Source organism: Ammospiza caudacuta, chromosome 3, assembly GCF_027887145.1.
Source record: "Ammospiza caudacuta isolate bAmmCau1 chromosome 3, bAmmCau1.pri, whole genome shotgun sequence".
NCBI lineage: Eukaryota > Metazoa > Chordata > Aves > Passeriformes > Passerellidae > Ammospiza > Ammospiza caudacuta.
In genome coordinates, this window is record NC_080595.1 from 7,133,412 (window position 1) to 7,239,999 (window position 106,588).

The 106,588-nt window shown below is 43.3% G+C and overlaps 3 protein-coding genes across 4 annotated transcripts; 2 read left to right on the top strand and 1 right to left on the bottom strand.

Moving 5' to 3' along the window:
* The first annotated feature begins 6,436 nt into the window (after positions 1–6,436).
* PARP1 (poly(ADP-ribose) polymerase 1) lies at positions 6,437–38,134 on the top strand. The gene is made up of 23 exons (XM_058801362.1): positions 6,437–6,577; positions 10,842–11,004; positions 11,484–11,602; positions 12,339–12,553; positions 17,669–17,765; positions 19,259–19,375; positions 21,631–21,807; positions 22,240–22,381; positions 23,886–24,026; positions 24,755–24,997; positions 25,935–26,003; positions 26,776–26,908; positions 28,073–28,268; positions 29,542–29,670; positions 31,224–31,307; positions 32,102–32,224; positions 32,702–32,830; positions 33,521–33,619; positions 34,155–34,307; positions 34,586–34,713; positions 35,076–35,137; positions 36,208–36,322; positions 37,760–38,134. Exons 1-23 carry the CDS (start codon positions 6,458–6,460, stop codon positions 37,839–37,841), a joined length of 3,036 nt encoding a protein of 1,011 aa, XP_058657345.1. The 5' UTR covers positions 6,437–6,457; the 3' UTR covers positions 37,842–38,134.
* A 6,107-nt stretch (positions 38,135–44,241) lies between these two features.
* Positions 44,242–83,474, top strand: LIN9 (lin-9 DREAM MuvB core complex component). 2 transcript variants are annotated; one of them, XM_058801908.1, is made up of 15 exons: positions 44,242–44,320; positions 54,087–54,119; positions 55,132–55,226; positions 57,630–57,734; positions 59,604–59,737; positions 63,744–63,869; positions 68,721–68,878; positions 69,966–70,099; positions 71,324–71,443; positions 71,614–71,715; positions 76,412–76,492; positions 79,786–79,911; positions 80,560–80,742; positions 80,829–80,926; positions 82,205–83,474. In XM_058801908.1, the coding sequence occupies exons 1-15, from the start codon at positions 44,242–44,244 to the stop codon at positions 82,308–82,310; spliced, it is 1,680 nt and encodes a 559-aa protein (XP_058657891.1). In that variant the 3' UTR covers positions 82,311–83,474. The 2 variants fall into 2 exon arrangements, with proteins under 2 accessions (XP_058657891.1, XP_058657892.1); XM_058801909.1 differs by lacking the exon at positions 76,412–76,492.
* A 2,491-nt stretch (positions 83,475–85,965) lies between these two features.
* On the bottom strand, positions 85,966–86,734 carry MIXL1 (Mix paired-like homeobox). Its single transcript, XM_058802673.1, has 2 exons — positions 86,447–86,734; positions 85,966–86,361 (listed from the first exon to the last, which is right to left on the bottom strand). The coding sequence occupies exons 1-2, from the start codon at positions 86,732–86,734 to the stop codon at positions 85,966–85,968; spliced, it is 684 nt and encodes a 227-aa protein (XP_058658656.1).
* Positions 86,735–106,588: the final 19,854 nt, after the last annotated feature.

Below are 106,588 nucleotides of genomic sequence, written 5' to 3' on the forward strand. Positions count from 1 at the left end.
TTCCCCCTCTCAGCACCCCCAGCTCTGCCTGCCTGGGACCTCAGCAAAGAGCTCCATCCCCTCCTACCCCCAGCAAGAGGTCAGTGTGCCCAGAAATAAGATTTTTTTATCAGTGGCAATACTGGCCTTGTACTGCCCTTGTGCAGCTTTTCTCTGGGTGAAAAGAGGACTCAGTTTTCCAGCACTGTTAATCCTCTGTAAAGTTCACTTGGTAGCTGGAGAGTTTACTGAAAACAAACATCTTCCTCTGAAATGTGTTGCCTTTGGCCAGGCTGATGTGTTTATCAAACAGCTTTTATCATTGCTTGCTTTATTTTCTGCCATCTATTACCAGTGCCCTGAGTGCTTTTGCTCTGTGGTGTTTTCTGCATAGTTTTATTTGCATAGTGCAAATAAAATTAATCTGATTGTAGCTTGTTTGCTCTAATTGGAGCAACACTGGAGCGTGGTTCCTCAGTGTTGACATTGTTCTCCAGGATGAGGAGGGCAGACTCAGGGCTCCTGGGCTCTGCTGCCAGCCTCCCCTCTCTGTGCCATCCATTTGTCTTCAGAATCAGAAACCTGAATAAATGAGAGCTACCTGGATTAGGGACTGAGTATTTTTTATATTTGTGTATGGATCAGATTAGGGACTGAGTATTTTGCATATTTGTGAATGCATCAGATGCACTTAGAAAGTGTATTTTTATTAGGACAAAGAAACCAATTATCATTTAATCAGGACATCCCCTAGCAATAATTAGTCACAAAGGAGAACTGAGATTCCCCATCATGAATATACAATTCAAAAGAAGACTGCCAATATCGAATCCACACTCAGAGATACTTCTTGTCATGAAGCTGGGAGGTTGTAATAGAGCTGAGAAATACTTCAGAAAGCAAATTTTATTAGGTAAGTGGTCAGTGCTCCTTATTGTGGCACTTACAAGCAGTTCAGAGTTTTCTGAAAGCAATGGGTTACAGAGGAGCTAGATTGACTTTCTTGCAAGTTATGACTCAGGTAGAAATATTTAGCACTTCCAAATATTGTAAGCTCTTAGCAAAACCCAGGGGTCTATAGGCAGGTAGTACCATGCAGATTTTTGGCAACTGAGGAAAGAGGGCATTCACAGCTCCTGGGACTGGACACATTTCTGTCTGAAGGCAGCTGAGAATGAGAGAGAGCCTGTAAGGGGAGTGAGGATGACAGCCCTGCCTGGCCTAACAGGAAACCTCCTCAGCAAGAGGCAAGGGAGGAGAATTATGGGGTGGTGCAGCCTCCACTGTCGCCACTCGTTTGTTGCACTTAATGAATGACTGGGATCAGCCGCATAATGGATGCTCAAAGACCAGAAAAAACGTCCTGCTGCTCACCTGGGCTGCAGAGCTGCAGAGGACCCAACAAATGCCTCTGGGCTTTGCCTGACAAAAGGAGCCAGTGTGGGTGCAAGCAAAGTCAAGTGTGTTTTTACTGGGAAAGCCAAGTCTCAGCTGTGTGTCTCCATCAAAATCAGATGGGATTTACATTTTGGATAAATGATGGGGACTGGTGGGTCACTAATTGGACATTTTTCAGTTCCCTGTGCAGTTTCACTGCTCTTTAACAGAATGCTGTAAGAAATCCCCATTTCAAAGGTGGATTTGTTTCAGAGGCTGTGGCATCTCTGCAAAGAGCCTGTGCAGCCTCAATGTACCACAGAGCACCCACAGGACTGCAGAAATCTCATTTTCTTCTTTGCCCCAATAGCACAATGCTACTGAGAGTTTCATTGGCTACTCTATCCCTTTTAGCCCTCTGGCTCGTCTGTTTTGCTTTTCTTTATTCATTTTCTGGGACCCAAACTGGGAACCACACACAGACCCTCCAGCTGGTATCTTGTGCTGCCCAATTTGTATTTTGGAGCTCTTCTGGGCCAGAGGACACCCAGAGTGATGGCACAGGTCGGGGGCAGGGAGCTGCCACCCCAGGGATGTGGCATCTGCCCTGGGGTGCCCTAGTCAGGAGTCAGAGCCTGGCTTTGGGCCTGTGTGGGGAAAACATGTGTTTGGGATTACAGCTTCAGCAGGGGAAGCTGCCATCCTTAATTAAACTCCTCCACAAGGCTGCAGCTTGGCATTGGCACACACGCATCTCTGAGCATGAACTTTCCAAATCTCTCTCCTTGTTTCTGCTCTTGAACACTTTCAGCGCTGCAGCTGCTGCCTCCTTCCTCTGGCAGCAGAGCCTTTTACAGTGGCAGGCGCACAGGCAGGAGGATTAACTGCACCACAAAGGGCAAAGATGGTGCTTGGGAGAACAAGCAGCATCCACACAAAAAAGGTAGCCAGGTAGCCCATGAGGGGGTTTGCCATCATTTCTCACAAGCTCTGCCAAAGGCTGACTGAATGGCTGGGGGGTTGGCTCAGGGTTTTGGAGACTCTGCTTTTTCCTTGGGTGTGATTTCTCATTCTTGTTGGCAGGTAGCAGAAACCAAGAATGGACTACAGCTGGCCATGCAGCAAGTGCTCCTCTGTCTCCAGCTCACTGGGCTGAGAATTTCAAGGGAAGGAAATGCCATGGTGAGGCTGAAGATCATCTCTTCCCAAAGTTATGACTCCTCACTATCATCATAAATTAGGTATGGACTTTATCTCCAAAGCTCACTGTTTTATGTCCCTTTTAACATTTGCAATTAGGAGAACTCTGAGCAATTCCTTTCAGCATTACTTTGCCACAACATCTGCCTTTGGCTGTAGGCTCTAGTTTAATTAACTTGCTGCGAGAACAAATCTCCTTTTACCCTTTTTTAATTTCCCACTCTCTAATTTCATTGCATGGTGATTTGTGTCTCGGTTGCCACATGGGGACAGTAAAACGGGGATAATGCCAGGGTGAATAACCTCAAAGCCTGGCAAGCACCCAGGTACCAGCTGTGGCAAGTGCTGTGGCTGTGCCAATGGTTTGGAATATTATCTTCCCCAGACTCAGGATATGTAGTTACACCGCTGGATTTACTGAGAGAGAGCTACTCAGTCATGTTCCCAGGCAATCTCAAATGCTGTTTCTCTTCTTTCAACCCCTCCTCTTCCTACATCTACTTTCCTGGGCATTTGGAAAGCTGAAAAAGCAGGTTTATTTAAAGGACCTTTCTAAAGAAGAGAGTAACCATCAGAGCTGCTTCACACAGACCTCTGTGTTGGTCTGCAATGCAAAATTATTTAGGGGGACTGAGGAGGAGGCCAGCTCTGGGCACCTCTGCCCTGCAGGAGGAACACTCCAAATTCAGCCAAAGAGATTGCATCTGTTAATGATCATCCAGGAGAGAGGAACCAGGGGAAGTTGTTAAGCTATTCAAAACATATTTTACAACCCCTAGACAGGACAGAGAGCCCTCTGATTTATTCCACAGAGAGAAAAGGCAGTAGAATGCTCAGTTAGATGGGGATGCAGGATCCCACATCCCTTTCCCTGACACTGGTGCAGTCTGAGGGATGCCCATGGGACCATCAAGGAGGCGCAGCTGGGCCCCAGCAGTGGCTGCCTGTAGCCTCCAGCCTGGCTGCAAACAGGGCCATCCCAGCCACACTGATTATGTGCAGGGCATTGAAAAGTGGGCCATCAATACAGACAGCATAACCCAGCACTGAAGGGGGTTTTGTTACAAAACTCTTGAGCTATCAGATATCAAATACCAGATAATGTAAAGTCACCTGCAGCAACAAACCCAGGCTTGAGCAAGACCAGTTCTGACTCCCCCACAGGCTGTAAGCAATCATGTTCCTTGTGTGTGTCCAACATTTTCTCACCCTTTTGGAGACACTTAGCAGGGTGGAAATATTGCAGGGAGACATCTCAGGCATGTGTCAGAAATGGAGCCCGAAGCAAGACAGTCTGGGAGATTCAGTGCTCAGGGCTCTGTCAGCACAGTCTGAGGGGAGGCATTTGGTCCTGTGACACTGAAGAGATAACTTATGTCTGCCTGGTACCAGAGTTTGACCTATTTCCTCTGCCTTTCAGAGGAATCTGATGCAAAATGGCCCAGAAAAGAAAATGTAATTCTTAGTGGTGCCCTGAAGTCACAAGCCAGGCACCTGAATGCTTGGCACTGAATTTCAGAGTCTGAGACACTCAGAACTGCCAGAGATGGGGTTTCTTGGGCCATTTACCATTTCTGTCCTCTGAAGTTCTCCAGTTTCTCCAGTTTGCCTCTTGTGAACAGAAATTGCTGGGGGCATCCTAGAGGTGAGATTGCAGAAACAGAGGCTGTAAGAAAATTCCAACTATCCTGACATTTATGATGAAGGCTGCAAAGCAGACCTTTTGCTCAAACACTATAAATAAATTACATATAAACAAAAGAGTTTTTTTCAGAGGAACTGGACAAATCCTTGGGACAAAATTTCCCCCCAGGCTAATGGCACACAGGAAATCCCTGAGCCACAAATCTCACGAGGCTGGGAAATATTTGGAAGATCAATCAGTGGTTGTGTGGCCTTTCTTATGTCAGCTCCTCACAGAGGCAGGATCAGGGTGAAACAGTCCCTTGACTTCACTCAGGATAACTATTCTCTGTCAACTCTTAATTTTTTATTTCCCTTAATATTTATTATTTAGTATTTATTATTTTTATTACTTATTTATTATTTTACCCTTATTATTTATAACCCTTAATTGTTTATTTGCTTTCCTCCAGGATGCCCTTGCAGTTCTGCAGAATGGGGTGGATGCCACTCCATACCTCCCTGCTGGTCACCTTCAAACAGGGCCGAGGTGCCAGGCAGGCCAAGGGGGCACCCACCAGGTCATGCAGGTGAACTCTCCAGGTGAATGGTACAGCAGAAGCAGGCGCTGGGAATAATGGGCTCTGACTCCAAGATTTCAGAAGGCTGAAAAATTGCTTTATTAAGCTATGTTATATTACACTAATACTGTACTAAATTACGTGCTAAAGAGATAATTACATACTAAAGAGATTCTATACTAAAGAAAAACCCATGACTGTCTGGGACAGCCAGGACACAGCTTTGAGTGACTGGCTAATCACTCAAATCAACTTTCACCCGTGTCCAGTTAACAAACCACTTTGGGTAAACAATCTCCATAACCCATTCCACAGGTGCCAAACAACAGGAGCAGTGAACAGAGATAAGAATTGTTTTCTCTTCTTCGCTCTGTGCCTCTCCACGAAAAATCCTGGGAGAGGGAGAATTATGTGTCTGTTTAGAGAATGTGAATGTGACACAGAATGCAGTTTTCTCCCCATTTTTCCCTAGAGTGGGACCAAACGCGCTGCTCTGCCTCTGAACCGCTGGTGTTTGGTCTAGAACTCCTGGAAGGAGCGATCAGCAGGAGCAAAGATTCCGCTGTGCGTGTCTGTGTGCTCGCAGCACCATCTAGTGCCTCTCAGAGATTGCTTTATCTCCTTCCACAAATTCCCAGGGATGGGATACCGGGCACGCCGGTAGTCCCAGGCTTGTGGAGGGCTGGTTGTGAAGGCAAAGCCTGCCCAGCACACGTGTGACAGCCTGGAGGAGGGAAGCACAGGATGAAAGGTGTGTCAGCATCTCGGGTTTGGTGAGATGCTGGTGTGCATCTCCGAGTGACACTGCGAGCTGCCTCCAGCCCACCCCGGGCTGCACATCCTGCCTTGGCTGAATCTCTATAAAATTAATGACAAATACTTGGAAAGGATTTGGTTTGGAGTAACTTCAGTGCTCTCCTCTTCCTTTTTCCAGGGAAGCTGCAGAGCCAATGCCCTCTGCTGATAGCAGAGGATAATTATCTACTGTGAGTAGGAAAGAAAATATCCAGATTTAATTTATCTAATCGCTCTTCTTTGATTTTATCAGCAGCCCCAGGGGCTGGAGGACACACAATGACAGAATTGTCGAGGTTGGCAGGGATCTTTGGAGATCGCCATTCCAACCCCTGCCCAGGCAGGGTCACCTGGAGCAGGTGACACACGAGAGGGTTTGGGCTGTCCCCAGAGAGGGACCCCACGACCTCCCTGCTCTGCCACCCTCATGTGAAGCAGCTGTTCCTCATGTCGGGACGCAAATTCTCGTGTTTTAGAAATTCTCGTGCCTCAGTTTACGGCCATCGCTCCTCGTCCTGGAGCACCACCGGAACGCTCGCCTGGAGGTGGCATCATGAGGCCGGTATTTGTGTGCGGGAGAGCTGCTGAGCTCAGGTTCTCCCAGGACACGGGAGCCCGCTCTGTGTGCCTGGGGTGCGGAACAGGGATGCGGGAATGGTGGCGGGATCGGGAATCGAACCCGCGGCCCTCAGGGCGCAGCACGAGCCGCGCCGCCGCGCCCGCCTCCCATTGATACACAGGATGAACCTCCAGGCCTGCGCAATCGATGCCCGAGCGACGGATCCGCCCGGCCGGCGAGGCGGGGTGCGCGCTCGGCGCTCGGCTGGCGCTGCCGCGGGCGGGGCGGCGGCGGGCGCGCGGCGCGGGGCGGGGCGGCGGCGGCGGGCGCGGGAGCGGCGGCGATGGCGGAGCCAGCGGAGAAGCTGTACCGGGCCGAGTATGCCAAGAGCGGCCGCGCCTCCTGCAAGAAATGCGGCGAGAGCATCGCCAAGGACTCGCTGCGCCTGGCGCTCATGGTGCAGGTACCGCGTGGCGGGGCCGCTGCGGGCGGGGGGCGGGCTGATCCGGCCGCTCCGCTCGGTACCGCCGGCGGCGGGGCCAGCCCGCGGCTCCGCTCCCTCCGCCGTGCTCCGGAGCCGCTCGGCCGCGCCTTTCGCTGCTGCGGGGGCCGGCACAGCCTATTTTTAACAGAGGCGGCTTCGCTCGCCGCCGTGTCCGCAGCAGCGCCGGTGCCCGGGGCAGCCGTGCCCGCAGCGCTCCCGGCCGGGGGGAGCCGCTTCCCCCGCTCCCCCGGCCTGCAGGGGCGGCCGGAGCACACGCCGTGCACAGTTCACCGTGCGGGGCCGGGGGGGCGCTTTGTGCCGTGCGGGGGCCGAGGCGAGCTCCGCAATTGGGCTTTCCCGTGCCCCGGGAAGCGGCTCGGTGGCCGGGCCGGGCCGGGGAATCCCCGCTCGGTGCGCGCTTTGCACGCGAGGCAGAGGAACTGCGGCCCGAGAGCGGCGAGAGGCTGGGGCAGCCCCGGATGGGAGGAGAGGAGAGGAGCGGCCGGGCCCGGGTGGTCTCGCTGAGCTGAAACAGCGGAACCGCAATCGGCGAGCGGGCCGCGAAGGCACGGTGCGCTCTCCGCCGGCCTCGTGGTGTTGTTTGCCTTTTGGGGAAAAGATTGCATGGTTTACTTTTGGAAGGAAGGGAAGAGCCCCGTTCTGTGTGGGGGGCTGTGCGCGGAGCCGGCATCCCTGCCCGCTGCGGGAGGATACGGAGGGAATCGCCGCTATCCCGGGAATGGAGGGACTCTGCGGCGTGCTGGGGGCGGGCTGAGTTTGGGGGTGTTGCTGTGGAAGGTAAGCAAAGGCTTGTGTGTGTGTGTGTGTGTGTGTGTGTGTGTGTGTCTGCGGAAGGCGAGCAAGGACGTGGCAGCGCAAAGCCCTGCGGATGGATGGAGGGATGGATGCTGTGGGTCCTGAGGAGCCGGGTGTGGAGGACGTAGCTCCAGACAGGGTTATTTGTATCTCGCTTGTGCCTCTGGGAGAGGAGGCTCCGCTTGTGCGGGGCGGGGAGGAAGGGCCCGATCCCCCCTGGCCTCGCCGGGGCCGCGGGGCCCTGCTGGCTGCCGGGCGGGGCTGGAGGCGAAGCTGCTGTCCCGGAGGGGAAATACCTGCCCGGGCCTTTGTTACCAGAGCCTCCTCCCCAGGGGAAGGTGCGGGGCCGAGCTGCGGCGTTGGCTCGCACGTGTTCCCGCTGCCTCTCCTTTTGTCTGCCCTCACGCTGCCCTGAGCTGCTCCTCCTCCTCCCCTGCTCCGGCTGCGGCTCCTCGGCTTCCTCCTCACGTTCGTTCCCCCTTCCTCACGTTCGTTCGCCCTTCCTGGCTTGCCCAGCAGCTGAGGCTGATGCGGGTGGGCTGCCCTTCATCAGTACTAGAGGCAGGAGTTGTGTTCTGGCTCGCCAGGGTTTCGTTTATGGAGGGAGCTCCTGGGGACATTCCTCACAGAGCCACTGCCTTTCGTGTCCAGACATCTCCCAAGAACTGCGGTCTTACACCAAGCACTTGTGTTTTTATTTATTTTCCCCGCAACCTCTTGAGTTTGCTTGCTGTGCCCTCTGCCAGTTTTTGTACCAGCAGAGCTCACCGTGCTGCTGAGCATCCTACTGTAAATGCCTGAATTTCACCAGAGCACACGAATCCCTTGTTTTTCCTGGGGAAATCCCCTGCAGAGCTGCCTCTGTGCCAGCGCCAGTGCATCGAGCTCTTCTGCAAACTGTGCTGAAGAAATTAAAGGCAGATACACACCAAGGCCGTAGTTTTCTGCTGTACCCTCCCTTTTGTTTTGGTTGCTCAAGTGAAGGGCTCTGAATGGCAGTGGGATTCTGCTTGGCACAGGGCAGGCATCCAGGCCCTGCAGGACCAGCACAGCTCTGTCTTTTGCTTCCAGCTGGAACTGAGTGGTTTATGTTATCTGAAAGTGAATCGGTCTCTTTTTTCCTTAGTTTGTTTAGGAAACTATGGTCTAGAGATAGGTGAGCTGAGAGAAGTTGTGTAAACAAGGGCCAGCTTGCCTAGAGGTTTCATTTTCCATGCAGAGAAGAGTCTGAAACTCCATGTTGAGATTACTCACTGTTTGTATGGTTGTCTTAAAGATTTAGCCAGCTCTGCTCTCTTTCGTGCTCCCCAGTGCCCTCAAAGCCTTTGTGCTGGGACCAGCCTGGAGTCCTCCTGCACAGCTCTAGACACAAGCCCAGAGTCCAGGTTGCAGTGCCAAAATTGCATTGCATGTGACTTACAGACACATTGAGAGCATCTGCAGGGTGGCTGCTGTGATGCTGTGAGGGTAGCTGGGTATACAGTCCTGGCTTGTGGCAAGAGCCCATCTGGAAATAAAAATGTCCTTTGACGCTGGCTGGGGGCTGTGTACAAATCACAAAGGGGACGGGGCTGCTCTGGAACGTGCTTTGAGCTGTTGTGTTTTCCAGCATCACTCTCATTAAATGGTTATGACAATGGGAAGATGCCAGCAGCTCACATCCCAGGCAGCAGATGAAGAACTTAAAGTTACAACTCACTTTATAAGTTTTTTGACCAATCACACAAAGCAAAAGCACATTGACAGTAGTTCTATCCAATCACCATAAGCACAGGTACCTTTGGTTAAAACAATGCTTGTGTATTTCAAATACAATACCTGCTTGTAAGCCTTAAAACACAATGCACAGAGCTCCATTATTAAGCTTCAGACTTCCTAATATCTTGCTAGATAAACTTTTCTGTAGCTTAGAGAGTTATTCCAGACAAGCGTTAATACACAGACCATTGTTCTATTTGTCCTTAAATAATTTGTTTGCTAACCTATCTCATGGCTGCTGCTTAGCTCTAATCACAGTTCTACTGCCTCTGTGGCCTGACTTTTGCACCTTTCCCAAAACCCTCTAATTTTGCAAATTCCCACATCTTCTTACAGTTTGGGTGGATGGTTGGTTGTAGTTTGGGCTCTCAGATCTCCTGGTGCCATGCTGTGGTCTTTGATGCCCTTTCCTTTTCCTTCCTGCTCATGCACAAAGCTCTGTGATGTTTTTGGCTTGGAGATCTCCCTCCTGTTGGTGAGTGACACACGGAAGGCTTTCCTAGGTCGTTAGTTCTGTGTCATCAGCAATTATAATTACACAGCACTGAGTATTATTAGTACAGCAGCTGTTTGTGTGAGTTATTTGGAGCCAAACCACTGTAAGGTTATTTTGCCTGGTGGGTAACTGGAACAATGCCAGGATGGTACCCACTGTGTCTGAATTTTAAATAAGTGGGGTACTTGCAAAACAAGTGCTTGGTGTGGGGCAGAGCTCTCTGGAGCTGCACTTCAGGGAAGATTTGGGTGGTGTTTCTGTCCTGATCACAGGATCATGGAATGGTTTGGTCTGAAAGGGGCCCTGAAGATGATCCAGTTCCAAGCCCTGCAGTAGGCAGGGATGCCCCCCTGCAGATCAGGTTGCTCAGAGCTCCATCCAGCCTGTCCTTGAACACTCCCAGGGATGGGGCAGCCACAGCTTCTCTGGGTGACCTTTCCTAGTGTCTCACCACCCTATCACTTCAAACCCTTGTGAAAACTCCCTCTCCAGCTTTTTGTAGGCCCACTTCAGGTATTGGAAAGTGCTGTAAGATAGCCCTGGAGCCTTCTGCAGGCTGAACACCCTAAACTGTCTCAGGTGTCTTCAGGAGAGGTTCTTCAACCCTCTGATCATCTTTGTGGCCTGCTGTCGACCTCTGATGCAGAATTTTAATTGGGCTCTGGTGTTCCCATTGAATTTTGTCTCCACCTCCTGCAGGCCACTCAGGAGCTTGCTCAGGCCACAATCCTTGGAGCTGCCCATCTTATGTTGTGCCTGCCATGGGTTCTCCAGTATACAGACTGTTTACTTGAGAAGTGGCTCTCAAAGGAATTGTGCAGTGAGGTCAGCAGCCTCCTGTGCTGCAGTCTCACAGGGGCTGGTGCAGCCATGCTGAGGTTGTGACTTTTATTTTCTTTCAGTAAAACAGATGGTCTGAGCAGCAGGGTGATGAACCGGTTAAGCTAGCTAAATGCTCCTTCTGTGTCTTTCCACTTTGGGAAAGTCTCTCCAGCAGCTTGTCTGTCTTATTAGATTTTCTTCTTAGACTTTGTCCTTAATAGTATCCATCAAAAAGAAGAAATTGCATGCGTTTACCCAGATACTCATTTTTATTTTGGGCTTTGTTTGGTTTTTCCCCTTGATTCTGCTTGAACTGTTTCATCTTGGCCTGATGTGCTTTTTTTTTGCCAGTCCCCCATGTTTGATGGCAAAGTCCCTCACTGGCACCACTACAGCTGCTTCTGGAAGCGGGCTCGACTCGTGTCCCACGCAGACATCGATGGCTTCCCCGAGCTTCGCTGGGAAGACCAGGAGAAAATCAAGAAAGCCATTGAAACTGGAGGCCCTGGAGGAGGTAGGCAGAAGCCTCCTGGTGTTTGGAGGTTCATCTGGAGCTGTGCTCTCTCTTATTGTGCTGTGTTATGGTGATTTTATGCCCACCTCGAGTGATGTCAGAATTGCTGAGATGTCTCCACACTGCAGGGTGAGGATGCTGACAGTATCATCCAGCATGTTAAATCAGTGAGGAGAAAAAGCCAAGTCACTTGGCAGATATATTGAAAAACATTTCATGTTATCATGATTGGTGTGTTTAGTTTGTTGTGCTGTGTTTTCTTCGTGGTACCTTCAGCTCAGTGCATGGTTGTGGTGGCTCTTTGGTGCTTTAGAGCATGGACTGCTTGTCTTGCTCTCTGTTCAAATTCTGGACAAATGAAATGAGTGGCTGGAACCCAAGAGTTTTATTAATGCAGACTGCTAACAATCTGGGGCAGAGAATAAGAAAATAAGGGAATGCATATTAAAGCTGAATTCTGTATTTGCTTTGTTCTCCAGGAAAAGGAGGGGAACAGGAAGGAGGTGGTAAGGCTGAGAAGAGCCTGAATGACTTTGCAGCAGAATATGCAAAGTCTAACAGAAGTACTTGCAAAGGCTGTGAGCAGAAAATAGAAAAGGTAAAAAAGTTCTCCATCCCATCTTTTCTCTCTGCAGTTTTAATTCAAACAGTGGCTTTTATAGTTGCTTCCTGTCTGTCCTGCATATGGAAAGCACTTGCAGAGTGTATTTCTGAGTCTGAGCAGCAGCTGTGTCCTGGACAGCTGACAGTAAAGGCATCCCTCAGGCATGGTAGCCTGGAGATTCCTCCTTTCACTTGGGTCTTGGAGCAGGCTGGGAATGCTGCTCACCAACATTTCAGTGGCAAGGGAACCACCACTAACTGCAGCTTTTCCTGCTTGTTGCTGCACTGCAAACCATCTACTTGTTGGACACCTGAAAGGCAATTTGCAGTAAAACAGGATAAGATCGTATTAGCATTGATGTTTGAGTGATAGGGACATAAAGTTAATTATGAGCATAAAGTTAATTATGAGGTGTGCTTTTATGAAGCTTGTTCATGTGAGTTTTGCTTGGTAAGCTTACTGGAAGTTGGAATAAAGACAACAGGATTACCCAGTTTGAGTGGATTTTGAACAGAAAACTGCCTTCAAAGATGACTTTTTCAGCCTAGCAAGAGTACATGAAAATGGAACTGTAGTGAAAGTGTTTGGACAAAAGTTGCAGACTTTGATGGAGGAACTGTTACTGCTTTACAGAGTTTTAGGGAGCATCACGTTGGTAACTTGTTAACAACATCCTGCTCCTTCCAGAATGGCCTAACAACTGCTCTTGTGTCACTTTGATCCCCCTCAGGGCCAGATCAGGATTTCCAAGAAGATGGTGCATCCTGAGAAGCCCCAGCTGGGGATGATTGATAACTGGTACCACCCCGACTGCTTCGTGAGCCGCCGCGCAGAGCTGGGCTTCCTCCCCGCCTACGGGGCCTCCCAGCTCCTGGGCTTCAGCATCCTCAAAGCTGAGGATAAAGAGACTCTGAAGAAGCAGCTCCCAGCTACCAAGAGTGAGGGGTAGGTGGTGAGTGTAGGAAATTGTGTTGTCTGGAGGAGGCATTGCCTTTAAGTACATCCGTGATAAATGTTGGCGGATGTTGTTGTCTCTGTTAGAGGAATATTGGTCATAGGAAGGTTTGATCCTTCAGGCAGATGACAGCAGACATTCCCTGTCCCTGAGAACCTGCAGTCCAGTGTCCTGCCCCCTGTGACTGCCTTGAGGAAATGCAGAGACCTGCAGGTGTGACTTGGAGAGCTGATTCAGGGCTTTCAACCATAAAATAATGCTTGTGTAGTACAAAAGGATACTGGGCTCTGTGTCTCTTTGTGTGATACTGTTATCAGCAGTGGTTTCTCTGCTCAAACCACTTGTTAGAGAATTGATTTGACATCTTTTATCTATGAGCTTCTGAACTGTGACAGGCACTGAGTCTGATAATGGTGTTTATTGGCTATGTAGTGCTTCCACTTGGATGCTTTTGTTTGCTGAATCTTTCATAGTATGTCTGAAATTTCATTGCCTTGCATTGAGATTTGCAGTGGAGGCTCTTGACAGGACCTGTACTGACAGAGAAGTGTTTCCAGGTGACTTGCTAGCTTTGTGAATCTTTCTTTTTTAATGAAAGCTTTTGTTACTTGTTCTTGAACTGACTTTGCCTGGAGTCATGCTTCATAGCACAAACCAGTGTTGTATTGTCCCCTTGAAGGAAGGAACATTAGGTATTTCTGGATCCTACAAATAAGGAAGATCTTGTCATGGGGAAACATTGGGCTTCTCTGTGTGCATTTTAGACTGAATTCAGCTTTGCTTTTGCAAAGATTCACCATGAAAATGTCCAGTAAGGCTGAGGTCTGTTCTGAGGAGCTGTGGCCATGTCACAGCTGTGCAGTCTTTGTCAGCATTGGTCCTTCAGGTATGCAGCTGATGTGTGTGGTGTGCAGTTCCTTGGCAAGGCACTGCTCCAGAAGCATTTGGCAGTGCTGTGGGTGCTGTGGGGAGCCCTGCAGCACCCAGGGTGGGCTTTGGCCAGAGCCCTGTCAGGTTCTGTTCTGTTCACCTCTCTCAGCTGAGCTGGCAGAGGCCAGGAGGAGATGTGTGCATCTCTTGGGCAGCCTGCTGCCTTTCCATGCAGGGATTTCACCTCTGTGTGCATTGCTCAGTGTAAGCAGAAGTGCAGTATTTTAAAGCACTTAGAGGTTTTCAAGCAGTCCTTTGCTTTTTGTGTTTTGTCCTAGAACAGGGAGTTTAACAAGGTTATTTGTAGTTTTCTCCCATGTCCTCAGCAAAGCTCCAGAGATTTGACTGTGTGAGAGCTTCTCTTGTCTGCCCTGACTCTGCTTTTCTGGGCCACTTCTGGGATGCTATGCAGAATATGAAGGCTTTGTAAAGAAAGGCCACAGAGTAGTTTGCCAAGTCCCTGTGTAAATAAAAGCCCAGAATTGCAGTGGAAAAAAGCTTGCGCTGGAGATGGAGGGTAATGTGAACCAGGACCTCATGCCAGAAAAGCAGCAGGATGTCTCATCTTTCCTGCTTTCTAAGCACTCCCTGAACAAGCTCCTCAGCCTTGAAGTTGCTGGCTGGCTCCTGTGCTCCACTGCCTTCTGCTCTTTGGGCTCTGCTTGAGCCAGGGGTGGCAAGGGTCAGCTGGAAAAATCACTGCCTGTCAAACAAAAAGAATGGGTGAGAGTGTAAATAAACAGCATGAGTGGAGGAGTGTGGTGTGCTAACTAGCTGGTGGTTTTGCTGCCAAGAAAGCACAGGAGTTATGGAGAAGCCAAAGGAAGAACACTCCAGAAAGCTGAATGAGATGCAGTTACCTCAGATAATTCACCTTGTGCATTCAATCAGATAACAGAAATTACCAACAGACATTACAGCCTCTTGCAGAAATTATATTAAAGTGTCTGTTGCAAGTGAAATTCTCAAAATTATCTTTAAAGATCTTTCTAAATATGCTGCATTTGAATTGTATCCTGACTCAGAAGCCTGTGCAGTTGAGATGTGACACATCCAAATTCAGGTGCTGCTGCTGCGTGTCCAGCCCATACTTTGAGGATAATCTCAGGCTTGGGGAGTGCCCTGTCAGCCCTTTGTGTAAAAGTGGCATTGAGATTGCCTTTTTCAGATGGGAGAGGTGAGGTGTGGAGCAGGGCTACCCAGAATAAGTTGGAAAATCCTTTCTTTGTGAAGACCAAATACGGGAGGATTTGCTGCAAGGATCCTGGCTCCTTTCTCAGCCAGTTCTGGGTGAGACATGCAGCCCTCCCTTGGGCTGTGGGCTGTCCTGCCCAAGCACTAACACTCTGCAGAGCTGGAAAAGGAGGATCTTGTTTCCTTGCCTGCAGCTTCTCTGTGGAAAGAATGCCTAGATGCTTTTGTAGGAAATGCAGGAGCAGCTTGTGAGCTCCTTTTGACAGCATTTCTTTGGCAGTGTGTGTTTTGTCCTCCTGCTCTGAGCTGTAATACTCCCTGTGTTTTCTGCCTCACTTGTTCAGATGGAATTGCTGCCCAGGTCAGGAGCAAAGTGTCACTCTGGAGATGTCATGCAGCACTGGATTAGCTGCAGAGGTGACCTGAGGCAAATGCTGAGTGCTCAGGTCACCGACAGTCTGGCAGTGCTTTACAGAGAGGAGGTGAAAAAAGGAGTCCTTGTTCCTCCCTGCTGGGCTGCTTGCTTTATCCAGGGTTGTTGTGGCTGTCCTTTCTACCTTTTCATTGTGGGGAGGGGAAAAGGTGAATGTGACAAATAGAGTAGATGGTCAGGAAGGGCCAGGCCACAGTGGGACAGCTCACTTCCCTCTTTATCTCCTCTGAGGTTGGAATAAATCTTGTGTGGCTTCCCTGAAGGTGAGGAGTGGTTGGCATTGCCTGGGAAATGCCAGTCCCTCCAGGCAAGCTGTTGGGCTGTAGCTGTCAGGGGTGGAGGGCTGTCCCTTGCCCAGCCAGTGGGCAACACATGGTTGTGTGGCCCAAGGATGGAAGATCCTTGTGTGTGTGTGTGTGTTCTGGTGTCAGTGAGGGTGTAGTTCACAGTGTGTTCTAAAATGTGCTGTTTTGGGAAGCTGCAAGATGAAGTCAGCTTTGCCATTCCCTTCTCCAGGCTGTGTAAAATGATTGGTGTTTGCTGCAGCTTTGGGCATGGCAGAGAAGGTGGTGACCCATAGCTTTGTGCCTCCCTGCAGTTGGGATGATCCCTCCCACTCCATGGTTTGTTCCAGTGGCTGGAGCAGGTGCTGTGACCACTCTGCACAGCACTGCTGGCCCTTGACTGTGAGGAGAAGCTGCCAAAAGAGAGTTGCTGCTGGAATTTGGCTGCATTCCCTGGGTCACAGGGTCTCTCAGCAGAGTGATCGCCTTCCATGGGCTGCTGTGCTGGATTGGCTCCTTTAGGAGACAAGTTACAGTGTGGGAGTGAGTGCTGGCTTGCTGGAGGCAGCCTGGCTGTCAGCAGGCACTGCAGATACCCAGGCTGGGCACCCCTCCTGAGCACTGACATCATTAATCCTGGTTTGGGAAGGTGCAGAACACTTTGCACTCAGGCTTGGAAGCTTTTCACAGATTCTGTTGTGCACCCCTGACTCTGTTATAACTCAGGGAAGTCATTATCCTCTTGATAGGGCTCAGTGGATGCTCTGGTCTTGCAGAGGTTTTTCTGAAGCAGTTGCTGGCAGCACAATGAGGCTGTTTCCCCCCACCAGAGGCAGGGAGATGTGCACACAGCCCCTGCTCACTGATGGCACCTGGCAGGGCACAGCTGGAGGATGAAATCTTCTGCCAAACCAGTCCCTCAAAGTGCTCGGAGCTGTGGTTTGGTCAGAGGTGCTGATGGTGGGCTGGTGTGGCCACTGCAAATAAAGTGAGCACTTAGGGAATTTTAGGGAATTCAAGTTATTCCAGGTCTCATGCAGGAGTCTCTGGGAGAAGTGACCTCCTGACATTCTTAGTGGGAGCAAAGTCCTAGAAAGAGAACTGTTTAAAATTATAAATAGAAGAGCAATCAGAAATGTCAACTTCATGGCTTAACTCTCAGCCACAGCTTACAAAGTTGAGAGAGGCTTTGTTAAAAAGAGAGCTGGCTGATGTTTCATAATGGAAAGCATCTCTCAAAATGGGGTGTGTGATCCAGGCTGTGTTTGTGCTCTGCCTCGAGTTGCAGGCCTGTCCTATCTCAGCTGGGATAGAATTTCCCTTGGCATCCTCACAAGGAGAGCACACTTCAGGCAGACAAAGGGGATGACATGGCCCTGGAAACAAAAATTATCTTCTTCTGAGGTCCCTTGTCACTCTAAAGTCTGCCAAAATCCCCCAGTTTTCATTTGGCTTTCTTTTTCTACTCTTTCTTGGGCAGCATTTTCTGTAACTTCTCCCTTCAGCTCTAAATAGCAAATAGCAATAAATTTCCACACATGCAACTCCCAACAGCACATCACAAAAGCACTGTGAACCTGGAAGCATTTTCCAGTGCTTGCACCTGAATCTGGTGCAACAATGCACAAAAATTTTCCAGAAATTTGCACCTGTTTGCTTTCAGAGCCCTGACTTAATTCCAGTCTGAAGAGAAACTAGGTGGGAATATTGGAAATACTCCTGAGGAGCTGGGAAATACCCACCTAGGGAAATACTCCCTGGTTTCCCAGTGTGTTAACTCATTAAATTTACTGTGTTTGCTCTCCTTTATTTCAGTGTAGACTGCCTAAGCTGATCAAGCTGGTGATTCAGCTGAAAGACACTGTGGTCTTCTAACTTGCATTGCTTCACCTCCCCAAATTTGGAGAGCTGTTCAGTTATGCCTTTGGTGTACAGATGAATAGATGAGATGAAAATAGATGAATATGCCTGAGAATGTTGCAGTCTTTCACGTGCTCTTCTCCCACACCACACAGTTACCCTGTGGAAAACCTCTGAGTGCACCTGACCTGATTGAGGCAGCTCACATTGCAGAGCCAAGTGCAGGTCTATAATCTAGCACTGAGGAATTTGAAAAATGGATTTGCCTGCCAAAACTGAGGATATTCAAGGCTCTGCAGATATTGGCAGTCAGTAATCTGAGCTCTGCTAACTGCTGGACAGCCATTTCAACAACTTCCTTTCATGTGTGTGTGGTTTTGTTTTGTTTTGTTTTTCTCTGTTAGGAAGAGAAAAGGAGAAGAGGTAGATGGAAACGTGGTTGCAAAAAAGAAGCAGAAAAAAGAAAAAGAGAAAGAATCCAAGCAGCAGAAACAGCTGAAGGTGAGTTTTAGCTGCTCACAACCTAGGAACTGCTTGGTTGGAAGTCTCTAGAAGAGCCTCTAGAGAAGGCAGTACCTTGTTCCCAGAGAGAGCAGTGGCAGCACAGCCCATCCTTGTGCCCTATCACTGAGGCTTTGCTGAAGGGAATTCACCCTGCCCCTTTCTCTCCAAAGACAGGAAGGATGTTCTCTAGGACTTGGGCTTATTGGATTTAAAGAGATTAGGTTAAATGCCTTTTTTCTGAGAGGCTGGTTCTGGGCTCCTTCCTGTGTCAGCTGGCTGTGGTGACTGGAGCTTGGAGCCTGAGCACTATTGCAGAAAAGCTTGGAAAACAATAAATGGCTCATTGTAAAAATTAAACAGCAATGAAGTGTGCAACTAGATTAATGAAAAATCAAATATTTTGAACCTCTGGTGAGATATGTTCAGTTCATGGGTACAAATTGTGATAGATCACAGCTTTCTGCCTGTCACTTTTAGAATATTGTGGGAAGGATCCCCAGTAGAGCTTCAGGAATTTTTTATTCTGAAGCTCTACTGGGGATTTTTAAAATAGATTTTATTTATTTATTATTAATTTATTTATTATTTATATTTATACTTATTGTTTATTTTTATATTTTATTTTTTATTTATATTTTATTTATTATTATTAGAAGTTCCCAAGGAAAAAAAACTAACAATCTGACTTTGCTGTAACTTAGGTCTTAATGGAGCTGTAGAAAAACACTGGCTCTGGTTTTGTACAAAAGCTTTTTTTGTTGTGTGGCAGTACCATAATTTTCAAAAAAGATATTTTTAAGGTTTTGCTGCTGCAGTGCAGATGTTTAGGACAAATGAAGGCACTTTGTGGATCAGGGTTAAGTTTGGGTTCACTTTTTTTTAACAGCATTTCATTAAGCATGATCATTAACACTGAAAATTACACCACTTAACCCAGTAAACCGCTTCTTCCTGGGCAGACTACATTTTTAACTGTAGCCAGGGGATAACATTCAGAAACTATCTGAGATATTTTAGGATGCTTCTGTGCTTCCCAACCCTTTCAATTTCTGTAGAAAAGCCCAAAAGAATATGCATGCTCCTCCACACTGCTTCAGGTGTCTGATCTGGTAGAAATTCCTCTAATGCTTAGTTACCTTAAAAAAAGAACAGTGGCAATCAGCATTTGTGATTTATTTTTTTCTGGAAGGCTCAAATGCTGCCACTTCCCCACTGTTCTCAGTGTCAGCTAGGTAGGTGAAATTTGTGAAGAATGTTGAGGCTTTCTAAGTAAGGGCACTGACATTTGAAGGATGTGACTTTAAGGGTCTGTTTTAGATGTTTAGTAGTAAGTGAGACTCTCCCTTTTGTTAGTTACTGGTTCTTGGAGCTCTTAATCTCCCAATCTGTGTGTAAGATGACATGGATTTGCTAAAACCTTGTGCCCATACTGCAGTTTGAGGAGTGTTCTTTGCCTCTTTGCTTTCTAAGCTGCTGGGTTTTGTCAACAGGAGCAGACAGAGCTGATCTGGGGCATCAAGGATGAGCTGAGGAAGGTGTGCTCCACCAATGACCTGAAGGAGCTGCTGATTGCCAACAAGCAGGAGGTCCCCTCAGGGGAGAATGCTGTGAGTTTGGTTGGAGTTGCTCTGTGTGTGTGTGTGTGGGGTGATGAAATTGGTGAAGCTCACCTAACCCAATACTGCTGCAAGGTCCACAAGTCTGAAGAATGTTCCTGATGTAACACTTTAAAAAGAAATTTGGTGCAAAGCCCAGTCCTTCTGTCCCAGGACTCTGGTGTTGCTTGTGAAGGGTGGTGTGGTGGTGAGTGCTGCTGAATTCAGCATCTTTGTCCTGGTGTAGTGCCTTTTTTCTGCTATGCTCAAAAAAATCCATGGGTTTTTCTTTTTGGTACTGGTTCTTCATGAGCAGGTTAGTTAAGGCACTTCACATGGCCTCCCTCAACTGCTAAATTATGCATAATGAAGCAAAAATTGTACAAATTCTTCCCCAGTTTCTTTTCTAAAACCAGTCCATTTTGGTCTATGTAATTTGTGAAAGTCTGCTCTCTTTCAGAGCCACATACTGCTTTAAGTATTTGTATTTATCAAGACTCTTTGTGGGCTGGCATGTGGGAAGTGTCTAGACTCAAAATGGTCATGGAATACTCTCAGGCAGGAAAACCTGGACTTGTCTGAGCCTACATTCCCACCTACCTCCTCATGTGCTCAGATGCAGTAGCACATACCTTCTTCTCCCTGGCTGTTCTGGCAGCCTGGTCAGTGCTGTGTGGTAGTTGTGTTCTCCTGGACCACAGGATTGTAGAATGGGTTGGATTGGAAAGGATGGGGTATTTTTGGGGTCCCCATCGTGGGGAGGAATGATGAATCTGACTCCATGTTCTAAGAAGGCTAATTTGTTATGATATGGTATGGTATTATTATATTATATTATATTATATTATATTATATTATATTATATTATATTATATTATATTATATTATATTATACTATACTATATTATACTATATTATACTATATTATACTATACTATATTATGCTATACTATACTAAAGAATGCAGAAAGGATAGGTTTCAGAAGGCTAAAAGATAATAATTAAAAATTAATGACTCCTCAGAGTCCAACACAGCCTGACTGTGATTGGTCATTAAGTCAAAACAATTCACATGTTGGATAAGCAATCTCCAACCCCATTCCAAAGCAGCAAAACACAGGAGAAGCAAATGAGATAATTATTGGTTTCCTTTTTCTCTGAGGCTTCTCAGCTTCCCAGGAAAAGAATCCTGGGCAAAGAGAATTTTTCAGAAAATGCTACAGTGACATTGGGACTCTAAAGATCTCTTTCCAACCCCCTTGCCATGGGCAGGGATGCCACCCCCCTAGATCAGGGTGCTCAAAGCCCCATCCAACCCAGTCTTGAACATTTCTAAGGATGGAGAATCCACAGCTCCTCTGGGCAACCTGTTCCAGTGCCTCACCACCCTTGGAGTGAAGGATTTATTCCTAATATCCAATCTAAACATATCTTCTTTCAGTTGAAGGCCATTGTCCTGACACTACATGGCCTTCTAAAGTGCCTCACTGCTTTCTTGCAGATCCTGTTTAGGTTCTGGAAGGTCTGACCTGGAGACCTTTTCTCCAGGCTGCACAATCCCATGTCTCAGCTTGTCTTCACAGGAGAGATGCTCAAACCCTCTGGTCATATTTGTGGCCCTCCTTTGGCCTCACTTCTGCAGGTCTGTGTCCTTGCTCTGGTGGGAGCCCCAGATCTGAGTGCAGCTCTTCAAGTGGGGTCTCTTGAGAGCAGAGCAGAGGGGGAGACTCTCTCTGAGGAAGAGGAATCACCTCCCTCCTCCTGGAGAGGAGAGGCTGAGCCAGGGGTGTGACACTGTTGAATCAGGGATGGATGAAATGACCCCATGGTTCAGAATGTGAAAAAGAGAGACTTTATTAGGAGATAGCATCCTTTTATAACCAGGATTGCTAAGGTGAAACCTGATTGATCTCAAAGTAAAAACTTTTCACACTATTGGTGAACCATGACTAGCACACTCTGAAGGTACATACCTATAAACAACATGAACAGAAAGAGAGATCATTGTTTTCATTCTTCCTCTCTAAGTTTCTTTCAATTTTAAGAATTCTCCTTGACTGAACTGGAGAATCTCCACAGGGGTGTGAGCAGGAGGAGCCCTGTGCCATGCCTCTGAGGCATCCTACATCCATCAGTGCAGTGAGAGGCTTGGTTTGTGTTCAGAGTGTGCTGGAAATGGCTGTGCCAGCAGCCTGGCAGTTGTGTTCTTGTGTGAGTGCCTTCAGCCTCCTCCTGCCATGACCTGCTCTGTGTTTTTGTTGCTGTAGATCTTGGACAGAGTGGCAGATGGGATGGCCTTTGGAGCTCTGCTGCCCTGTGAGCAGTGCAAGGGGCAGTTTGTGTTCAAGAGTGACGCTTATTACTGTTCAGGGGACATCACTGCCTGGACCAAGTGCGTGGCTAAAACACAGACTCCCAACAGGAAAGACTGGGTGATCCCAAAGGTGAGTGTTTGCTGCATATTTGATGTTCTGAAGTGAAGCACATTTCTGAGCTGATTGCTCTGTGGCATCCTGCACTGACTGCTGCTTGTTCAGAGTGTGCTGCAGCACTGAGCAGCTGTGACTGCAGGCAAGTTCTGTCACAGCCACATCCCCCCAGAAGCAGGCAGCTAATGCATAAATAATTCATATTTTTCCAGTAACATTAAATTGAAAGTGATGTTGTTGATTTGATTTGAAACTCATAATTTACCGTCTTCCAGCTTTATTTTCTCAGTCAGTACAGTGGGGTTTTGTCCACCTTAGTGTGAATCAAAATAATTTCAAAATATTTAGATGTGCACTAAATGCCAACATCTGGCTAGCATTCAATTTATCCTTTAAATCTTATAATAATATTTGTGGTTTTAAATTGTTCATGCTTCCATCCCACAGGAATTCCGGGAAATTCCTTACCTGAAGAAATTTAAGTGCAAGAAGCAGGACAGGGTGTTCCCTCCAGATGCTGCCACTGTGAACTCAGCACCTCCTCCCTCTGCATCTGCTCCTTTGGCAGAGACTGTGTCTGCACCCAGAGGTAAGTGTCTGCCTGGGCATGGCTTGGTGGAGCTCAGGATGTTCAGCCTGGCATCCCCAGCCAGATAAATGTGCCACCCTGGACAGTCCCACTGTTCTGCTCTCTGGAGCAGGCAGAGCTCTCCTGATTAAAAAAGTGTCTCATGTGCTTCATCTTCCCAGCACAGGCAGGCCCTGGGGTGTCTGGGGTCATGGGCTTGAGGTTCTGCTCTTTACTCACAGATGATTTTCAGTGTTTCTTGATTGTGAGGAAGTGATGTGTGTGCAGTGAATCAGAAATGTAAAGGCTGATGTTGCAAATTGTGTCTCAGGGGACACCTGCTTCAAAGTGCCACCTCACTTGGTTTCCTGGGGACCATCCAGAGATGTCCTTAATGCCAGATATTCCACATAAATTTAGATTTGAGGGCAAGAGGGTTTTGCAGGGGATTGTTTTGTTTCTAAATCATCTCCTGAGATTCTCCTGAGATTTGGCTTTACTGATCACTGACTCCCCTTGTGCAAAATAGATCTGCTGTCTCCAGCTGTCAAAAGCTTGGACCTTATGTAGGTTGCTGGAATGAATTGATGCTTTGGTGATAAAGCCTGTCTGTTTAGTACTATGCTGACTTCTTTCTTATTCAGCCTTTCTAGTTCTGGCCATAATTTTGGGTGCAGGGCATTATTGTAACTTGGTTAAAAACGTGGGAGTAATTCTGCACAGTTAACGTCAGCCAGATCCATTATTTTAGCAATGAAGACAAAGTAACCCAGGTCTTGTTTCTGATTAGCAAATTGATTCCAGCCCCAGTGTCCCCTGAAGGTAAACTCAAAAGGTTGACCAGATTTCAAGCCAGGTTGCTTTGTTTGCTAACAACCAAACTAATCTGAGTTGAGGGCAGAAGAGGAAGCACAACTCTCAGCTGGTCAATTAGAGCTGATAGCATTTATCTTGTAGCAGTGCAGATATGCTCTTAGGCATTGGCCATGTCCTGGACCAGCCTGAATTGCAATGTTAACACAATGGTTACCAGTTTGCTCCATGGTAGAATCTTGTACTGCCTATAAGACTGGAACAGTGTTGCTTGAGAGAGAATTCTCTCTGCAGCCCCTCAAAAAAAGATTTCCTTTTGAAAAGGAGGAGCTTTCATGTGACAGTGAATTTCTCCCATGCTATCCAGGCATCAAAAGAAAAGGGAAGCAGAGCACAGTCCCTAGCAGCACAGTGCTGAAAGAAGACTGATTCTTTTTACTTAACAAAACAAACCAAGAAAAGGGCAAATATGCCTACATACCACTTCCCTGTCTTCAATCCCTTCTGCTTGTTGGCAGCTGCTGAGCTTTGTTCCCTTTCCTCTGGGAAGGGGAGCTCCCTCCTGCTTGCTTAGCACAGGTCAGACCTGCTTGGCCCCTCATGTCCCTGCCAGCTGAGCTGATTGTACAGAGAGAGGAGGAAAATGCTGTCACTTTGTGCTTGCTGTTTGTCCAGGGACTCTGTGACTAATGTGTCATTTCCAAACCTTTAGACAAACCACTGACCAACATGAAGATCCTGATTGTTGGGAAGCTGTCAAAGAACAAGGAGGAGGTGAAGAGCATTGTGGAGGACCTGGGAGGAAAGATGACCACCACAGCCAACAAGGCCACGCTGTGCATCAGCACCCAGAGTGAGCAGCCATGCTGTGGCTCCTGGCAGCAGTGCTGACAGAGCTGAGCAGATTACAGAGGGCACTTGTCCTCAGAGCTGTCTGGGGATCATTGTTTGGATTAGGGGGAGTGTTCTGTGTGCACACATGGCCTGAGTGTGCTTGGAAAAGTAGGCAGATGTGTGCTGTTTGAGTTTTGCTTACCCAGCCAGTCAACCTGGCAGGCTGTGCCTTAAGGCTCTCGTGGGTCAGGGGCAGCTGGGGTTTGTGTGCAGACCATGGTGGTGTGCAGGCCACCTTTGTTGGGGGGAGGAGTGCTCAGGGCTGTGTCCATGCTTGCCTTGGAGAATCCCCAGAGCTGACTGTGGGTGTTTGAGGGCACTGGTTTGCTCTGCTGGCAGCTTAGTCTGCTCTTGCTCTGGTTGGAGCTGTGCAAACTGACTGCTGAGGTGGGAGATCTCCTCCCATCCATCTGAAAGTCCAGCTGGGATCTGGGAAAGGGAGAACTCCACCAACCAGGTAGAACAGGAGTTCCTGCTCTAGGCCAAACTGTATCTTTGAACCAAGGAGGAACTTGGCTCTCCAAAAAAGATGGTGAATCTGAAACGTAGTGGAATTGTGTTTTCAGTGTAGGAGTAATTGTGTTTTCAAAGTGTTACAGAGCCCTGAATAATGGCCAGAGGGAGAGGCTGAGGTCTAAAACCTCATGGATGCATTTTTTTTCTCCCCTTGCTATCCTGCCTCTGCAGAGGATGTGGAGAAAATGAGCAAGAAGATGGAAGAAGTGAAGGAGGCCAAGGTCCGCGTGGTCTCGGAGGCATTTCTTCAGGACGTGAAATCTTCCAGCAAGGACTTCCAGGAGCTTGTGTCTCTCCATGCCCTTTCACCCTGGGGTGCAGATGTGAAAATGGAGCACGAGGAAATGGCTGTGGATGGGAAGAACAGCAAGCCCCCAAGTACAAAGAGTGCTGGGAAGGTCAAAGAAGAGCAGGGTGAGGAACAAAGCAGTTGCTTCTGCACAGGCCTGTTCAGTGCTGTGCATGCACAAAGCAAACCTGGGTATGGTCTGTCCTTACCCTTTCCTTGAATTTTCTGGGTTTTTTCTCATGGTAAGTTTATATAATGGACCTCAGTGTAAGACTAGCTTTAATAACATGAAACTGTCTTCTGAGCTGGCTCTTGTTTCCCCTACTTTGATCTGCCCAAGCTCCCTACTATCAGTCCAGTCTCTTCCTCATGAAACATCAGCTTCACTGCCAATTTGGGTTAGTGTTGGAGCTCCAAGGAGGTCCTAGGACACCAAAATGACTGACACTACTCAGGGAGTGCTGGCAAGTGAGAAAATACTGGGATCCAGAGCTCTGAGTCTCTATGCTCCTTAATTTAGAACATAGTATTTTTGTAGCAGTGTAAAAATATTGATGGCATTGCTCCCCAATGCCATTGTTAGCCCTGGATGGTGAACAAAGCCATCACATTTGCTCACTTCTCTTCAGAACCTGTGTTTTGTGTCCTCCAAGTGGAGGTTTCTGTCATGCAATTGGGTGTGCTCTTGCCAGACTGTCTCACCACAGTAGCATCCCCAGGGAATCCAAAACACTCCCCATGCCCTGTGAGGTTTTTCAATCCCACTTCCACATTTGTGGTTGTGTTTATCTTCAGTGCAGGTAAAAAAATGGTATGGTCCACCCCTTGGGGCAAGAAGAAAAAGAATAGATAGATAGAATCTGGGGAAATGTAATTTCTCATCTAGTTGTGATTTGGCTGCTAGAGCTACGTTAAAAAAAAAGCCACTGAAGTCAGTGTTCTCATATACTGGGAATCTGCTTCACCTTAGGGTGATAATTATGCAAATTGAGAATTTTAAGGTTGATTCAAGTGAGACTATGTTGCTCACCTAAGATAAAAATTAACTGTCTTTCACTGCAGGACCTAGCAAGTCTGAAAAGAAAATGAAGCTAACAGTGAAGGGTGGAGCAGCAGTGGATCCTGATTCTGGTGAGTGATAACAGTGCCTGTGCCTGCACCACCCACAGCCTTCAGAATGCCTGATGGTTTGCAAAAGGGTTTTTCTGTGAAAGGATGAGGGTTCCATAAAGAAGCATGAATTTTTAAACATTGCTATCAAAGGAAGGATATTGATTGACATCCAAGGCTGAGTATTCCAGGATTTTCTAGCACAGCTTTCTTCAGAAAAACCATTTAAACCAAGGTGTGCACCTTGTTCAGCTTCAGGGTCTCCTGTCAGTGGAGTGAGTAAAGGCCCAGCCAGCAGAGCACACAGGTTTGGCATAAATATCTACTGATTCTACTCTCCAAACCTGTGGTGCATGGATGTTCTGACAATTTGCACTGCATCCAAGGCCAGCCTTTGCTTTTCAGTCCACTTGCTAATGTGACACCTGCAGAGCTGCATTTCTCCTGAGGACTCCTTCAGCTGCTCACACAGTAAATCCTGGATTTCAGATCATCCTCTATCAAAGGTTACAGGTTTTTTCCTCTAGTTAGGATACTAACTAGATACTAACTCTAATTTCTCCAGATACTGGAGAAATTTATCCAAAGTTTATCTAAAGGTGTAAGCTCACAATTCATTAATTAATTCATTGTGCTCCAAGTAGTTTTGAATGAGCTGTGTGGTCACTGGTTTTTTTGCAGTATTTCTGTTAAATCACACTGCTGCAGGAAACATTTGGATGAGTGCAAATGCAGGAAGGAGAGCTAAAACAGTAACCTCCTCCTCTGTGTTCTAATTTTTTCTTCTCTGCAGGTTTGGAGGATTCTGCTCATGTCTTTGAAAAAGGTGGGAAAATTTTCAGTGCAACCCTGGGACTAGTAGATATTGTCAAAGGAACAAATTCCTATTATAAGCTGCAGCTGCTGGAGGATGACAGAGAGAACAGGTCAGTTTAGTTTTCCCTTCAAATACTTCCATTCACTTTTTTTCTAATAAATACTGGATTTTTACACTCCAAAAGCAAAGTGTGAGTAAAATGTCTTTGGGGAGATAACAGATTGGTGTAGTTACTTGAAGGAAGAAACCACTACAACACAAATAAAAAAAACCAAACCCAACTAAAATAACTCCTCCAAACCTACCAAATAAGCCACCCATGGAGAAATTTCTGCTCTGCATGGAGACATTCCTTGTGGGTGTTGACAAAACTTAAGGTGGGGTTTTTTTCTCTATATTCTCTAACTTAATTTTGTGTTCTAATCACAGAGCTGTCACGTTGGGAAACAAAACCAGATTCTGGCTGTTGTACCACAGTGTTAGCCTGAATTGTGTGCCCTGAAGTATAACAAAATGCATGAAATATTGATGCAAAAGGAGCTGATCATGTGTGTAGCTTTCCAGTCTCATTGGGTGCATGGCAGAGCTGTTCAGTGGTTGCATTGCTGATTAGCTTAAGAGATTGAGAAGGTTCTTTAACACAAAACTGCCCCTGCCAAACACATAAGTGACACAGAAATCCAGGGTAGCAATGACTGTGGTTCAGCTCCAGATTTATTGCACTTTACCATGTTTTTAATGAGCTTTTGTTCCTGTCTCATTTGTGTGAGGTTGTATCAAGTCTGGGATTCAGTTCATGGAGGGATTTCAGTGCCTGCATTTCATACCTGACATACTGGAAAGGTTGATTGATTGTATCTCCATGAATATTACAGAAGCTCACCCAAGGTGCTGTCAGCAGTACAAACAAATATTTGATTTACTTCTGGTTTCTCTAAAATACTGAACTCTGGGGCTTAAAGATGCTTTGTCTTTGTTTTTCAAATATATGACACCAATGGTCTGAAGATTTGTATTTGCAAAACATGAAGATTGAAGAGATATTAGCTTTTCTTTTCCTGCTGTGCACCCATTTATCCTCAGGGTTGTGGTTAACACTGGGCGTTTTTTACACCAGTTCTTAGACATACAGTGATTCTTCTCAATGAAAAAATTGTAGAAATTCTTTTCACACTTTCTGTGATGGAGGGGGTGTTCCATGAAGTTACAGGTGTGCAGATAGATGGCACTGGAGTGGCTGATGGCTGTTCTTGTGTCCCATTGATTTCTCCAGGTACTGGGTGTTCCGATCCTGGGGCCGTGTGGGCACCGTAATTGGCAGTAACAAGCTGGAGCAGATGCCATCAAAAGAAGATGCCATTGAACACTTCCTGAATTTGTATGAAGAGAAAACTGGCAATTCTTGGCATTCTAAGAACTTCACTAAATATCCCAAAAAGTTCTACCCACTGGAAATAGATTATGGACAGGTAAGCCTGAAATGCCCCTGTCCCAGGTGGAGCATTGCTGAGATTCCCTGTGTCTCTGTTCTGTTCTGTGCTTGTCCTTGGATCTCTTGCACTTCACAAACCAGGGGAATTAAAATGCAGCTGTTGCATCTTCTCTCTGCAACAGGGGAAAGCTGTAGGTCAAGGAGTACCATCCATTAAAATAGACCTGTTGGGGAACTAAAGAGTTTTCTGTTATCAGATCCCTTGAATGCTTGTTCCTGTTTACTCTGTAACTTTAAGGATATTAATTTGCACTTAATCCAGCAGACAGTTCACAAACATCCTGTCTGAAAACTCGATTTTTTTAAAATTTAAAATAGATGCTTTTCATCTGTTTGCTGCCTCCAAAATCCTCCTAAGTGCTGTAGCAACTCCAGTGCAGTATTCCACTTAGAGTGCATACTGAGCAGGCTGAGAAAGAAATTATTCACTGCCAGTAAGATTTGGATTTTTAGACAGCTAAGATAAATAAGCATTCTCTTCCTTCTTTCCAGTGGTGGTTTGTGTGTTTATTTAAGGGCATACCTGTTACCTGAACTATTTTCTGACTAAATAGTTGAATGCTATAAAGTTGCCAGAGCACATATTTTCAAGACATTGTGTTTTTCTGTGGCCAAATTAATGGATGTCATCTTTCAGTGCAAAGCACTCAGAACTTGGCTTTAATTCTGGAAACTTGAATATTGCAGTGGCAAAGTGTCTGTCTCAGTGTGATGTACAGTGTTACTGAAAGCAACTGGCTGATGATTTATTAGTGCAATGCTCTCTCCATGATGGCATCAAGATGATATTATGGCTAATTGATGATCCCTGTACACATCTGTGGCAGTTTCTATTACAAAAACTTGGTGAAACTAGTTATTACGTCTGTTTTGTCATAAAAGCAGCAAAGTAAACAGTCATTTTTTCAAGTGAAGGTCACTATGCAGCAGAAAGCTTGCAGAAAAAGTAATTAATACTTGCTTGAAGTGAAGCAGCAATGAAAAGTGTTCCTAGTCCCTTGTTTCTACTTTCTGCTTATTTTTTACAGTGCCATCTTTTGAAATAGTATCTGCCAAATTACTGAATAGGTGTTTTTTTAAGACCATTTTGTTCCAGAATGTCAGAGCAGTGTCCCACGCTCCCCATGAACTTCAGGCTAGTCATAGTATGCACACACTAAATTGGTTTTGAGTTGTTGCCATGGCAGCCAGCCTGTTACTTTTTAATCCTTTGTGATTTTGCTAATTCTGATACTATTTTTACCTTCCAGGATGAAGAAGCTGTCAAGAAACTGACAGTAGGTGCCGGGACAAAATCAAAACTCGCTAAGCCAATCCAGGATCTTATTAAGATGATCTTTGATGTGGAGAGCATGAAGAAAGCAATGGTGGAATTTGAGGTGACTACACACATTCATGTTTGTCCCTAACCTACCATCATGCTTGCACAAACAGAAGCAAGTTCTTTGCAATCCAGAGTGCTTCACACTCCCCAAAAGCCAAGTGTGAGTTTTAGATCTGTCTTAAAATAAAGGCAAGAGTCCGACTGGAATTTGCCAAGCCCTGGAAGTTGTAGCTTAGTTGTGATACATGCAGCTCTTAAAACACAGGTGCATTTTTTGTCTATCAGTGTCTTCAATTTAACAAGCCTATGAGAGAATTGTCTGCCAGTCCTGGGAGCAGTAATCATTCTGTGGTTTTGTTTGTTTGTGGGTTTCCCCAGTCACATCTACATAGTGACTGCTGTTTGCTGAATGCTCTCAAAGTATTAACACAGACAACCAATGTGCTGGTCAGGTGACACTCCTTGTTTTCTAAGTAGGGACCCACATTTGGGGGCTGGAGTACCATGGACTTTAGGTAGCACCTCAGACTAGAGAAATGCTGCCAGTTGGTACATACACTAATGGAAGTGTCTTGTCAGAGTCCAGAGCCTCTTCTGCACAGGGTGGACTTGGGATTGTTTTGGTTGTGTTTCTCATTTGTTCTAATAAAACTCTTTATTTTCATTCATTCTTGTTTTCTCCATACTTCTTGATCCATCCTTCTGGCAAGCTTTTAGAGAGAGTGGTTTGGCAGCATGAGATGTCTCTCCTTGCACTGTTTTACTGGTGTGCAGAGAGATCCTGCTGTGTGTCTTAATGGAGTCATTTGAACTAATTCTAAATAACAAATTTCAGTTTTCTTCAGCCAGCTTACTTATCCTGCCTAAGACTTGACATTTAAGCAGCTGTTCTTTGCCCTGTGTATCATTATTTGGAGTGCCTGCCTTTCAGAACAGACTTTGTACCATTTTCTGCAGCTTACCTGAAAGCTTTCACATGGCTTGCCCAACATTTTGTAGTACTTTAAATTAAATTCCAGTACTCTCCCAAGATCCATCAATACACAAAGAAAACCAATATTAAATTAAATCAGTGGATATTGCAGGCAACCAAGACATTGCTTTTAATAAGTTAAGGGGTTTTGGCTCATTTTTCATTAATATGAAGCACCTCCTAGCATCTTTGCATTTGACCCTTAATAACTGTAGGATAAAGTTGGAAGAGAGTGTCTGGATTGTACCTAGACACAGATGATCTTATGGACAAGAATTTCTTAATTCAGTTTGCTTCTTTGCCAGCTTTAAGTATATGGTTACTTATTGGATTAAGAGATGCATCTGACACCAGGTTAATATTAAACTTCATGCCAGATAATTAATATCCTATTTTTGTGTTCCCCTAGCATACGTGCTTAACTTCCTATTGGAGTATTCCTTTGGTTATAGGATGTCCTCTCAATGGTGTGTCCTTCTGACATAATTCCTCAATCCTCAGAGTCTAAAATGTTTCTATTCTTTGTTGGTCTGTCCTATTAGCATGGAGATATTAGTTCTCTAGAAACCAGAGAGGGAATGCTGCAGTGGTTTGAATGTAGTGAAAGCTGGGTTTAATACTTAAATCTTTATCAGATTGACTTGCAGAAGATGCCGTTGGGAAAGCTGAGCAAGCGACAGATCCAGAGTGCATACTCCATCCTGAATGAGGTTCAGCAGGTGAGCATAAAATGTTAGAGCAAAAAGGGAGTTCACAAGTTGTTCTGGGCTCAGTGGGGTGAATGCTGAGCTGTGCTTTCTCTCTCTCTGGGGAGGAGGATGTGGCTTCCATGGGTAACCAGTTAGTTCTCTTCACTGTTGTAGCACTGTGGACAGTACTTGTGTCTTCAGCACTTTTGTAGCACAAACTTGAGGCTGTGCCAAATATAAATGGCAGCTGAGCAAATGAAGCTGGTGCCTTGATCTAATAGTGAGCTGGTGTTTCCACCCCAGAGAAGTCTGTCAGGGGATGAGAATAAAGGTTGAGTTGACACAGGAAAGGGTCTGGTTTGATAACATTGCTGTATGTACACATTATCTGAACCATTCCAGAATCACTATGCAGTATTGCCTTTACAGATTGGAAAAATGTACCAGCATAACCCATGGCTTTGTGTCACAGGCTCTTTGGCAAAGAATAGATACAGGAATTTCTTCAGATGCTAGAATAGACCAAAACCTTGACAAGGATATGCACCACTTAAATGTCCTGAAGACTTTATTTGCCCTCCAGAAACATAATCCCCATTGAATTCTTCTCATACACAATTCCATGTATTTCTGTGCAAGCACTGTGACTTGCTGCACATAAGACACTTAAATAGAATTGTTCTTTTGAGTCCTATGAGACTAAAACATAAGCACTATTTGCATTTGCTGCTCCTGTGTTAGTCCCTAAGTATCTTGTGTGTTTTTATTGCTATGGAGACTTAGTCTTACTCAGTAATTTTCTTTGGTGCTTTTGTCCTGTCTAGGCAGTTTCTGACAATGGTTCAGAATCCCAGATTTTGGACCTCTCCAACCGTTTCTATACACTGATTCCTCATGACTTTGGGATGAAGAAGCCACCTCTCCTAAATAACTTGGAATACATTCAGGTATTGACTAGAAACTGTTTTTTGCAAATGTTGGTTGCAGGAAACGGGTCTTGATGTCAGACATCTAACAGAGAATATGTGAGGTTTAACACTTACTTAACCTCATAAAAGCAGAGATTAAAGTAAGCATTAAAACCTCATAAGTCAAAAGATAACCTGAAGAAAAACAAGTTTAACCTCATGCTTTCATGAGGCTAAATTTGTTTTTCTTCAGGATATCTTCTTGTTTGTTTATGTGCATGTGTCTGTGTAAATAGATATATGCATAGAAGATAGAGATGTTATTTAACGTATTTTAATATGTTTAGGTGTGTATATTATTAAAGACAGTGTTGTTTTGTTATTAGATGGCACCATGTGGCCAGTGATTGTCAGACACTTTTTAAATTTGGGATATCCCAGACTTATTCTGAACATGTCAAAGGCCTAAATAACATAACATAACATAACATAACATGACCTGTTTTAATTCTTCAGGCTAAAGTGCAGATGTTGGACAACTTGCTTGATATTGAGGTTGCTTACAGCCTTCTCAGAGGTGGAAATGAAGATGGAGATAAAGACCCAATTGACATCAACTATGAAAAACTTAAAACAGATATTAAGGTAAAGGAAATAAAAGGCAATGAGTGGCTGTGAATACAAGCTGATGTCCTGTTAGTTTGGAGTAAAATAAATCACCCAAACTGTAACTGGACAGATCTATGGAACTGAGGTGGGTTAAGGAACTGGAGCATGTGTTCAAAGACATGCAGAAAGATCTGAGCTGTTTTGACCTGGAGAAAAGAAAGCTCAAGGGATAGAGTATCAATATCTAGGAATAATGATGAGAGAAAGAAGGAAAGAGGACAGAGGCAGGCTTTCCTCAGTGGTTTCCAGTGACAAGAGGCAGTGGGCATAAACTGGAATAGAGGAATTTGTGTTTAAACAAAAGAAAAAGCTTCTTTTGTTGATGTTTTAGTTTTTTAAATTTGTTACTCTGACAGTGGTCAAACACTGGAAAAGGTTGCCCAGAGAGGCCATGGAAGCTGTCTTCTTGGAGGTGTTGAAAGCTGGACTGGACTCAGTCCTTGGCTGACCCTTCTTTGAGTGGAATTGAGAATCATCTCAATTTCCAGCATTGTCTCAGACATTCTCTGGCTGTTTGTATATTTGTGCATCTTCTCTAGCTAGGAATGTATTTCCACTTAAATGGTTGAGGAGGTTTAAAGGGTGCAGTTGTAGGCATAGGGTGGATGTTGTCAAGATGTCTGCTAGTTTGTGTGCTGAGTAAACTTCTCATTTGCCTGTTTGCAGGTTGTTGACAAAGATTCAGAAGAAGCCAAGATTATCAAACAATATGTGAAGAACACTCATGCTGCTACACACAATGCATATGACCTCAAAGTTGTGGATGTAAGCTGGGCAATAATGGGGTTTATCTTTGGGAAGATGGACTCTCCTAGGTTGACTTGCTTGTTTGCAATTGCCTTCTATTTTTGAGTAGCTTACTCAGTTTCCTCTGTTGCAGGGATGATTTGATAGAACATTTTCTTTTAATTAGAATACCAAAAGTCTAGGCAGAGATGAATCTAATGAGGTGTTTTTGCGTTGGTGTTTGTTATTTTAATTTAATTTGCCTCAAAGGGAAGGTGGAGGAGTAATCATCTGAAATTGAACCTTATTTCATTGAATGGTTTTTTCAGAAAAGTAGAGCCTCATGAAAATGCAGAAGAAGAGGTGGAGAAGTAATCAATAACAAGTGCTGCATGATGGCTGCTGCCTCTTTTTTGCTGGCCTGACACAGCCAATTACAAACACCAAAACCCATCCTGATCAATGTACTTTGCAGATCGGGTGTTTTTTTTCTTCTCCCCTCTGACGAGTTGCATGAAGTTAATGGTTTATTTTCTTGGTTCTTCTTCTCCTCCTATCCTCCTGTGAACTGAAGATCTTCAGGATTGAGCGTGAGGGGGAGAGCCAGCGTTACAAGCCCTTCAGGCAGCTCCACAACCGCCAGCTGCTGTGGCACGGCTCCCGCACCACCAACTTCGCCGGCATCCTCTCGCAGGGCCTGCGGATAGCCCCGCCTGAAGCTCCTGTGGTGGGTGAAACAGCTGCTCTGGCTGCCTGCATCCCTCTGCCCAGAGCTGGCCACAGGCAGGGACAGCCTAAAGAAGGGAATTTCTCTGTGGGGAGGGGCTGTGTTATCTATGTGGCCACTACTTAGACAACATCGTGTCTCCCGAGTGGGCTGCACATTGGTGTCCACGAGAGCTTGAGGTGCTCTCCTGGGAGCCCAGCCAGCTGGATTCAGTGCTGCTTTTGGGTTATTTTATCACCCCAGTTTTATTCATTTATTTATTTATTTCCTTCTTGCAGACTGGCTACATGTTTGGGAAGGGCATCTATTTTGCAGACATGGTATCCAAGAGTGCAAACTACTGTCACACGTCTCAAGCCGACCCCATAGGTTTGGTACTGCTGGGAGAAGTCGCCCTTGGAAATATGTACGTAACTTACAAAGAGTATTTGCCACATGTGCTTAATACACCCTCATGGAAGGTGATGCTAAGATTGCAAGCCTTCTCTGCAGTGTGAAGAAGAAGCCTGTGCTTTTTCTTCAAAAACAAGATCTGTTTTTTCTTAAAATAAGAGGCATTGTTTCAGGTCTAGCAGAATCCTGTACAAAATGCTAACATTGTTAAAATTAGTAACCAAGACAAAGAAAGTTTGAGTTTCAGGCTACAATTTAGATTAACTTTACATTAACTCACCATAAACTAAAGCCTGAAAAATTTGTGGGTTTTTTTCCACTAAGATAGTTTAAGATGAATGTAAAGTGCTATTGTGTGTTCTTTGTGCTGTCCAGGTACGAACTAAAGAATGCTTCCCACATCACAAAATTGCCCAAGGGAAAACACAGTGTCAAAGGTAAGCATTAGTAGTTGTCATTAATAATTTGTAATTGATGGCAGACTTGGTTGTGGTGCTTAGCCAAGAGAGCTATAGTCACTTCTTAGCTGTACTTCCTTTGAGAAGTTGCATAATGTTGCCCTTTAGTTGCATCAGGATGTGTATGGGGTGTTTTAAGATTCCAGTTAATACACTCTTGAGTGTTGAGACTGAAGGTGCTGAAATTGAGGAGGAAACTTCTATTTGATGTTACACTGGAGAAAATATAAAGTACATTCTCCATCTTCTTACTTGCTTTCATCATAACAATACTGTGTATTTTAGAAGAGAGATGAATAGATCAGAAGAGTCATTGTTTAGCTTTCAAAGTGGCTTAGAAGCTTGGACAGAAGGGAAAAGCTAGGAATAAAAGTTCAGATGGAACAACTGCTCTCATTACACTTTTATCTGCAAAAAGTGTTATATATTGAAAAAGAAGATGAGAGAAAAGACTCGGCTGTCTAACTCAAGCAAAAGAAATGGTAATCATGACTGTCTTCTGTACCAAGATGAGAGACTGAAGAAAAGGATCTTCAGTAATGAGTGTATTATCTTAAAGTATTCATTTTGAGAGGCTTAAAAAATAAGTTGCCTAAAAGAGAACAAAAAGTGATTTTGCACCTTTTTCTATACATACTACTCATGTTCTTATGGATGTCAAATTAGATTTATATTGAAAATTTTAATTCAGAAAATAAGAATTGATTTGTTGTACTTGTCTGAAAATACTGCAATGTGCATGTTTTCATTAATGGAGTTAGGATATGAGAGCTACAAATCTGTTCTGGTTTAGCTTTGATTATACAGATTAGACAATTAACAGTTGAAAGTCTAAAATTCTGATTTTTCATGTAGCAGAGTACAACTATAAATATGGTGATGCTGAATTGAATAAACAAACAGTGTTTTTCATGTTCTATTGAAGATCCTTATACACTTGATTTGAAAGTATATGTGAAGTAGTGTTTGGCTGGCTGGATAATTTCCTTTTTGTGCAAAGTCTGTATTTGTCTCCTAGATTTGTAACTAATGTTGTTTTTCCTTTCTAGGCTTGGGCAAAACTGCTCCTGATCCCACAGCCACGACCACCCTTGGTGGTGTAGAGGTTCCCTTAGGGAATGGGATCTCCACAGGGATTAATGATACCTGTCTTCTGTATAATGAGTATCCTTTGCTGTTGCATTGGCTGCACACGATGTTTGAGTGTCACTGCATTTGCAGGACCTCACTAAGGCCAGTTGGGAGTTTTGCCCTCACTGTGTTTGGTTTGGTTTTGTTTAGATCTGCTTTGGGGAGTATTTGCAGACAATCTCTTTTGGAAGGGGGATGATTTTTACAGTTGCTGCTCTTAAATTGTCATTCTGCAAAAAAAATGAAGCAATGCACATTCCAATAGCTGTTCCCCAAGAGGAACAAAAGTTATTGGAGTCATCAGGCATAACTGCTGTAGTGTTTTGCCCAGAGATGTGCCAGGACAAGGGGAGGGGAGTGCAGCCTGTGGTTTCTCATCATTCCAGTCTGGTTTCTCCCTCATGGTGCTGTGGTATGCCAGCTTGGCCAGGAGGAGGTGGGGGAGCCAGCTCTGTGCTCTTGCACTCTCTCAGCACATCTTTTGTGTTCCCCAGACCTCTGCAAGTGTTGAGGCATGCCCCAAATGCCCAGCAGAGATGTAGCCACAAAGTCTCTTCCAGGCAGAAGTGCCTTAAAATCAGTTAGTTCTTTAAATCCACAAGAATGCAAATAAGTGATGTCTGAGGTCCAGCTGGCTCTCTTCACTGCCAGTGAAGCAGGTAACCCAGTAATGCAAACTTTGGGTTTGTAGAAACTGCCTTTGGCCTTGGTGAGCTGTTTTCCTCCCCCAAGGAGTCTGGGCAACAGAACTCATGGCAATACTGGTTTTATCTTGAGTTTTCTTAAATACACCATCTGTCAGATGATGAGCTGTAATACAGTTGATATTAGCTAGTTGAGAAAACATGATGTGTATTTATTTTGTTTGACACTTTTGGATTAGAGGTAAGTTTGAGGCCTAAAACATTGTGAAACAAATAGATGAGCTGGGACTGTCTCTGGAAAAATAAGAATGTGCAAGCACTGACAATCATTGTAGAGCTCTTGTCTGTGATTTCAGTTTGAGTTTTTTAGTGGGAAATTAAGAAGGCATTAATGACTGTGCTGGAAGGTAGCAATAGAACTGCAATTACAATTGTAAATGCTGGGTCTGAATCTGTAGCTCTCATTTAAGCTATGTGACTCTTCTGCTTAGATATCAAGAGAGATGTGTGTTACTCTGACAAAAAATAATTTTCAGGAGCCACAGCCCAATATCTAAGTCAGTTCACCTGCCTGCCACTCAGGATTCCTGCTGATTCTCACTATTCTCCACAGAACTTAATTGCTTGTTCCTAACTATTGTATAAAACATTTTCAGATTCATGGAAAAATCAGATTTAAAGCTCTGTGATGTGAGCTCTTAGAATTGGTTAATCACACAGGCATCTGTATGGTAACTTAAGTTCAAAGGTAAAGTTCACTGTGTTTTGAGGTTTTTCTGTGTCATTAATATCAACTACTGTAATTATTCCTTAACCTTTTCCCCAGATATATTGTGTATGATGTTGCTCAGGTAAATCTGAAGTACCTGTTGAAACTGAAATTCAACTATAAGACATCACTCTGGTGAACAGTATTTAGGAGCCCTGTTAGAGTTATACTGTAGTTACACTATAGCCTTGACTTCTGACATGCTTATGCATTGACTTCTCTTACCAAGATATCAAGAGCTAAACTGCAGAAGAAATTACTAAATCCTATTTAGTACAACACTTAGTGAAAGTTTTATATCAAAAGTGTGGCAATACATGGACCTGAATTCTGATGAGAACGAGTACCTGGTTTTGTTTTATACCACTTCTAATTCTGGTGCTTTAAGTGTTTCTTTTAATTGACCAAACTGACAAGAAAGAAAAAAGGAAATTATTCTGGTGTTCTTAGCCAAACAGAGCTGGGCAAAAGCAGGAGAAGGAACTTGAGCACGTTTGTGGTACTTGCTCTGTTAAGGTTCCCCCTTGTTTAAGATACTCTTTTTCCGTTTTCACTTGACTAAATGATAAATGTGCATTTATTTTGAGGTAAAAAAATAAAAACTAATTTCATACTAACAGTTTTATGTTTCAAAACTTCCAAATTGTTTTGGTTTTGAGTCATAATTTTAATGTATTTGGTAGAATGTTCTTAAACATGGTATCTCTCTCAAGGATCGAATGCCAAATATTGAAATCTGTAGTCATGTTTCAGGAAGCTATGGTGAAATTAAAATTTGGACTTTCCACAGAGACTTCCTCTGTCAACAGTTGGTGTGGTAAACATGGAAAATAAGCTTGTGGCTGTTTGAATTTAGTATTAGCCCCAATAAACCTCCTTTAAATACCTACCTTCAACATGATGTAAGTTGGTTGTTGTAGACTCACATCCTAACAAAGGTGGAAGTTGAGTTTGGGCTCAAGCTTCGTTCATCAAGGCCTGGAGTGAGGTCTGTTGCTACTCTGTTGGTGGTCTTGAAATGCCTGTCTCAAAACAGCAATACAAACTGATAATTTCAATGTTTCATGATGTTTGTTACTTCTCACTTTTAGTCATTGAGCAATATGGGGAGCACTTAACCATAGAGCAACATCAGATCATTCTCTTCAAAAATTGCTGATTTCCCTGAGGCATTAGGGACAGTGATGGCTAATTCCCAAAACAGGGACAGTTCAAGCTGATTCTGACAGTTGTGGCTTCAGTCTTTAGTAACCTGTGTGGAAACACCAGATCTATTTCCTAAAATGTTGCTGTGTCCCAGGACCTAATTTGTAAAAGGAGTTAAAGCCAAAGTGGGTGCTAATGGTGCAGGTCTTCCCAGGACCCCTGAATGAGAAGAGGATGAAGAGTGACAGATGTAAAATAAAGCTGCTTTCAGAGAGAGAAGGAAATGTAGAAGGACTGGGTAAGTTGTATGGCTTGAGGACTGCTCAACAGAAAAAATTGATTGAGGTTGGTGATAATGGATTTTGAGAGGAAGCGAGTAGCCTGTCTTCTGCCTCTTAAGTAGCTTAACCAGTGGCTAACCATTGTTTTGCTTCCAAAAAACCCTTTTGGTAAGTCATTTTAAGTATGATCTTGTCAGTCTCTGAAAGAGAACATGAGAACTTGTTCAACTCAGTTATAAGATAGATGATTTTTTCCCCCCCTCCTAAAAAAGCAGTTTACAGTTCAGTTTGGGACCAGGAGTTGAAGGCAGCTCCTTTTGATGCTCCCTCAGAGCTGAAAGTTCCCTGTTGCTCCAACCCAAGCAGCACAAGGAGTGCTCTGTGCTGTGTACCTCGTGCTCAGTTATAATTGCAGCACAAGGAAGTACATCCCAAGCTGTCCCTAAGTGCACAAATACAGCAGGAAAAGCTGCAGGACTTACTGAAGAGGCAGCAGGTGTCCTTTGGGGACTGTGGGAGAGTCCTGTCACCACCCTGCAGTGAAATCTGGTGTCAGTCCAGGTGCTGCTGCTGCTGCTGCCAGCCTGTGGGAGCAGAGCAGATCCTGCAGACCCAGGGGATGAGCAGCCTGTCCCCAGGGCCAGGCTGGCAGGGACAGCCTGGTGACAGTCGCTGAAAGCCCTGCTGTGGCACTCCCAGCACACAGCAGAGCTGGATGAACAGGCAGTCCCATTTCTGTCAAAAGTACTTGAAAGGAACGAGTTTTCAAGACATTAGGTCCCATGACATCCTGGGCTTTTTTTTTTCAGGGCAGACATGTTGAGGAATGGCTTCTGATCTAAACGTTTAACTGGCAAAAGCAGCAATTTATAAATATTTAACTATTTTATCTTTATTTAGCATGGCTGTGGGCTCTGTTGTACAACAGCTCACAGACATTAAGATAGCCTGTGCTGGTAATTGAAGGAAGCCAGCCTAGGCTCACTGATTGGCAGTCAGTGTAAATTCTTTGTGACTTGCCTGAGTTCATGCAGGTAAAAATGTCTGAGAAAAAAATAAAATTAAAGCACAAGTTGCCCATCCTGGTACTTTAGCTATAAAACAATGACATTCTACCCCTGCCCCCCTTCAGTTTCTAATCAGAGGAAAGTGGGAGGGAAACTCCAAAACAAGTAATTTCTGTATGAAAAAGACCTGGACACATGAAACTTTGTCAATGCCATAAATAACTGTACTCCTGTTCTTAAATGAGGCCTGATGTGTTTGTAACTACTCAAGTCTCTGCTTCAGCTTGCTTTCTGGGAGACTGTCACAGACGTCACTCTGTGAATTCTGGGGACATAATGACATAATTGTCTGCTGAATGTTATTGCAGCCAATTTATATCCCACTTAGTGTTTTGCCTGAATTGCTTTTATGTATGTGTTGAGGCCCCTAACTTAGTCCATGATACTCACACTCCTGTTATGCCCATAAAAAGTTTCCACTGTTGTTTAGTACATGCATTTGAATAAGAGCTTGTGTGTACTTTCACTTTAAAATTAATGCCAGGCTGCTTCTCCAAAAATGGTAATTTTGGAGATGAAGTGGCACCTGTGAGAAGAAATGCAGATGTAGGTCCCAGCTGAGATGAACTGCTGTGATGATTTTAATTTGTTCAGGTGTGAAGGTAGCATGTGGGCCTGTTGTGGGCACTGCAGATCACTTCTACAGAAGTGAGATATACAGGGACAGGCAAGGTGAGAAGAAGGAATGACTTCCTAACAACTAAAAGGGGAAACTAGTGCTTCCTCCACCCCTCGTTAAAAAGTATGCGATTAATGCAGCAGGACTCAGACTTCACAAGAAAGTGCTGCAGTGACTCAAGAGCTCTCACTTCTGCCAGCTGTCTGTGCTTTTCTTCCTGCTGCCAGGCCCTGCCTAGGAGAGATGAGCAAATGACAGTGTAGCTGTCCCCTGGACGCGGCGCTACCTGCTCTGTGCTGACAGCACTGAGTGCATTGGTCAGCAGGTGGTGTCACCATGTCTCACTGTCATTGCAGCAGTGGCAGCAGGGCAGTGCTCTCTGCAGCGTTTCAGCACACAGCTTTGGGAGCAGTTGCCTAACGTGACCCTGGTGAGAGCGAATGGCAGCGGTGCAGCCGCTCAGGGACCTCCCCAGCCAGGCAGCAGGTGAGTCAGCAGCGCCTCGGGCACGGTGTGGTTTCAGCCACCCCGCCTGTCACAAGAGCGGTGTCATTTCCACGTCACCCAAGTGCAAACTGCACATTTGCCAGAGTGGTAAAAGGATGCACTGTAAAACATTGTGTGAATGGCCCTGGCTGGGGCTTTGTAAACGGGGTCGTGTTTGTGTGACTTGGAAACAGCAAGCACAGGACAAACGAAAAACCAGCACACTGAGATACTGCAGCACTCATTAAAGGCCAAGATGTAAATGTTCTTTATCCGGGAACCATAATACACTGTTTATTGTTATTCTTTCAACACAGTGGATGGTAATGGCTTCTGTTAAATATTTTCCAAGTGCAGCTGTTGGAATGAAATGAAGGAATAATCATCATTGTGCTGTTGGGAGTGGAATTCTGCCTTCACACCTGGTAATTTGTGAGATGATTGGCAGGAGACGTTTTGGGAGGGGGAAAATCTCTCTCACCTTTTTAATGTGGTTTTGTTGCAGTCTACAAAGACTCCCTGAAAGGCACCGAGTTTGATTCCTTTTTCCCTTGTGGAAATTCACACTCTTGAGGACTGTTGTGAAATGTGATTGTGTTGTAGAGCACTTTTCACCCTTCCCTTGCAAAGCCCTTGCTCAGGGAAAGCTGTAGCATAGGGTGGCTCTGGGCACTGCTGCTTTCAGCACAGCCAGACCTGATGACAAGGTTTACAAAGCACAGCAGTAAAAGCCTTGCTGGTGATCATGTGGAAGTCTCAGTGTCTCCAGTCTTAGCTGAGCATTGCTATACAGCCCTGGGAACAAGGGGAGCAGAGCTGAAATACAGAGAAATATGGGTGTCCTTAACACCTTGTTTAACTGAACCTGGAAGGTCTGGTCTGTGTCAGGCCTTTTGGGTGGTGGAAGTGTTTTATTAAAAGGGGAAAATTGTGCAGGATATAATGTCTGAGAGAGTTGGTGTTTGGAATACCACAGATTATTATTTAGGTGTGTTTTGTTGCTAGTTTCTTTAGTTTTGTGCCCACAGTGCTTTGCAGCTGTCTACTGTAGCGGCTCTCTTTGGAGCTGAGCAGTATGGAAAGCTCTGACTGAAGTGTCTTAGGCCCTTGGGGGCTAAGGAGCAGGAAGGCTGTTTAAACAGCCTTTCAAAATGACCTGAAAAGGGGGCTACAAATGCAAGCTAGTCTTTGTATTTTCTTTTTCCTTTTTTTTTTTTTTAATTTTTTCTTTTTTTAGCTCTGCTACAATGTACATAGAAAGCCCTGGGGGGAATTTCTAAAGCCATTTCACTCAGTTTGTTTTTTTGCTTAAAAACTGGCCTTTTTCCCCTTAAGCACAAGGGCAGCATTTATTTTATTTATTTATGTATTAAAAATGTTTAATAACATGACCTATATCCTGCCCTTCTCAACCTGCTAGAGGGCCTAGCCATCTGAGTTCATTAGCAAATTAAGAACACAAATTATCTTCTATTCCATGTCCCAAGAAGCACATTTTCTGTATTGTGTAGGATCTTTACTTTCACCTAGATGCTCTCAAAGAGCTGCATAAAACCATGCATGGCATCCATTTTAGATTACACCACTGTGCTCTTGGCAATATGTTTAACATGTGACAGACTTCTTAGCCTTGACTAAGATATACTGTTTATTTATTTTGAGGCTCAATTTGCATTTTCATATTTATTTTTATATCTTTAAAAAAGGAAATTTGGTTGGTATAATAGCAGCAGATACTCAATGCCAAACCTATGTAGAGAATCTGGTCCATGAGCAATTAAGGTGCTTGTGGTTGATGGTGGTATTTCCATGCTTGTGTTTCTTGCTGCAGAAGCTTTAGAATTCACTAAATGGTGGTGCAGAGATCTAAGAAAACTACACAAACCCACTGCTGCTGCTTGAGGAAAGTTTTCAGGGGTGAGATGGTAGAGGGCAGGCCAAGACAAGGAGCTTGTTAGGCAACAGCCACCCACTTCTGGAGTTTGTTGGCTTTCCCTGGCACTGGGTGAGAGCAAGTGAGACCTTGACCTTCAGGCCTTGGGCCGCCTCTTGGGCGGAGTGCCACGGACCGTGACAGCAGGGCCAGGGCTGGCTGGGCCAGGATTGTTGGGATCCCTTACTCCTCCTGGAGCCTCACCTCTGAAAAGTGACAAGGAAAATAGGCACAGTTTAGCAAAAAATAATTACTCAGTGAAGGAAGATGGATATTATGTATTGTTTAGACTCAAAGCTAGCACAGCTACTTTGGGGTGACCCTTTGTCACAGCCAACACCTTCACCCCTTTTCCCCCCATCCTGAACTGCCAGTCACCCATTCCCCTCATCCCACATCATAAGAATGACAGGGAACTGTTGGAGCAAGTACAGAGGACTTATCATGGCAGTGATAAGAGGACTAGAGCACCTTCCCTGTGACAACAGGCTGAGAAAGCTGGGGCTCTTCAGGCCTGGAGAAGTTTGTGTGGAGACCTCATGGCAACATTCCAGTATCTGAAGGGGAGCTCTAAGGAAGCCGGAGAGGGACTCGAGTAGGGATAGGACAAGGAGATATGGGTACAAACTGAAAGAGAGAGAAATTAGGTTAGATATTAGGAACCAAATCTTTATTGGGAGCGTGGTGAGACACTGGAGCAGGTTATCCCAGAGCAGCTCTGGCTAGCCCAGCCCTGGAGCCGTTCAAAGCCAGTTTGGAGGGGGCTCTGAGTGGTCTCTCTAGTGAAAGGCGCCCCGGCCAGTGGCAGGGAATTGGAACTAGGCTGGAAGTAGTGTAACGTCCACTGTGACTCCTTAACGATGGCCCTGCGGACCCGCCGGGCTCCGGCCGCCGCCGTTCCCTCCGCTCCCGGCCGAGCCCGTTCCTGCCCCGCCGCCCGGCCCCTGACGGAGGCCCCGCCCCGCGCGCGCGCCCGCCGCGCGCCCGGCCCCGTCTCCTCCCCCAGAATGCCCCGCGCCAGGCAGCCTTTGAAAAAGCGGCGCGGCTCGTTCAAGATGGCGGAGCTGGATCAGCTGCCTGACGAGAGTGAGTAGGGACCGGTGCCCCCGCTCCCGCCGCCCCCTCGTCCCGGCGGGACACCCGCGCCGCGCCCCGCCGCCCGCACGCCTCCCTTCTTCGCTCCTTCCCTCCCGCCGCGGGCGCTGTGCGGGGCCGGAGCCCGAGCCTCCTCCCTGGCAACCGGGCCGGCCCGGCCCCCCCCACCCCCCCGCCGCCGCCGCCGCCCCTCCCGGGCGAGGCCCCGGCCCGAGCGGCGGGCGGGGAGCTCCGTCCCGGGGGTGCGACCCCCGCTGCCCTCGGGGGTGCCGAGGCCGGGCCCCTCGCCCCGCCCGGGCGGCACCTGCCGGGCAGGCGGGGCGGGAAGCGGGAGGCGGGCGGGGCGCGGTGACAGCCCGCCCTGGCCGCGGGGGTCGGGGCAGTGCGGGGGAAGGAGCGTCCCGGCCCGGGGAAGGGGCGAGCTGCCCGGCGCTCCGGAGCCCGCTGGCGCCCGTGGGGGCAAGGAGGGCTGCTGTGTTCATAGCCCGTGCCGTGCACGGTGCGAGCAGCTCCGCGGGGCTGGGGGTCAGGGCGGGCACACGCTGTGGCTGGGGGGCACTGATGAATGCCCGGGGAAGAGCTCAGGTACCTTGTGCTGTGTGTCAGCAGCACAAACCTGGCTGTTCAGGAAGGCAGCGTGTAAACATGTGTGTTTTCATGCATACAGTGCTGTGTCCAGTTCTGGGCCCCTCGCTGCTAGAAGGACTTTGAGGTGCTGGAGGGAGTCCAGAGAAGGGGAGTGGAGCTGGGGAAGGGCTGGGGCGTGAGTCTGACGAGGAGCAGCTGAGGGGGCTGTGGGTGTTCAGCCTGGAGGAGACTCAGGAGTGGCCTTATCACCCTCTCCCACTCCTGAGGTGAGTGCAGCCAGGTGGAGATTGGCCTCTTCTCCCAGGCAACACGTGAGAAGGCATAATCTCAAGATTCAATTTAGATTGAATGTTAGGAGGAATTTCTTCACTGAAAGGGTGATTGGACATTGAAACAGACTGCCCGGGGACGTGGTGGAGTCACTGTCCCTGGAGGTGTTTAAGGAAAGACTGGATGTGCCAGTTAGTGCTGTGGTCTGGTTGACAGGATGGTGTTTGGTTAAAAGCTGGACTCGATGGTGTCAGAGGTCTTTTTTAACCTCGTTGATTCTGTGTGGATGTTGTTTTCAAAGAGCACAAAGATTTGATAAAAACTTAGTGTAGCTGAAAACCAGATGTGTGTTGCTGTATATGTGGATTCATGCACAAAGTACTTGAGTGTTACAGAAGAGGAAATTATTCAATGTAGAATGTGTCTGGATGCCATCTTGGTGTGTCCTCTTACAAACTGTGAACTCCTGCCAAGCTAAAACTAGGGCATTTACTGGTTTCAATAGATGTGCACAGAACGGGGCAGACATCTTTTGGTCACACTGTTTTGTTCAGCACCACTCAAGTTCATCAAGAAACCAACTGTTCCCATATCCAAAGATTCTCAGAGAGAGGGGACTCGGAGTGGAATCTTGCTTCTGGCTGCTCCATGTGGGTCTTTGTTGCAGCTCCAACAGCTGTCAGGAGAAAAATTGGTTAATGTGCCCACATGGCCGGTGTCATTGTGTTAACTGAACAGATTTATGGAGGATCATCATAAATTATGGATGGAGCTGACGCTCTCAACTTGGTGCAGCTCAGTCATGGATGCTGTGCTGCATTTAGAGACTGATTAATACAAGTCATGGACCAGCTGATACGACTGTAATTAATAATTAGCTGTGGTTTATTGCTTATTAAATGAACTTTCCCTGTTCACTAGAATGGGCAATGTTTAGGTTACTGTTCCTCCATTTGCCTTGCCCATTTTCCAGAGAAAGCACTGTGTGTTTCAAGAAGTTGATGTGAAGTATGAAAGTAACTTTTTCTTCTCTGTCACTTTTATATTGGCTGCAGTGACACTGGGAAGGTTTGACAGGTCTGTCACTCCACCTGTAGCAGATGCCATAGTAGAGTGTGTGACTCAGTTTCCCTTAGGACTGGGCTGTGCTGGCCAGCCTGGCAGCAGTGTCAGTGTCACAGTCTCTGCTTGGCAGGTGAGGCAGACACTCTGTGGTTGTTTGTAAAGGCAGCAAACTTCTGCTCTGCTGGCCTTGACCTTAAGGTTTGTATTTACTTAAGTTTGGTGCAAGTCAGGGGTGTTTTCTATCATACAGGGAGCTTCCTGTTTTCTGTAGTGTTGCCGAACTGATGGAACTGTGAAAGTTTCAAGGAGTGGCTGCCTTGTGCTTCCATTCCTATTCTCTCCAGTTTTGGTGATCTGGATGTTTTCAAATTACTGCCACACATAGTTCTTGCATTTGCAGTCCTGTACTTAAAATGAAGATGTAAACTTAGTCCTGACTAATTTAGCACTGACTTCATGCAGCTCTCAGTCTGCAGCTTAATATATAAAGGACAATAACAGTAAGCGTTGCAAAATTTGTTTTGGACTATTCTTATGGTATAGAAAAAAGTCAGAATAGTTCATTACTAAGAGACTTTGAGATTTACGCATCACCCCTGTGAATTTTCTCCAACAGTTTATAGTAAAGTAGCAGACCATAACTGAGCTTTCACATAAAAATAATTACAGGTAAACACAGCAAACTTGGTGGCAGGAAAGCTGACATTTTGCTGTATAGTAAGTACCACACAGTTTTACTTTGAGTTTGGAATTGAAGTGGAATTTGTCCCAGAGTGTTCTGATAGCACCTGCCTGCCCTCTGGCAGGGTCTGTAGTGCAGCTGGGCCATGACTGTTCCTTAACCCAGGAGAGAGATGGATGTAGTGCACACAGTTGGCTCTCATTATATGCACTTGTTCTATCTGCTGGAGTTACTGTTCTGTCCATATAAAACAGTGAGAGGCTTCATGCTGACAGCCTGGAATGGTGTGTAAGTTTACATGCATTTCTTGCAGTTTGAGGCCTTTCCTGTGCTGCCAGAGGAGAGCCATGCAGTAATGTGGGATGCAGGTGAAGAAAGAACAAATCTCTGTGGCAAATCCTCTAGCTGAAAAAGTCCATAATGTTAAAGGTCCCAGTTGCAGAAATACTTCAAATACTAATAATTGGATTTATATTTTGAAGACAAAAAAATTGTTTCTGCAGGCTGTTGGGTCGGTGCCCAAGGAGTGACTAATTTTAGTCAATGCCTTTTTTTTCCTTCTTCTTATCTCCTGGTAACTTTGCAGTGGAGGTAAATGGTGGGCAGCCTTGGTGCTGCAGAGCAGATGGCTTTTTCTCTGTCTCTCAAAAGAGGGAATCAGTGGATTGTATTGGAGCATACATAATGCTGCCCTGTCTCCTGCTGCTGGTAATAGCAATCTGATTTGTGGCCTGCCTGGTTCTAAAGCTTGTGCAGCGAAGCTGAGGGGAGGCTCTGATGTGAAATGAACTTTGTGCTGAGGTGAGGCTCTGCTGAAACAGGCAGCAAGTGCAGACGTGACCAGAGATTGTCCTGGTCCTGCTGGAGGCTGAGCTTGGGCAAAGCCACCTCTTGCTGCATCCTTTGGCTGCCCTGAGGGAGGAGGGTGCTGGGACCTGCTCTGGGACAGGGAGGTGACATTCTTGACAGGAGGGTGCTCATCAGGGATCAGGGGCAAATCCTCTGCTGCCTGCACACAAACTCCAACCAGCAGCAGGAGAACGAGAGAAAGAGGCACCCTGCTCACGCAGGGGTGATGGCTGTCAGGTTCAGCTTTTACAGTGCAAATTCTGAACTCATATTTGCCAAATACCAAGTATTAGTTGGTACTGTGTCACAGACATCTTTTATGGAAAATCCTTTCCTTAGGATTTTTCCTCCTGAGAAGCTGAGAGGCCTCAGGAACAAAATGCAAACATTGATTATCTGCTGCTGTGGAATGCAACAGGTGCATCTGTGATTGGCCCATGCTGGATGTTTGTAATTAATGGTCAGTCACCGTGAGCTGGCTCGGACAGAGAGCTGAGCCACAAGCCTTTGTTATCATTCTTTGCTGTTCTATTCTTAGCTTTGCTAGCCTTCTGATGAAATCCTTTCTTCTATTCTTTTAGTATAGTTTTATTGTAATATATGTGATAAAATAATAAATCAAGCCTTCTGAAACACGGAGTCGGATCCATCTCTTCCCTCATCCAAGAACCCCTGTGAACACCATCACAGGTACTGTTCGTAGGGGCTTGTGTTTTAGGACAGGCAGAAGGGAAGCAGGATAAGATGGGTTTTTATCTCATGGGGGGAGGCTGCAGCATAAGGGCAGCCCTTCAAGCAGAAATTGTTGTCTTTACCCCCAGCATGACCTTTTGCTGTGGTTCATGGCTCCTCTGCTCTCTGCTTTCCTAGACAGCTGCAGGAGGCTGTGGCACACCTCTGGCACCTCCACTTTTCAGCCCACTGCTGTGGCCTGGATGTTTGAGACAAAAAAAACCCAGCAGAACTCACTGAGATTGCAGTATTTGGGAGAAGGCTCAAGGTTAGCTTTGTGGCTGCTTTACAGTACTCACAACTAAGAGTTTTTGGGATTATTTGTGCTGCCTACCTTTAAAATTGTATGTTACCATGGTATCAGTGTATTGTCCATTATGAGAACACAGTTTCAAAGAGAGGGGCTTTGTTATTGTGATTATTGTCTACAGAAGTCCTGTGGAAGGGTTCACATGGCTGGAAAATCTATTTCCATCCTGTAGTTAAAGGAGCATTTGGAAATATACATCTGTCAATTTATTAGTGGGCTCATAACATGAGGAAAATACTGGCTCATCTTGAAGTGAAAATTTAGTGTTTATTTATTTATTTATTTATTTACTTCTTCAATGAGCCCAAAGCTTGGGGGAAGCTTTAAAAAGTCCCAAAGCCACTTTTCCCTCTTATGTGTGTGTGTTTTACTTTCAGAGTTCTCCTGAATAAGCTTTCCTTGCAGTGGCCAGTTGTTTGAGGTGCTTCCTGTGCTGAAACACCTTGTGCTGTGCTTGTGTGGATGAATGATCTCTTGGAGGATTCATGACTCAGTCTATAATGAAAGGCTCATGTTTTTCTTCTTCTCCAGGAGTTCCTTCTGTCACACCACTTTTAGTGCTGGCAATGCAGATTAATTACATAGGGTTTTGGGGCAGTCATGCAACCAGTGTTAAAATAACTGCTCACCTGTGCAAATTTAGACAAAATAGTCTAATGATCTGGAGAGGAAAGGCTTTGCATAATGTAATTGCTGATCTGGATCCTAGAATTTTCTATATTGATTTAGATGTGCCCCTTTGTGCTCACACATTAGTGAAATCAGTAGCTACAGAACATCCCTGTGGTTACTTGTTACATTTATTTTCAAAATTATCAGCTGTTATAAATTTATTATTAAATTGAAAACACTTTCACAAGCCTAATATGCTTGTGTGTGTTCCTGTTGAGACTTTCAAATCAGCAGCTGAGAAGCCACATTTAAACTGCTTTACTCCATGTTAGTACTGAGGATATTCATCAGGGCATTCACAGCTGCCCATATTGAACTGTGGTCAAACTCCTCCTTTTTTGTTCAGCTACAGTGTTTCCAAATGAGGGGAGGCAGTAACTGCTTGGTTTTAAACTTAAACCTGTCTTATTTTTAAAAAGGGTGAAAGCTTTTGTACTTTTCTCCCACTCCTCAAAACCGAAATACTTTTTGGAGTGTTCATCCAGCCTCTGGAGCAGGTAGAGGAGGTTTTTATGAGTGTCCTCCCTCCCTGGGAGCAGGAGGGGCTGGAGCAGGGATTGCTGGGGCTGTGTGCTCCGAGGGAGCAGCAGTTCAGGACTGCAGGAGCTGTCCACACTCAGGGACTCAGCCACACATGAAAACATCCGGGCCCTTGGCATGCCAGGCTTGGCACACCTGGCCTGCTTTTAACCTTGATGCTCTTTTATCAATTTGGTTTTATCTGGACTTGCTGAAAATAATTTCTTGCAAATGTTACAAAACACTTATTCCTGACTCTTAGTTACTGATGAGCTTCCTGTTATGATACTATTTAATACCTCATAATCTAGAACAGGGTTATTTTTATTGCACATCTGTGGTGCACATATTTTACAGAATCATTGGGGTTTTTTTTTCAGAGTCAGGAAAGGCCATTATAATCATCTTAGACTCTTCATTAAACATGCTGGGTATACTTGTATTTGGAATTTCTGTGCATCAGTTTCAAGCTTCCTTTTTAGCCACAGTTCTCTCTTTAAAAATGTATTGAGCTTGGTTTAAGATTTTGAGTTACAGGGAGGTCAACGTGCCTTTTCTTGGTATAGTTACCTAAAATCTGTTAAACTTTGTATTCATTGCTAATCTAAATTACCCATTGCAATCTTTCACAAAATAGGTTTAGTTATGCCTTTCCATTAAAAGAAAAGGGCTGCAGAGCTATCTACCCATGTGAATTATCTTCCTTTGTAGGTACTTGTGATCAGTGCAGATCTTGACCTTCTTTGGGAAGAACAAGATTGGAGTGTCTTAACTTTCTCACAATAACACGTCTTTAAATCTCAAAATTTATCTCCTAGATATCTGCTGAATCTTTTCCTAATTTTACAGACTTAGTCAAGTGTGAACACTGTGTTCAGGTAATTAATTTACTAACAGCATATGCAGAGCATTACTCAGTAGGATAGTAAGGCAAAGCTAAGGTAATTTACAGTTTGCTGTAATTTACTGTGTGCCAGTGCCTCTGTTGTGCTGAGCTGCCTGTGCTGCCTCCTTGGGTTAAGGGTTCTTTTACTCTCAGTATTAAGAAAGTCACCTTTGAGATCCTCTGAACTTGGAGGAGCTGGAAGTAGATTGTAGTTGGAATAACCTGTATGATTCACAGGCCTTGTTTCTTGCTTTCCACCCATTTGTTTTTTAAGTGTGTCTGGAAATGAAGTCTGTGTCATTGTCATAATAGATATTTACATTCAAGTGTGTGTGTGTGTATTCTGCTTTAATCTCTGTCTATAATTAGAATGCAGGTTAAAAAGACTGCCAGTGATTATATATTTGTTATTCAGAACAGGAGTATACAAGATTACTGGCATTTAGTGTGAGGCTAGTATATTATAAATCTAGTAATTATTGTAAGTGTAGTTTTACATAGTTTGAATAAACTTAATCTATCCTGCATCACTTGGAAGTTTTTATAGTTCTTGAAATGCTTCTATCTGTATTTAGTGTTGGTTGGTTTTGATTGGAACACAGTATTGCTTAGATCATCATCCTGGTTTCTGGTTTTGTGGCCCTGGTGGTATTGACAGTACTGCCCAGCTAAAAGGAAGCAGTGGGGAGATATTCCATATTCCTTGGAGTTTGGTGGTGTTGCAGTTACCCTAAAATCAATATAGAAGAACTTGACAAGAAAAGCCATGTTGTGTCATATTGTTTACCTCTGAGGTAAAATGAAGTTTATGGACCTCTCCATTGTTATTTTAGTATCATGTATTCTAAAGCTTTAAGCTACAGAAGTGTTGATGTTCATTTTCTGTACTTTGTTACAGTAAAATAGTTTAGTTTAACTTTTGAACTTCCATAGATCAGGAGTATTTGATTTGGACACTGGTATTCCTAAGTAAAGATGCCCTGGATACATTAATTACAGGTCAAGTGCAAAAAAATGAGCAGGACTCTTCTAACATGCATTTATGAGAGATCAACTATCCCATGTGGAAAACTCCTTGGCAACTAATGCTGGCTTGGAGTGCTAATCTTGTAAAGCTAGGAAGTGGCACAGTAACCTTCTGCCAGCCCATCATCATCATCCTCACAGGTGAAGCATGCCATGGTTAGCAGAGCATCTCAGGCACTCCATCTGTGAGATTGGCACCACCCCAGCTAAAGCTTTGCTGCCTCTTGCTGAGTGTTTGTGTTCCATGTTAGCAGTGTCCATACTCACCCTGGCCTGGATTGATTGAACTTGATTCACATCAACAAGACAGTGAGAAAAAGAAGAAAATACTTGTGTGTTCAGATGAAATGCCTGAGCTCTCTCAGGAGAGTCATCTGCTCTGCAAAGGCAGCATCTCCTCCATGGGACAACCCTGATGGCCCTGCTGCTGCATGCCCATCCCCAGCGATGTGGTCCTAAACTGTGTGTACTTACACACATTTCCCACCATCCCTTATGTAAATGTGGCACACAGTAGTTCTTCACTGTTCTTAATGTTACCTTTCATAGCTGTTCATCCTTGGTTGAGAGCAGACTACCTGTCTATTTATACAAGCACAGTGTGGTGTAGGATTTTTATCATAAAATGTAAAAAAAATGGTGATACCTCAAACATACAGCTTTGTTTCAAAAGCTGAACTCCCTGTGGCTCAGATCATCACGGAATTGTGTTCCTGTACCAGCCACTGATAGGGCTCCAGCCCAACAAAGGTGATACATCAGAAAAGGAATGTGCAGGAGGGTGACAGTGCAGCCCAGCTGTGTCACCGTGGCTCTGACACGTAATCCCAGATGTGGTTGCTGTTGCAGATCTGAACAGCTTGGGAGATATTGGGATAGAAGCTCTCTAAACCCTTAGTGAGTTCAACCTAATTCTGTTTCATATCTTAAACTCCTTTTTTTAAGCTTTTGGGGAAAAAGAAATAGAAACTTTATTTCCTTTTCCTTTCTTTTTTGTATTGAAATTTTGTTTTTTAACAGATGGCATAGTTAGATGGCAGCAAACAAAATTATGTGATGAAAACATAAGGAGTTAAGGGTTGGGGTTTTTTTTTTGCTGTTGCTGCACCTGCATTCTCTGTAGCACTCCCTGGAATGTATTCTCTTAGAGGCAAGTGTCTGTGAGGTTAGTGAGCTTAGGAGCTAGATAAATGGCAGCAGCAAGGAATTTCTGGAGCTTTGGAGTCAGAAAGTTCTTGGAGCAGCAGTTTTGAAGAGAAGATGAAGGAGAGAGCAGAGAAAGTGACAGGGAGAAGTGATTGTCACACAGGAACATAACTGGAAAGATCAAATTGATTTGAGAGAAAAGCAGGAACCTGGGGAGGCATTGTCGTGCAGAAATATCTTCCCTGTGCTAGTGCAATTGCTTCAGACAGCTCATTCTGAGACACTGGGACATTTCTGAGCCTGAAGGCCCGCTGTGGTCAGGCCCAGTTGTGTTTGTCCTGGCCAGGAGCATTGCAGAGGTTCTGCAGATGCAGTGGAAGGGGAGCAGTGAAATTTTCATGTGTTTATTGCACTGTTTGAGCAATGTAGCAATCCTGTCTGCATTTGAGATGTGAATCTGCTGCCTTTCTGAACAAAGAGGTACCACCAGGGGGCAACTAGCTATCCATCCTTCCTTTTGAGCATGAACCACTCCTTTCCTGGAAATCTTGGGCACTGAAGAATTTTGAACTGATAGAAATCATTAAAAAAAAAAAAATAAAAAACAAAACAACAAACCAAGACGTATTCTTTCGTTTTCTTATCAGTAGTAAAATACATTTGCTACTGCATCAAACAAGCAGCCCCATGGGAGAATGTAGTTTGGACATAAAGCCTGTTGAGAATTTGCTGTGTTAAACCCAAGTGTTTAACATCTAAAGTTGTTTTGTAGGCATGAAACTAAAGGAAAAAACTCAAATGTGAATATGCTTTCAGGATTTATTGGTAATAAATGTATAATTCTATGCCTAGTGCCATGGAAGGTGTGCTGGGTTTACTCATTCAGCTGTGAAAGATTTTAATATTAAATTTCACTTTCTGCCTGAGAATTAATTAAGAATGAGTAGACTCTGTGTAGATTGTAGGGTTTGAAATAGCTTGTGATTTATGTGGACTTTTTGCTATATTGCAGGTTCTTCAGCAAAAGCACTTGTGAGCTTGAAAGGTAAGAAATTAATATGTTATTTACTTGTACCCAGTCTGACTTCAGGTGTATTTCTTTTCTGTCTTCATAGAGCTCAAGAAAATCATAGGCTTTTTTGTTGAAATATGGTGGGGTTTATTGTTGGTATTTGTAGCTCTATAGAATAATAATCCTTGGCAGTTGAAACTGCATATATTGTGGTGTATTTAGACACTGCTCTTCTGGGTGAAATTCCTGAAATGTGTTTTTAATTCAAAAATACAGCCTAGACATCAAGTTTGATGAGAAGATTGGGGTAATCTTTCATCTCTTGAGCAGGAGATACAGGGAGGATTCTTAGTGAGACCTGGATGTGTGACACAATTTACATTAGGAGGGCATTTCACAATTTTATGATGTTCTCTGTCAGCAAATTGTGTGTTAAATCAAAAACCTGCTGCTTTTATTTTTTTCTTTGTTTATCTTCATGAACATTCATACAATTTTTGAATACTTCTAGTTTGCCGAATAATTAAAGCTTCTTTATGTATTACAAGGGTTTTGTTACACAAAGAAGGAGGCATGGTCTTGTCACTAATGCAGATCTGTTACAATAAAATTTTATTTACTTGTTGGTATACACTCACTTAATAATTTTCTAGAACTAGGAGGTGTCTGTGTCTTGTAGAGCTTTGCTTTGTCCAGGTTTCATTTACAGCCACAGTTCAATTGTTGATTTGTGTCAACCTGACAGTGGATTCCAGCAAAGGAGGCTTCAAAAAACCTAAATATTATCATAAATAAAGAATACTTATTTATGTTCCTCCTTGTCATGAAAACCTCCTTCAGTTTTTTTTAAATTAATGTAAAGATTATTTAATAAAAATACTGAAATCTAAAATCTGTTTGTTACTGAATTCAAAGATGTTAAAAGTAAATATTTTAGTAGTTGATGATGTTATACTGGGTTTTGGACAGTAGTTATGTTAAAACATAAACATACATACATATATGTGTGTATATATATATTAATGATGTACTTTCTTCACAACAGAGGGAAGTTTATCCAGTTCTTGGAATGAAAAATACAATTCTCTGCAGAAAACACACATTTGGAAAAGCAAGAATGCTGGTTCTGCAGTGGAAATGGTAAGAAACAGTAAAAAACTTCAGGATTAGTCAAATATAAGGATCCCAAAAAAAGGCTGAGATTTATAGTTTTGTAATCTCCAAAGGTGAAACTATATCCTTCACAAGCACTTTGCACAGTTTGCAGAAGAGATGAAACCATATTTTTAAAATGAATAATCAAACACATTAAATTGCTGACCTCATTCAAGATAGGTCAAAATAATTTCCTCTCTGTTTTTTTGAAGTACTTGTACTGTATCTACCACCTTGAGCTCAGGAATCACCAGTTCTGATCAACTATTTTTGTATCTCATGAAATATGTCACTTCTAATTATGGCTGAGAACTGAAGCATAAAGGAAAGGAAGATACCGTAATGCACTTCCATCATTGTGCCTTCTGGGGGAGCAGATTTTAATAAAAGTAAAGGACTGTCAGAAAAAATTGTGCATTCTGAGAACTTTCATAGGAGAAAGTTCTTACATTAAAGAACAACCTTGGGGTGGGGATATGAAATGAGCCTGCAACTTCCAGTGGGATGTTTGGTGTTTGGGTTGATCATTTCAGCCTTGTGGTTTGTTTTTACTTTACTGTTTGTTTCTTGTCCTGTGATCTTCTCCCTGGTATTTATTTTGGTAGGATTCATACAGGTGCATATACACACACATGCTGCTATGTATTTGTGCTAGAGAACATCAGGTCTACGAAATGCAGTTCCACACAGAGACCAGAACTTTGTGAAGACCTTTAGTTCCTGCAGTTCATGTCACAGTTTTCAGCTGCTTCCCAGGAATGCCTATCACCTCACAGAAACAGGCTTTACTGGGAACTTAATATATAATACAGATTAATATCTGTATAAAAACCTTGTCAGTCTTTAGCTATGGTGGCTGTGGGTGCTAAAAACACAGAGTCAAACTTTGAAAGCAGCTCAGTGTTCTGTAGAAAGGTCACACCATAGTGTGACATGTTGGCAGTGACCCATGTTGCTAAGATGCCATGGAATAGTTTGAGTTTACTGAATGCTGAAAGTTTTGAACACATGTTTTACTGTTGATTGAAAAGTCTTTCCAAAAATGCCTGACCTATTTAGCCCATGTGGATGATACCTCTTTGCAACACTTGTTATTTCACTCTGTTATTTCTCAGGCAGTCCAGAGTGATGAAGCACAGTTCTCATTTTAGGTAGTTCTTTGGAGTAGAGTTTGGCAGTTTTTGTTGAGGGTTGTAAACAATTTTCTTGGTCTGGGTCATGATGGTTACCTTGTCAATATACAGTTCCTGTGTCCAGCGTGTCTTTCCTGGTTTGTACTGTCTGTCAGGAATTAATGTTTTCTTCTAATGTGCTGCATGTGGTTAGATGTTTATCACATACAGAGCACTTCTGTTACTTAAATACACTTATGTAGTTCTTTTTATAAAATACATCTAATTTAGAGTAAGGGAGGAGCATTTCCTGGGAAAGCCCCATGTTCACATGGCATGGCACAGACAGATTTTTAGCTGCCACTGAATAATTTGACAGAAAATATCTCTTTTCAGCCAGTCACAAATGCATTAAATGTCTTTATAAAGTACAAATGCTTGTAAATGAAGTTTTATTTAACTGTGTTGATTTATTTTGTCTCTGGGCCACAGAACCTTCATGGCAGGAAAAGGAAAGCTGCTTCCCCTCAGTGCTAACAGCCTGTCACAGGTTGCTCTTTTGTCATAGGGTCAGATATTGAGGAATAACTAAATGAGTTTTTTTCATGACACGTTTGCAATTGCAATCATTTCTTGTTTTCAGTCAGCCTTCTAATTCTTTCTGAGCTATAGCAGTACGCAAGTAAATTTTACTTAGCATGGATTCTAAATTCTTTTTTCTGAGATTGTCACATAATTTATTCAAGATGTAGTTTCTTCAGACTCAATCTTGCTAGCATTTTGCTATGCAGATACTTTCAGTGAGTTAAGAAAACAGCAAACACATGTCACTTTATTAGAAAATTCTTGCTAAATTCTATGTAGCTGAGAACATACAAACCAAATACAGTGTTTGAATAAACCTTTTTTTAATCCAAAATTCAAAACAAATTGTTTAACAGATGTACTACTTATAACCAAGGCAAGCTAAGATACACAAGTGTTTAGACACCTAACTCTAATGGAAACAAGTGGGAGTCAGGCTCTAAATACTTCTGTGAAACTGGGCCAGCAGTGTAGTAATGGTTATAGTTAGCACTGGAAAAGCCTGGAATCTTGAGCTCCTTCTTCTCTCAGTCCTTAGATATATGGGTGCTAGGAGGCACACTATTTACTGTGTGCCTGAAAACCAACAGGTGATAAGACAAGAGGTATTTCATTTCTCTCACTGTGAATTCTCTGCATGAACAGAGAAATCAGGTTTCTTGCTTGTAATTCTTAATTTTGTTCCCTACAGCCCTTCAGAAATTCAAAACGGAGTCGGCTCTTCAGTGAAGATGATGACAGACAAATAAACACAAGGTCCCCCAAAAGAAATCAGAAGGTTGCAATGGTTCCACAGGTACCTACATACATGTATGGAGATATTTTTAACAAAATGGGGAAGAAACCTATCTGTTCTAGTTGAAAATTTGAATATATTTGATTTTCAAGTTGTATTTTTGGTTTATGAATCTTCTTGTGAGGAAAACTGTTGTTAGAAGTAAGCCACAATTCAAAACAGATTAATATTTTTCTTTCTTACCACTGATTTTGTTTATGGGAGTACCTGTTCTTTGTGATCTTGAACATGAACACACACAGCTAGAAAGGATTCCAGACTCAGTGCCCATCATGCTCCTGCAGACAACCATCTCCTGTAGTCAGCATGAATTTATTCAGCTTCAGTTTTTTGCACTGATTATGTAACTGAGAAGGCTGCTCTAGAATTTAATGTATCCCAACCAATTAGGGACTTGCTCTAGATTTGTAGCCTAACTGTGTTCATGGCCAGCTTTACCTTCTTGATCCTGTAGTGCTAAAGTCCTCAGTTCAAAGAGCTTGTTTTTTCCATCCTCCATTTATGTGTCCACTCCTTGATATAGACAAAAAAGCAGCTGTAATTTGTCAGCCTTTATTTGTTATGATAGAAAGCGGAGCATCTCTTAATCTCAGTGAGTTGGCTCTGTAGTACCTTTGTCCTCCACATCACTTCTCTGTGCCATCACCTTCTGAGGCTAAATTAACCTCACTGTAAAAGTACTGTTTGAGTTCTGCTCTGATTTCTGAGTTTCTCCGAGTTCTGCACAGCCTTCTGAGCTGTGCTGTGCAGTGTCTTGATATGAAAAGCTTGGCACTCACCATTTAGCTGGGTCTGTTCTGCCAGAGGTGAGAACCATGATATTTCTCTTAATTACCATGAATTTTTAAGAGTAGAAAGACTTGGTAATGTTCTAAACCCAGTTGTTTTTTGCTTAAATGTCTGATTCTGGAGGTCCAATGATTGTCAGATAAATATTTGCTGCAGGGACTGCAGCTGTTGTAGTTGACAGATCTTGCTGTCCCACCAGACTTTGTTTCCTGGAGTTGCAGTGAGAGAAAGGGGCTTGTATCTAGGGCAGCAGCAGCCAACAAGGTGCCTACCTTATGCTTTATCCTATTATTGCTGCTACTAAAGTCCAAAATACTTTGAATGTTTGGGGAAGGATAGCAGTTGATAATGACATAGGGACCCTGTTAAACCTATGGTCTCAAAAAGCTGTTATTTTTTGCAGAAAAGTTGTTCTTTCTGTCAGCTAAGACAGCCATCCTTGGAACAAAATTACAGTTTGTTTTTTTTTTTTATGGATTTGTTTAAATATGGGTCTATCTATTATGCAAGCAATGTAAGACACTGTCTTTTCCATGATTTATCAAATAGCTTTTAAATGTAGTTAAAACTTGATTGCTGATTTCACTTGCAGTTTTCTAAGCAGACACTCTGCTCAAAGTTTTGCCTGTGTTATATTCCTGTCCTAGCTTCATCCTCAGCTTAAGAAGAGTGGGCAAGAGTAGAAGTTTTAGTGCAAATCAGGCAGGTGCTGTTGCTGGCATCTGAGCTACAACACCAATTATGCTCACCTGAGACAGCTGGTGAGAGTTTTGAAGTCCAAATCTATTTTAGTGCCATGCTGTTGTTACCAATAATGTAACAACATTTTCAGTGCTGGAAAATGTTTCTGTTAGAAGAGCTTTGTTTGGAGATAATGGTATTGATCCTGTTAAAATTTTCTGTCTGTTCTGTTTGATTGCATTGCTGATATAATGCAATAAGGGCTGTTATAGATCTGCAAGAAGAACATTGCTATGAAACAACATGTGCAGGCTGTTATCAGGAAAACCTGCTTTATTTGAATACTGAAAAATAGTAGATTCAGTTTAACTGTTTGGTTTTTTTTTTTTCACTACCTAGAAGTTCAGTACAACAATGTCCACCCCAGAAAAGAAGGTCTCACAGAAGATTGGTTTGCGGCTTCGGAACCTGCTCAAGCTGCCCAAAGCTCACAAGTGGTGTATATATGAGTGGTTCTATTCAAATATAGATAAGTATGTTTGCTTTGTATAATTACCTCTTATTAGTGCAGGAACATGGAATTTTCTAAAATTCAGCTGCATAGTTCCATATATTGGTTAGATACCCCAGTTTATTCTTAAATACTAATTATGTAAAGCTATTTTGTTTGTTGGTGGTGGTGGGTGTTCTTTCTAATGAGCAATGTATGTGCTCTTGGTTCTTTGCAACTACTAACTTTAGAAAGTCTTCTATAGAAAGCCTGCCTTCATGGATGTAATTTTCTTTTTATCACCTCTGCCTCTACCAGATACCAGATTTTATTCATAATGCTTTTAGCATCTGAAACACGAAGATATCAGAACTCTTAGACTTTTCTGAACCCTTGCATCAGTGCTATACAGAGGAGATAGGAAGGACACTGCTTCTTCATGAAGTGCTGCTTTCCTAAAAGCTGTAAATGTTGATATTAAATATTTTTCCCCATCATCCTGTTTTTATTGTGATCACTAACAGAGCTTCAGGCTGTGATTGTTCAACTCTTGTCCAGATATTAGCATCCTGCTTGGATCTCATAATGTATTTCCTGGACTGTTTCTGCAGTTTGTGCCTCAGAGTTTTTGGCACTTGTTCTCTTAATGCTACTGTCACAGTGGTGTGAATTGTTTAAAATAAATAATTTCATTTCTAAAATGTAAGAAACATTATTAATCAATGGAATATTAAAATCTACACTGTTTGACTAATAGATGCAACACAAGTATTTAATATTCTAAAGAATGGCTTCAGAGTTAAGCATTATTTTCCTGAATGTACAAACAAAATAATTACTGTTTTTCCTTCCTATTTTGATCACAATTGCTGTAGCTTTTTTTTCTTTAACGGAGAAGGCAGTCATAGCAACAGAAAAACATTTTGGCATATATTCATCAGATGTGGAAAAATTTCATGTCCATTTTAGTTAGTTTTATATTTATCATCTCTAGGATTTAATTCCTTTGAAAGAATTAGTCTTATCATGCTTCTTCTCCAATTACATGGAAAAAATTAATAATCCCAACCCTGCTTATTTCTAGGAGTAATTTTAATATGTGACATTTTTAATAATGATTTTTGCAACAGACCAAGAACTTTTAGTTTAAAGAATTGTCTACAAAGCTGTAGGTCTAGCTGTAGGTCTAGCAGGCTAGAATTTGAGTTTAGCAGGTAATTCTGAAATCCTCTTTGATAGTTACCCATGTGTGCAGGTGTGGTGGGTTCTCCTTGGCTAAAGCAGGTGCTCATCAAAGCTGCTCTGTCACTCCACAGTTGGACACAGGAGACAAAATGTAACAAAAGAGTCAAAGGATGAGATAAGCACAGGGAGAGACCACACCACTTATTGTCATGGGCAAAAGAGTCTCAGCTTTAGGAAATTAGTTTAATTTATTGCCAATCAAAGTAGTATAATATCGCTGGCCAGGGTCTATGTACAAATCACAAATGGGACTGCTGGGAACGTGCCTTGAGCTGCTTTATTTTCCAGCATCAGTCTCATTACGTGATTATGACAATGGGAAGATACCACCAGCTCACATCCCAGGCAGCAGACAAAGAACTTAATGTTACAACTCACTTTATAAGTTTTTTGACCCATCACACAAAGCAAAAGCACATTGACAGCAGTTCCATGCAACCACTATAAGCACAGGTACCTTTGGTTAAAACAATGCTTGTGTATTTAGAATATAATACCTGCTTGTAAGCCTTAAAACATAATGCATGGAGCTCCATTATTAAGCTTCAAACTTCCTAATATCTTGCTAGATAAACTTTTCTGTAGCTTAGGGAGTTATTCCAGACAAGCGTTAATACACAGACCATTGTTCTATTTGTCCTCGCTTTTCTACTTTTTACATAATTTTTCTGCTGAAAAATTTTTCTGCCACACCCTCCTTTGGGCATCCACCTGCTCCAACATGGGGCTCTCCATGGGCTGCAGGGACACAGCTGCTTCACCCTGGTCTGCAGAGCAATCTGTGCTCTGGTGCCTGGAGCACCTCCTGCCCTGACCTTGGCTGGGTGGCAGCAGAGCTGTTTCTCTCAGACAGCTGCAGCTCTGTCCTGCTGCAGTGGCACAGGGTTTTTCCCCTTCCTCACTGCATTATTTCATAGGCACAGCCACCATCACTGGTGGGTTCAGCCTTGGCCAAGGGTGGCTCCACCTTGGAACCAGCTGGTGTTGGTTCTGTGGGATATGGGAGAAGCTTCCAGCAGCTTCCCAAAGAACCCCCCCTCTGCCAAAACCTTTCCTTGCAAATCAAATACAGCTTGCAATGCTCATAAGATATTAAGATATTATAACATAGTTTACTAAGAGACTGCATATCTTTGGAAGGAAAACTTTGATACATCTTGTTGGAAGTGATATGATCCAGGCTTAATGAGAAGCTTAAAAAAGTTTAAATCATAGAGCTATCGACTGACAAAATATGGCTCACTGTACAAATCTCTGAATATTTTAATCAAATTATTGCATCCAAAATTGAAATAATCAAATAAAATGCCATGTCTGCTGTAAGTTTTTGAATTATTTTTATTTCTACAACTGTCATCTGTGGTTATTAGATTATTGAAGGTGATTCAGTTGAATTCTGTATATACTACTGCAGTGGACTGTTTCCTGTAAAATCCCATTGATTTTGGGTCTCCAGAGACTTCTGAAGTGCTGCTTACTACCACAGTGATCACAGGCTCTCAGAAGCAGATGCACCTGTGATTTGCTTCCACCATTTTCCAGAGCTTCCAGTCTTGTGGATGCTGTGGATTTAGAGTTTGCCTGCTTAAGTACAAGAGTTAGTAAGAATAATCAAATATAGATTATCTCAAAAAAAAAGACCAAAAAAACACCTGGGCTAAATAGTTATTCTCTATATAGATATCTTCTGTTAGCAATAGTAAATATGGATAAAATGACACTGTTGTGTACCCTTCTGTGTCTGTTTCCTGAGCCTCATTGCTCATTCTTTTTATTTTCCTTTTCACTTGGTGAAATCCTCCTGCTGTAGAACTATTCTATTCTCTTCTTCCCTGGGTTTCCTTATATCTGTGCACCTTTCCTCTCTCCTGCCACCCCAGACACTCAGCTGAAAGCAGTGCTGCTTCCAAGGTCCTCTTTGTTCTGTGCTGGGGTGTATTCCCCTCCAAACCCCAGTGCCCTGCACAGAGTGCAGAAAAGCAGCTTTCCCCAGGATGCAGTTCTCCTTTTGTTCTTGCCAGGAGGGATCTATTTCAGTTGCACAGAGTCTTTTTATGATTAACCTTCTATTAGATGGGCATATCTGCTGCTGCTCCCTTGTCTCCTCAGCCGAAGAAGGATGTGGTACTACAAAGAAAAAAGGCAGTCATAAAACAGAGCTAGAGATGGGTCATAGCATCAGAGAGAAATTGCTCAGTTGTGCAGGTCTGTTCTCTGAACTGTCACTTCTCTCACACTCATCCTGTGCTTCACCATGGACCCATGGGGTGATTCAATAGAAGTCTCACCTGTACAGCTGTGGAGAATGATGAGTTGGTTCAATTTCCTGTATTTTGGAAACTTTGAGAACCTGAGTTACAATTGAATGAATTGATGAAAAAAGGTACTGTGTCTGTCTCTCAGTACCATATGGTCCTTCCCTTTATTCTCAATATTTCACTCTCTGGTTTCCTTCAGTGTGTTGCAGTATCTTCATGACACTGAGCTGACTCTGCTGAAGTTTCATTTGGTGCCTTTTTATCCATTATAGAGAAGGATGAATTATGTGTATTTCTCTGTAGAACCTATAGAAAGGAGCATTTTTAAATGTCAGTGATAGGAAGAGTCAAAGAACAATAGTCCTGGAAACTTTCTGATTTTGTTTTTGACTGAATTAAAATTGTTCTTTGAATAGAAGTGTCTTGTTCATGTGACTAATTTATATTAATATTTTTTAACGCGTTTCTGGTGATGGATGTTTTTTGGAATCTTGTGACAAAAGTTTACTTAGTGTGGTTAACACAGGACTAATTATGTTTTAACAGGCCACTATTTGAAGGTGATAATGATTTCTGTATATGCCTGAAAGAATCTTTTCCAACTTTGAAAACCAGAAAATTGACAAGAGTAGAATGGGGGAAAATCAGGCGATTAATGGGAAAACCAAGGAGGTAATTTTTCTTTCTTTTCTTTCAGCTGTTACTTACATGTAATATTGATGTTACTGAAATTATTCCTTGTAAAAAATTTTGCATTCAAATAGTAGAACAAAACAATATCTTCAAAGGAGTAAAACTCATTTGATTGAGGTGTTCTTTGAGCACCTCTCTCCCTCACACACCCTATTACTGAAATGCATATGTCCATGTAGTTTTCTTGAGCCTATGGTTGAAATGTTCTCTTCCCACTCCAGATAACTAAATGTCCAAGCTTTAACTGATGTGTTAAAGTTGTTATTGTATCTTCTATACTGCAGTGCTTCCTGCAGTGCTTGGAAGAGCTGGCCAATTTTTCACTGAGGTTTTTTTTTTCTGTCTATAACCAGCTCTTCTTGGGGAAAACAAGTGTACATTTTCACCTCGTTTATTTTATTATTTTTTTAAACCATTTTATAGATCCTCAGCTTTTCTTAGAGTGGCTATCAAGACAGAGAAGAAATTAAGTCACCCATAAAATATTGTCCATTGTAGAGAAGAAGATAGAATTTAATGAAGTACATGGGGTTCTTTTTCTGTTTTAGAATTTTTAATTCTTAAACCCTCTGATTAAGCTCAGCCTTTTCACAAAACCTACACAATTTAGCCCAGAGAAGGCTAAGGGAGGATCTCATTTTTGTACATAAGTATTTGAAGGGAAGGTAGAGAGAAGGCAGGGCCAGGTTTTTTTTTTTTCCCAGCATTATCTGGAGACAGGAAAAGAGAGAACAGGCACAAGTGAGGTGGTAGAATCTCCATCCTAAGATGTACTCAGAGGCCCTCTGGACATGGTTCTGGGAAACCTCCTGGAGGTCATTCTGCTGAAGGGCTTGGAGGAGAGAACTTCCAGAGGTGCTTCCAAATTTGACCACCCTGTCATTTTATAAGTAGTGTTTCATAAATTAATCAGCCTTTGATTTCTGTAAATACAAACACTAAGGCACTGAATCAATTTCTTCATGTGGAATATATTTCTGAATATATTCACTGAATTCATTTCTGCATAGATGACTGAGTCAGGTTGTATTTTGCATGATGGAGACCATTTCATCTTCTGTACCTGCAAACAACATAAGTAAAAATTGTCAGTCAAGGAAAGGCAGCAGAACCAGTTTGAAAATAGCTCCTCTAGGAAAGATGTTCCTGTAATTTGAGCTTAACTTGGCTTTACATTCCTTTGTTGTCATGTTTCCCACTGAGAGAGAAATGGTGGAGGTTAAGTCAGCAATTTCTCATTTGACTTTTGCCAAAAGTGTTACCTCTAGAAGATCAGCTTGCCTCATCCAGCAGTTCTGGTGGAGCATTGGTGAAACTTCAGAGTTTGGAATGGTTTGGGTTGGAAGGGACCTTAAAGATTGTCTGGTTTCCAGCAGGGGCTGGGGTCAGGGGATGCCCTGGGCAGGAACCTGGTCTACATCAGATTGCAAAACCCCATCCAGCCTGATGGGTTGCAAATTTCCTTTTGTTTTTCAGGCGTTCTTTGGGTTGGTTTTTTGCTTTTATTTTTTTAAGCCATGGGGAGAGTGGTTTTGGGTTTGATTTGGGGTTTTTTTGTTCAACCATAATAGAGTTATTTTTTTAAAAAAGAGAGACTCATGCCAAAGGAACCAAAGGTCTAAATAGGCAGGAAATTCTTTTATCTGAATTCTGAAGTAGAAGCAATTGACTGCATAAAGAGTGTGATTTAATGCAAACTCTGAGTTACTGCTTTACAGCAACATAAAATAAGCATTCCTGTTTGCTTTTTATTTCTATGCTAGTATTTTTTTAAATTATGTTAGTTTCTTTCAAGATGTCAAGAGTGTTCTTTGGCCTTAGTTTTAAAATACTTTGAATTATTCTAAATCATTTAAATGCTTTTTCAAGATGATTTTAATCTACCTCTAGAGCAAAGATTTTTTTTATTTTACCATTCTTTTCTCTGTCCTCATCATATGGAGGCAAACTGTCAACACTGATATCTCCCCATGAGAGACTAAAAATAAATAATTAAGACATTTTGCAGCCACAGTGTTGATGGCAGAGGATAATAGTGTCTCTGTGATGGTTATGCACATGGTTGTCATCTTTTTGTTTTGTTTAAATATATTGTACTATTTTCTTATGTCTGCTGCTACCTTAAATGTCCTATCACACATCAACAGTGTGTTTGATTGGCACAGCAGTATTCTTCATGAGAGCCTGCAAAGCTTGTAAGATTCCTGTAGACTGTGGGGAAAGATATGCTCCAGGAAAAGGAAGAGGTAATAGTTAGTTTTGTGTACTCTGTGTAAACTTAATTTGGCTTGTAAAACAGCAGTGGATATGAATTGAGCTTAGATCTGCTTGTCCTGCCATTACATGATGGTGGTGATTCCTGTTAGTTCAAATTCTCACAAGCAAGGTTAAAACTGAGAAGAATGTTCAACCTCTTAAGAAGTCTCTACAGAAAACTAATGAGTTTGCAATTTTGATCTGTACCATAGTTTTAATCTTCATTTTTTCATAGGATGGCATGAAGATAACCTTTATTAAATGCATTTGGGTAATGCTGGGTTGAAGGTTTCCTTTAACAGAAGCCAGAAGTATATTGCAAATACTTTCTACCTCCATAGTTGCAGCATTTGGGACAGAGACTTTTTAAGACCATCTGAGCTATCGGTAAACCAGTGCTGCTGTTGTAGGGACCTTCAAAGGTCAGTGATTAGTGTATCAGCATTTGAATTTGTATTTCTGAGACCACAAGTCAAAAAACATCAGGTGATATTTGCTGTTCCTAGTGCAAGACCCTGGACATTATTAGAGGGCTGATACAAAGTCTGTATTTCTTTTTTCTTTTTCTTTTTTTGCCTGTTTTGTTGTCTCATTGTGGTTAGCCATTCTTCTTTTCAATGGACTTGAAAAGCTCTGACCTACATTTTGCAACTTGATATTCACAGCCCACTGCAAGCATTATTTCACACCTCTTCCTCCCCAGTAGTAATTATGAAGTCAATAGCATCAATAAATGAGAATATCCAAGTAAACTCTTCCTAAGTTTCCCAACCATCCCTCTCTATGTCTGCCACATCCCTTTCCAGATAATTTAATTTCGTAAGAGGAGCACTGGAACAGTACCTACTTCCAGGTAAACACATTCTGCTCTTCAGTGCTAAACTGGTGAGTGGGACACACACCTACAGCCTCAGTCTACAACAGAATTTCTAGGCTATACAAAAACTAGACAATACAAAGTGGTGATTTTTGTGCTGATAGTGGTTGTGAAGCCTCATATGGGAGCCTTCAGTGCAGTGCATGTCTGCATTACCTGACAGAAGTACCTCACAGCTGCAGTTCATTCTTGCTTGTGTTTTTCTCCCATGTCTTGCTTAGGACTAGGATCTCATTGTGGTAACACTGGGAGAAAACAAGTGGCCTGTGCCCCATATAACTTAGAAAACATGTGTGAGATAAAAGGCAACTGATGGGTGCATATAGAGTGTGGAAGTGCTGGTCAGTGTGAAACAAAATGGTCTCAGCATCCTGGCACCTCAGTGCTTACAGTCTTCTTATACACAATGCCAGGAAGAGAAATCATGGACAACACTGAAAGGGCTTTGTGGAGCTCTCCCAGTGAGGGTATACAGAAGAAAACCTGAGAATGTTTGTTTCAGCATATAATAGGAGAGTTGTAGCAGAAGATTTGGAATAAGGAGCTGACTTCTTTGTAGTACTGGGTTGGAGATGACTGAGGAGCATCTTGAAGGGATTTAAGTCAGAAAATAATTTGTAGTGTAGTAGAGGGAACCATCAGCAGAGTTGACAATGTCTTCTAAAATAACTTGATAAAATAGAATTTATTGATCAGTAATCTATATATTACTGTATGAGTTCCACAGAAAATGTTTAATCTGCATTTGACTGCAGTAAAGCAATTTAAAAAGGGGGCAAATTATATGATAAATAACTTTCTGCAATCAAGCAGACTTAAAATAACATTTGTGCACCTTTTTAAAATTACTTCTTTCATTGACACGAGAATTAAGAAACTTTTTTTAGTAAGGAATGAAAGATAAGATTGAGTCCTTAATGTCTTTTTGCTTATCTCCCTCATGAATCTTGCCTATTCAGTAGGTTAGAAATGAAAATTAATACAAAGTAAGCACTTTAGGAGTGAGTCTTCCATCTTTCAGGTTGCATTTTAAGAAGAACTCTACCCCCAGCATGGAGAAGGGCACTACTACAGATGATGTGATTTTTACACAGTAGCCCAAGATCAAATAAACTTTGACTATGATCAATCTCAGAACAGTTCATCAGAGATTTTGGGGCTGAGCTGTGCTTTGCATAGCTGCAAGGAGATGAGACAGAGAAGTGCCATGTATGTGCTGAGTCTGGTGCCCTGTCATACTCAGTTAGCTTAATTGAGCTGATGAGCAGATGTGAGAGGGATCTCCTGTGTATCAGTGAGTGCTGGCAGCCAGGGCACTCACAGGACACCCTCCTCAGTGCATTGAACTGGCATCCACAGCAGACTGGGCAGCTTTAGCTTTGTTGTGACCCTAGATGGATCCTTATAAGCAGAAATAATCCTAAAAAGTTGTGCTCTTTAGATATACCACTGCAACAGCTACTATTCCTGAGTATTGTTTTAAAATAGACTCTTATTTTAAGGGTGAGAATTGTGAGGAGTAAGCTTGTCTAAATGCATTAAACAAGATTTTTTTTCTCTTGAACACATCATCCCAAGCTTTTCCATTTTCTCACAGTGATTCTTTAAACAGTGCCTATTTATTTGATGTACCTTCACATATATATTTTTAGTGATTAATCTAAGTATAATATATATTTTATCTAATGAAATTACAGGTGTTCCTCTGCATTCTTTGAGGAAGAGAGGTCAGCATTAAAACAGAAGCGACAGAAAATCAGACTTTTGCAGCAGAGGAAAGTTGCAGATCTTTCACAGTTCAAAGATCTTCCCGAAGAAATTCCATTACCACTTGTAATAGGAACAAAAGTTACAGGTAAATTCTTAAAAACAAACAAAATAAGGAGCCAAGTGTATTTTGTAAAGATTTTAGTTAAGTCATAATCCACTTAGTGCACATAATTATAATAAATGTAAAACATCAAAATTGTATCAGTTTTTTGTTAGTTCACTGAGAAAGTGCTTGTGGAGATTAGGTGATATTTTTAAAACACTGATAAGGTTTTGAGCTGCAAACTTAGTATGACTTACTATTTCTGCTGTTCAAATTGTAGGATTTCTTACATGTCTAGTGTATCACATTTTGGAGAGAGAGAGATGCTTAATTTTAAAATTCTGAGTGTTGGATGAGTTTCAGATCTGACCTAATATAAACTTGAACTTTATTTTTCCATAAATAGAAAACTACCTGTTTTGAAACAGATATACAATTGGTATTGCAGTGTAGTTGGATGTGCATGCTGAACATGACATTGCCTTGCTAAAAAACCTTACACATAACTGAGGGAGGAATATTATTGAAAGCATTCCACAGGTTTTGCCTAGTTTTATGAAAATTTGAATTCCTCCCTCCTGTCTGATTTTGGTCCAGGTGCTTTTCACTTCACATCTCCTATTCAAGCCACAACTGTTCATTGCATTTTTTGTGTTGAACATCACTGCCCTTAGCTCTTGCTGAAGAGCAGACATGCACCACACTGCCTCTCCTCACTCTCCTAGACCTGTATCCTTCCACACCTTTTTTTGCTAAACATGCAGTCATCAGAGGAGGGATTCAGAGAGAAGTGGTGTGCAAAATCATCTGGGAATTGACTTTTGCCTGCAAGATCTGTCTGTCAGAAGGTACAGGGTATGAAACAGTGGGAGTTTCTTAGACATAAGTGTAGTGCTAAGGATTAGATTTGGGAAATATTTACCCTTCAAACTTAAATTTTGTAACAAAGTTGGTAATATTTCTATACAGACTTTTTTCTGGGTTTGCTATTTTCTTTTTTTCATTTAATATGCAGCTTTTTAGTATACATATAAAGAATTATTTGCAAAAGATGTAATAAATCTGGTTTTGTTATTTGTATCATAGCATTGTAATGTTTGGTTTCTTCTTGTCCTGTTGTTGTTTTCAGCCCGTTTGCGAGGTGTCCACGATGGTCTGTTCACTGGACAAATAGATGCTGTAGACACTCTTAATGCCACCTACAGGGTGACTTTTGACAGGGCAGGTCTTGGAACACACACAGTCCCAGATTATGAAGTTCTTGTGAGTATTAATGACACATTCTAAAAGTAGCTGTAATAAGAAAATGAAATTTTAAGAATCTACAATGATGTGCTTTAATCAAAAATAAGAAATTACACCCAGGTGGTTTTGTCATAAAGTAGAAACAGGCATAACAGATGCATGGGAAATTCCAGGATAATAAAATTTTACTGTTTATGGTTTTACAAAACAGGATAACCCTCTATGATTAAAGAAAAATGGCTCAGGGTGGAATAATTTACTAGACCAGCTATTGTAGACTGTTAAAATAGCCTGAGTTCAATATGAAGAAATAAAATGAGTGCTATAGGATCCCAGAGAGAATTCTGCAATGAGATCCTGCCAGGATTTGCAGAAAATGTTCAAGAAAACCCTGGCCCTTTGTGATTTGCCCAAGTCAGGAAAGGCCTGTGGGAGTTGCAAACAAGTATTACGAGTTGATTGAACTTGATTTTGGAATTTCTTGTGCTAATGAAGCTACCTGGGAGGATGTTATTTTGGTCAAACAATTGGAGATTATCTCCCAGCTCCTAGGCTTTGTTCCTGCCAGGCAGTCCAGCCTAGGCTGCAAGATTTCTGGAGGACCTGACTTTCTTTTGTATCTTGTGTGGTGTTGGATCTACATAATTCTTCTAGTCTCTGTCATTGTCATTGTAGGACACGAAATAACACGACGTGCACACACTGCTGTTTTCGAGGCAAAAAAAGGGAAGTTTAATTTCTGACTCCAATATTTATAAATTTCCAAAAGTGACAGTGGATTGGAGGCTGAAAGTGCCACCTGTCCAATGACACTGGACAAACCAACAGTCCATCAAATTTCTCCTCCTCCATAAAAGAATGCAAAACAATAAGTTATTATAGAAAGTGTGTGAGAAAATTCATTACAAGAATGTAAACATCAGAAGGATTAGAAAATCTTTAAAAATCAAGGAGATGCTGTCATGGTCTGAGTTTGGATCCTCTGCTAAGTTCCTGTTGTGATTTACCTGCCAATGGCATTTTTGGAAATGTTCATGCAGCTTTTATTTGATGGGATAAAACTTTGAAAACTCCTCGACCAAAAGCAAAACATTCATCTCTTCCTGTCGTTGGGTTGGGGTGTGGATAGGCACAGCTAGTCCAGATCCCAGAAATAAATTAATTACGTGTTCCAAAAGGTTAAAAATGAATCAGACACTGAATTATATCCTCCCTTTGCCTTTCCCTGTCCCTGTGTGGCAGAGTAATGAGCCCCATGAAACCATGCCAATCGCTGCCTTCGGACAGAAACAGCGGCCCTCGCGCTTCTTCATGACTCCTCCCCGATTGCCCTACACTCCCTCTCTCCAGTCTCCAATCACAGTGAGTTGCTTTCCTCAACTGCTGTTCATCACCAAAATGTTTTTTGGATACTTGAAGTTGTTACCTTAAAAAGTTTTGGAGATCAGTTTTCTGACCTTATTTAGCATTATCAAAATTTTAGCAAAACCCTCTAAAAAGAAAATACTCATTTAGATTTTTATCCTTTATAGGACAGTGATCCTTTGTTAGGACAGTCTTCATGGAAAAACAAAATTTCAGGCACAGATAGTGAAACACTAGGAGGCTTTCCAGTAGAATTCCTCATTCAAGTGGTAAGTGTTAACTGCAGCTCTTAATTTTGTTGTTTATTGTCCTTTTGTGTTTATTCTGCCAATTCTTCTGTGGTTCAATGACCTTCTGTTAATTTATGACAAGTATGGTAATAGTCAAATTAACTTTTGAAGAGATGTTCATTTTTGTTATTTGTTTTTATTTTGTTTTTTCTTAATTTTCTCACTTGTTTATAACCTTTGAAATATGCTGCTTTTCAGACGACGGAGGTCCTCAAAAGGGTCTTATTTTCCCAGATCTACCATTTAATTTTTAAAAAAAGTATTACTTGTATGTGCAGACTTTAAGACTTCTTTATTTATTTTAAATACAGTTACATTGTGGTAAGAACATTTGCCTATATGCATTATCATATATATTTTATGTTATATGATGTTCTACTCTCTTGGAGAAGAAAAGCAACACTCATTTTATAGATAACACTACATAGACAATCCTTTTTTCTTCACTTTTATGAAATAATTTCTCAGTGGTTTTTGTGTACTAGTTCAGAAGAGCACAGACAAGTCATGTTAGGAAGCTGAGGTTCACTGAATATTAAAACACACTGAAGCATTTTTCCAGGATGGTGGAGGAATGTAATTGCTCATGTTGGCTTAGCTTAAGATCAGTGATTGAAGTCTTTAACAAGGAAAGCAGTTTTGAACATGCCAAAGGAGATTGGAATGATTCATGTTTAAAATACTAAGAACTGAGAAGTGAAATGCCTCTCAGATTTCAAAGTCTGTGTAATTGGTCAAAAGAATAAATTTGTGTCAGAAGCTCACATGACACACTAACATTTGGGCCATTCAGCATAATGAATTTTGTTTGACAGTATCATCTATTCAGCTTTTTTAGAGGAAACTTGTATGAAGCTGATTTTGAAAAAGGTGGCATGACATCTAGCTTAGCTAAGAAAATTTAAAATAGATGTAGTTTTCCAAAAGATTAATTATGGAAAAATTGAAATACACAAAAGATACAGTGTTTATGCAGCTAAACTGCATCTGCAGCTGTTTGGGTCACTGAGTATGGTCAGTGAGACTTGGTAACTAAGGTGTATTGAGCTTTACCTCTACTTAGAACATCAAATTATGTGTTTATGATATTGTTTCTGCATTTGGAATATGAAAATGTGTGATTTGTCAGTCACATGTGGCTGTATGTTACTCAGTATAAGGAAATCTGAGTTTTACAAGTATAGGCCTCTTGCAAATGGTGGCATTTTACAAAGATACCACGTTAATATGTATTTTTGCTTGAAGATTTTCAAAATGCTTTGAACAAAATCAATCCACAGATTTTTGGTGTTTGTCTGTATGAGCAACAACAGAGACTCACAGGGCTTAAACATTTATTGAAGGACTTGAAGCATTCTTTGTAAGAATCAATTTTTTAATTAGAAGTTGTAGGTGGTACTGAAATTTGGTGTTGTGCAGTACATAAAGCTGGTGAATGCTGATTATTGATCGTGCTGTACTCACCAAATGTATTTTTATGTTAAGGGTTGCTGCTCAGGATGGTTTTTTAGCCTTTATGATACACTGGTACCTTAAAAAAATCAAATCCCTTCTTCTCATTTAATATTGATTCAGGAAGTAAATGGTCAAAAACAGTTTGATCCCAAGAAAACTTTCTCAAAAACTATTGCCAGGCTGTTATTAATAAGACCACAAAGAAACAATTTTATGGGAAGAATTTTGGACAAAACAGAAAATACAGAGCATACCTCAAATAAGGTTTTAATGCAGCCCTTTATTTCCCTTATCTGAAATTAATTTGGAAGAAGAAGAAGTGAATCCAAAATCACATGCATACAATGATAAATATTAGGGATATTCTCTTTTCCTATTACTTGAAGTTTTAAGCAAACATTGGGACTTGTAATAACTATTTTAATCATTTTTCTACACTGTCTTAGTTTTTCTAAATCTTTTTATTTATTACTACATGTTACAGTTTGACATCTGAGACTGTGGACTGATGCATTAGAAGACTGGCTCAAAAATTAACATGATATTAAGAATAAAGTCAGCAATAAATGAGTAATATTTTTTTAAATCTTTCATGCTTTATTAATTTTATGATGTATCCTTAAATATTTCACATGCTGTATGACAGGTCAGAATCGATGGATTGAATTTGTACATTCTAGACAATATTTAAATTTGGAGCACGTTTTTCCAAGTATTCAGCTACAGCTTTTTTTTTAATTTTTCTTCCTCCCTGCTTCCTTTTTTTGTTTTGGGGTAAAGAATTCCATTGGAAGGCAGCAGTGTAGGACACAGCAGATGTTGGCGGGGTCGCTGCATGCCCAGTAGAGGGAGTGTGGTGATGCAGCACGGGCACTGCAGTGACCTGGTGTCTGCATGAGGGGAAAGGAGGGATCTTCCCAAATTACATGGAAAATGGAACAATCTGAAAATGAACACTCGATTTTTGGCTGTTTTCTCCTTATGAAAACTCTGAAAATATTGCATAGTAAGTTGTCACACGCTGCATTTTGAAATGCTCATATTTTATGACTAACAAATGAAATCAGAAGTGAAAATCTAAACGTTCTGGTTGGGTTGTGCCTTCATTAATTTTAATGTGGAAAAGCATTGTACTAAAAACTTGTTTCCAATTTATTGAGAAATATAAATTGCAACAGTAACCAGGATGAGTTATAGTGAAAATAGAGTTGTTAGGCAGGAATTTCTCAAGACAAATAGGGCTAGATTGAATTGTAGGATTCACTGGGAGATAAAAATGGAGGTCTATGTAATAAAATGTACCCCTGAGAGAAAGTTGGTGGACATGATAGATACAGTGAAAATCCTTAGAATCAGATTATCCTGATCACTGGAACATATCTTGGAGTAAGATGAATATAATAGAAAATCCAAGGTCATCCAATGGAGAACCAGTGCTGTGCATCCTCACATGTGTCTGCACATCAAAGTAGAAGTTAAGAATCAAATGCCCTGCAAATTTGGGGAGCAAATTATATATTCTGCATTAATTTGGGCACTCATCAACTTCATGAAGGAGAAGAATGTGTTAGGCAGTTGCTGGATGGTGATGGCAGCAGAGCTTGACAAGGAACTTTTTGGCAGCAGTGGCAGATGGTGTACAGTGCTTTTCTTCCTCACAGGTGTTTTACTGGCAACATGAACACTTGTGTGGTGTGGTAGAAACTAGATCAGAGAGGCTGTCCAGCTTACAAGTAACAATTTTAAACCTTTTCTTTCTTGCCCCTTCTGAATTTGTTTTTTTTTTGTCATTATCTCTTCTGTGTTTGGGTTCTTCATGCAAAATGCAAAGAGCAGAAATGCAAGTGCTGTCACTGGGGGACAGCACAGGGACAGAAATGAGCAGTTGGGAGGCTGATAACCCATGCAGTGCTGCCTCTGTGCCTCTGGCCATGGCTCACCATCCATTCATAAGATGCATCTGGCAAAATATTTGGAGTAGAAAGAGAGAAGTACTGATGTCATTTTACAGGTTTAGTTTCCTGATGTGTCATTCAGAGTATTGTTACAGGCTTCCTGTGCTCACACACAGGAAAGATGGCAGTGAATGGAAAAAGATACAAAAAGGGCCACAAAAGTTGAAGAGATGAAGAGCACTTTAGGGAGTGGAGTCTGAAAAGGCTTGGGTTGTGCTTAGTCTGGTGGAAGAGCAGTGGAGAAGAGATGCTTTTATTGTCTCTGAATAATCAGGGATAAATACAAGGAGGGAACACTGTATTTAGCTGAAAACCAGCTTTGGCTGTTTGGCAATTTCAAACAAATTGCTATGAAGTGAAAAAGAATGCATTTAGCATGGAAGTTCCCAGACTATTCCTCATTAGCTGCAAGAGATCCTGGAACAATTTTCTAATTATAATTTGTGGGGACAAGCATCCTGGCTGCATTAAGACTGAACTTAAAAATCACAAAAGTGATTAAATATACATCAGATGTGTGTTGAAGTAGGAGTTCCTATTTCTCCCAGTCACATGTTTCACTGCTAGGATGCAGTTAACCCCTCTGGAAATTATAAAACCTGAAATTTTTGCTCTGTTTACTCCAGTAATAAAAGTTGCTGGTTGTAGTGAAGCTAGGATTTTTCTCATTCATAGGAGTATGAATAGTTTGGGAGTGATGAGTGTGTTGAAGGAGCTCCCAGTGGTTTCCACTTCAGCCTGCAGGAGACACAGGGTATTCCCATTACAAGAGGGAAATGGAAAGCCCAGAGTTGTTCTGTATTAAAGAGATCCAGTCTTTGTACCAGGGTTTGCTGCAGGAGTTTGCACAAAGGGCTGGTGCTCAGTGGAGAGCACAGCTGAGAACTGTGGGGGAAAAAGGTGCAGTAAGGTGAATGATACTAATTTGTAGTATCATGACCCTTCACTCTCCTTCAGCCTATAAAGATAAAAGTTCTTCAGCCTCTAGCTGGCCATAAATCATGTTAGTCTTCCTATAGGGAATTTCAGCTAATGGATTTTAGCATTCATCAATTTAGGGTCCTTGGAATCACTTTAAAAATCTCTGGAAATTCCATCATTTAATTTTAATTAATTTTTATTTCTGCTTTTTAACTTGATCAACAACTGAGAAATACATTTTAAATTATGAAAGAAACAGGTATGGTTTTTTTATCTTGAATTTCTATGGCATTTCAAAACTGCTTAAGGACCTATTCTTTCTAAAAATAGTTCCTTTGTTTTAGACCAGGTTATCAAAAATCCTTATGATCAAGAAGGAACACATCAAACAATTGAGAGAGATGAACACAGAAGCAGAAAAGCTGGTGAGAATGTTCTCTTTTTGGTTATTAAAACAGGATATGCTTTAACAGCTAATGCAAATAAGGAGTATACTCTAAATAAAATTAATTAGGAATGTAGTCTAAATAAAATCTGTATTTTGTTTCTTTTTATCACATGAAATGTCTTTATTACTTTTAAAGACAAGTCAGAGAGATCAGTTATTTCAAATATGATTCTCCTTTGAAAGAAGTGTGCTTTGGAAACTGATTAATGTGACCGTCAGGATAGCACATATCAATTAACACATAAAGTAAGGAAATACTGTGTACCTTGAGAATCTGGAGTACAAGTTTACATGGTAAGACATTTATGCTAAAACTGTTTTGCAGATGGTAGATGGTTAAAGCAATTACTCATTTCAGAGATTTTTGTGTAAAGCTCTGAGTGCCCTTGACTGGCCTTTAAAGTTACAGTACCACAGCAGCTACAGAGTAATCAGCAGCAGCAGAATAGTTTTTCTTGCTAACTTTATCTAATCAGCAGTCAGTAAATCAAAATTATAAGAGTGACTCTTCTACCACCCATGGCTATTAAATAACTTGAGAAAGCTCTCAGTCTCAGCCTTCTGCCAGCATCCATCCAGGCTGTTGTCTCTGCAGTGTACAGAAGGCTAAAGGTTTGTGAAGAAGAAGGGAAAACAATTGGTTTATTTCTTGAAACAAAACAGTTGGGTTTTTTTTTTCCATGTAAAATATTAAATGTTGAAAGATGTGATTTATTTATGTGGTGAAATTTCTTTTTGTGCTTTTAATGATCATGTGCATGTTTGCATTCTGTTACTCTGCTTCCTACTGCCCCATCTCTGTGTCTCTGTAATTTTCTTTTTCTGTGCCATGGTGGTGTTTTTCAAAACCTTGTTATCATTTCAGTTACTACATTATTTTTCCTGTATTATGTGTGTTAGTAACTAAACTAGATGCAAAGAGAAGCAAGATTAAAACAGTTCATTGCAACCTGCAACTCTGATAATGAAAAATTGCCAACTCTTCTTAAATTTTTTTTTTTCTGAGGTATTCATACTTTTGCACAGATAAGGAGGTCCATAGGAATGACAGTATCCTTCCTCTAGCAAGAACCTGAATGTTAGCTCAGCTATTAAGTCATAAATTACTTGTATTGTTACTTTTCTTGGTCTCCTTTTTCCACAGAATTGAAAGAGCAAAAAAACAACTGGGAAGGAAATATAGAAATAGATGCTAAATTTGCTACATTTTAGCTCTCTTGTAACCTGGCTAAAGACTTTGAGATACTCTGACATTCTTCTCTGTTCTGTTTCCTTTGAAAACCAGCAATCATAAAGCAACCCCCATTGCTGCTCAAGGCTGTCCTGATAAAAATAGAGGATGTGATACCTTCCTATTGGGCCATATTCTTAGCCCATCTTCTAATCCTCTTTGTCCCTTGGCAATCCCATCTGTGTTTGTGACACTGAGTATGTGTTGCTTCTCCTTTAAAATATATTTTCTTTGAACAAGAATCTTTTTCTGACCCCAGTTCACTTCAACATCAATAACATGCCTGAATTTGAATAAAATTGAATCCTTTGAGTTCATTCAGGTGTACCTTTTTTGTCAGGCTTTGGTAATAATTCATACATTTGTAGTTTGATAATTGTTAGAGTACCGCTGCTGTTTGGTTTAAGTAATCCTTTTGTGAATACTTCTGTTGAATTACCTATTCAATATAGAAATAAATGGAACTGACCAAAATCAGAAATGGTACTGAATGTAGGCCATTCTTATCTGGCAATAATAATAAATTTACACAAGTCAGGGGATGCCTTCGGAGGACCTATTAATGTATACAACTGTACATTTTTTGTCTCATTTTTCTTGACATCACTGTATTAGTCTGGGTTGCAGGCTACACACAAATTACTGTGTACATAAAGCAGTAAACATTTGGATAAACAAATATAAATTGAAAGAAGGTGCAATAAAAACAAGGTAAAGGTAATGCTGGTTGTCTCAGAGAAGCATCTAGATCCTTGGTGACAGAGGTGTTACCTGCTTCCCTCTGCTGAAAGCCATCCATCTCTTGTCAGTTTAGCTGTTCATCAGTGTTCCCAGGTCTTGGCTTGTGCCCAGGTCAGTAGTACTGCTGCTGCTGAGAAATATTTCTTTTGTCATCACTAGCACAGAATGCCCTTAGCCTTTCCTCTCCAACAGGGAATTCAGAATTGTCTGCAGCTTTCACAGCTAAGCTGGAGCTGTTCTGTTTGCTCTAAGAGAACTGGTCACTGGATAAGGTCTGAAAGATTTGATTTTTTATGTTCCACAGCTGCAGAAAGTATGTCAAATTTATGCCACTTTCCAGTGAATCCTGAAATTATGGTGTTAGTTTATAAGCCCTGTTAAGTTGGTATTCAGATTTGTAAATCCCTGGAGAGCATCTCAGTGATTAGGTTTAATGGGGAGCTTTGAACTGAACTCATAATTGAAACCTTTTGAGTTTTTGGCCAGGATTATCCTTATGGAGGCTCTTGACTTTGCAATTTGCTTTATCTTGTGTATGAAATCTATAGCTACAAGTTTTGCTTGTAGGAGGTACCTGTATCTCAGTGCTATGGCTGGAAACACCTCTAGCTTCTCTCGCAAGAGGCAATTTGGAGAGGAAATTTTATAATATATTGTATGTTTTGTTTCAATTTTGTAAATATCACCCAATATATTGGTGACAATGTCAAGCTATATTCTGAAAAGAGTGTAAGAAAAAAGGTACAGTATTTTGGTACTTATTCTTTTTGTGGAAAATCATGCTTACAAAATACTGTTACCAAATGTAAGCTCTAGTAACTTTGTTTTTTGGCAGAACTGTTATGTATAACAGCAGGTGTGTAGCACGGAGTCATCCTCAGGTGACCAATAAGTTACTGGCCAAATGTGCCTCCCATCCTGCAGCAGAGGTGGCTGAGGCCATATTGTCCTGTGCTGTTCCTCTGCTGGCAGGATAGTTTTCTGCTCAGCCAGCAGGGAGAAGCCATGCCCAGCTACTGGAGGAATAAGCAGGTCAGAGCACAGTCATCTTCTGTAGCAATTACCACCATAGATTATTGTAGGACTTCAGGAAGGGAATAAAAGCATGGTTGTTACCTACACAGTTTCATCTGGAGTTATAAATAGTCATACTGCATTTTAATATTTTGTATATTAACATTTTTCTGTTTGACACCAGGATTTCAAATATCTCAGTATTATTTTCAAATAAAAGCTCCTTTTGAGGAATTCAGAATCTAGTATTGCATTAACTTTGATATGCTTTGTGTTTTCCACAGAAATCCTATTCCATGCCAATTGGCATTGAGTTTCAGAGGAGATACGCAACTATTGTTCTGGATCTAGAACAACTAAACAAAGACTTAAATAAAGTTTTGCATAAAGTTCAACAGTATTGCTATGAGGTAAGTTTTTGCTGGAATCTCTATGTACTTGATGGTTTTGCTCAACCTAATTAGAAAACTGAATTTCCTGGGAATAGGGGGTGGGTGGGGGTCACACTGAAATGAAACTCTTGGTAGCTGTGTTGGATTCCTTCTCTGGAATTTGGCCACTGGTATCACTTTTCCTGATACCAGTGGCCTGCTTTTAAGTAGACATATGTAGGGGGGTAGAATATAAGAAAATAATCTCACCCCTAAGGAGTTGCAGCTGGGCCAATTATCAAAGGTTAGGAACAGACCTGACTTTACCAGGCGCCAGTTGTAACCAGTGAGAAGAAGGGTGCTGTAAAAGAGTGGGGTGGCTGGGTGAGACGGGAACTCGAGTCAGTGGCTGCTTTGTGGAGAAGAAAGAGTCAGTGCTCTGAGGAGCTGCCCACAAGAAGCACCAGGAAGGTGTGAAACTTGTGATAAGGAGGCAGCAGCATGGAACCCCTGCAATAAGATGACAATCATTGGTGACCCCGACGTGATTCGGGGCAACAGACATACATTAAAAAAAACAGCACTGTGTACTGTAGACACACAAACTTTTTGAAATCATGTCATTTCACACATCCACCAAATGCAAAGGACATGTTCATTGTTAATTCCTCCCCTTCATATCTGCAGCTTGCTCCTGACCAGGGCCTCCAGCCTGCTGACCAGCCCACGGACCTGAGGCGCCGGTGTGAGGAGGAAGCTCAGGAGGTCGTCAGACAAGCAAATACCTTGTCAACAGGACAGCTCTGTGTGGAGAGTGAAAATTTAACTGATCTTATCTCCAGACTTACAGCAATATTACTGCAAATTAAGGTAAAAAAAGTTTGCACAAAATAGGTTCTTCTGTACAATACCGATGTGCCGAACTGTGAGAACATTTTTGTTTTCTTCTTCTACAGTGTCTAGCAGAAGGAGGTGATCTGAATTCCTTTGAATTTAAATCACTAACAGATTCATTAAATGACATTAAGAATTCAATAGACTCCTCAAATATCAGGTATTACTTTTTGAATATTTAATTCTTAATTACATGCTTTGTGATAGTTCTGACTGTATTTTAGAGGTGAACATTGATTATAATTAAGGGTTTAATCTGGTAACTTTTACTTATAGGAAGGGTTCCATCTAAAAGGGGGGCTTCTTAAATGAGCAGTTTTCTTTTTGAATCTATCAGTGAAGTAACATGTTAAAAAAAAGTTAAGTGCTAAATTGATGGAGCAACAACTAGACTTTCTTGTTCTTTAGTAATTTATGACAACTAGAAACTTGTTTTAGAACATTGTCTGGTTTTGAAATCTCACTAGTAATACAAGTATTTTAAACCAGAGAACAGTACAACTTCAGTATTCTTTTAGCATATTCAACCTCTTGTCTGTAAATATCAAAAGGTGGCATATGAGACAATTAGAGGTTCTGAGCAGCTTCCATTGGCAAGATTTTAAGCCAAGAAACAGAAGAGCAGCCATATTGTGTCAGATCAAAGGCCAGTCTAGTCTAGATGGGCCATTTTTCAACAGTTGTCACAGGCAGCTGCCTGAGGAGGCATCATAAAAATAGCAGAATGTGGTAGCAAGAGAGTGGTGATACTTGTCTGGAGTACCCTGCAGCAATTTGTGACAAGCATTTTATGCTGCTGAATTATGTCGTGTAGAAAATAAATCTAAATGCTAAGTGGTAATATTTTTTTAATATCCTCACTACTTGTATTGCTACATAATAATGGGAGGCTGTACACATGAATTTTTAATTTTTTTCCCAAAGATAGTAGTATGGCCTTTTGATTTCAATATAGTTATTGAGAAATGCTGTTTTGTAGCAATTTTCATTAGGAAAAACAAAACCAAACCTCAGACATTAGTGAAACTTCTTTATAATCAACTCTGCAAATTGCATATTGGAATTGATTCAAGTAAAGGTTGATGTGCCCAGCAAAGAAAGTGATGACGTTTCCATTTCATGGGAACATGTGTTCCATTTCACTTATTTTGGCCATTTTAGCATCTCTTCATAATATTTTAATTTCACTAACTCTGGTCTTGTTAGAACCTTACTTTAAGTGTTGAAGTCAATGACTATTTCTGGCAGCTGTTTTGGGCAAGTTGTGTTTTCCCATATTTCTTTGTCAAGTTGCATTTGTATGTACTGCTCTCTGATTCACCTGAATTTTTATACTGGCTAAGTTCACATCTTGATTTTTCACTGTAGAGATTTCAGACATAACTCCTACATATGGAGTTCAACATTTCTTACTTTTGTTCTTTTTTTCTTCCCATAGCTGTTTTCAGAATAATGTTGAGATCCACGTTGCACATATTCAGAGTGGTCTGAGCCAGATGGGAAACTTACATGCTTTTGCAGCCAATAACACCAACAGGGACTGAAAACTTCTTTTCAAGTGTACAGCAAGTAGTTCTGGAAAATCTTCTTCTTCCTTTCTATAGGCTTCACCAAATACCCTAACTGCCAGAAGATAAGGGAAGAGAAAACCTCTCAGAAAGGACCCTTTTAAATATATTATATCTGCTTCTTAAGGAAACCAGCGTTACATTAGATTTCTCCATTTGTTATTCACATGCAGTAGTTTTGCTAACTGGTAATCTCTTAGTAATTGCATTGATTTTAGTAAACTTGAAAGCATACTTTCATATGATTTGAACTTGGTTTTTAAAAGTTCAGGTGAATTCTGCAGACCTCTTGCTGTTGGATCTCCTGGTATGTTAGAAGTGCTGAAGAGGAAATGGATGGAGTTAGTAGGCACATGGCAGGTCTTTGTTGTGTAAAGCTCCACCTCTGTGGAACTCTTGGGAGCTGCCAGCTCAGCCCTTGGGAAGCCCTGACCTAAGGAAGCAGCAGCAGGATACAGCCAGCAAACATAAGCTGTAAACTGGAGGATGTTGGGCAGGTCTATCGATCAGTCAATGTCTTGTTGGAACTCTTAATTTATCATAACTTATAGAAGGAGTCTAATGAAGGAATATAAAAATGGAACTGTTAACTTTCCAGAAAGAGATTGGTTATGGCTTTTTGCCTACACACGGGACAAAAGTGTTTTAAGTGGTATTTTATATAAGTGACTGGTTAAACTTACTGTTTTTCCAAATTCTTGTTTGTTTTGCACAAGTTTTAAATTAGATTACTGGTTATTCAACAATACCCACCATATATAAATATGAAGATTTTTATAATTACAGATAACCAGTGAGGTAAACTGCAAAAATAAGTGATAGCCTGCCTATACCTTTTGGAATGTTAATCTTGTAAAAAGTGTGTATTGGTTTGTTTAAATAGTCTTGTAAAGCTTCTGTGTAATGAATTGTTTCCAGATATGGATTTTCAGAGATAGCTGTAGAGATGTTTTTGATTCTTTTAGATGCCTCATTAAATAAGGTCTTTTATATGTTAATGTATAAAGAATATGTAAACAGGATTATTTTCAATTTTAAAATTTTGTATAGTTTAAAGATGCTTCTGTATTCTGTGTTGGTATTGTGCCACTGCAAAACTTTAGTGCAGAGTTTATATTTAGCTAAATTTGTTCTGTTAATTAAGAGAAATGCATAAATCTTTTATTCTCAATGAAATTTGTAACTGAATAAATTGACCTATGAGAGTTGATATATTTCACAAAAATGCAAAATTTTTTGCAGATGGTCTCAGGTCATTTTTTTAAGAGAAGCTAATTGTTGAAAATGAAATGTTATGAGGATGAGGTGAGCAGCTGTTTCAAAAGTTATTTAAAAGTTTACAAGGGATACTATAAAATAATGATAAACACTAATTTAGCTGAGTTACCCAGGAAAACCTACCTCTCATAATGCAATAGAACATCACAGTGGTCCCTGCAGTTGCTTTTGTAATTATATCACTCATTATTTTGTGGTGTTTGATAAAGACAGAAAGGACTCCTCTGCCACCACCCTTTTCATGTAAACAGAGAAAGGTGCCAAAGCCTAATTTAAGGTACATTAGTTTAGTCAGGCAGGAAGGAATCTGCCCTACAGCTAACTCAGGAGGAAGGAACCATCCCCTGGCACCCCTAAACTCAGGTGTCTGCTGCTCCCTGTGCTCTGATCCCCTCCTGCTGCTGGGACTCAAGCTCAGCATGAGCGCTGACTGGTTTTGGGGAGCAGGACTTCAGTAGGAAACACCAGGAGGGTAACGGGGCCCTGTTGGGCAAACATCCCAAACTGAGGGGGAGACAAGTTGTAGATACCAGAGGATTTAGGAACCTGCTTTGCATGGCAAACCTTTATCCTACTGGACACAGAATAACCACCACACTCCAATCTCTGATTCCTTGGGTATGATGGTTTTTACATGTGGATACTTAAATGTGCTCTCCAGCATGTTCTCTGTTGCTGTAGGTTTTTTAATTATTGGAGGATAGTATACCATAGAAAGATCTGTCATTTGTGATGAGCCATTTACCTTCACATGTCATTTTTCCCACTCATGTAGGCAATGTGAATATACACATCTTTTCTTTTCTTTGCAAGGCTGCATTTCTCCTTGCTTGGAGTCAGAGTTAATGTTGAATCTTGGTGACAGTAACAAATCCAACTGCTTTTGTTGAGTGTGCCCCAAGCATAGCAGGAGTCTCAAGAGCACACTGCAACTACCATACATGAAGTCTGTAGAACAAGTTACTTTGATTTATTATAATCAGTAAACTTGAATTTACCCTGAGCCCCAGGAAACCATGGTTTCATTTTCTGTCTCTTCCTGCAAGTGCTCCTCTCCTGGGGTTTGCCTGATCCCCAGCACAGCACCCAAGTCCACTTGGGACAGGTGGTGCCTGAGGTAGGTTGGTTGGTTTTTGGTTCATGTTTTTTTTCAAGGATACCTCTGGGGTTTTTTTGATGGAGGGTACTAATCAGCAACCCTGCCATGCCACTGCACCTTGCAGTCCAAGCAGCATTCACCTGTCCCAGTTCTCACAGCACAGGTATGTTATGGGGTGGCAGTGAGGGATTTTGTGCACTGGTAACCTTATTCTGTGGGGCTTAATTCCTGGTACAGGGTATTTCATTTTTCCTGTGCTTCTGACATTTGGGTGCTTTTCCATAATTTATAACTTGCTCTGCTAGGCTCTGAAGTACTGTTTTATAAGCAGGAAGAATTTGTCTTATGCTCAAAATACATACAGAGTAATGTGTCCTTTCTCAATAAATTGAATTAGAGCAGAGACTTCTGTTGTTACTGGTTTTGCCATTCTCAGTGCTGAGCCATTCAGCCCATGAGAGATCATGTGAACAGCTTCTGAGTAGTCCCTGCCTACAGCTAAAGCACCCTTACAGTGTCCACAAAATGCTCCCATTTCTCTTAGTTTAACATTATCCTTGGCTTAAGTGGCAGACCTGGAGGCTTTTGTCTGAGCACTTGAGATCTGGGGGTTTGTATTACTTAGGCCAGACATTCCATTTTCATTTAGGGATGGGGATGTTTGTTTAGGGCAGATTTAAGACAAATACAGACAGAGGAAGTTTAAGGCAGTTTCTGTAACCTGTCCTTTGGGCCCTTAGGTCTCTCACCAACATCTGAACTGCAGCCATAGCTCTCCAGGACCTGGGAGGAGAACCTGCAGCTGATATCTACCACTCCTCTACCCCACCATCAGCCAAGGTAAGAAACCTTGCCCCCCTGCACCAGGTACACACACAAGAGATCAAAAATGTAAACCTTTATTTTCTTTTCCTTGGTCAAAAAACCCCAACAGACCACATTTTTTACGACAAGCCCCCATCCCCAAAACACAGTGGATTTGGGTTAGCTTTTTGGCTAAAGAAGGTTAAATAGATACACTAAACAAGATACAAGAAAGCTTTAAATACAGTGTAAAAAGATGCCCTCAGCTGATGGAGCCGACCCGTATCTTTCTTAAATAAATAGGTACAATCAGTTAGTAGCGGATAAAGTGCAACAGTGGCAGAGCAGCAGTGAGGTAGCGCGGTGTGTGACTGCTCCCCGCCCGAGCGGCGGGAGGGCTCAACCCGCCCGGTTTAACTCCCTCCGGGGCCGGTCCCGCCGCGGCGGCGCTCACAGGGCGCGGAAAGCGCCGAGCGCGTTCTCCTCCCACTCGGAGCCCGACTCCGAGTAGCCGCTGGTGTCCTCGGCGTCCGACACGGGCGAGTACTGCCCGCAGAAGGCGCGGGCCGGCGGGAAGGGGCCGGCGGCGCTCCCCGCGAACGGGCCGGGCTCCGGCTGGCCGGACGGGAAGCCCTCAAAGCCGGGGCCGGGGGCGAAGCCGGCGGCGGGCGGCCACGCGTAGGGGGCCGAGCCGTCCTCCGTGCGGGCGGCCGCGGAGAGGGCGCAGCGGGGCCGCTGCAGGGCGGCGAAGCGGGGCGGCCGCGGGCAGCCCGGCGGCGCGGCGGGGCCGGGCCGGGGCGGGCCCCGCTGGCGGCGGGACTTAGCGCGGCGGTTCTGGAACCACACCTGGGGAGGAGAGAGGGCGGCGGTGAGCGCGGCGCGGCGGCCCCGGCGGCATCGGGCGCGGCACGGCACGGCCGGCGCCCCTCACCTGGATGCGGGACTCGGGGATCTGCGTGGCGTCGGCCAGTTTCTCCCGCAGGTAGATGTCGGGGTACATGGTGTCCTGGAAAACCAGCTCCAGCGTCTCCAGCTGCGCCGCCGTGAAGCTCGTCCGCTTCCGACGCTGCGAGGCCGCCGGCGCCCCCTCGGACGGCTCGGCCGGGGGAAGCGCCCTGAGGGCGGGCGAGGCCGGGCCGGGCCCGCCGCCCCCCGGCCACCTGCCCGCGGGGAAGGCGGGCGGCTCCGCCGAGGGCTCCCCGAAGCGCAGCGCGGCCATGGCAGCAGCGAGGAGCGGGCTCGGACGGTCGGCCGTGCTTTATAGCCGGGGAGGGGGCTCGGCAGGGGCGGGGGTGCGAGGGGCGGCCCGGCCCCGCGGGAAGGTGAGCGCCGGGCTCCCCGCCGGGCCCGCGCCCCGGGCTGCCCGTGGGGTGCCCGCTGGGACGGCCCCTGCCTTGCCTTGCCCAGCCCAGAGGTGTCAGTGATGCTCTAAGCGTGCCCCACGGGGTGGGTGATGGCTGGCAGCCCTCGGCTCCCCGCCCGACACACAGACAGCAGGAGGGAGCAGGGAGCGGGCTTTGCATCCGCACGCAAAACAGCTGGGTGTTGGGAATTTGGCACCCGGAGAGGACCAGAACAGCGGCTGGGCTGGTCGGGTTATGGAGTTCATTCACTTATGGAGGTAGATGCTCTGGAGCAGCTGACTGCTTTGGCAAGTCAAGGATCGTGCATGGTGTGAGACATAAAGCAAACAGGAGTTATCTCTTCCCGTGGTCGTGACTGCTCCGCTTGCAGTGCTTCGCTGCCAGCTGTGCGGGTGGTGTACAGATTCCTGCTGCTGCAAAAACTTCTCTTTCTTTTTAAGATGCACGTTAAATGCACCTGGAAAGCCGCAGCAGAGGCAGACATCGGTGTCATCACCTTTTCCACCACTTGCTAATGCCTTTACACATCACACTGGCACATCCCGTGTGCTTCTGCCAAAACTGATTCCCAGACGAGAGGTCTTGTGCTGAAATGCTGCCTGCACACCCCAACAACACCAAGGCACTTAAAACGGTTTGTCCTCATATTACTTTTTATAGCTCATATACTTTTTATAGCTCATATTACTTTTTATTCCCAAGAAAAATTACTTTGTACAGAAAGTCATGTTACAATTGTTCAAAGCTGTTTTTAGAAGTTTTGTTCCTAAAACATTTGTGCTTTTACATGTGCAGCAGTCCAGATGCTTTCATGACTGAAGTTTCTAGGTTGTTCCCAAAATCATGGGCTGTAGCCTGCAGACAGGAGTCAGACCCATGAGACTTCAATAATGTTTTCAGTTAGCAGTGTAACAAGAGGGCACAGTGGTGAGAAAGGGCACAGGTGAGTGGGGCTCCAGAAAGCACAGACAGCATTATTTAAGGTTTTTAGTGAAAAATTCATTGAATCACTCTGCAGTTTGCTTGCAGATTTAGAAGATGCCACAGGTGGCAGCAAAAGAGAATTATTCCAGATTATATTTACATGAGGAATGTTTTATTGTATCTTACATCAAATAATATTCCCTAAAATATAGCAGCGGTTTCTTTTCTGAAGGATTTAATCCTGCTTAGAATTATGCCATTATAAGAATATAGTTTCTAGGATTTGTTTCAGGTTGATGAAGGCTGCCAGACAGAGAGAGCAGGTTTTTGAGGAAATGTGTTTTTTCACACACACACATGTGTTTTTCTTTCAGCAGCAGCCAGGGCTTAAGGAGCTGCTGGCACCACGGGCCCCCACTGTTCACCCCTGTCCTGCTGCCTTCCCTTTAGCTGAGCATGTGTCAGTCCACACAGTGTGCTCAGGGAATTTACCCAAGTTAAATTAACTGTACAGTAACAACAGCTGGGGTTGGTTGGTTGGGTTTTTTCAATCCAGATCTGGGATTCCTACCCATGAGTTACCAATGCCCCCAGCATGGCTGTACAAGTGAGAGAACACTGCCAAGTGGAGCAGGAGGGAAATGAGGGGATCCCATCTGGGTTGCTTCTACCTGGATCTGATTCTGAGCTAGCAGAGAACAAAACTGAGACAGACTGCCCAGGAGCATGGTGGTTTTCAGTGTCAGACTTCCCATTGAGACAGCTGCCAATGTATATTGGACAGATACTCAGGAAAGAGTGAGTACTGGGAGCTAATAGACCTGTTCCCAACTCATAACCTGGAAATGGGCTGACTCTTTGATCTCTGGCTGCTGTGACATCCTTCAGACCAAAAGCCTCCTCTATTCCCTTGCCCTTTATGGTTCCAGAGGTGTTCCAACAGCTGTCTTGTGACAGCAGCTGACCCACTTCCCTTGGTGAGGAAAAGAACAGCGAGGCTTCCCAGGCCTGAAAACTTTCTTTGGGAGACGCAGAGGTAACAATTATAGACTTTTTAAAAGTCTACATTGTTACAATGAAAGTAAAATAACTTCCACACCCTACATTTTGTGACATTCCACGTTGTCCATGGATTCAGTGTGACCCGTGGCTCTGCCCTGTGGAATGGGAAACTCTGTGTGAGTGAATTGTGGGCAAAACCCTTGGTGCAGCCCAGGATTGCACACACAGGCCCTGGCTGTGGGGTTCCCACTCAGACTCTCATTACCTGGCTGCAGACAGTTGTATTTTCTAGCAGACATCCCTGTGAGTGGATGAGAGTGCTCTGAGGAGGCCAGGCTCTGCTGCCTGTGTGCAGGTGCTGACTTCTGTTTATTCTAGTCTGCCTCAGTTTCCCTGTCTGGGCTGGCTGGCTATTTCCAGCATGTTCCCATATCTTGGTGATGAGTTCCTTTCTGCTTTCCAGTGCTATGTGCTTTTGCAAAAGCAGAGCAATTCTGGAGCAAGGCCAGAGCACAGGAATTATATTTTCCTTTTCTTATTGCTCACAGCATCACACACTAATTTTTGTCAGTGGGATCCTCGTGGCCACCCTTCTGTATTGGCATGGTTTGAAACAGGTCTAAGATTGAACAAAAGCAAGGGGGACAGTACCAATTGTAAAAGAGTGTGCTTTTAGGTGGACAGCAGAATAGGAGGCTTCTGCCTCCTCCCAGGCAAGCAGGATGACATGAAAATCAGCTCCTTGCTTCCTTCTGGCAGTTCTGTCCCCAATGCTGGCATACTTCACAGCTTCCACAGAGAATCATCCCATGATGTCCCAAAAGCTGTGCCTGTGGGGTAGTGCAGTGTGCCTCCTGCAGCAAGGAAAATGTGCTGTGTCTGGATTCAGTGGATTTTCCTTTCCCTCACAAGTAGTTTTCCATCCTGCTGTGCCCCTTGTAGGCTGACAAAGAAGTTTTTGATGCCTTGTAGGCACCAATATCTTCATGGAGTCATACCCAGGTAAGGGCTGGGAGCATTTAGAAGACATTCAGTTTTGTCCTTTCCTGTTTTCAGACTTGCTTTTATTTGTGTCCCACCAAGGTGAAAAGAAGGATTTTTTGTCTTCCCTCAAGAAGCAGAAGATGTGACAGAAGTCCAGAAGTGGCTTGCTTTTTGAAATTAACATGGCAAAAACTAAGAGAGCTATCTCTAAGGGAAAAGCAGACTGTCTTGTGTTGATATGAAAAATTACAGGCTGCTTCAGAAACTGTTTACACTGATCTTCACTCTGTTTGTCAGGAGAGAAACTTCTGGTGCTTTTGTCTGTGCTGGGAATGCCTCAGCACTGAGGCATCTGTGCCAAGAGGACTCACAACACAAAATGTGCCTGTACCTGCAATAAAACAGCTCTAAGCTTCAGCTGGAGGACACACTCTCACATCACTGCTGCCAGCTCTGAGCATCCAGCAAGGGCAAGACAGGCTGTGAAACACCCAGGCTGGGGAGCAGCAGGGGAGATGGGCCCTGTGGTGAGTTTCAACCTTTTGTCAAGCTGGGGAGGTTCTCTCAGGCTCTTGGTGCTACAAAGTCATCTTTTAAATGTGCAGCTGAAGGTCCTGCTTTATGTGACTTGAGGAACTGGAGCTTGGGAAGCATCGCAGAATGCAGTGTGACATGCAGTCATGGCTTTGCTGAAAAGACAAACACAGCCCTTGAAATAACCAACATGTGAGCACTTCTGCTGCTCAGTCCTGGAGGGAATGGGACACCTGGGGATTTGCCATGCAGTGATTTGTAACCAGCCCTGCAGCCTTGGCTCTGTTCAAACTTCTCTGGCTTGTCAGATGTCACATCACCCTGTTCCTTCTGGGACTCTGCAGGGACACAGTTTGTGCACAGTCTTTTGTCATTCCAGCAAGGTTTATTGTTGTTTTCTTTCTGGTGACTGTCTTCAACATGAATTCTCTGGTCACTAAACCTGAGATTGAGGTTTTTAGAAGTGGAGATTTAGCAGTCTGCTGTCAACCTGAGTAAATTTGCAAAGATTTGGTATCTTGGAGATCTCAATTTCTACATCAGTTTTAATTGAAATTGGCCAAAAAGTTCAAATCTCATCACAGAATCATAGAAAGGTTTGGGGTGGAAAGGACCTTAAAAAATCATCTAGTTCCAACCCCACAGACAAGGCTGATCAAAGCCCCATCCAACCTGGCCTTGAGCACTTCCAGGATGGGGCATCCACAATTTCTCTGGGGAACCTGTGCCAGGGCCTCACCACCCTCACAGTGAAGAATTTCTTCCTAATACTTAATCTAAACCTCAAATCTCAGTTTGAAGCCATTCACCCTTGTCCTGTTATGACATGCCCTTGCAAAAAGTCCCTCTCCAGAATACTGACCAAAAAAAAAGGGACAGTGGTCACACAAACCTGATTTCATTAATTTAGAGAAAGTTTAAAAAAAAATAAAACCATATTTTTGCTGTTAAGACTTAAGTTTAAGTATCCCTGGATAGCTTGTCTCTGAAGAAGCAATCCCTGGATAATTATCCTACAAATTAAATTAATTTTAGTCCAGACACATTTTTATGGTTGCATATATAACTACATTTGCTCCAGAGTTTCTGCTGGCAGGAAAATACCATATAATTTCCAGCTTCTCTAGCAGGGCCCTGATAGCAAAAATTGTTAATGCATGCTAGGCTTAGGTTTTGAGGTTTTTTCATTCTGCCTAAGAGGAAATCTTTATATGAATACTTAATTTCCCTTTGATTGCTTCTAGTCATTGTGACAAAGCTCTTTACAACCTCGAAATGCTTTTAGAGGTTTATCAGGTCTTCCCAATGTGCAGACACAAGATCTATATATTGAAGCCCATCCCAGCTTTTAGGTAGAGTTCTGAGATCTTGCAATGATGTCATGTTTTTAATTTAGAGTTGTCATTTTTCTAGTCCTCACAGCTTTAACGAGGAAGAGCTTGAGCAGGATGGGCTGTGTGTAGTCCTCACTCTGGCATGGTGGTTTGCAGATGCCTTGAAATAAATTCTTGGAAGGCCCAAGCTGCCTGTTCATTGTGGATATTCAGCTGTGTCCCTGCCAGAGTCCTGTGCCAGGTCAGAAATGGGACTTGCCCATGCTCCAGGCTGTCCCAGTGGGTGTCCAGGTGCCTGAGCACTGGGAAATGAAAGGGAGGTGGTGCTGTCAGTGTCCTGAGTGTGTCCTTGACCAAGGGGCTGGGCTGAACCCCTTTCAGCACTTCTGTATGGTACAAAAGGTACATTGGGCACATCCCCAGTGTGGTGGAGAACCAGAACCATGTCAGAACCAGAACCTGAGCACTGGGGAGTGAAAGGGAGGTGGTGCTGTCACAGTGTCCTGAGAGTGACTTTGGCCAAGGGGCTGAACCCCTTTCAGCACTCCTGTATGGTACAAAAGGTACATTGGGCACATCCCCAGTGCCATGGAGAACCAGAACAGTGCCAGAGCCTGGTGATAGCAATCCCCAGCACAGGTTATTTCAGGTTTGCCCAGCAGCTCTGTGCACAGACAGAGGGTTAAAATAAAAGCAACGTGACCAGAGCTTATGTTCTCTCTGAAAGATGCCTGCCTTGCTTGGCTCAGACCTGATGACCTCTATAAATGCACAATCTATTTTCCTTTGAACATTCAGCTGTGTCCCCTTGGCTTTGGGCACGAGGAACTAATAGTGTGTTGTGACTTTAGCCCTGCGCTTAGGAGGGGGATGTGACTTGGTGGGGTGAGCCATTTCCTGGGAGGTGTGAGACGTGACTTCAAGACCTGCTGGTGCCGTCCGTGTATTGCGCTCCGAGGAGTTGATAAGAGCTTCAGACACACAGAGAGCCTCGGAGGAAGCCGTGGTGGAGGCGGGGAGGCGCAAAACCGCGGCGAATGCATATGAAAAGATCAAGGGGCTGTATTTGCTAAACCTCAGCAGCAACAGAGCTGGGGCCGATGCCCAGGTTCAGAGAGCACCCAGACACAGCAACAGGGCAACAGCAGGGCATGTCTGATGGCTGGCAGCTGGCTCCCTACCATCGGAGGGAGAGGAGGATTCAGGATTTGGGAGTGGAACGGAGATAACAGCGAGTGGTGGGGGTGGGAAGAGGGAAAGGGCAATAGGGAGGAAGCTACCTGGAGATAGGAGGGCCTCGCTGAAAGAGCATGGGATGTTTAGTGTTGAATTTAAATATACTTAAACCTCAGCTTAACTTTGGGTTTTGAGATAGCCTGAGAGTGCAGGGTGCATGTACCCGACCCTCACTGATGCTTCTGCAGTGAGGGACAGTCCCACCAGCAAACCCTAGGCATAAACAATTGCTTGTTGCAATTTCTCTGTGTGCCTTCTCTGATTTTACATTTATATTTAAATTGTGAGAGAACCTAAAGCTTCTGTTTAATAGAATTTACTGTATTGCTTTGCTTACTCATATGCTCTGAACAAGGTCATTCCCAACTCTTAGAGATATTTTTCTTAATGAAGATTTGCTGAGAACTGTTGATGCAGGTAGTTGGTAGTTGTGTATACAAAATAATGGTGTTATCCAAACTCCCAAGAATGTTTAATTAATTTACTGTGAAAGCAAAGGAATATATTTGCAGATGAACAAAAAAAAAAAAAAAAAAAAAAGAAAGAAAGAATAAGATAATAATGTAAGAGCTAAGGAAAAAGACAGGACCATGTTTTCCTCCTTGTCATTCAGCACCTACTTAGGAGAGGCAGCGTGCCAGGGTGCAGCCAGAATACACACACAGAGTAGGGCAGGCAGGGGATGGATAGCAAAGAGGCCACATTCTCCTCTAACAGCACTGGATAACAGCCTGAAAAACTCCAAACACTCCCCTCTCTTCCCTTTTTCAGGCTCCTTAACCTTAGCAAGCAGTGCTAAGGCATTGTTTTCTACCTTTTCTTGGCAGGCCCTTAAACCCTTATCATCATCCCCTGCATGTGGTAAGCTCTTCCTTCTACTCCAACTTAACAAATGAGTCACAAGAGTCTCTGTTTCTGTCTTGCAGTGTTTGATATCTGAGAGCATCAGCTGCTAAAATGGATGGATTTTTATGTAAATGTTTGTTTGTTTGTTTGTTACAGCTTGTGTCTCATGGTCATTGAGAAAAGGATCCAAATGTGAAGCAAGTTTTGCTCCAATGGTTCAAAACCAGAAGAAAATACACCAGAACCAGAACTGTCCTCATATGGTTGGATGCCTGTTACAATATGAACACAAACCCATGGTCTTTCTCTGCCCTTGGCTGCCCTGGTGAGGTTAAAATCCACCAAGTTTTCCCTCTCTGAGTAGGACTGCCTGGAGAATCCTTCATCTGGCTTCCCTGCTGCTTCTCAGGCATGTGCCAAGGTCAGTGCTCTGGCTTCAGTCTGATCATTCATTCTAATCTTCAGTCTAATCATTCATTCTAAATGTTTCCCACCCCCTTTTCTGATCAGTTTTGGAGATGGGGGCTTTCAGTCTCACATATCATAACACTTACAACAAAACCATTTTGGTTTTGCTCTTGCAGTTTTTTCTGGGCTCTTTAATTTCAAAGGTTTTCAAGCCTCTGTAAAGTTTGGAAGATTTTCAGGTTTAACATGGGGATGGAATGTGGGAAGTTTCTCCTGAGCTGGGGTTTTGCAGTTGATCATTAAATCAGCAGTACCACATGATCATAGCTGGGGAGTGCAGTGGTTACTATGCCATTTGATAAAGTCATTCTCTCCTGTGCATGAATTGACTCATATTTCTTTGCTATTTAAAGTCAAATTAAAGAGAAGTGCCATGTAACACACTCGGTAGGCATTATTTCCGTGGGTTATCCTGACTTTTGTGAGCCCACAGCACAGTTTTCTGGTGCCTGACTCACAGAGAAGCTCCATGAATTTGCACAGATCAGTATCTCCATCTCCTCCCCCAATACCCTGTCCCCTGCCTCAGCCATCCCAGATAATTTGTCCAACAGAGTCCTGTGTGTTGGATCACTCTCTGGCAAAGGCCCTCTCTGAGGCACGTCCCTGCCTCCAGCCCTGGGCTGCCCTGCTCATTCTACCACTCCCATTTTACATCACAGCTGGTTTTCTTCCCCTTCTATTCAAGCTCAACTCCTCTGCTTTTATTTCTGGCAGGGTTATTTTTCTATTTGACTTTGGCTCTGTTTGCCAAGGCCGCACCCTTGTCACCTCCTTATTCTGATCCTCTCCTTTGTTGACTAAAGGTCTTCCTCTCCTTCCTTTTATTGGTACTTTTATCTCTTTCTCCATTATCTTTTAGCCCCCTTGATTCTTACCCCTCTCTTTTGCATATGACCCAGCTTGTTTTACATGTTACTTGGAGAATTTAAGACTTTTTCTCCTTGACAGCTTTTCTTCCCTGCCCCTGGAAGGCTCTCTGTGCTGCTGGACACATGGCAAAGAGCAAATTCATTTACTGCTGCAGATGGGACATCCAAGGTGGATGGAGAGTGACTCCAGGCTGGGGTGATCTCAATAGATCTCTACTGCCATCTTAGCCACCCCCCACATCTTTACAAGACCACCTTTTTCCTCTTTTGCAGTCACATCTTTGCAGCTGGGATGCCTCTTACATAAGGTATTTGAGGTAAGAGAAGGTTTAAAGGAATGCTGAGGGTTTGCTGCAGGTCTGAGTGATCAAAAAAGGTGCAGCAGCGTCACGGTGTAGGTTTCTATTTGCAGTTCCAATGCTGCTGGCCTCTTTTGTCACTCACTGACAATGCCTGAAATGTGGCTGTAGACAAAATGTTTATGACAGTGGCTGGAGATGGCAGAGCTGGGCAGGATATCACATCTGTCACAGCATCACCTGGCTGTTTTACATCATGTGTGTCCTGGTCAGTGCCAGCATAGCAGTGTTCATGGTTTTCTGGCATTTCAAAACCACTTTATTTCTCTCAAATTTTGCCAGGATAAGGGCAGAAGTGAGAAGATAATGAGTTTTCTTTGATTAATCTCACTTGGTTAAGCTCTCCTTCCTCTGTGCTTTGTATTTTTACCAACTACTGCACCAAGGGTCCTGGCATATACACAGTAGTTCAGGATAAAAAGGGAACCTGCTGCCACTAAAAATCCTGACAGAACAAGGACTGATCCTACCTGCTCACAGAGCTTGATTTTGCATCTCTTCAGCCAAATGGTGATCTTTCCTCTGGCTGCATGGAGCAGACTCCTGCTTTAGGGACCAGGATAATTCTTAAGAGCCACACAGGTGTCCAGCCAAGCAAATCCTCCCTGAATGTTGCACTCTTTCCCCATCTACTCAACCTGACCTCCTTTATTCCAAACAAGTTTTTGCATTTCAGATTTCCACAGCAGCAAGCTGCCATTAACAGTGTGTGACCAAGTCTGGGCTGTCCAAACACACCCATCAAATGCCACTGTCACTGCCTGTGACCCCATTGCTGAAGAGCAGGTGCATGGCACCCTGGCCAAGACACACAGGGCTGTTCCTAGAAGATGCCTGTTCCAGAGCTGGATTGCTGCCTGCTTCCTGCTCTCCAGGCCTTTATGTAATCTTGAAGCAGTGCAGCTTCACCAGGTTCCTTTGTCTTTGTCTAACCAAAGTGCAAAAGCTGTTTTCAGGTGGGAATTTTACTTAGGACTATGTAAAATGTGCACAGCACAAAGAGCTGCAAAAGACCAGGTCATTCATTCCAGGTCTGAGTGAATTCTTTCCCTGTCCACACTTCTCAAACTCTGGCCCATGTTTTCAGCAGCTGGAGAAACCATCAACCACATCACACAAAAGTAAAGACTTATTCACTTTTTTTTTTCTTTTTTTTTTTTTTCCACAACAAAAGGAGAGCCACTCCTCTCCAGATCTGTGGGTCCAGGTTGCTGGTTTTCTCCATGTAGGCATGTAAAAATCATGAATTGTGAAAAAAGGAATGATGAAGTGCTCTTTGGAGCACTTGCAGAATAGCCATAGTTTGGATAAGGCAATTTTTCTTTCTCTAGGTGGAGTTTGAGCCATTTGGGAGTTGTTAATTGTACATTGATAAGAACAGGAAGGGGAGCATAACATAAAGAGGACAGTAACAACCCTGAGGCTGGCTGGGAGACTGGTGTGGCTGCTGGTGTCTTATGCTGAAGCAGGAATTGGTTTGACATTTTGGAGGGGAAGGCAGTGCTGGTCAGTCCTGGCTGCTGTGCTGGGTGCATGCTGATTCAATGGCTCTGATGATAATGCATTTTGCAGCAGAGAGGAGATTGTGTCTGTGCAGTTCTCAGGAGGAATTGTGCCATCACACCCCACAAACAGCAAGCAGTGCCAAGTTGTGAAAGGGCTTGTGTCAGTAAATCACCTGTGATGTTTTTGGCAGGCCATCTAACCAACACCCAGGGAAGGCTCTCAGACTGGTGATGCACCATCTCCTCCCATTTTGCACTGGCTGCAGGTGAAGGTAGGCTGGATATCCCTGCCTTGGCCCCCTAGAGGGACTTCTGGCCAGGACAGTGGGTCCCTGTAAGATTAAACAGAAGTCAGGCAAAGAGAGTAAGATATTAACATTTCCCCATGAGATCATGTAGGATCCCAGAAAAAAACATTGCTGAAAACCAAAGAGTCCTCAGTCCCAGACTCAGAGCAGAGGTGCAGTGCATGTAAAGCTGTGAAAGTGCCCCAGGAAACCCAGGCCACTCACATGGAGTATGTCCAGCTATTGAGTAGTAGAGATACCCAGACACACACAAGGACAGTGTGGATTTAGACATTTTGGGGGCTAGACTTGAGTCCTGGATAAGCTTCAGCTTTGTTCCAACTAACTCAGCTTTATTATTTTCTTGAAAGTGAGTACAGTGCAGAGCTCTCTCCCAAAAGCTCTGGAAGCTGCTGGTCCAGTTCAGAAAGGTGGCTGGGTGTGTGATGCTCCTCTCCAGTGATTTTTACTGCACAGGAGCTTTTAGCCAGGTTCCAGCAGCATCCTGGTGACACCAGTGATAACAGTGCAGAAGCATTTGGCCTCTTTTGGTTTGGACACTCATCCATGAGGCACTGAGAGCTACCTACAGTGAGCTATTACAGCTGTTGGTCACTGCTGACCTGGGCCAGCTTTGATTGCTGATCCTGAGAGGTTTCACTCTGTCATTCTTCTCCAGAGGTTTCTGCTCTTCCTGGAAAAAAAATATTCAAGAGCATTTCTAATGGATGCAGAAAAAACAACAAACACATCCCCAGGCTTTTAGGTATTGCATTGCTTCTTGTGACCCTCTCTCCTCCCAGCAATGCCTAGATTTCAGGTTGCATAGGCTGGGTGGAATATATTTTAGAACAAGACTCTATTTAGCCATGATGTCAACTGCAGCCAACTATAAAAAGCTCAGTAATGCTCTTTGAAAATGTAACAGCTGCTGCTCTACACAGTCCCTGGTGTATTACAAGTCCGCCCTACTTCATGTTCACACAACCAAAATAAAATACAATAGCAATCATTAAATAGTTCAAGGAATTTGGGACATAATCTCCCCAGAAACCAGGAGGAATTCAAGGTTAGACAAACTGAGTAATTGTGCATGGTTTGTTAACAGAAAGGGAATTTACAAAATTGACTTTCACCTCCCATTGACCATGTGCTGTCAATGATCCTTACACAGTGACAGAGCAGCAAACCTTCCTTTGGGCAGCTCTGCTGGGTGTTGTTCACACACACAAACTGAGCATTTTCATCCTTAACTGGATTTGGTCATGTATATTTAGAAAAACACTGATCAGGCCAAAATTTCCTATAAAAGCAGGAAAGGAAACAGTTGAACGAAACATTTTTTATTAATCCAGGTGAACAGACAGAAGTGAATGACTGTGGAATTATGCTAGCACTGCCCACCCTCACAGTACTGGAGAGGTGGTTTTGGCTGGGTCTCTGTTAAGGACAGCCTTGAAATGCTGGATGTTGTAGTAAAGTGTTTTGGTTTTTGTTTTTTTGCTTTTGATTTAAATCTCAGCAATAAACATTCAGGAGTGATCCCTGCAATTCACTCTGTGGACTTGCTTCTGTTGAGGACTTGGAAAAATCTTCCAGGCATATGTCTGCTTTACTAGAAAATGGGAAAGGTTGAGCAACCTGCCCAGAATGATGTGAAAGAGTGGCAGAGCAAAAAGGTGATCCTGGCTGTGCTTTCCCCCTTCCCCAGCTGCTGGCCTGCCATCTGCTGAGCTGACATTACCAGTGGCACATCCAATCCCATTGTCTGAAACCAACTGAAACAGCTCAAACAGGATGAGTCCAGGAAGCAGCAGCTACATTAAAAAAGAAGGGAAGTTTCAGAAGAAAATCTCCTGAGTGCCCAGTTTGCTTGAAGTCCTGCTGGGCTGAGCTGTGGCTTGGCAGGGCCAGCACCCTCCTGCCTTGCAGAGCCTCCAGCTCCTTTCTGCATCCCTGACAGGGCTAAACAGTGCAAAGTGGCTGCAATGTTGCAGGCAGGGTGGTTTGGTTTGTAGTGCAGATTGGCCTTTGTAGTGTGGGTGGGCAGCAGGCTGTTCCAAGGGACGTGCCAGCTCCTGTGACAGGGGTTTGGAGCAGCCCTGAGCTCACCAGTGTGTGAGGAAATGTTTGGCTGCCAGACATGGCTGTTCCCAGAGGTGACAGGAGGCTGTTCCCAGAGGTGACAGGACAGTCAGGCAATGTGAGCAGTGGTCTGGCACCAGCCAAAGCCATGGGGATGGAAACATGCACACCATGGGATGGGCTTGGCGTGTCTCTGAGCACTGGCTGCACCCAGCTCCCAGGAAGGGATGTTTGATCCATGAGGGAATCAGAGGCACCCAGCAATGAAAGCAAGCAGTCTGCAGGCAGACAGAAAGCTTGGGAGGGAGCCAGGGAGCAGCCCCAGTGTCTGTCCCTCCCTTCCTGACAGCTCTCTGGAAACCCCCTCAGGCTCCCCCACCTTGCCAGGGCTCCTGGCTGTTCATGGTGTGCGCAGGAAAAGGACCTGGCTGGAGAGGTGGTTTCTTCTACCCACAGCTAAACACACAGAGTATGCTTGTTTAAATAAAGTGACACTGAAGAAAGGTGACTTGTGTCAACACACAGAGACTCATTTACATGCTGCAGTGTGCAGCAATATGGTGTCAGGTAGGAGCTGGCACATTTTCTGTGTCCAGCCATGTACACATAATGGTATCACAGGGGGAGACCAGTTGCTGTGGAATTAAAGGTTGTGTTTTCTTTAACAGCACCTAGGAAACAGGGTACTGGAAATCCTTGAACATTCAATAACTTCCCAGCCAGTGCCTCTAACAGTCTGCAGATTATTTAAGATTTTACTATATCCCTTGACAACTAAGAACTCAGTTCTTTAGATGTTGAGCAGCCTCCATTCTAAATAGGGACAGCTGAAACTTTTCACAAAGCTTTTCTTTACCTTTGTCTGAGGATTTGTGACAACCAAGTGGCTTCCACACTTCTAGAAGTGAGACTGGTGAATTGTTGTCCATGAGCTCATTTGATTAAAGAAGAGAAAAAACAATCCTGCAATTCTAGATGGGTGACAAGATGAAATTCTCTGTCTCATAAAACAGCCATGGAAACCTCAGGCTCCCGGTGCTCTGACTCCCTGGCTATGATTTTCCACAGTGACCAAGTTATTTATTTAATCCTTTCACCACTTCTTTGTAGTCTTGGATCTTTGAGGTGTCAGGAGGAATCATCAAACCAACTCCTGCAACACATTAGAAGGGAACATCTTGTGCTGTATCACTGGGGAATAAAAAAAAAAAACCTACTTCCTTTCAAAACACTTCTTTTTCCCTGTAATATATTTTACAAGTTGAGGAAAACAAGCCCTTTCAAAAAATAAAATTAACTGAAAATTTGGAGCAGTGAATGTGATCCCAAAGCTAACATCTTGTTTCTTTCACATATGGTTATAACGATTTTTCTTCTTTGGATCTCCATGACTTTCCAGCCCTTCTGAAGGATTTTTCTCCTGTCTCTTAGATGACAGTTGGAAAGATGAAAATTGTTAGATATTTTGTTGTGCATTGGATTACTTGCCTCTAAGTAAGCATTATTCTCATCATAAGCATTATTCTCATCAAAGCAGATAATATTGGATACTCTTACTTATTTCTGTGGGATTTGGGAGTCCTAACCAGGATCAGCCCCTTCCTGACATGACCACTTAAGCCAAGGGACTGGACTATTCTCTTAAAGTAATCAATACTGAGATAATTATGTTTTTGCACCCAAATGTAGTGAGGTGGGTTGGAACAAGTAGCCACTGACCTGCATGTGGCATTTCACACCACAGTGATAAGGTCCAACCCTCAAAGATTGCTACTGCCCTCTTTTTGGATAGAGAGGATTAGCAAGAACCAGCTGTCTGCCATGGGCACACTACCAGTGATGCCTGGGACTCCATCCAGCAAGGAATTTCCTTCCCTGGGTTTTGATCTAGACAGAAATGTCACTTGATGCTCTGAATGTTAGAGTCCATTCTTTAGCTGGAAAATGCCATTGTTTTGTTGTTGTTTAAAGGCTACTGAAGAATTGCAGTGATGGGCACTCTGTGGAGGCCTGTAATTAAATCAACACCATGAGATATTAATGTATTTTGATCCTAAGGGCTTGTCTATACCAGAATATGGTTTTTTGCTGTATGTTAGTGATGCTAAATACACACTCCTCATGCCTATGTGTGTATAGCTACACCTGAATGAGGGCTTTTATCAGCAAAAGACCCATTTCTTAACTCACATGATTGCACTAAGGCTCCTTGAGTGCAGCCCAGCTTATACAGATTCTGCAGGCAGAAGGACACCAGAGAATTGCTCCTTTCATCATGACAGTGTTTTATCTCAGGGGCCAGGGCTGACATTCTGAGTGTTGTTAACCTCTGCTGCTTTAGGACTGGTGTACAAGAGCACATCACCACTGAATCAGGCATTCAAGTACTTCTCTCCTGGGAATGTTGTTCAGGAATCTAGCTGGTGAAATGGACTGACCTTGGTTAAGCTTTTCCTTTGAGAACTATTGCCCTGTTTTTCCCACACATGCCAGCCATCCCAGACCCCACTTAACAAGGTACATTATGAGGTCCCCAGTGGATGACTCCATGATTACTTTAAATTATATGTTAATATGTTGTCCCCCTCTTCATTCAAAGGTTTCATTATCTTTTAGCAAAGCATGTGAAAGGAAAATGATTCATGTATCTCTGTTCTTAAGAGAAAAACATATGATGTCTTCAGCAGCAATTCCTCTCAGTCATCAGCAAGATAGGGACCAGAAGGTGTGTAAATAAACTAGAGACAATTTTAGCTGAAGGGGCTGGGCCAGACTATGGATGTACTAAACAAGACAGTGTTGAAGTCTGGGATGGTGAAAAGTAAGGGCTTGGCAGCTTAAGCAGATCCCCCCTGCTGTTTCCTTTGCCATCTCCCTCATTCCTACTCCTCTCCTTGCAGCCTTTCACCCTGACAATTGTACTGACTCAGTTTACGGGGCTAGGCTGTGAATCAGATCTGGGAATAAAGCCAGGAGAGAGAATGGGAAAAGAGGTATAAAAGGAAAGAGGCTGCATTTCACTGCAAGCCTGTATTGCCACTGAAACCCCCTTGTACCAAACTACAGCCTTCTGCAATGATGGAGACAGGAGCCACAGCTTTTCCAAAAGGAGCATCTGCAAGCCAAGAGAAGGCACAGCTAACCAGTGCAGCCCCTATACAAACTTATCTTTGTGGCTCTTGCACTTCTGGGAAAGGATGTTACTGCTTATCTCCCAAAAAGAGAGACAATGGGAAGTCCTGGCTCAGTCCTTTGTTCTGTGCTGTCCATTAGGAAACTGAACTGAAAAGGTTTTAGCTCAAAGTTTCCATTTTTGTTCACTAGCCTCACTCTCCATAATCTGCTCTGATTTTATTATCCTCAATAGGAAATAAAAAGAAATGAGAGGAGAAAAAAGGTGTCAAAAGACTATTGCCAGTCTGGTGAGTCCTGTGTGATTCTCAGCAGTTCTGCTGTGCAATACATTTCACTCTGTAGTTGTTGCCACTGTGAGTAACTTCCGAGGCCCACAAAAGCCACAAAGGAATGGAAGTCAATAGATTTAGTCCTGCCAGCCTCTCCACTAGTCCACAAATCAGCCAAGGTTGGAATTGCCTGCTGGAGTGCAGTACTACTCACACTGAACAAGGCAGATAAAAATACACTTCCTGTACTGAAAAGATGTTCATTAGAGCAGAAGAGCACAGGTAGGGCAGCAAACTATCTGATCTGACTCTGGCAGGGCAGCAGGATGGCTGGATAGGCGTGGCTGCTCTTTAGGCTGCAGTTTGGTATTGCAGCTGGGCTATGCACAAGCTGTCTCTGTTTCCCATTTGCACTGCTTTCCCTATGTTGCATTTAGTGGCTGTGCAGCCACAGGGAGAATCTATTCATCTGGCTGACAACAGGAGCAAACCAACCATGCCATAAAAAAGAGGAGTTTTCAGCCATATCAGCCAGCTGGATCGACTCACCCTGGAGCCACTCCACTGCTAGATCCAGTGCAGGGGAAAGGGCAGGGAACACAGCTGGGAGCAGCAGTGCAGTGCCACCACTGCTATTTGGCATTAGCTCATGGCTGTACCTGCTGTGCCCAAAGCTCTCCCATCCTCACTTCCCTGCTCCTGGCAGCGTGCTCTTGCTGCTGCCAGTGGTTTCCCAAGCCCTTGGTGAACCAGGCCTGCCCTCTGAGCCAGCAGAGAACTAACCCAGCTGCTTAAAAAGGTGAAGAGGGTTGCTGAGAGGCCCAACTAGCATAAGAGCTGGCAACCAGGATGTTGATGGGAGTGTGTGGTGTATGGCTGGGAGCAGGCCAGGGCTGCAGACATCTCATCAAACCTCATTCTCAGTTTAACTCAAAGCAGGAGAAATAACCCCAAACAACAACATAAAAACGTGAGCCACAGCTGAGCAGCTGAGAACCAGCCACATGCTCTCCACTAAAGAGTGCATCTCATAATCAGAGGAAGAGGGACATGCTTACTGCATGCTTTTGGAAGGTGTGTTATCCTTCTGTTTGCTGAGAAGGAGTGACGTGGATACTGCCACGTGTCGCACACACAGCCTTGCTCTCACCTAGAGAGAGGCAGCAGGGGCAGCAGCTGTGCAGAGAAATCTCCTCTCTGCCTGGCATTTCCTGTGCCACTGGATGGCTTGGAGTCTCAAAGGTAGATGCAGTTAATTTGAAAATAAAGCCGAAAAGGAAAAGGACACAGGAGGGAAGAAGCTGGTATGTAGCACAGCACACAGAAAAGGAGGTGTCTGGAGCATCAGAGCTCAGGGTCAGCCGTGTGCCACCTCTGTCCTCTTTGGGGACACTAGTTGAGGTCATACCCTGCCACAGAGGTACAACTCACTTTCTGGACGTGTTTGAAAAGAGCAACCATAGGTGCTCTGAATTTACCTGGATAGAAATTATTCATCTGGCTGTTGGTTCACGTTTTTTTCTGGGCACATAGCCAAAAATTGCAGTTGCTAATTGCATCAATTTCCCTGTTCTCTCTTCTGTAAAATCACTTCATTAGAGGAGTTGGTTAAATTCAGGAAGTGCTCCAATTCCTGGCCATATCTCATTTGGCAAAGGCTTGCAGATAAAAGTGCAGTGCTGCTTCTCCAGGTCCTGTGCCCGTGCAGGGCGTGCCTGTTTACACAGCCACACCACAGCAGATGCAATCATATCAGAGTGAGATAATGGAACCGGTATCGCCTCATTTATGAGGCTGAACTGCTCCTTTATGGTCACCTGGAGCTGGGACAGCAGCCTCCATGCTATGGGGTGTTTGTTGTCTCTCAGAATGGGAATGTTTAGTGAAAATGGACCTTAGCATGTGTATGTTTCCTCAGGAGCTGCTCAAGCACCCTGCCAATAAACCTGATTTCAGCAGGATTTGCTGACATGTCTAAAAAGGCACTGCCAAGATCCTACATCCCATTAACTTGTTCTGCACCTCATACAGTAGGTTAGAGAAATTGGTGTGAATGTCACCATAAATTACTACAGAAATGCAAGGCATGCAAGGATCACAGTGTGATCCTTGAGTTCAACATGTCCTGAACATCTAAAGAGTTACTGAGAACATCTGCTGTCTGTCACACATATGTTAGCGTCACCATGAGCTCCTAAACTTTAGGAAAAGCAACAAGCAGACAAAAAAAGAGCAGTTTGGTGGTAAATGAGGTTGAGTGGTCACCAAAATGGGCAACAATGGCAGATGATAATGATGACTCCATGATTCATTCTAAGTCCTGGAAAAAGATGTTTTCCAACATCCAAAGTCAATTTCTATGAAATGACAGTGATCAAGAGAACTATAAGGGGAAAACAAAAATATACTCTTACTCTGGATTGTATCAGACATAAGCACAAATAAAATTTGGTTTTCTTCATGTTTCTAGCAGAGATGGGAGTCCAGTACACTGTAACATTGCCTCCCTGGGTGGAGAGTGTCAGACCAGCTCCTAACCAAACAGCTGATCTCTGTCCTGTAAGGAAAGGCAGGCAGACCAAGAGAAAACCTTTAATTAAACCAAAAGAACTTGAACACTTTCTTCCCTCTGGTCCTGCTTCTATTCATCCAGTACAACTCCCATGAATAGAAAACAAAGATGGTAAGAAGAGAAATAGGACTATCATATTATGGAAAGAGGTCAGTCCTGTTAATACCCACAAAAGCAATTCAATTTCTAAACTTTGAGGAATTTAATTAATCTATTAATCTGGTCACCCTCCCAGAGATACATGTAGCTTTACCTTCCAGGCACTGCACTCCTTCCCAGCTATGGAAGCCCGGGCTGCCACCACAGCACTATCACTGGGAGTGATGGTTCCACCCAGTTTATTGAATGTAGCCATCCTTGAGAAACTGATAAAATATCTCCTGAGTGAGAGATTTGCATTTCTGAGCCCATAGCACAGTGCCAGACCCAGCTGCTCAGAGATTTTCCTTTGAGATAATCAAATATTTAGCAGCTGCTGCTGCAGCAAGCACCACATGAGGCCACATCTCTCAAAGTGGGGCTGTCCCTCTGTCAGACACCCCCACAGGAGTGGGGCTCCTCCAAAGGACCCAAAGCCTCAGGAAGCACATGGGTTTCATCCAGGGCTGTCTGGGAGGAAGGGCTGGTGCTCTGGAACCAGGAAGAGTGGAAGAGCTGTTTGTTTACATGAGAACAGTGCCTTGTGAGTGTTTTGATTCTTTACTGTATCATTTCAGTGAGTAGGTTGGTATTGAACATGTCAGCAGCTTGAATTAAATAATTGATTTATTCTCTATAAAACTTCTATGTTTACATTACTTACTGGAGAGCACTGTACTTAAAGGACCAGACTCCCTCTCTGGGACTTGCATTTCTTTTGTGTTTCTTTTCCCACACAGAAGCTGCTGTTCCAAGAAATGAATGAACAATTTACTGGCTGAACTTAGCATTTTCATCTTATCTGTGAATTAAGCTAAGGGTTTTCTCCAACACATAAATTATTGGGAACTCTTTGTCATAATCATGTGGGAAATATGTCTCCTTTACAGGATTGATGAGCAATTCACTGAAGGTGTTGCAAGTCACACTGCCTGCATGCCAGGGAACAGCTTAAATAACTATCACTGCAAATTCAAAATTTTCTTCTAGAAAAATGTTATTTTTCACCATTTGTTATTATGTGATCCCAGACCAGGACTTCCTGACTCCTCCCAAGATTTCAAGTTCCATTTTTTCCTAAAATACCATCTCACAGCTGCTCCCCTTCCTACACCTGGTGGAACTTGGGTCAGACACAGCTCTGTCAGAGACACCTTGC

What these genes read in the sequence shown, in the direction of transcription:
- PARP1 (XM_058801362.1), top strand. Translation starts at nt 6,458, where the DNA reads ATGGCGGAGCCAGCGGAGAAGCTGTACCGGGCCGAGTATGCCAAGAGC. An exon ending in TCCCCTCAGGGGAGAATGCT is followed by an intron (nt 19,376 to 21,630) that starts GTGAGTTTGGTT and finishes TTGTTGCTGTAG; the next exon opens with ATCTTGGACAGAGTGGCAGA. An exon ending in CCCCGCCTGAAGCTCCTGTG is followed by an intron (nt 34,308 to 34,585) that starts GTGGGTGAAACA and finishes TCCTTCTTGCAG; the next exon opens with ACTGGCTACATGTTTGGGAA.
- LIN9 (XM_058801908.1), top strand. Translation starts at nt 44,242, where the DNA reads ATGCCCCGCGCCAGGCAGCCTTTGAAAAAGCGGCGCGGCTCGTTCAAG. An exon ending in GGATCAGCTGCCTGACGAGA is followed by an intron (nt 44,321 to 54,086) that starts GTGAGTAGGGAC and finishes GCTATATTGCAG; the next exon opens with GTTCTTCAGCAAAAGCACTT. An exon ending in CTCTCCAGTCTCCAATCACA is followed by an intron (nt 71,444 to 71,613) that starts GTGAGTTGCTTT and finishes TATCCTTTATAG; the next exon opens with GACAGTGATCCTTTGTTAGG.
- MIXL1 (XM_058802673.1), bottom strand. Translation starts at nt 86,734, where the DNA reads ATGGCCGCGCTGCGCTTCGGGGAGCCCTCGGCGGAGCCGCCCGCCTTC. An exon ending in TCCCCGAGTCCCGCATCCAG is followed by an intron (nt 86,362 to 86,446) that starts GTGAGGGGCGCC and finishes TCTCCTCCCCAG; the next exon opens with GTGTGGTTCCAGAACCGCCG.